Source organism: Leucopleurus acutus, assembly GCF_964270905.1.
Source record: "Leucopleurus acutus genome assembly, chromosome: 5".
NCBI classification, from domain to species: Eukaryota; Metazoa; Chordata; class Mammalia; order Artiodactyla; family Delphinidae; genus Leucopleurus; species Leucopleurus acutus.
The window spans coordinates 133,946,066-134,067,961 of NC_139147.1; the positions used below are offsets into that span (position 1 = coordinate 133,946,066).

General features: G+C 41.2%; 3 protein-coding genes across 8 annotated transcripts; 1 reads left to right on the plus strand and 2 right to left on the minus strand.

Moving 5' to 3' along the window:
* Window positions 1-22,475: 22,475 nt before the first annotated feature.
* HACL1 (2-hydroxyacyl-CoA lyase 1) lies at window positions 22,476-63,692 on the minus strand. 2 transcript variants are annotated; one of them, XM_082840086.1, is made up of 17 exons: window positions 63,498-63,692; window positions 63,240-63,344; window positions 61,010-61,050; window positions 59,623-59,703; window positions 58,454-58,526; window positions 57,072-57,149; window positions 56,024-56,118; window positions 54,305-54,417; window positions 50,456-50,591; window positions 46,466-46,571; window positions 44,186-44,269; window positions 43,178-43,279; window positions 33,609-33,763; window positions 33,034-33,192; window positions 32,101-32,208; window positions 30,990-31,176; window positions 22,478-22,634 (listed from the first exon to the last, which is right to left on the minus strand). In XM_082840086.1, exons 1-17 carry the CDS (start codon window positions 63,585-63,587, stop codon window positions 22,602-22,604), a joined length of 1,746 nt encoding a protein of 581 aa, XP_082696212.1. In that variant the 5' UTR covers window positions 63,588-63,692; the 3' UTR covers window positions 22,478-22,601. The 2 variants fall into 2 exon arrangements, with proteins under 2 accessions (XP_082696213.1, XP_082696212.1); XM_082840087.1 differs by lacking the exon at window positions 59,623-59,703 and having other exon boundaries at window positions 22,476-22,634.
* Window positions 63,693-63,804: 112 nt separating this feature from the next.
* Window positions 63,805-120,201, plus strand: BTD (biotinidase). 5 transcript variants are annotated; one of them, XM_082840097.1, is made up of 4 exons: window positions 63,805-63,893; window positions 105,500-105,764; window positions 110,243-110,392; window positions 118,745-120,201. In XM_082840097.1, the coding sequence occupies exons 2-4, from the start codon at window positions 105,504-105,506 to the stop codon at window positions 119,915-119,917; spliced, it is 1,584 nt and encodes a 527-aa protein (XP_082696223.1). In that variant the 5' UTR covers window positions 63,805-63,893; window positions 105,500-105,503; the 3' UTR covers window positions 119,918-120,201. The 5 variants fall into 5 exon arrangements, with proteins under 5 accessions (XP_082696223.1, XP_082696222.1, XP_082696219.1 ...); XM_082840096.1 differs by lacking the exon at window positions 63,805-63,893 and adding an exon at window positions 63,942-63,957; XM_082840093.1 differs by lacking the exon at window positions 63,805-63,893 and adding an exon at window positions 66,123-66,184.
* On the minus strand, window positions 87,121-102,754 carry LOC309962541 (zinc finger FYVE domain-containing protein 1-like; the record flags this gene model as incomplete). Its single annotated transcript, XM_082840404.1, is given in 7 exon segments — window positions 87,121-87,438; window positions 87,440-88,141; window positions 88,143-89,020; window positions 89,023-89,235; window positions 89,238-89,409; window positions 89,413-89,522; window positions 102,652-102,754. Coding segments are annotated over 7 exon segments (2,427 nt in total). The 3' UTR covers window positions 87,121-87,189.
* Window positions 120,202-121,896: the final 1,695 nt, after the last annotated feature.

A 121,896-nucleotide genomic window follows, 5' to 3' on the forward strand; every position in this document is an offset into this window, starting at 1 on the left:
GGCGGGAGAAGCCACAGGGGCCAGGTCATGTAGAGTCTGGGCTTTGTTTTAAGGTGGAAGCCAGTGGAGGGTTTTGAACAGAGGAGCAACAAGCTCTGACTCTTGTTTTAACGGGATCACCCTGGCATATAAATGGCAAGAAAGGGACTCAGAAATGGACGTGGGAGGCTGCAGGAGCCCCTTAGGAGGGTCCTGAAGGTGCAGATGAGGGAGACAGTGAATAACCACCAGATTGGGTGTATTTCTAGGGCGGAGTGTGGCCGACTGTGTTTTCCCAAGGCAGCCGCACCAATCTGCACAAGTCCTACACCTCCTCGTTACAGAGTGATGCTGCCACACCTCTGCTGAGCCCGGACCCCTAGCCTCTCCTCAGCCCTCTGGACGGCTTTATGTTTCTCACATCACACTGGCCCCAGTCAAAGGCCTCCCCACCCCCCAGGTCTTTATAAAGTTACTAGAACCGATGAAGGGCACATTTCTCACAGATGCTGGGCTGGTGTAGGACAAAGTAGAGACTGGGCAGGTTAGAAAAGCCTTTCCTCGGAATCTGCAGAAGTGCTGAGGAGACTTGGAGTGACCAGGACTGTGGAACCGGGGTCAGAGGTGATCTGGGGAGGGCCCACCGCTGTCTAGATTATAGGAATTTGGCAGGAGGCGTGCCAGAGCCGATGAGGAAGGTAAGAGGTGAGATTTGACTGTAGTTCTCAGGGAGGGATTCATGGAAGACTCTGAGGCCTTTCTGATCTTAAGGGATAAAAACACTGATGCCAGTCACCGGTCATCAAACACCTATTATACTTGCACGCCTGTTATTTTTTTCTTTTCTTTTTTTTTTTTTTTTGGCCGTACCCGGGTCTCCCACTGTTGTGGCCTCTCCTGTTGCGGAGCACAGGCTCCGGACGCGCAGGCCCAGCGGCCATGGCTCACGGGCCCAGCCGCTCTGTGGCATGTGGGATCTTCCCGGACCGGGGCACGAACCCACGTCCCCTGCATCGGCAGGTTGCCTCACAGCAACTCTGGGAGGTAGCTGTCACTCCCTGCATGTTACAGATGCAGAAACAGAGGCCAATGAAGGCAGCTTAGGTGACCTGCCCAGGGCCACAGAGCTAGAACACAAGTACCCCGAAGCCTGCATTCTATACACCACCAGCCCCAGTTCAGACACCACAGGGAATGGGGAGGCACCTGAGGGGACCGGCCCAGGCACAGGGTGGGTGTGACCATGGCCCCTCGGGGGCCAGTGGCAGGGCCTCATGGCCAGAGAGTCCTCAAAGGAAAGAGAACAAGCTAAGATGCTGGATGCAGATCTTGGTGGCCTGGAACACAGGCGGTCGCTTCCCAGTGTGAACGGCTGGGCGATGGGGGAAGATGCTCCATGTGTGCAGGGCATTCCAGCTCCTGCTGCGAGCTGCCAGCAGGGAATGCTGGCCTCACGTTTCTCTCCTATTCCATCTATTCCAGAATCCCTGCTCTCCCCTCCACTGGGAAAGGCCCCCTCCCTGCACGTCCAAATCCTCCCAGATCTCCCAAGTTTAAATGTTCCCTCCTCCATGAAAACTCTGCCAGGAGGGATGCATTTGCTCCTGGGACCGTCCCCGCTTGTTCCCTCATTTTCATTCTTGCACTTAGAGGGCAGTGTGCATGGTGGCAACAGCACTACGGTTTCAAGTCAAACGGTAGCTGGTTGGAATCCTGGCTTGGCCACTCACCAGCTGAGGAAACTTCTCAGAGCTCAGGAGAGATAACATCCCTTATGGGGCTCTGGGGAAGGGTCGGGGATGAACCCTGAGATTCCCTGTACTAGGAACAGCCAACCTCGGGACTCACCTCTCCCCACTCAGGACCTGACTAGGGGGCTGCATGCAAGTCTCAGCACCCAAGTGGGAACTGGGGACACTTTATTAATTGTGGTAACAACCAAGATGGATTCTGGCAAAGGCTGAGCTGGGGAATGTGGGTCAGACCTGGAAGCCACAGAGGGTTCTTCTTCCTCCCCAAGGAATTGAGACGACCAGCCCTTCTTTGGGCTTCTGCTCCCCTCCCCTCCAGAGACAAGAATGAGGGGTGGGGGGGACAAGGCCAGACCTGATGAGCAGCCCCTAGGAATTCTCAGGAGGCCACAGAGCTGATCTTTAAGGCAGAGTGAGCCCACCCATGAGCAACACGGCCCTGTGAGGATCCTGGGTTCTGACCCATCAGACCGATAACTCCTGTTTTTTGGAGGGCATGGGCACATGGCCTTAGAAGAAGTGGCCCAGGGTATAAGTGTGGGGAGAGGGGTCTCCTCTTCCACACTATGGATTCAATATACCACTTCTATCCTTTTTTTTTTTTTTTGGCCACGCCATGCAACATGCAGGATCTTAGTTCCCCAACCAGGGATTGAACACTTGCCCCCTGCATTGGGAGCGTGGACTCTTAATCACTGGGCCGTCAGGGAAGTCCCTTAATGTACCACTTCTAAAATGCCTTATACAATGCCTTGCCATGCGGTAGGAGACATTTAAACTATTCAAAAAGAAGAATACTTATGTTCGTGTGTATGTATATGTGCTAATATAAAGGGAGTTCTACTCTGTGCTTTCAACCTTGCAATATAGTTATTTTGATACATGTCTTATTTCTCTGAGTAGATTATTAATTCCTTGAACACAAGGCCCATGACTGGTTCTTCTCTTTATCCGCCCAAGTGTCAAATCTGACACACAGTAGACGTTCAATAAACATTAAATGAACTAATGAATGGATTTCCATGGTATATGTAAAATGGTAAACTACATTGCAAGATATCCAAAATCCCTAAGAGTAATTCAGCCTGGGTCAAGATTCCCCTTGCAAAGTCTCAGAACAGACTTGCCTCTTGCCAAGGGAAATGCAAGTTTGCAGCTGTAGAGGCCTTAGCTGTAAATGAAATGACATGTGTAAGGCACTTTCACACAGTCTGGCCTATAAATGTTAGGTTCTAGATCCCCCTGTGTAAGGTGAGGGCTGGGCGAATGCATTCTCCCCCCACAGGCTCTCTCCACCATGTGCCAGACACCTCCCACATCAGGCCTGCACCTAGCTGGGAACAAAACAACTAGCTCTGTCCAGCTCTGGCTTCCATGCCTCAATGCCATGTCAACAACTCCTGAAAAATAGTCTTCAGAGGAGAAGATGCTGACATATCCTCAATTACAGTCTGTGATTCTGCACATGCTGTCTGGAAAATGCATTAGTCCAGTATATTCATCTGCTAGGGCGGCCATAACCAAAAGACCACAGATTAGTTGGTTTAAACAACAAACGTATTTTCTCACAGTTCTGGAGGCTAGAAGTCCAAGATCAAGGTGTCTCCAGGTTTGGTTTCCTCTGAGGCCTCTCTCCTTGGCTTGTAGATGGCCACCTTCCAGCTGCATCCTCACATGGCCTTTCCTCTGTGCATGGACATCCCTGTTGTCTATGTGTCCAAATATCCTCTCCTTATAAGGATAGCAGTCAGATTGAATTAGGGCCCAGCCATAAGGCCCTATCTCCAAATACAGTCACAGTTTGAAGTACTGGGGGTTATAGCTTCAGGATATAAATTTGGGAGTGGATACAATTCAGAAGAACTGGATTCAAGTCCATTTCCTGGTTGTGTGATCATAGGCAAGTTGCTAAGCCTCTCTGAGCTTGTGCTTCCTCATTTGCAAACTGGGCTCCGGGGTTTTGCGAGAATGAAAGGAATTACCATGTGGCAAGTGCCTGGCACACAGCGGGTGCTTAAGGAATGCTGGTTTCCCTCTCAGCCTATATGTGGGAATGTTTAGACTCTTGTATATACAAGACATGTTGCTTATGGACCTGGTGGGGTGGGAGGAGAGGACTGCTCATGGCTTCTTTTAGTCCTGTACTACCCCATGAAGAAAGAAGGCTGCTACAGAGCAGATGCATTAGGACGTTTTCCGACTACTGTGATGGTGCAGGGCACAGGAAACAGATCAGGTGTCAAGCATATAAGAGAGCATCAGTAACTCTCTTTAGGTGTGGGCACCTAACACCCCTTGGCATTTGAACTGGATGAGAGGTTGAAGTTTTGGTATAGATTGAGCTGGACTTTCTAAAGCCTGAAAATGAGAGTTGGTTTATACCTGAAACTGACCGCAAAAGCTATGATTCCTGTTTGAACTATCGCCTGGGATCTGTGAAAGGGGGATGTGATAGAGCTTGTTTAAGAACCTAAAGCTTTCTGGGACTTCCTTGGTGGTCCAGTGGTTAAGACTCTGCACTCCCAATGCAGGGGGCCTGGGTTCAATCTCTGGTCAGGGAACTAGATCCCGCATGCCACAACTAAGATCGCATATGCCGCAGCTAAGACCTGGCACAGCCAAAAACATAAATAAATATTAAAAAAAAAAAAAGGAACTTAAATCTTTCAATAAACTGGTTAGGGGCTTCCCTGGTGGTGCAGTGGCTAAGACTCCACACTCCCAATGCAGGGGGCCCAGGTTCGATCCCTGGTCAAGGAACTAGATCCCATATGCATGCCCCAACCAAGAGTTCACATGCCACAACTAAGGAGTCTGCGTGCTACAACTAAGGAGCTGGTGAGCGGCAACTAAGGAGCCCATGAGCTTCAACTAAGGAGCCCACCTGCTGCAACCTAGACCTAGCACGACCAAGTAAATAAATAAATAAATATTAAAAAAAATTTTTTTAAACCTGGTTATTAGTACTTGTTATTTCTTGTATCTTTGTTGTCTTATGTCCCTTAATATCCCTCAAAGTACCAAAGATTCAGATCTTTCAACTTTTCCCGCAACACAAGAGTCAATTTAAAGCATTCTCTTAATTGAGTTTTCCCCTTTGAATAAAACATTATATCTCACTTGATTTTACCAATTTTCCACAGAAAACCTCTTACAAAGCACTTTTTAAAAAGCGTGTTAAAATAAAGACCATATATGACAAGCCGACAGTTAACGTCATACTAAATGGTGAAAAGCTGAAAGTTTTCCCTCTACTATCAGGAAAAAGAAAAGAGTGCCCACTGTCATCATTTCTATTCTATATACCACTAGAAGTCCTAGCCAGAGCTATTAGGCAAGAAAAAGTAATAGAAGGCATTTAAATTGGAAAAGAAGAAATAAAATTGTCTCTGTTTGCAGATTACATGATATTACATAGAGAACACCTTAAAGACTACACAAGCTATTGAAACTAATAAACACGTTCAGTAAAGTTGCAGGATGTAAAATCAACATAGAAAAATCAGTTGTCTTTTTAGAATTAACAATGAAATATCTGAAAAAGAAATTAAGAAAACAATTACATTTTCAATTGCATAAAATAAAATAAAATACTTAGGAATAAATTTAACCAAGGAAATGAGAGATCTGTACACTGAAAACTATAAAACACTGATGAAAGAAATTGAAGAAGACACATATAAATGGAAATATATCTTGTGTTCATTGATTGGAAGAATTAATATTGTTAAAATTTCCATGCTACCCAAGGCCATCTAAAGATTCAGTGCAATCCCTATCAAGATTCCAATGGCAGTTTTAAGAGAAGTAAAAAAAAAAATCCAAAAATTTATATGGAACCACAAAAGACCCTGATAACCAAAGTCATCTTGAACAGGAAGAACAAAGCTGGAGGTATTACATTACCTGATTTCAAAATATATTACAAAGCTATATTAATCAAAATAGTATAAGACTAGCATAAAAACAGACATGTAGACAAATAAAAGAGAACAGAGAGCCCAGAAATAAAATCCACACATTTATGGTCAATTGATTTCAAAAAAGTGCAACAACACACAATGGAGAAAGGACAGTCTCTTCCATAAATGGTGTTGGGAAAACTTGATAGCCACAAGCAGAAGAATAAAATTGGATCCTTATCTCACACCATATACAAAAATCAACTCAAATGGATTAAAGTCTAAAACATATGATCTGAAACTATAAAAATACTGGAAGAAAACATAGGGGAAAGGCTTCTTGACATTGGTGCGTGCAATCCTTTATTAGATAAGACCGCAAAAAGCATAGGCAATGAAAAGAAGATAGTCAAATGAGGTTGTATTAAACTAAAAAGCTTCTGTATAGCAAAGGAAACAAGAAACAGTGAAGGAACAACCTATGGGATGGGGAAAATATCTGCCAACCATACATCTGATAAGGGATTAATATCCAAAATATATAGGGAACTCAAACAACTCAAGCAAGAATACAAATAACCTGATTTTAAAAAGGGCAAGAACCTGAGTAGATATTTTTCCAAAGACACCCAAATAGTCAACAGGTATATGAAAAAGTGTTCAACATCACTAATCATCAGGGAAATGCAAATCAAACCACAATGAGATATCACACCACACCTGTCAGAATGGCTATTATCAAAATAATAAAAGATGAAGTGCTGACGAGAAAAAACCCCTGTGCTCTGTTGGTGAGAATGTAATGTACCGCCATTGTGGAAAACAAAAACATTCAGATCACAGCAACAGATGAACCTGGAGGACATTACGCTAAATGAAATAAAAGAAGCCAGGCACAGAAAGACAAATACTACAGGACCTCACTTATATATGGAACCTAAAAAAGTCAAAATTCATAGAAGCAAGGAGTAGAATGGTGGTTTCCAGGGGGTGTGGGTGGGGTAAATGGGGAGATGTTGGTCAAAGGGAAGAAAGCTGCAGAATTATGCAGGATGAATAAGTTCCGAAGACCTAATGTACAGCATGGTGACTAATATTATCAATACTATATTGTATACTTTTTGAAATTTGCTAGGGGAGTAGATCTTAAGTGTTCTCACACCACCGCCCCCACCTGTTCAAGTCTATATTCAGATGGCCCTAACCTGTTAATCCTGATGCATCCTCACACGGGGCTGGAGATGTGTTCCTGCTCACCACTGCCCTTCCAGCTCTGAGTACAGGCATTTTTGGTGCCATAGTGCCAGGCAACAGGGAGAGGTCCCCTGTCATGCTCACGCGTGTATCTATTCCCACCGCTCCTCCCTCTGCCCCTGCAGGGGTGGACTGTAGTTGAAAGAGGGGGAAACACACAGAGACCCCAGTGATTTAAGGTCCTCCTCTTCTGAGGGCTCGAGTGCAAGTGTGGGTGATGGGAGGGGTAAAGGGCGGAAGCCAGGGCCATCTGAGTCACACTGTGGGGCAGGGCGGGGTGGTGCAGGGGCCCCAGTCTCTGCAGTCATCTGAAGGCCTGGCTGGGGCTGGAGGCTCTTCAGAGACCTCAGTTCCTGGCCACACAGCCATTTTCACAAGGCTTTGTGGGTGTCTTCGTGACACCTCAGCAGGCTTCCCCAAGAACGAGCGATACAAGAGTGAGAAAAAGGAAAAGGCCACAGCCTTTTGTGACCTAGTCCTGGAAGTGGCACACTGTCACTTGAAGCAAGTCACTGAGTCCAGGCCACAGTCAAAGGAAGGAGAGTTAAGCTCCACCTCTTGAAGGCAGAGCACCAAAAAAACTGTGGCCATTCCCCCACTATCTGCTCTTCTTGAGTCGAGCCTGTGCTTTCCAACCTGCTCTTTCCTTCTCAGAAGGCTTCTGGGTTCCTTGTGCATCCTCGCCAGCTCTCCGCCCTGAATCTGCAGGGGGCACACAGCTGGTCCTTCTCTTGAGCTTAGCACTCTTTCTCCAACTATGTGACATTGTCGCCCAGAACCAATTCACACCTGTCTTCCCCCTCCTGACACCCTGTGTTTTGGAAATGAGGCACACCTGAATAGCAGAAAAATGGGCCAAGTTTCCTCTCTTGGATGCCTGGAACTAAAAACTTATGAATCTGGGGTAAACAGGTCTAACTTGAGCGTGTGTCAGATCACCCAGAGGACTTGTTAAAACACAGATTTCTGAGTTTCCAAGACTCAGAAGTCTTGGAAGTTGGGTGGGGATTTGCAGTTCTTATGTTTCCAGGTGCTGCTGCTGGTCCATGGACCACACTTTGAGAACCACTGGTCTAAGGGTTAACTTAGCAAAATAAGTGTATCTTCAGTGACTGAATTATTAGGGTACATTTACTCAGATGACCGTTTTCTGCAGGGAAATTTGGATAAACTTACAACTTCCTTGGAAAATTCTACTTTGTGACAGTCTTCTTCTGGTCTCTTATCTTCTCCCTACGTTCCTGCCCTCCCTTTAAACATCACATCCACCTTAAAAGCATACATAACCGTATTTTAAGATTTCCGTTTGTAACTATATTTCAGTTCATCGGCGTACAGATTCTCAGAATTGAGGCACTCTGGAAGAGGCCTGTGGTTTGCAAATTCAAAAACATATTTTGAGCTGAGATCAATTTAAAATATATATCATTACTTCTTTTTGGCCTTTCTTACATGCTCCAAATTTCTTTTACCATCCCCCCACCCCCCGCCTTATATATCAGTTTCAATTGTCTTTATAAAAGTGAACAGCTCTTGAATTAGGAACTTCACAAACTCAAGGCAACTGATAAGTGGTAGCATCCAATATTCAAATGACGTTCTAAAGTAATTTTCCTTTTTTTTTTTTTTTTGCGGTACGCGGGCCTCTCACTGTTGTGGCCTCTCCCGTTGCGGAGCACAGGCTCTGGACATGCAGGCTCAGCAGCCATGGCTCACGGGCCCAGCCGCTCCACAGCATGTGGGATCTTCCCGGACCGGGGCACGAACCCGTGTCCCCTGCATCGGCAGGCAGACTCTCAACCACTGCGCCACCAGGGAAGCCCAATTTTCCATTTTTATTCCTGCCCTATTTCAGTCAGTCTGGGAGATTCCTGGAAAGAACTTGTGCTAAAAGCATTTCCATTTCCATTAGTAGGTGGCTCCATAAGTAGCCAATTTGTTTTATTTTTCTGTGGATCGTTCTCAACCCTATTTGCCCAAGTTGAGTCACACTGTCAAAGAAAGCTTAAATGGTTTCTCTTCAAAGAGCTCAAACTTGTTTGTCCTGGTGTGCAATTATAAACACATTTAGAGAAAAAGGAAAATAAAGCCATACCAATATATACGATTTTTCTGTCAGTGACCTCTCTTGTCTCCAGTCTATTTTTATTTAAAATGGAGTCCAGCTTTTAAAGAATAATGAATGTAAAGCGTTTATTACATAATGACTTAGAGGCAGGATCACTATGTATTAAAAGACCTACTGGGAGGCAATTTTCCAAGTTAAGGCCCCAGAGCCAAGGTCTTTGAGGGGCACTTCCTCCCCCACGTCTGCAGGTCTCATGAACGCCATGTCCTGTTCTGGTGAGTTCCTTTATACAGGAATTTGTGGAGCAGCCTCGGCTGCACACACTCAAACACGTGGCCACGCGGATTATCGCTGAGGAGCTGGATTTATCCTCAGGTGCCTGTCGCTCAGGGCCCTGAACCCTCAAACCTCAGCCCAAAGTCAGCCTGGCGGCCCCATTAGCGGGTCCAGGGCTCGAGCTGCGTCTCATATCTTTTCTCAGATGAGGAATCCAGAGGCTCACGTTTTCCACACGCAGGGTTAGCGAAGTGAACGGTACTGTGTGATCTACTTCTTTCTCACTTTATCACAACTGTTCTCCATACTTTGCCATTATTGTTCTTTAGGAATCCTGAGGTTTTCCCCCCCTAAAAGCCCAGTATTTTGCAAGATAATCAAAATGGAAAAATCAAAACATTCTCATTTAAATTCACAGGCCCATTGGTTCTCTTTCAAATCTTTTTTCTTTTAAAATTGTCCCTTCAAGATAAAACCATACAATATGTGACCTTGGAAAAGTCCCTTGATTTCCCCGAGTCTGTTTCCTTATCCGTAATATGGGAATTACAGATAATCTGTAATATGGGAATAATAATAATCCCTCCTTTCAAAAGATTGCTGTGAAGATGAAATAAATTATATGTATGAAAGTTCTTAAGAGTTATGTAAACTTGATTATCATTACCTCAAATTCAGATCAAAACAATACCGATAATCAATATTAATGCCGCCTGGGAATCCCCTGGTGGTCCAGTGGTTAGGACTCAGAGCTTCCACTGCAAGGGGCCCAGGTTCGATCCCTGGTTGGGGAACTAAGATCTCACAAGCTGCAGGTTGCAGCCAAAAAAAAAAAAAAAAAAAATTGAGTTAAAAAGAAAAAAAAACCCTATTAATAGCTGCCTAAAACAGAACAGCCCTCACTGTTGCAGATTTCCTAGAAAAGTTATACTAAATACTTAGATTTTATCTATTTTCTCTTGCGCATTTTTTTCTTGTTTTCCCAAAGCCCCCCATTCCTTCAGTCAGTGGCATTCACTACCTCAGAGGATGGGTAAGTCTGCCAGGTCTGGGGAATCCCCAGCACAAGGGGCCTGAACCCCCAGAGTGTGGACCCCGACGAGAAGCCACATCCAGCATGGCACCTGGTGGTAGCATTACAAGGTCTGAGGGAGAAGTCCAGGCAGCTGGGCCTGAGAGAGGCCTGCAGAGACCCGGGCATCCCAGCACAGTGTGGGGAATGCGGCCAGAAACTCCCCATGGTCCCGGAGGGAAGCCGAAGCGACTGAGCAGAGGGCAAACTGGAAGAGCTCTGGCTTTCTGTAGAGAGTGGATGCTATCTGCAGATTAGCAGGGCCTGAGGCTGAAACACAAGGCAGATGAAGCCTAATGATGGAACGCCATGAGAAGAGAGGACAGTGGTGGCAGCTGGCCTCCGAAGATGGCCCCCAATGAACCATACCTGTGCCGTCCCCTCCCACGCTGAATCTGGGTTGGCCTCTTATTCCCTGTAACCGACAGAGTGCAGCAGAAGAAATGCTGTAACAGCTCCAGGCCTAAGTCTTAAGAAAGCCTGGCAGCTTTTACTCTAGTTTTTGTGGAAGTCAGCCACGGTGTGAGAAGCCCAGGTCCCCTGCTGGAGAGAGCAGCCCGTGGAGAGGCCCTAGAGGGGAAGACACCACCGGTGGAGAGAGGCCATGTGGAGGAGTGCCAAGGTACCAGGGTTGTCATCCTGACAGCTTACGACTGTCAGGTACAAACTGGCCTGACAAAGCCAGGTGTATTGAGCCACTGCAGAGACAGACCACACCCCAGAGGAACCATGGGGCACCTCACCAACAAAAGTAAAGCAGAGTTAGCATAAGGTTTGGGGGAAGGGTGGGGTTTAACGGAATACAAATGAAGCTGAGATTTTTGTTTGTTTTTAATTGAAAAACCAGTTTACTAAACTGAGGTCATCAAAGAAACTCAGTGTAAAGTGGCATTAAGAGCCAACAATTTTCCATGCCAAGGGCTTGTCTATCATTTTTAAAACTGAGATGCCGTATTCCACAGGCCCAAAATTCACATACCATAAAATTCACCATTTTAGAGTATACAATTCGGCGATTATGGTACTGAATCAAAGTTTTGATAGGCTCAAAGCAAAGCAGGCTCCGTGTAAAGGATTCCACATCTGCTCAGGACTGTGAGATGGACGCCAGGGTCATGTTTCCTCAGACACTAAAGGGTTACGATAGACGGAAAATGCCGTGTCCAGAAACTCTGCACCTGAGGAGGTGCATCTGAGGTTTGCCCAGAAAAAAACCAAGGCTTTTTCTCTGTGTCCAAGTGACTTGGCTCCTCTGGGCAAAATCGGGGCGTGTCATTCTTACTGATGAAAGTTTCTGATAGTCTACGATTTTAGAAAACAAAGTTATTCAGGAATAACAAAGATGGTTGTTAGGCCTTTCCCCTTGCAGTGAGTCCCTGGATGGAATATATTCTGTCAATTCTGCATATCATTCAATCCATGTCTCATACTCCAGCCGAATGAAAGGCTGAGCAGATTTTTTACATTCTTAGCCAGAGCTAATTTTTACTTTCTCAGAAAGAGAAGGCAACCCAGACCTTCCAGCTCAGCGGGGCCTCTGGGACCCAGGTGCAGCTGCTGTCAGACCGCAGCTGCTCGAGATCTCAGGTGAGATGAGAAGAATCGACTGAGCCCCATCAACCCACCAAACTGTGAGAGAGAATGTCTTGTGTTTACCCACTACATTTGGGGATGGTCTGTGATACATAAATAGATTACTGAACAGCCGTGCCTGAAGCAGACCTCTCCTCTGATGGGAGACCTAGATCACCCTCAGGGAAGAAGAACCCCGGGGAGAGGCGTGAACCTCAATTAGAGGAAGCACTTAGTCAAAGGAGACTTGAGTGTTACCCTCTGGTGAAAGAAGTTAGAGCAGTTACCTCTGACCCTCTGGTGATAGAAGTTAGAGCACAGTTACCTCTGGGGGATGTAGGGTTGGGTGGAAAGGGCAGGAGGGAGCCCTCTGGATTGCCGGGGGGAAGTGTTAAATATCTCAATCTGGGCAGGGCTTACATGGACGCACACCTACATAACAATTCACTGAGCTGTACACGTAAGACAGCAAGCAGAACTGGAGCTCAGGAGCTAATTTCTATTAGAGTAACAAAGAAAAGTTAACTAGTTCTGTGAAATGTATACCTGCCGCAAACAGGCTGTACAAGTGAACACAAGGAATTATGACAGATGCATGAAGTAAATAAATATTTATGCAGGGAAAAGGTATTAATTATGAGTCTAAACACTGACTGAAAAAGATGCCAAAGAGGAACATGATTGAGAGCAGGGAATTTAAGAAGAATATAAAATTACAAAATTGCTGGAATACTCACTCACACAATTCCTATTTTATGAATTAAATTAGAAGTAGCCTGTACCCTCTTCAAGATCACTGTCACTGGAATTAGAGATGGAAGGAAGCTTTGAAATTGTCTTTTACTGGTTCTCAAACTGGTCTGCACACTGGCATCACCAGGGGAGCTTTAAAAGACACTGATGCCTCGGTCCCACCCTAGAGATTCTGATGTAATTGGGCTGGGGTGTGGCCTGAGAACCAGGATCTTTAAAAGCTCCCCAGGTAAAGTAAAAAGCGATCCCTTTTAAAATCGCATCAAAAAATATATAAATAAATAAAGGAAGTGAAAGACTTATATGCTAGGAACTATAAAACATTGATAAAGGAAACTGAAGATTATTCAAAGAAATGGAAAGATATCCCATGCTCTTGGATTGGAAGAATTAACATTGTTAAGATGGCCATACTACGCAAAGCAATCTACAGATTTAATGCAATCCCTATCAAATTACCCATAACATGTTTCACAGAACTAGAACAAATAATCCTAAAATTTATATGGAACCATAAAAGGCCCAGAATTGCCAAAGCAATCCTGAGGAAAAAGAACAAAGCTGGAGGCATAACCCTCCCAGACTTCAGACAATACTACAAAGCTACAGTAATCCAAACAGTGTGGTATTGGCACAAAAACAGACACATAGATCAATGGTACAGAATCAAGAGCCCAGAAATAGACCCACACACCTACAGTCAATTAATCTTTGACAAAGGAGGCAGGAATATACAATGGAAAAAAGACAGTCTCTTCAGCAAGTGGTGTTAAGAAAGCTGGACAGCCTCATGTAAATCAATGAAGTTAGAACACACCCTCACACCATATACAAAAAATAAACTCAAAATGGCTTAAAGACTTAAATATAAGACATGACACCATAAAACTCCTAGAAGAGAACATAGGCAAAATGTTCTCTGACAGAAGTCGTACAAACGTTTTCTTAGGCCAGTCTCCCAAGGCAACAGAAGTAAAAGCAAAAATAAACAAATGGAACCTAATTAAACTTTATAAGATTTCGCACAGCAAAGGAAACCATAAACAAAATGAAAAGACAACCTACGGACTGGGAGAAAGTATTTGCAAATGATGTGACTGACAAGGGCTGAATTTCCAAAATACACAAACAGCTCATACAGCTTAACTATCAGAAAACCAAACAACCCAATCAAAAAATAAGCAGAAGACCTAAATAGACATTTCTCCAATGTCTATTTAGGCACACAGTCACTATAGGGACATGGGGACTTCTCTTATCACAGTGGGACAAAGCTAGGTCTGTGACTCCATGAGGGTTGGGGACCAGAGGCAGAGGGTTGGGGGTCAGATGACCAACAGGCACATGAAAAGATGCTCAACATTGTTAATAACTATAGAAATACAAGTCAAAACAATAAGATATCACCTCCCACTGGTCGGAATGGCTATCATTAAAAAGTCTACAAATAATACATGCTGGAGAGGGTGTGGAGAAAAGAGAACCCTCCTACACTGTTGGTGGGAATTGTAAATTGGTGCAGCCACTATGGAGAACAGTATGGAGGTTCCCCAAAAAACTAAAACTAGTGTTGCCATACGATCCAGCAATCCTACTCCTGGGCATATATCTGGAGAAAACTCTAATTCCAAAAGATACATGCACCCCTATGTTCATAGCAGCACTATTTACAATAGCCAAGACATGGAAGCAACCTAAATGTCCATCAACAGATGAATAAAGAAGATGTATACACACATACACACACACATATATACACAATGGAATACTATGCAGCTATAAAAAAGAATGAATAATGCCATCTGCAGTAACAGGGATGGACCTAGAGATTATCATACTAAGTGAAGTAAGTCAGAAAGAGAAAGACAAATATCAGATGGTATCACTTATATGTGGAATCTAAAATATGATACAAATGAATTTACAAAACAGAAACAGACTCACAGACATAGAAAACGAACTTGTGGTTACCAAAAGGGAAGGTGGGGGAGGAATAAATTAGGAGTTTGGGATTAGCAGATACAAACTACTATATATAAAGTAGATGAACCAAGGTCCTACTGTATAGCACAGGGAACTATATTCAATATCCTGTAATAAACCATAATGGAAAAGAATATGAAAAAGAATATATATGTACATAGCTGAATCACTTTGCTGTACACCAGAAAGTAACACAACATTGTAATTACTTCAATTTAAAAAAAAACTTAAAAAAAATAAAATAGAAGCTCCCCCGGTGATGGCAGTGCACTCACCACTAGGGTTGAGAACTTAGGGGTCAATTTCAACCACTTTTCACAATTTCAACCACTTTCACTTTGCACACAGAGGTCCAGTGCAGACAAATGGCTGTGAAATATGCATTAATTGGCCGTAGCCAATTTTCTCTGATGTGCCCTAACAGGAGAGAGCTGTGGCATGGATAATGCCAAAGAGTGAATAATCTAAAAATAATTTGTTTGGTTTGGGAAAGCAGCACGTGACTTCCTGGCCGCAGACTGGCCTGGCTAATTCAGTTTGGCTCAAATGAATGCGCCTTTTCCTGATTTTACACTGACAGCCCAGGCCTGTGCTGAGCTGTGGAAGGAAGGTGGCCAAATTAAAAGCTGGCTGTGGCCAGTTTCCCAATGGGAACAGACAAGCTGTCAAAGGTACACAGTCACTACAGGGACATGGGGACTTCTCTTATCACAGTGGGACAAAGCTAGTTCTGTGACTCCATGAGGGTTGGGGGTCAGAGGCAGAAGAGGGTGTGAAGGGAGAGGGGTTAATGGTGATCAAAGCACTCTTTTGTACAAGGTTTCCTGCTAAGCATTTCTGTAAACAGACATGCTCCAGGCAACTCTGAGTTAGGTGTTCTATTTCCTCCCCCCATTACAGAGATGAGGAAACTGAGGCTCGGAGTGGTATAACCACCAAAGCAGAGCAGGGTGGAAATTCAGGCTTATCATCCTCTGCCCAAGGGAAGAGTCCCGGCCCAAAACTGAAAAATGAGCTGTTGATGGACCTGGGTCAGATTCTTAGATTTTAAGTCTTGGTGAATGCACTTTGGCCCCCTTATTTTTCAGCTCTAACAGTCTTACGGCAGCAGTAGAGAGACCTCTCCAGAAGTGCCCTGCAGCAGCAGAACTGACAGAGAGCCCCAGTGGAGGCTCCCTGAAACCTGTCTCTGGCATCTGTGCTGAACCTGCATCACCCAGGCACCACGTGGCTCCCCTCCCATGTCTGCGTCCAGAAGGATGTGAACGGGGGGGCCCTTTCCCGGGAGACATGGATCTCGGATAGAAGCCTTGCCAAAGCTTCCTTGGACTGCGTGGCAACCAGGGTGCTCCCACCCAACCTTCCCCCCGTCCTCCTTTCCTGGGGTCCCGTCTTCATTGCGTCTGATGGCCCTCCCAGCCTTCCCAGCCCCTCCCATTTCCTCTCACACAGATGTTTCCCTTAATAAAATTCTCACATTTAATCCCATCTTCGCATCTGCTTCTCAAAGGACCTGAAGTAATGCCTCTCCCCACTGGTGCCCCAGCCATGCACACATCACCGTGGGTGGAAGAGGGAGCAAAGGAGGTCACCTTCTGCTGATTCACCTGGGGACCCTGGCCTGAGATTCTGAAGGTGCAGATGACAGAGGCAATATGTTTGCCTTCGTCACTGGTCTCAGTGTCAATGAAGGAAGGAAGTCGAAGTGGCAAGTAATTGACTAGCACTCCCATTTGCCCTAATTCAACTGCCAAGAAGTCACTTTTTGTTGCAGGTGACCACAAGTACAAATAACAGTTTGGATTTTTTCCCCATCTTGTTATGTCCCTTGGGGAAGATATTCAAGCCCTGCACCCTCAGTAACTCCTTGTGGGGAGATTTTCTTGCCATCTTTTGCTCCCCATGAAGGAAGAGAGCACGTAAACGATATACTGATTCTAAAACACCTAGAAGGAAGTGGTCCACGGTCATCAGTATCATTTAGCATTGTTCTGGAAGTACTAGCCAATGCCACCAGATGAAAAAAAGGAAGAAGAGGTTAGAGAGAATTCATTAAGGTATGGAATTAGTATACAAAATATGCAAACAATAGCCAAATATAAATATAGTGGAAGATAAGAACTTATTTACAATAGTGACAAAACAGAATAATGTCTACGAACAAGTTTAACAGAAGTTGTGTAGTGCCAATAGGATGAGAATTTTAAAACTCCACGGAGGAACAAATACTTTAATAAATTCAAAGATACCTTATTCTTGAATAGAAATAAAAGTTTAAGATCCAATCATCCAAATATTCATATTTAATACAATATTTAATACATATCCATTTAACATCACTCTGTATTAACCACATCTTATTTTCTGTAATGCTGATGCTTTGACACCTGGGCCTTGCTGACCCCAGGGACTGCCCCTCCCAGGTTAGCTAGTTCCCTGTTGGCAAACAACTCTTTTTATATGCAAATCAACCCTGAGCCCACGATCCCAACCTCCCTCTTTATAGTGCTCTGCATTGGGCTCTCACGTTCCAGGCCTCTTATCTCCCTGCCCTAATCACCACAGGGTCAGGTACCAGATGCCTGGGGCAGCCCCTGCACCCTGGAGTCCATGGATATTGTTCAAACTAGCCAATCCTAAACCAGCTTAATCTGCCTCACCTGTTTCTTTACAAGGAAAGCACGGTAAAGGCTTCAGCTGTAAGTTGCCTCTTTCTCTGTGCCCGGAGACCACCCTCACCCTTACCCCATGCAGCCCTGCACGGTGTGAGACCCTCTCCTCTCCAGAACTGTGAGTAAGAAACTATCTTTTCTTGGCAATCGTCTCCTGATCGGTTGGCCTTGCTGAATGTGAAGTCCTTCTATTAATGCACTAAATTTTAAAATGTACTCTAATGAAAATACTAGATTTTTTGTGCTACTAGAGTTAATACAGAAAAATAATCAAATGAAGATAAGCATGAAAGCTCTGAAGAAGAATGACGTAGGCAGAGTGGTGGGGAGAGGGCACAGCTGGACGGTGGGCGAAGGGCAGGGGGCGAGAATGGCACTGTGAGTTATGAAATGGAGTTAGGAGTATAGTGGATGTAAATATCAGTGCACAGCACTAAAGTGTGCAAGAAGTATTTCTCTCCAGTAACTCAACTTTACTTTTGACCTCCATTTGGAGGAGGAACTTGGCCCAGTTCCATCAGGGCCTCGAGGCCCAGACCCCACCCCTACACGGCTCTAAGGATGGTGGGGCTTGTCTTACCCAGGCACCAGGGCTGGGCTTTGATCCTCCGTGGCTCACCTCTCCACGCTGCACCCTCAGAATTGTTTGCTGCGGCTTTTGTGATATGACCCCCCCGGGGCCGCCACCCCTACAAGAAAATGTCCGTGATATACACATCACGATTCTTCAAGGGGGAGCCCACAGAGGAGCTTGCCAAACAGCAGGAGGATGCAGGCCCTGGAAGATGAGGGGTGAGTGACATCTGGGTACACAGGCACTAGGTCGAGGTGGGAAGGGAGATGGGAATTCGATGCACCATGAATATCGTGCGTAGTGACGAAGGTACACGCAGGGTGCTGTAGGAGGGCTGGGAGAGAGGATAGCTTCATGGAAGAGGTGACAACATGGCTGACACCACATGGCAAACGGCGGGGAGCACACAGAGCTCAGGATAGGGGGAAAGCAGGTCTGATTTCCTGAGCCCTCCCTGATCACTGGGGTGAGGAGGCAGTACCTGGGAACACGCTGGGACCAGGGAATGAGCCTCAGGACGAACCAGGTAGCTGTAGATGAAGCACTCCACAGAGCTGGCTCCAGTGACCCCTGGGAAGAAGATCATGGATGATGCCATCTCTGGATATTTCCAGGCCTGAGTCAAAATTTAAAGTGTTCCCTTCAAACTTTGAAACTGGAGATCCAGGGGTTTCTAGCTGTGCCTTTTCTCTCTGCTCCCTAACTGCAGGGTTAACCACACAACCTGGATTCACCATGGGTTCACTAACCAGCTAGCCTCTCTCCTAGAAGAAAAGGCCTTGGAGGGGAGGGACGATCCAAGATAATCCAGTGAAAACCAGAGGCTTAGGCAGCCTTGCCTGTCAGATCTGAACCCAAGGTGTACTTTAATCTGCACCTTATCTTTGGGAGGATTTCACAGGATCTTCAATTTCCTTTATCCATGTTACTCCATTATTCAGATGAGCAGCAGCAAATGCAACCAGAAAACACCAGATGATTCAAACTTCATCTGTATACACTTCACTCTCCACAGCAGTCAGCAGAGTCAGTTTTACGAGAGTTTCTCAATCATAATTCCCATCTGGAATTTAACTGGTTTCCAACTTTCTTAATACACTCATATGAAATTCCATCCTAGTCACTCTAAGTTTGCATGTATCAATACTTTAATAATCATGTGCCACTTCTTCATGGCAGTGCACTGCTTCCCCACTGCCTAGAGAAGTGTCTTAAAAACAGTAAAGGAAGTTGGTGCAGCCACTATGGGAAACAGTATGGAGGTTCCTCAAAAAACTAAAAATAGAACTACCATACAATCCAGCAATTCCACTTCTGGGTATTTATCCAAAGAAAATAAAAACATTAATTCAAAAAGATATATGCACCCCTATGTTCATTGCAGAATTATTTACAATAGCCAAGGTATGGAAACAACCTCAATGTCCATTCATAGATGACTGGATAAAGAAGATACGGTGTTAATATATACAATATACTACTACTCAGCCATACGAAGAATGAAATCTTGCCATTTGCAGCAACATGGATAGATCTGGAGGGTGGTATGCTAAGTAAGTCAAACAGAGAAAAACAAATACTGTATGATTTCGCTTACATGTGGAATCTAAAAAACAAAACAAATGAACAAACAAAATAAAACAGACTCATAGATACAGAGAATAAACTGGTGGTTGCCAGAAGGAAGGAGGGTGGAAGGATAGATGAAATAGGGGACAAGGTTTAAGAGGTAAAAACTTCCAGCTATAAAATAAATAAGTCATGAGGATGTAATGTACACATAGGGAACATAATCACTAATATTGTAACAACTTTGTATGGTGACAGATGGTAACCGGTCTTATTGTGGTGACCATTTCATAATGTATAAAAATAGCAAATCACCATGTTGTACACCTGAAACTAACACAATATTGTATGTTTCTTATAATTCAGTTAAAAGTAGTAAAAGAACAAATACATTTTTGGAAGCAATATTATTTTCATTTTCCTTTGGTGTTCGAAATCCTATTATTTCTTTGTAACAGATCTGAGAACTCTTCCCTAAGGAAAACATACTCAAGTGACATAATAAGCTGAGCTACTTCAGAGGTGCATATGTGAAATAACCATAGAAAACATACACTGAGCTATTTCCAAACATCATGAATTCTCATTCAGCTATTATCCAGTGAGCAGGTGGCTGTTTAAGGAAATAAAAACACACAGCCCCTGTCTTCCAGGAAATGACTCATTCTATTTGGGAAATAAGACCCATTTACTTGCAAAGTGAAACCACACTGCTAAACAGGACACAATTCCAGCCAACATTCTCCTCTTCTCTAAAGTTGCATCTTCCTAAAACACAATGGCATTTATGGAGTGCCTTCTATATACCAGGCACTGGGCTTCTGGATAACTTTTTGAACCCCTAGACAACCCCATGAAGTATGAAAGGTTTGGGAAAGAATATCAGTAGAGGAACTAACCTGGTAAGTCATTTCCAAGCCTGAATTCTCAGCGTTCCTAAATTAAGAAAACAACCATAATCTTTCAAAGTTCAGTTTTTATGAGGCACTTGAGTATTCAACATACTAGGATCCCGTAAGAATGTTCCTTATTAAACTAGGGGATACAAAATATTTACCAGTAAACTTTGACTATCAACCAACAGATTCATTTTAGAGGGGCTTATTCAATATCTTATCCTTCTAAGGAAAGATCCCATTTATAAAGCAGGCAGTCAGTGGACAGTGCTCCTGGACTAATCTGATCTTTGTGCAGACTGACCTCTGCTGGTCAGTCTATTAACCTGCCAACTTTTTTTCTCTCTTGAGATAATATGACTAGAGAAGGAGCCTTTTCCCCAAATTACATCTAGTATCCAGATTTATATAGTTCAACTCACAAATGTTCATCAAGCCCTCAACCTTTCAGCAAAATCTTATGTAGCACTTGGCCGCCAGAGGCCAGTGTCCACGGGCAGAGTAGGACACTGATGAGATTACTAAGCCGCCCACTCTCTGCCCTCCTTGGATATTCCCTATGCTCTTCCGCAGCCCAGGCTCTCTAGTCTGTATCTCAGAATACATAAGAGGACCTGCCAGGGGGCCTGATCTCAAGGGCCTGTCAGGCAAAGCCACAGCTCCCTGCAAGTATCTCCTGGGTTCCCACCTCAAAGCTGGAGTCCACAACATTGTGGAGGTCACTCAGGCCCCTAACTAGCCAACGGATATAAGTCTGATATGTACGGTACAGTCAAACTAGCTGAACTTGGATATAAAGTCCTATACTCCAACTCATCTATAAAACTGCAGATAATAAACAAGAATGACCCTGAAAATAGGTGATACTTTTCCATTTCTAGTATTTTCTTAAAACAATGTCTGTTTCTGGTAATACAATTACATAAGTATTTTTACTTTAAAATCTTATAAAAGTAGGAAAAACATGAGGGAAATAAAAATTACTTAAATCCCATCACCAAGCTATATTAAAATTTTGGTTTATTTTGTGCCCACCTTTTTTCTCTATGTATGTATTTGTGTATGAGTAAAGATGTATATCCTGACCTGGACCCATCCATTTTTGTAGCTGTGATTATTTTTCCATTAATAAATATTCATTCTTTAACATAATTTTTATTTTATGATGTTGACAGATCATAATTTACATAACCAATGTCTTATTATTAAACATTGTGGTTGTTCCTAAATAAAACTATGCTGAATGTCCTTATATATAAATATTTGACCAAATGTTTTATTATTTCTTTAAAATACATTCTTGAAATAGGCCCACTGGGTCAAAAGTTATGGGGTATGAACATTTTATGATTGCAAATACAAGCAACGCTAGAATTCCTCTATGGAATTCGTACCAATTTCATCTTCTGTCCCAGCACAGCACTCCTCTCCTCACTTCATCCTCACCAAACACTGAAAATTATAATTTAAAAAGTGCTTTGCTAAGTGGCTGGGGTAAAAAAAAGCTTTTTCTATTTAACTTACCTACTCATTTGTATTCATACTCATACTTTTATTGATCATTTGTGTTTTTCTGTTAATTATGCATTCATGCCCTTTCCCCATTTTTCTACTAGTGCATTAATATTTTTCTTATTTATAAGAGTTCTTTACATATTAAGGCTGTTGATTCTGTTGGTCTCAATGTGGTACACATAAACTAAGGTTGATAATCCAAATATACCCTGAAATTATTAGTTTGGGTGTGGTGTGACTTCTCCTTTGGCTTAATAAGTTCTTTCCTGAAAAACTAAACAGAACAAAAACCCAACTCATAAGATGTAGAACAAGCCCCATTAAATACTGGGTAGACTAAGGTTGGGTAGACTAAGGTATGAAGTGGTCAACGGATAAACTATGAAGGAGAGATAGTCTAGGTACTCCAACTTACTGAACATGCCTCTACATTGCATAGTTCTGAAGCTTTTTTCTTCGAAGATGTTATTAAAAGATATGTGACTTTAAGAATGGATTTCCTTAAAAGAATACTGATGTGTCATTCAATAAACCAGTTATGATGCTATTTAATAAACCCCTCTTTCATCTGTAAATGGTTATTTCTGTCATAGAATACTGGTATCTTTTTATGGTTTTAATCAATTCCTGCACTATAAAATGTCATTTAGAAAGGTTTTTTATTTTTCTTTGCAGAACAATTTTAACATTATAGTAATTTTGCTGTGGAAAATAAAATTCCATCTTACAGGAAAGAGATGCCAAGTCACTCACTGGCATCTTTATTTACATATTAGAGCGGGTCAGCCAGTGAAAATCCTAGAAAAAGAAAAGACAACAAACATTCAGTCAAAAGAAATAACTGTGTCAAACTATATCCTGTTTTGCTTGCTCTAAAATCTAAAAGTCCCATTATAACCACTCTAGCCACAGTGGTGGTAAAGTGAAGTTTGTCTTTGGTCTAGAGCTTTTCCCAAAAAGGAGCTAAAAATCCATTAATGAATCTTGCTGTCTTGTCCTACAAAACAACCTAACATCACTTTCTGGATCTTCCCCCATTAACAATAATCAGGGCACAAAAAAACTAGAGTCTGAAAGAACCAGAAGTACATGCAAAAGAAGAGAGGAATTTACAAAACAGAAATTAGAGTCGCAGATGCAGAAAAAAAACTTATGGTTACCAAAGGGGAAAAGGGGGAGAGGGATAAACTGGGAGATTGGAATTGACATATATACACACCATTATATATAAAATAGATAACTAATAAGAACCTACTGTATAGCACAGGGAACTCTACTCAATACTATGTAATGTCCTATATGGGAATAGAATCTAAAAAAAGAGTGGATATATGTATAACTGATTCACTTTGCTGTACCGTAGAAACTAACACAACATTGTAAATCAACTATACTCCAAAAAAAATTAATAAAAAAAAAAAGAGAGAGAGGGAATGAAGGAGGCCCAAAGAGGACCACGAGCTCCCATGTCTAAGAAGAGCTTGAGGAGAAAAAGCAGTGCATGGAAGCCTTGCCCAGGACTAAAACCATCCTACCCACGTGGCCTGGACACAGGCAACTGCAGAGATTAGGTCTTCCCTGTATTTATAGCAGGAAGCAGCCAGCTACACCATGAATTGTTCTCTATATCTGTGAGTCTGTTTCTCTTCTGTTATATTCATTTGTTTTATTTTAGATTCCACATATAAGTGATAATATACAGTGTTTTTCTTTCTCTGTCTGACTTATTTCACTAAGCATAATATCCTCTAGGTCCATCCGTGTTGTTGCAGATCATGGAATTTCCTTCTTTTTATGACTGAGTAGTATTCCATTGTATATCTATACCACATCTTCTTTATCCATTCCTCTGTCGATGGCCACTTACGTTGCTTTCATATCTTGGCTATCGTAAATAACGTTGCTATGAACACTAGGGTGCATGTATCTTTTCAGACTCACAGATACAGACAACAAATTAGTGGTCACCAGTGGGGAGAGGGACAAGATACGGGTATGAGATTAAGAGATGCAAATTACTATGTATAAAATAAATAAGCTACAAGGATATATTGCACAGCACAGAGAATATAGCCAATATTTTATAATAACTTTATGAATAATTTTATAAAAGTATAATCTATAAAAATATTGAATCACTATGCTGTACACCTAAAACATGATATTGCAAAATCAACTATACTTCATTTTTAAAAAATGACAAATGGTAATGGACACACAATCAATCAATGAAAAATAAACAGTTTAGAAACTATAATATATGAGGAATTCTACTGGAATGAAGATAAATAATGTTGAAGTGGTAGATGCAAAAAATACAAGGATAATCCTCATGGAATTATACAAGAGGAAATAAGAACTTGTATTCTCCAGCAATAGCCCCCAAATTCATAGAGAATTCAGAGAATAGACCATTAGAAGCAGATCATTTAGACAGGCATTAGCAGAGAAGGGACAATCAATTAGGGCCCTTCCGTGACTAACACAGGTCTCAAGTCTATTTTGTCTGTGTGTTCTGAATGTGCTTACCAAGCCCCTTGTGGCTTTGGTTTCCTTAGTGCTCTGATGCCCTGATGCCAGGAGGAGGGCATTCTGGTTGCAAAACTGACATCCCAGCTATTGAAAAGCATATATTCAGCTACAGGTAAAATGACATGCGATTTAAAAACCTACCTATTGGGTGTCTAGCTTGCAGAAATCATTTCAACAAATAGTTTTTTTTTTTTTCAAGGCAATCAGTAAACCCACAAAGGTACTGAGTAGGTTCTGAAAGTTGTTAATCCTACCTGAAAACAGCCTGCCTGCTTGCTCCACATAAATCCCTGCTAATGCCACCTACGCCATCACCTTTCTGGCCTAGCCTTTCTGTGCTCACCATCCCCATCACCATGCTTCTTCTTAAGTAGCTCTTCTCTCTGCTATGAGAAGAGCCTGAGAGGCTATGCCAGAGCCTCTCTCTTTCTCTCTTTCTAAATTTTAATTGAAGTATAATAGACATACAACCTTATATTAGTTTCAGGTATACAACATAATGATTTGATATTTGTACACATCGAGAAATGATCATTACAATAAACCTAGTTAACATCCATCACCATATATAGTCACAGAAATTTTTCTTGTAATGAGAACTTTTAATATCTATTGTCTTAGTAACTTTCAAATATGCAACACAGTATTATTAACTAAAGTCATTATGCTGTGCATTACATCTCCAATGACTTTATAACTGGAAGCTTATACATTTTGACCCCCATCACCCATTTTGCCCACTCCCCACCCCCCAACTCCGGCAACCACCAATCTGTTTTCTGTATCTATGAGCTTGGTTTTTTTGTTTGTTCTAGGTTCCATAAGAGAGATTATATGATACTTGTCTTTCTCTGTCTGACTTAAGTCATACAGCATAACGCCCTCAAGGCCCATCCACGTTGTTGTAATGCTAAGATTTCATTATTTTTTTACGGCTAAATAATAATCCATTGCGTATATATACACCACATTTTCTTTATCCAGTCATCCATTGTAGACTGTTTCATATCTTGGCTACTGTAAATAATGCTGCAATAAACAAGGAAGTGCATGTATCTTTTAGAGTTAGTGTTTTAATTTTCTTCCCATAAATACACAGAAGTGGAACTGCTGGATAACATGGTAGTTTTGCGTTTAATTTTTTGAGGAAACTCCATACTGCTTTCCATAATGGCTGCATGTATTTATATTGCCACCAAGAGGGCACAAGGATTCCCTTTTTCTCTACATCCTTGCCAACACTTATTTCTTGTCTTTTGATAACAGCCATTCTAACATGTATGAGGTGATACCTCATTGTAGTTTTGATTTGCATTTCCCTGATGATTAGTGATGCTGAGCATCTTTTCATGTACCTGTTGACTATCTGTATGTCTTCTTTGGAAAAATGTCAATTCATATTTTCTGCCCAGTTTTTAATTGGATTGTTCTTTGCTATTGAGCTAAATGAGTTCTTTATATTTTTTGGATATTAACCCCTTACCAGACAATATGATTTCAAATATTTTCTCCCATTCAATAGGTTGCCTTTTTGTTTTGTTGATGATTCCCTTTACTATGCAGAAGCTTTTTAGTTTGAGGTAGTCCCGCTTTATTTTTGCTTTTGTTGCCTTAGCTTTTATGTCAAATTCAAAAAATTATCTCCAAGATCAGCGTCAAGGAGCTTACTGTCAGTTTTCCTCTAGGAATTTTATGGTTTCAGGTCTTATATTCAAATCTTTCATCCATTTTAAGTTAATTATTGTGTATAGTGTAAGATCGTGGTCCAGTTTCATTCTTTTGCATGTGGCTACCTAGTTTTCTCAACACCATTTAATGAAGAGATTGTCCTTACCCCACTGTATATTCTTTTCTCCTTTGTCATAAATTAACTGATCATATATGCATGGCTTTATTTCTGGGGTCTCTATTCTGTTCTATTGATCTATATATCTGTTTTAATGCCAATACCATATTGTTTTGATTAATAAAATTTTGTATTATATATTTTGAAATCAAGTAATTTAATGCCTCCAGCTTTGTTCTTTCTAAGATTGCTCTATTTGAGGTCTTTTGTGGTTCCACACAAATTTTAGGATTGTTTGTTCTATTTCTGTGAAAAATGCCATTAAAATTCTGATAAGAGATTGCACTGAATCTGCATATTGTTTTGGGTAGTATGGACAGCTTAACAATATGAATTCTTCCAATCCGAGAGCATGGAATAGTTTCCATTTCTTTGTGCCTTCTTCAATTTTTTTCATTAATGTCTTATAGTTTTCAGTGTACAGATCTTTCATCTCCTTGGTTAAATTTATTCCTAGGTATTTTATTCTTTTTTTTTTTCTGCGGTACGTGGGCCTCTCACTGTTGTGGCCTCTCCCGTTGCGGAGCACAGGCTCCGGACGCACAGGCTCAGCGGCCATCGCTCACGGGCCCAGCCGCTCCGCGGCATGTGGGATCTTCCCGGACCGGGGCACGAATCCGTGTCCCCTGCATCGGCAGGGGACGCTCAACCACTGTGCCACCAGGGAAGCTCTATTCTTTGTGATGCAGTTGTAAATGAAGTCGTTTTCTTAATTTCTCTGATAGTTTGTTGTTACTGTATAGAAACACAACAGAACTCTGTGTGTTTATTTTGTATCCTACAACTTTACTGAATTTATTATAATAGTTTTTCAGTGGAGTTTTTAGGGTTTTCTATATATAATGTCACACCATCTGCAAATAGTAACACTTCTACTTCTTTGCTTCCAATTTGGATGCTTTTCATATCTTTTTCTTGCCTAATTGCTCTGGATAGGACCTCCAATACCATGTTGAATAAAAGTGGTAAGACTGAGCATCCTTGTCTTGGTCCTGATCTTAGAGGAAGCTCTAGCTTTTCACTGTTAAATATGATCTTAGCTGTGGGCTTGTGACACATGACTTTGATTATGTTGAGGTATGTTCCCTCTATAACCACTTTGTTGAGATATTTTTATCACAAATGTTGAATTTTGTCAAATGCTTTTTTCTGTATCTGTTGAGATGATCATATGATTTTTATCCTTCATTTTGTTAACGAAGTGTACCACTTTGATTGATTTGTAGTTATCGAACCATCTTTGCATACCTGGAATAAATCTCACTTGATCACAGTATATAATCCTTTTAATGTATTGTTGAATTTGGTTCGCTAATGTTTTATTAAGGATTTTTACATCTACGTTCATCAGGGATACTGGCCTGTAATTTTCTTTTCTTGTGGTATCTTTGTTTGGTCTTGGTTATCAGGGTAAGGCTGGCCTTGTAAAAATGAGTTTGGAAGTGTCCCTTCCTCCTTTAATTTTTGGAAGAATTTGAGAGGAATTGATATTAATTCTGCTTTTAATGTTTGGTAGAATTCACCAATGAAGCCATCTGGTCCTGAACTTTTGTTTGAGAGGTTCTGATTACTGATTCAATCTCCTAACTTGTAATCGGTCTGTTCATATTTTCTATTTCTTCATGACTCAGTCTTGGTAGGTTATATGTTTCGGGGAATTTATCCATTTATTCTAGGCTGTCAAATTTATTGGTATATAATTATTCATAGTAGTCTGTATGAAATTTTGTATTTCCATGGTATCAGTTGTAATGGCTCATCTTTCATTTCTGATTTTATTTATTTGAGTCCTCTCTCTTTTTTTCTTGGTGAGTCTAGCTAAAGCTTTGTCAATTTTATCTTTTTAAAGAATCAGCTCTTAGGTCCAGTGGTCTTTTCTATTGTCTTTTTAGGCTCTATGTCATTTATTTGTGCTCTGATCTTTGTTATTTCCTTCCTTCTACTAACTTTGGGCTTTGTTTTTTCCCTAGTTCCCTCAGGTGTAAAGTTAGGTTGTTTGATTTTTGTTGTTGTTTTTTGAGGTAGGCTTTTACTGCTATGAACCTCCTTCTTAGAATTGCTTCTGCTGTGTCCCATAAATTTTGATATGTTGTATTTCCATTTTCATTTGTCTCAAAGACATTTAAAATTTTTTCTTTTGATTTCTTCTTCGACCCCTCAGTTGTTCAGTGGCATGCTGTTTTATCTCCACATATTTGTGAATTTTCTAGTTTTCTTCTTGTAACTCATTTCTAGTTTCACACCACTGTGGTTGGAAAAGATGCTTTTAATCTTCTTAAATATATAAAGATTTGTTTTGTGGCCTAACATATGATCTATCTTGCAGAACATTCCATGTGCACTTGAAGAAGGTGTATTCTGCTGCTTTTGGATGGAATGTTCTGAGTATATCTGTTAAGGCCATCTGTTCTAATGTGTCATTTAAGGCAAATGTTTCCTAACTGATTTTCTGTCTGGATGAGCTATCCATTGATGTAAGTGGGTATTAAAGTCTCCTACTATTATTGTATTGCTGTCTATTTCTCCTTTTAGATCTGTTAATATTTGCATATATATGCACTCCTATGTTGTGTGCATAAATATTTACAAATGTTATGTCCTATTGTTGGACTGACCCCTTTATCATTGTGCAATGCCCTTCTTTGTCCCTTATTACAGTCTTTGTTTTAAAGTCTATTTTATCTGATATAAGTATAGCTACCCCAGCTTTCTTTTGGTTTCTATTTGTATGAATTATCTTTTTCCATCTCTTCACTTTCAGTCTCTTTGTGCCCTTATATCTGAAGTGAGTCTCTTATAGGCAGCATATAGATATGCCTTATTTTTATGCATTCAGCCACTCTATTTATTTTGATTCAAGAATCTAATCCATTAATACTTAACGTTATTATTGATAGGTATGTACTTATTGCCATTTTGCTGTTTTCTGGCTGTTCTGTAGTTACCCTTTCACCAACGTCCTTGATATCTGTCTTATAGAAACAGAATTTCAGTAGAATTCTATATATTTCATAGTTTCCAAATTAATTTATATTTCATTGATTGTCCAGGTATCTGTTCTGCCCATTTGTCCACTGCCTTGTTCAAAAAAGAAAAAAAATCTAACAGCAGATACATGTATAAAGAACCAGGACAGAAAATACTTGAAAAAAAGTAAAACACTGAAAACAGCAGCTGATATGTAAGGTGCAGGCATGGAGGCCAGGTATATAAGAGAAAGCAAAAGTAGCTGGATCAGAATCAGAGTACAAAGTATGAAAAGCAACTTAATCTGGGATGGGAGAGGAACATACTACACACTTTGTCATTTATTTTACTGCTATAGTCTACACCGTAGTTTTGCTTTAGAGGCCAAAGTAACTAACTCTGAATATAATTGCATAAGTTACCCTATTATAGTCTCATATCCCATTGTGCTTCCTCCTCCACTCTCTGTCTTCCAGCCACTTTGGCTTTCTTTCAATTCCTTGGACTTGCCGTGCTCCCTGCTGCCAAAGAGCCTTTGCACATCTTTTCCCTCACTTCTTTGCTGAATTTGTCCCTACTTATCCTTCAGCTCTTGGTTTAAGCATCACTTCTGAGAAGTCTTCCTTGTGACTCCAATATAAATTGAATTCCTTTGTGGGGTTTTTCGTTTGTTTGTTTAAATTTATTTTATTGAAGTATAGTTAATTTACAATGTTGTGTTAATTTCTGCTATACAGCAAAGTGATTCAATTATATATGTGTGTGTGTGTATACACAAACACATTCTTTTTCATATTCTTTTCCATTATGGTTTATAATACAATTTTGAATATAGTTTCCTGTGTTATACAGGAGGACCTTGTTGTTTACCCATTTTATATATAATAGTTTGCACCTGCTAATCCTAAACTCCCAATCCATCCCTTCCCAACTCCCTCTCCACCTTGGCAACCATAAGTCTGTTCTCTATATCTGTCTGTTTCTGTTTCGTAGATAAGTTCATTTGTCATATTTTAGATTCCACATACAAGTGATATCATATGGTATTTGTCTTTCACTTTCTTACTTCACTTAGTATGATACCATCTAGGTCCATCCATGTTGCTGCAAATGGCATTATTTCATCCTTTTTTATGGCTGAATAGTATTCCACTGTATGTATGTGTGTGTGTATATATATATATATATATACACACACACTACATCTTCATCTGTCATTGGACATTTAGGTTGATTCCATGTCTTGGCTGCTGTAAATAGTGCTGCAGTGAACACTGAGGTGTATCTTTTCAAATTATGGTTTTCTCCAGATATATGCCCAGTAGCAGGATTGCTAGATCATATGGCAAATCTGTTTTTAGTTTTTTGAGGAACCTCCATACTGTTTTCCACAGTACGGAAATTTACTTTCCCATCAACAGTGTAGGAGGGTTCCCTTTCTCCACACACCTCTTGGGTTCCTTTGTTTTATGTTCATTCAGAACTGGGTTTCTTTTCTTCAGAGGAATTGCCTCACTCTATTGTGATACATTCAGTTGAGAGGTGACTGGACTGCACTCTCCTACTGGACAGTAAACTCCATGAAGTGAGGTCTGAGCCTGGTTTGCTCACTATGCTATTCTTAGCACCTGACACAGCACAACTAACACATACCTCAACAAATATTCATTGAACAAACAAATGAAAGTGACAAGCTCAGAAACAGTTTAGACAGAACTCAGTAAATGACAGGGTGTTCTATTTGGTAGATACTTTTGGGGGTGGGAGGCGAAATGCATTTCTGCTTTCTGCTTAGCAATCATCTTTACCTGGGCTTTCCGCATGGCTTGCGGCTCAATCATGATGTTGATAAGAGAGGGTTTAGTTGTGTCTGCCAGGCTCTGCCTCAGGGATTTCTGGAGTTCTTCTGGTGTTTGTACAAAATACCCTTTGCCTCCAAATGCAATCATGACATGCTCGTAATGTGAGTGTGGCAGAAGACACATTGGAGGGGCCCTGAAAAAGAAGGTCACAAGTCAATAGAAAAAATTCTCTAAAATAATTTGTGGAAAAATTTCATCTAAAATGAAAGGCATGCTTTTACGTAAACTGAGATGCCAGTATATTAAACTTTCCATACATTTTTTATTGTATATATAGCAATGTGCAACAGAACTTTCTGTGATGATGGAAATTTTTATATCTGTGCTGCCCAGTATAGTAGTTACTAGTGACCTGTTGCAGTGAGCACTTGAAATGTGACTAGTTAAAAAGAGGAAGTGAATTTTTAACTTAAACAGCCACATGTGGCTAGTGGCTACTATACTGGGCAGTGAAGGCTACACCATCAACTATTATGAATCCCCCCTCCAAAAAAAAGAGGAGAAAAGGAATGGTTACTACAAAACAGCAAATAACAACAAAACAACAAACAGTCAGCGAGGCATAGCAAACATACCCACAGCCTGCTCCCCTGGGGCTGACTAACAGATTCACAACCTCCTCATCCCACAGCCAGCCACAATACTGTCTCAGTTTGGCTCTGTCATCAAATGACCAAGATTTAGCTAAGTGGTAAAAGGAAGGAAGACCTCTATATCATAAACAATACGTAAGCATCTATATTCCTACATGGTGTAGTAGGAATAGTAGGACTGGTAGCATTTGCAATAAGCCTTTTCATTAACAAGGCTTAGACATGAAACTCATTCACCTGAGCCTTCAGTGGCTCCCTGATCATAAACTATTCATTGAAGTGCCAGTCAAGGATGGTTGTGCAAAAAGGAACCATGCAGACAGGGTTCCTGTCCTTTAGAGCAGCTGACCATGAAAACAAGCAATACTGACACCACAGAAGCAGGTTTCTGGTATAGCAGACTTTTTAAAGAGAGATTAAAATAGTTGAGAAAACATAAATATACACTGTTCTGGATTACTTACACTGTAGTAGCATCTCCAAATTTTAACATTTCCTTCCAAGTATCTGTATCAAAACCTTGGTAAATTCCATTATTATTCACCACCAAAAGTATGATTGGCAAGTTGTACCTAAAATTGAGAGCAAAATATAAAGGAAATCATTTTTCATTCTGAAGCAATTTCTTTTCATTGGATTGAAATTTTAACTTGAAAATGGATAGTTTTCTATGAGCTTTTTTGTAATATTATGGTAAGACCAAAAATTAAGCATTTGCTATCCTAATAAACACTATCAAATTATTAACAGAAACATCATGGAGCAGTAGAAAGAATGCAAGGTTAGTGGTTGGCAGACCTGGTCCCACCACTATGCAGCTACGGACCTCAGGCAAATGACTGAGCTTTTCTGACCCTTGGTTTTCACAGATCTGGGAGTTAATAAGAATGACACCTTCCATACTTAATTCCCTCTGAAGCACTTGTTCCTCACAACTGTCCTATAAGGTAGGAATTAGTACGACTCCTATTCCTACCTTAGAGGAGACTTAAGTTTGGTTAAGAGACTTAACCCTAGTCACCTGGGTCTGATGTGGTCAAGCCAGTATTTAAATCCAGGCCAACTGACCCAGAGGCCGTTCTTTCAACCACCAAGCTCTGCTATCTCCCTGCAGAAAACAAGCTTTTATCAGACCAGAACTTTTTTTTCAGTGACCTAAAAACTACTCCCCAGTTTTGCAGGTTTTGGGCATATGGTAGAGAGATCATGAACATGCTGTCCTGGATGAGACAGACGCCAGGGTATTTATACTAGGATTCTCAGGACACAGCACAGTGCCATGCATGGGGCACCTGGCACATGGTGAACGCTTGGTAACTATTTGTTAGGCAAGTGGGTCTTGGGTATAATTTTTCATATTTTGGAGAAAGAAATGCTGACTCAAGATGCTGTCTTACCTGCAGATGGTTTCCACTTCCATGCCAGAAAATCCAAATGCACTGTCTCCTTCCACACAGATGACCTGCTGCCCTGGGTTTCTATCTTTAGCCACTAGAGCAGATGCAATGGCAAAACCCAAACCGACTCCCATTGTTCCAAAAGTACCAGCATCAAGCCTGTTGGGGAACACAGCTAAAATGAAACCCTCTGGGGCATATCACAGATGGTGGAGTTGGCAAAAAATCTAGTCATTTTTACATGGCTCATGGAAAAATAAAGAACAATAAAACATTCTCCTTAATATTAAGTTTTTAGACTGTGAGGAACTAATTTGTTAAGGATAAGCAAATGAACGGGAGAAATCACTCATGATTTCTTGGAAGACTGTGAATATATCCTCCGAACACTGAGTATACAAATTACCACATGATCTCACGACATACCAAGCATAGAAACACTACAAAACGTCACCTACGAATACTTTTATGAAGTATGTCCTTACACTGGCTGCGTATAATTTTCAAATGTTTTCTCAATCTGCTTTTTGTAGTTTCTAATTTAACACATTCCAATTCATTATAATTGCCTTTACCTGTGACGAGGAAGGTAGTTTTGAAGCACAGTGCGCCCAATATCCATAGTATTTGCTCCTTCGCTCACCACAAAACAGTCTCTGGGCAGTTGTTCTTGAATGTGGTAGAATACTGTGTAATAATTCATAGGCAGGGATTTTTTGAAAGCTAATTCCTAAAATATCAGAGGGAAATAGAATCAAATTAAATTAATATACAGTGAAAATAAACAGCATCAATAAGCTACTTTCAAACTTACTTGCAATAGCCAAAGGCTATGAAATTCCCAAATGGCCACTAGATGACGACTCTGAGAAGCTAATTGATCTGTCAACCGTCCTAGGGGACAGGCTAAGAAAAACGGGTCCCAGTCCCAATTTGGGACACAATCAAATAAGGCAGGAAATATCCCTCTTCCTGGAGATCCACAACGCACACTAGCATATTAAAGACTAAGACGTCCTATAGTAAAGATAGCTGAAGACACTGGGTTAAGCAAAACTAAACAGTCTTATTTGAGCACTTTCAGGGAAACACTGCCTTAGAAAAAGTGAAAATTTTATTCTAGAATATTTTCATCTAAAATATGACTCTATATTTAAAATTAAAAGTGAAGTTGGGGTTTTAGAAAATCTAATCTTTCCCCACATGTACTGGAAAGGGGATATGCTTCACCCACTACTCTGGAGGGTCTCTAAATGGAGGGGAAACAGAAAGGTTATTGTCCTTGTCTAGCCAAATGCCTTTTAGAGCTTCAGCAGCAAAGCCCCACTGCCTCTTCACCTGTACTACTTTGGTCTGCTGGAGATTATACCCAAGATGGATGAGGGACCCTCCTATACTCATGCACCAGAGAAGAGAGGCAAGATCCTTCCATCTTAAACTAAGGTGATTCCTATGGAAAAGAAGGAATTAATCACTATACCATTCAGGAAAGAAAACTGAGACTGGCTCCTGATAGGAGAAAGTCATTGATTAAACTTCCAAAAAAGAAAGAATCATATAGAGACAACTCTACTTGTTTGGAAAATGCAAATTTATTCCAAGACGACTGATATATTAGGGAACAATATGAATATAGCTGAAATTTTGTATTTGCTTATGCATGATTCCATCAGTTAGAAACACTACATGAACACTATACCCAGCTGAACCAAGATGCAGAGGAATACACAAAACAGCCAAAAAAAAAAAAAAAACCAGAACAGCTGGAGAGGAACTTCAAGATGGCAGAAGAGTAAGATGTGGAGATCACCTTCCTCCCCACAAATACATCAGAAATACATCTACATGTGGATCAACCCCTACAGAACACCTACTGAACGCTGGCAGAAGACCTCAGACCTCCCAAAAGGCAAGAAACTCCCCACACACCTGGGCAGGACAAAAGAAAAAAGAAAAAACAGAGACAAAAGAATGGGGATGGAACCTGAACCTTGGGGAGGGAGCTGTGAAGGAGGAAAGGTTTCCACATACTAGGAAGCCCCTTCGCGGGCAGAGACTGAGAGTGGCAGAGGGGGAAGCTTCGGAGCCACGGAGGAAAGCACAGCAACAGGGGTGCGGAGGGCAATTCCCGCACAGAGGATCGGTGCCGACCAGCACTCACCAGCCCGAGAGGCTTGTCTGCTCACCTGCTGGGATGGGCGGGGCTGGGAGCTGAGGCTTGGGCTTCGGTCGGATCACAGGGAGAGGACTGGGGTTGGCTGCATGAACACAGCCTGAAGGGGGCTAGTGCACCACAGCTAGCTGGGAGGGAGTCCAGGAAAATGTCTGGAGCTGCCAAAGAGGCAAGAGACTTTTTCTTGCCTCTTTGTTTCCTGGTGCATAAGGAGAGGGGATTACGAGTGCTGTTTAAATTAAATTAAATTAAGAGCGCCAGAGACGGGCGCGAGCCGCGGCTAAAAGCGCGGACCCCAGAGCCGGGCATGAGACGCTAAGGCTGCCGCTGCCGCCACCAAGAAAACTGTGCGAGCACAGGTCACTATCCACACCCTCCTTCCGGGGAGCCTGTGCAGCCAGCCACTGCAAGGGTCCCGGGATCCAGGGACAACTTCCCCGGGAGAATGCACGGCGCGCCTCAGGCTGGTGCAACGTCATGCCGGTCTCTGCTGCCGCAGGCTCGCCCCGCACTCCATGCCCCTCCCTCCCCCCGGCCTGAGTGAGCCAGAGCCCACGAATCAGCGGCTCCTTTAACCCCGTCCTGCCTGAGTGAAGAACAGATGCCCTCAGGCGACCTGCACGCAGAGGTGGGTCCAAATCCAAAGCTGAACCCCAGGAGCTGTGCGAACAAAGAAGAGAAAGGGAAATCTCTACAGGTAGCCTCAGGAGCCGCAGATCAAATCTCTACAAGCAACTTGATGTACCCTGCATCTGTGGAATACCTGAAGAGATAATGAATCATCCCAAATTGAGGAGGTGGACTTTGGGAGCAATGATATACATATTTTTTTTCCCTTTTTCTCTTTTCGTGAGTGTGCATGTGTATGCTTCTGTGTGTGATTTTGTCTGTATACCTTTGCTTTTACCATTTGTCCTAGAGTTCTGTCTGTCTGTTTTCTTTTTTTTTTTAGCATCGTTTTTAGCACTTGTTATCATTGGTGCATTTGTTTTTTGGTTTCGTTGCTCTCTTCTTTCTCTCTTTTTTTTTATTACTTAAAAAAATTTTTTTAATAATTATTTTTTATTTTAATAATTTTACTTTATTTTATTTTATCTTCTTCTTTCTTTTTTTTCCTCCCTTTTATTCTGAGCTGTGTGGATGACAGGCTCTTGGTGCTCCAGCCAGGCATCAAGGCTGTGCCTCTGAGGTAGGAGAGCCAAGTTCAGGACACTGGTCCACAAGAGACCTCCCAGCTGCATGTAATATCAAATGGCAAAAATCTCCCAGAGATGTCCATCTCAACAACAAGACCCAGTTCCACTCAATGACTAGCAAGCTACAGTACTGGACACTCTATGCCAAACAACTGCAAGACAGGAACACAACCCCATCCATTAGCAGAGAGGCTGCTTAAAATCATAATAAGGCCACAGACACCCCAAAACACACCACCAGATGTGGACCTGCCCACCAGAAAGACAAGATCCAGCCTCATCCACCAGAACACAGGCACTAGTCCCCTCCACCAGGAAGCCTACAGAACCCACTGAACCAACCTTAGCCACTGGAGACAGATATCAAAAACAACGGGAACTACGAACCTGCAGCCTGCAAAAAGGAGACCCCAAACACAGTAAGATAAGCAAAATGAGAAGACAGAGAAACTCACAGCTGATGAAGGAGCAAGATAAAAACCCACCCGACCTAACAAATGAAGAGGAAATAGGCAGTCTACCTGAAAAAGAATTCAGAGTAATGATAATCCAAAATCTTGGAAATAGAATGAAGAAGATACAAGAAACGTTTAATAAGGACCTAGAAGAACTAAAGAGCAAACAACAGTGATGAACACAATAAATGAAATTAAAAATTCTCTAGAAGGGATCAATAGCAGAATAACTGAGGCAGAAGAACGGATAAGTGACCTGGAAGATAAAATAGTGGAAATAACTACTGCAGAGCAGAATAAAGAAAAAAGAATGAAAAGAATTGAGGACAGTCTCAGAGACCTCTGGGACAACATTAAACATACCAACATTCGAATTATAGGGGTTCCAGAAGAAGAAGAGAAAAAGAAAAGGACTGAGAAAATATTTGAAGAGATTATAGTTGAAGACTTCCCTAATATGGGAAAGGAAATACTTAATCAAGTCCAGGAAGCACAGAGAGTCCCATAAATCCAAGGAGAAACATGCCAAGACACATATTAATCAAACTATCAAAAACTAAATACAAAGAAAAAATATTAAAAGCAGCAAGGGAAAAACAACAAATAACACACAAGGGAATCCCCATAAGGTTAACAGCAGATCTTTCAGCAGAAACTCTGCAAGCCAGAAGGGAGTGGCAGGACATATTTAAAGTGATGAAGGAGAAAAACCTAAAACCAAGATTACCCAGCAAGGATCTCATTCAGATTTGATGGAAAAATTAAAACCTTTACAGACAAGCAAAAGCTAAGAGAATTCAGCACCACCAAACCAGCCTTACAACAAATGCTAAAGGAACTTCTCTCAGCAGGAAACACAAGAGAAGGAAATGACCTACAATAACAAACCCAAAACAATTAAGAAAATGGGAATAGGAACATACATATCGATAATTACCTTAAATGTAAATGGATTAAATGATCTAATCAAAAGAAACAGACTGGCTGAATGGATACAAAAACAAGACCTGTATATATGCTGTCTACAAGAGACCCACTTCAGACCTAGGGACACATACAGACTGAAAGTGAGGGGATGGAAAAAGATATTCCATGAAAATGGAAATCAAAAGAAAGCTGGAGAAGCAATTCTCGTATCAGACAAAATAGACTTTAAAATAAAGACTATTACAAGAGACAAAGAAGGACACTACATAATGATGAAGGGATCTATCCAAGAAGAAGATATAACAATTGTAAATATTTATGCAACCAACATAGGAGCACCTCAATAACAAGGCAAATGCTAACAGCCATGATAGGGGAAATCGACAGTAACACAATAATAATAGCGGACATAAACACCCCACTTTCACTAATGAACAGATCATCCAAAATGAAAATAAATAAGGAAACACAAGATTTAAATGATACATTAAACATGATGGACTTAATTGATATTTATAGGACATTCCATCCAAAAACAACAGAACACACTTTCTTCTCAAGTGCTCATGGAATATTCTCCAGGATAGATCATATCTTGGGTCACAAATCAAGCTTGGTAAATTTAAGAAAATTGAAATCGTATCAAGTATCTTTTTTGACCACAACGTTATGAGACTAGATAGCAATTCCAGGAAAAAATCTGTAAAAAATACAAACACATGGAGGGTAAACAATACACTACTAAATAACCAAGAGATCATTGAAAAAATCAGAGAGAAAATTAAAACAATACCTAGGGACAAATGACAATGAAAACACAACCACCCAAAACCTACGGGATGCAGCAAAAGCAGTTTTAAGAGGGAAGTTTATAGCAATACAATCTTACTTCAAGAAACAAGAAACATCTCAAATAAACAACCTAACCTTACACCTAAAGCAATTAGAGACAGAAGAACAAATAACCCCAAAGTTAGAAGAAGGAAAGAAATCATAAAGATCAGATCAGAAATCAAAGAAAAAAGAAATAAAGGAAATGACAGCAAAGATCAATAAAAATAAAAGCTGGTTCTTTGAGAAGATAAACAAAATTGATAAGCCATTAGCCAGACTCATGAAGAAAAAAAGGGAGAAGACTCAAATCAATAGAATTAGAAATGAAAAAGGAGAAGAAACAACGGACACTGCAGAAATACAAAGGATCATGAGAGATTACTACAAGCAACTCTATGCCAATAAAATGCACAAACTGCAAGAAATGGACAAATTCTTAGAAATGCACAACCTGTGGAGACTGAACCACGAAGAAATAGAAAATATGAGCAGACCAGTCACAAGCACTGAAATTGAAACTGTGATTAAAAATCTTCCAACAAACAAAAGCCCAGGACCAGATGGCTTCACAGGCGAATTCTATCAGACATTTAGAGAAGAGCTAACACCTATTCTTCTCAAACTCTTCCAAATATAGCAGAGGGAGGAACACTCCCAAACTCATTCTACGAGGCCACCATCACCTTGATATCAAAACCAGACAAAGATTTCACAAATAAAGAAAACTACAGGCCAATATCACTGATGAACATAGATGCAAAATCCTCAACAAAATACTAATAAACAGAATCCAACAGCACATTAAAAGGATCATACACCATGATCAAGTGGGGTTTATCCCAAGAATCTTCAATATATGCAAATCAATCAATGTGATACACCATATTAACAAATTGAAGGAGAAAAAACATATGATCATCTCAATAGATGCAGAAAAAGCTTGTGACAAAATTCAACGCCCATTTATGATAAAAACCCTTCAGAAAGCAGGCATAGAGGGAACTTTCCTCAACATAATAAAGGCCATATATGACAAACCCACAGCCAACATCATCCTCAATGGTGAAAAACTGAAAGCATTTCCACTAAGATCAGGAACAAGACAAGGTTGCCCACTCTCACCACTATTATTCAACATATTTTGGAAATTTAGCCACAGCAATCAGAGAAGAAAAAGAAACAAAAGGAATCCAAATCGGAAAAGAAGAAGTAAAGCTGTCACTGTTTGCAGATGACATGATACTATACATAGAGAATCCTACAGATGCTACCAGAAAACTACTACAGCTAATCAATGAATTTGGTAAAGTAGCAGGATACAAAATTAATGCACAGAAATCTCTGGCATTCCTATACACTAATGATGAAAAATCTGAAAGTGAAATTAAGAAAACACTCCCATTTACCACTGCAACAAAAAGAATAAAATATCTAGGAATAAACCTACCTAAGGAGACAAAAGACCTGTATGCAGAAAATCATAAGACACTGATGAAATAAATTAAATATGATACAAAGAGATGGAGAGATATACCACGTTCTTGGACTGGAAGAATCAACATTGTGAAAATGACTATATTACCCAAAGCAAACTACAGATTCAGTGCAATCCCTATCAAACTACCACTGGCATTTTTCACAGAACTAGAACAAAAAATTTCACAATTTGTATGGAAACACAAAAGACCTCGAATAGCCAAAGCAATCTTGAGAATGAAAAACGGAGCTGGTGGAATCAGGCTCCCTGACTTCAGACTACACTACAAAGCTACAGTAATCAAGACAGTATGGTACTGGCACAATAACAGAAATACAGATCAATGGAACAGGATAGAAAGCCCAAAGATAAACCCACACACATATGGTCACCTTATCTTTGATAAAGGAGGCAGGAATGTACAGTGGAGAAAAGACAGCCTCTTCAATAAGTGGTGCTGGGAAAATTGGACAGCTACACGTAAAAGAATGAAATTAGAACACTCCCTAACACCATACACAAAAATAAGCTCAAAATGGATTAAAGACCTAAATGTAAGGCCAGAAACTATCAAACTCTTAGAGGAAAACATAGGCAGAACACTCTATGACATAAATCACAGCAAGATCCTTTTTGACCCACCTCCCAGAGAAACGGAAATAAAAACAAAAATAAACAAATGGGACCTAATGAAACTTCAAAGCTTTTGCACAGCAAAGGAAACCATAAACAAGAACGAAAAGACAACCTTCAGAATGGGAGAAAATATTTGCATATGAAGCAACTGACAAAGGATTAATCTCCAAAATTTACAAGCAGCTCATGCAGCTCAATATGAAAAAAACGAACAACCCAATCCAAAAATGGGCAGAAGACCTAAACAGACATTTCTCCAAAGAAGATATACAGATTGCCAACAAACACACGAAAGAATGCTCAACATCATGAATTATTAGAGAAATGCAAATCAAAACTACAGTGAGATATCATCTCACACTGGTCAGAATAGCCACCATCCAAAAATCTAGAAACAATAAATGCTGGAGAGGGTGTGGAGAAAAGGGAACCCTCTTGCACTGTTGGTGGCAATGTAAATTGATACAGCCACCATGGAGAACAGTATGGAGGTTCCTTAAAAAACTAAAAATAGAACTACCATACAACCCAGCAATCCCACTACTGGGCATATACCCTGAGAAAACCATAATTCAAAAAGAGTCATGTACCACAATGTTCATTGCAGCTCTATTTACAATAGCCATGACATGGAAGTAACCTAAGTGTCCATCAACAGATGAAGGGATAAAGAAGATGTGGCACATATATACAATGGAATATTACTCAGCCATAAAAAGAAACGAAATTGAGTTATTTGTAGTGAGGTGGTTGGACCTAGAGTCTGTCATAGAGAGTGAAGTAAGTCAGAAAGAGAAAGACAAATACCGTATGCTAACACATAGACATGAAATCTAAAAAAGAAAAAAAAAATGGTCATGAAGAACCTAGGGGCAAGACGGGAATAAAGACACAAACCTACTAAAGAATGGACTTGAGGATACAGGAGGGGGAAGGTTAAGCTGGGACAAAGTGAGAGAGTGGCATGGACATATATACACTACCAAACATAAAATAGATTGCTAATGGGAAGCAGCCGCATTGCACGGGGAGATCAGCTCGGTGCTTTGTGACCACCTAGACGGGTGAGATAGGGAGGGTGGGAGGGAGGGAGACACAAGAGGGAAGAGATACGGAGATATATATATATGTATAATTGATTCACTTTGTTATAAAGAAGAAACTAACACACCACTGTAAAGCAATTATACTCCAATAAAGATGTTAAAAAAAAATCAGGAACAACTTTCTCACAATCAAAGAGAAAACACTATCCATATACAAAGACTTTAAACAAAAATTGCCAAATCCTGCAGAAGTGGCTCATTTTAGTGCTAACAGTGGATGGTTTGGTAGTTTCATACATTACTATAAATTTCAAAGCCTTCAGCTATCAGGCAGAGCCATGAGTGCAGATAAGGAAGTTGCAAAAGAATTTCCAGCAGTGATACAAAAGTTAATTGAAAAAGAAAGCTACAAATGGTCTCACTAACATAAAATGAAATTAAATGAAATGAAATAAATGTGAGGGGATGGATGTGTTAATTAACTAGATGGGGCGAACTCTTTCACAGTGTGTTTATCAATGCACCATGATGTACCTTTAAATATCTTACAATTTTATACATCAATTACACCTCCACAGGGACTTCCCTGGTGGCTCAGTGCTTAAGAATCTGCCTGCCAATGCAGGTAACACGGCTCTGAGCCCTGGTCCGGGAAGATCCCACATGTCGCAGAGCAACTAAGACCGTGCATCACAACTACTGAGCCTGCGCTCTAGAGTCCGTGAGCCACAACTACGGAGCCCACGTGCCACAACTACTGAAGCCCAAGCACCTAGAGCCCTTGCTCCGCAACAAAGAGAAGCCACCACAATGAGAAGCCCGTGCACCACAACGAAGAGTAGCCCCCACTCACCGCAACTAGAGAAACCCCACGCACAGCAACAAAGACCCAACGTGGCCAAAAATAAATTAATTAAAAAAATTATACCTCAATAAAGTGGAAATTAAAAAAAAACGAAAAAGGTGGCTATACATTAGATCAAATTTTCAGTTTTGATGAAACATCTATTATAAATGCATGCCTTGGTGGACTTATATCTTACAGGACAAACATGCCCCAACATGCCCCAGGATTTAAAGTTCCAAAAGATCTCTTGTGATTTGGTGCCAAGGTCAAACTGAGGACAAGGAGCCACACCCATCCACATTGGCTCTTATGACTCTCTGTCCAATGTCAGATCCCCTCTTTCCACTGCTTCACGGTAACTCACGAGCTATAACCTTTCCAATGCCCACTTCCACAAGAAACTTCAGGTGCCATATTTATTGTAATACATATATGAATGTGTGTGTGTGTATCTTACACGTTATGATTTTAGGAATGCAAATGTCATGCTATGACAGAACTAACTGAACCATGGCCCTGAAGTATTCTTGAGTTTCAGTGGGTCCCATATTACCTTGGATAAAGCTTCATTGCTCTTCATTTTTTCTCTCAGAATTTTCCACCACTTGCTCTCAGGAGGATACTGCCATGGTGTTTTATCAAATTGTTCTAAAAGCTAAAAAGCAGAAACTTTTTCTTTCCTTTTTGAAAATAAATCATATTAGCATAAAAATCTCTTCTAAAAAAGACAACACAGCTACAGTATCCTACCTTTCACATCACTCATACTCTGTTTTTCCTCTGGGCAGTAAACAACTGATAGAAGATAAATAGGTACCACGGAAAGCTTCTGCTTGGTTCAGTGACGACTTCTACCAGAAATTGGGATCCCACAAGACAAAGCAGAACTGTAACCCCCTCCATACTTCACAGGCAAGGGGGCTTGTAAGCCTTCCTCTGCCTCTGACAACAGAAGGAAAATCACCCTGCCAAAGAACCCCTGCAAGAAGACTCATAGCCCCAATACCTAGGGATTCCCATGATACAGACCAAATGCTCCAGAGTGTTTTAATATTGGGGATGTATGTATCCAAAGTCATGTAACAAATGTGCCTATATTTTATCTGTCACAGTGAAATGTATAAATTATATACAAATAATAAGAATCTGGATAAGTCACTGATTACAGTTTGAAGAGTAAAAATCTCTTTATTGCCTAAAGAAATACTAAGTTAGATTTTTTCCAGTACATAAAGCCATTTCTTGGCTGTAAGTTCAGTTCCTCTGGGAGCTGTATTATAATCTTTCAGATAGCTGCAATCAGTTTGCCGACTGAATGCCTTTAAATTTTCGATCACCTTTCAAAAATGCTTAACTTACCCACATACAAATTATCTATACATAAGGAATTGGATTTACCAAGTTCCACAGTTATATTTAAGAATAGCTTTACATCATAAATTTTATTTAAAATAGATATTAATAGACCTGTCACCAAGTGAATCAAGATTTAAACATTTTCAAGAACTGACTTCCCTAAAGACCAAGCCACATAAACTAAAACCCAGGCAAAAGCTCTCACCTGTTTAGTGACAGCATTTATGTCTCCTAGCAAGGTCACAGCAGGTCTTACATTATTCCCCAATTCTTCTGCACAGATATCAACCTAAAAAAGAGGCAAGGCTAAAGAACAAACTGTGTTTATTCTTAAAAATCTTTAAGAATTAAGACAGTAAATGGACTGTGCATGTTACACATAAGCATATGATTAAGATTTGATATTCAAGAAGTTCCTTGATAAAAGTATAAATCCGCGGAACTATATGAGTATCATAGCTAGTATAGAAACCTATCATCACTTCAAGAAGTACAATTGCTGTGTCAGTTAGGCTTGAACATTTAAAATCTTATTAAACCTCGTGTAATTGTTCATTAAAAAAAAAGAAACCTCACTATCTTCCTTCATTTTAAAATCTACTCCGGGGACTTTCCTGGTGGCGCAGTGGTTAAGAATCCACCTGCCAATGCAGGGGGATGTGGGTTCGAGCCCTGGTCTGGGAAGATCCCACATGCCAAGGAGCAACTAAGCCCGTGGGGCACAACTACTGATCCTGCGCTCTAGAGCCCGTGAGCCACAACTACTGAGCCCACGTGCCACAACTACTGAGCCTGTGTGCCACACCTACTGAAGCCCGCACGCCTAGAGCCCGTGCTCTGCAATGAGAAGCCACCGCAGTGAGAAGCCCGCACACCGCAACGAAGAGTAGCCCCCGCTTGCCGCAACTAGAGAAAGCCCGTGTGCAGCAACGAAGACCCAACACAGCCAAAAATAAATAAATAAAAATTTTTAAAAAAATCTACTCTGTAGAACTTTACTATTGTTCTACTATACTCACAGGAATGCATTTGACTTGATCAATTACAGTTTTGAATGTAATGAATAATAAGGTTCTACTTAATTACCCTGGAATTCTTATTCAGAGCAGGAGTTCTCAAATTTCAGCATATATCAGAACCTCCCGGTAGGCCTGTTAAGCCACAGACTGCAAGAATCCACCTCAGAGTTTCTGACCTCAAGAGGTCTGGGGTGGGGCCCAAAAATATACATTTCTAACAGGTTTCCCAGGAGGTGCTGATGCTGCTGGTCCAGGAACCACATTTTGAGACCCACTCCCAGGGAACGGCATGATTTCATCGTATTTACTCAGAAGCTCCATTTCTGGATGGCCATGGGCAAGTGAAAACAGCTTCTTGAGGAAAAGTAATTTAGGCACCCCAAAGGGGATGCACTTCATTCTGTAATCAAGAGGCAGCATCTTCCAGTACAATCCAGGTCTTGCTTGTTTGTGGTTTTAGTTTTCAATGGCCCCTATTAGAAGTCGACTTAGGAAGTAAAAGGTAAGCAGGGAGAAGACAGCAATTGCAGTGAGGCCATTAAAATACCTTTACACAATCTGTGTAGGGCAAACAGGTTTCTGGGAAGTACCTTTCACATCAGTAAGGAAACTGGTTTATAAAGAGGGGTCATAAAGATACAAGAGCTTATTCCAAACACATAGTTTTAGCACCATTGTTTAGATATTTCCATCCAAAGGGTGTTTGACGGTTTTGGAATCTAAAAGAATAACTTGATCCCTAACAATGCTGAATGTTTTGTTCTAATCTACCTCCTACTTGAACCTCTTTTGTCTACCTTTAAATATACTTGAACTATGAAGAAGAGCCAAATTATGCTTTTCAAACTATTGAAAACTTGATTTTGAAAGGTTTTCTGGTTAGCAGTAAAGTGGTACATTATGTTTCATAGGCTTGAAAAGGCAGCTTTTGGTACCTGTAATTATGCCAGACAATTTATAAAATTCTACTTTTGTAAAAAGAGAAACAGTTCTTTACAAAAGCCGAGAAGAAAGTGGAGCTGATAATGGCTGAGAGAACAATAAACTACACATAGCTCTGATTTTAAATCTCTCCTCTTAGGACTTCCCTGGTGGCACAGTGGTTAAGAATCCGCCTGCCAATACAGGGGACGTGGGTTTGAGCCCTGGTCCGGGAAGATCCCACATGCCAAGGAGCAACTAAGCCCATGTGCCACAACTAATGAGCCTGAACTCTAGAGCCTGCGAGCCACAACTACTGAGGCTGTGTACAACAACTCCTGAAGCCTGTGCGCCTAGAACCTGTGCTCCACGACAAGAGAAGCCACTGCAATGAGAAGCCTGTGCACTGCAATGAAGAGTAGCCCGTGCACCGCAATGAAGAGTAGCCCCCGCTCACCGCAACTAGAGAAAGCCCAAGTGCAGCAATGAAGACCCAACGCAGCCAAAAATCAATCAATCAATCAATTAATCTCTCCTCTGAGTACCTGGATAAACTTCACATCTGGATGATATCTTGGAGGCAGTCCAAAATGTAAAATCCAATTTAATCTGGCACCAAGTAACACAATTACATCAGCAAATTGCAAAGCCCTATTAAAAAGAAAAATCTGATATAACAAAAGGGATATCTACATTCTTATTTGAATTATTCTAAAGTATTTGGAAAAGTCTAAATAATTTGGATCTTGCACTGTTCTTGAGAATCAGCTTATACGGTAAATTTGATCTTTCAAACTGAAATAATTTATGAAGCCATTCTATTTAAATGGTAATCCAAAAGATGAAATAAGTAGAAAATACTACCATAAGACTTTATCTATACTCTATAGCATTTATTACTTTTTTATCATTAGAAAAATTAATATAAGTGTACTGTAGATAATCTGGAAAAAGCAGAAAAGTATAAAGAAAAAGCCAAAATTTCCCAATAATACTATAAACTTATAAACTATTATTAATGTCCTGGCATAATTTCATCTAGTCTTTTTTTCTATGCATGTGTATTTTTATATAGTTGAGCTTATACACTAAATGTCTCATGCGCTTTTGCTTATCATAAATGTTTTCCTTTATCATTAAGTTCTTCTTAAATACAAATTTTAAAGGCTACACATTTTGTTGAACACAAATTTATTTCACCTCTTCTCAAATGCTGGATATTTTTCTTTGTTATTAACAGTACTGGGTTGCACATCTTTATTTGAATCTTAATATATACTTCATATTGATTCCTTGAAGCAGGTATTTTTATGATGATTGATTCACTTTCCCCAACTGCTTTAAAAAAATATTACACCAAGTATATTTCTAACAGTTTTATATATCTTAGTATTTTTGTCAATATAACTTCAATTTTTTGATATTTACTTTGATATCTACTCTGATATTAATAACCCTTGCTTTCCTTTTGTTTACCTCATACATCTTTGCTTGCTTTTACACTGTATCATTTTGTTTCAGATGTGGCTCTAATGATGCATACAACTGTCATTATTATTGATCCAATTGAAATGTCATGCCTTTTTCCAGGATAATTTTTATTATAATAACTGCCGTGGGTTTTCTTTTTTCTACTTCTTGGCTATTTCCCATTTTTCTTATCTTTTGCCCAAAGAGGATCTGTTTTGGTTTTTTTTTTTTTTTTTTGCTTTTATCTTCTGCAGTGGCTTATGCTATTTTTCAGAGAAATTCAGTTATTATTTCAACTATATAGTCAAAAAAGCTATCCTCATATACTGTTTCGGTCCTGTGGGACCCAATTTATCTAACAGATAAAAACTGAAAATGGGGGCTTCCCTGGTGGCAGTGGTTGAGAGTCCGCCTGCCAATGCAGGGGACATGGGTTCGTGCCCCAGTCCGGGAAGATCCTACATGCTGCGGAGCGGCTGGGCCCGTGAGCCATGGCCACTGAGCCTGTGCATCCGGAGCCTGTGCTCCACAACGGGAGAGGCCACAACAGTGAGAGGCCCACGTACCACAAAAAAAAACCCAAAAAAACAAAAAAACCCTGAAAATGGAAGGACAGATTTGCTTATAGATATTCCAAAACCCTTGAAATTGTTGATACAATTATTTACAGCCCCATACAACCTTTTTTATATTATTAATGTCATCAATATTATCTTCTTAAAATTCAACAGGAATGAAGATAAACTTCAGCTCAACCCAAGTTAAAGTATATTAAAAGAAAAAAACAGTGTAATAATTAATTTGGCTACTGTACAATGTATACTAATATGAAAAAAGTAAACATATAATCTTATTAAAATAGCATTAAATGAGCAACATTAAAGATTGAACAGCAAACATGACATTTAAAAACCCCTCAGAATTAATTTAGTGTGTGCATGACAACATGAAAATTACCAAATGTAGAACAGTGGTAAACTGTGGAGAGGGAGGGAGGAAGTGGGATCAGGTAAGGTATGCAGGGACTACAAACAAATCTGTAATTTTTTGTTTCTTAAAAAAAAAACCTTAAAGCAACAACATACTACTTAATATTATATTTGATAAAGTTGAGTGGTGGTTACATAGTGCTCATTGAATTACTCTCTCGTTTGTATATTTATAATATTTCATAATAAAGAAATTAAAAGAAAAAAATACATGGTTTATCAGAAAGTGTGTTTTAAAAATTTAAAAAGAAGAGGGGCTTCCCTGGCAGTCCAGTGGATAAGACTCCAAGCTCCCACTGCAGGGGGTGTGGGTTTGATCCCTGCTTGGGGACTAAGATGCCGCATGTGGCAGGGCAAAAAAAAAAAAAAAACAAAACAACAGTAAAAAGAATGAGGTGAAGTCAATTAGAAAAAAAAAAATCTAAGAAGAGACTTCCAGTGCCAGCCAAGGCTGGGTAATCCCACTCCAGCTGAGCTCTCCCACTGATACAGTGGAAACTCTGAACCAAGTATAAAAAGCAACTACCTGAGGCTTCTGAAAAGTAAACAGTAGGTGGACTGGGAAGAGATCAAAGAAGTGACCCATGTAGGCGGTGAGTTTTTAAGGTTTTCCCCTCTTTTATCTCTTCGCTTTGATTCAGAGCAGTCCTAGTTGCAGAACTAAAGGAAAGCAAAAACTTGGAGAGAAACCGTGTCTTTTTGGCCAAAAGATCACACGCCTGAGAGCATGGGGGGAAAGCTCCAAAATTTTCTTTTTCTCTATTTCTCTCTCACAGCTGTGCTCTGAGGGCAGCACAGCGGCATTGTGGTAAGTCCTAAGCAGCTAAAATCCCAAGAGAAACTTCATTTTTCAGGCAAGAGGAACTGGGAAAAGGGGCCCCTGTGGTCTGGAGAGTATGGGGGCATCCCCCTTATCTTTCATCTTTCTTTTTTTTCCTGCCACTTTGCCTCAAAGGCAGCACCTGTTGTGTGGTACAATAAGGTAGCAGCAAGGGCCAGGAAAAGGGACTCTGGGAAATGGGTGGGCTATGTCTTAAGAGAGAAAAGGAATCCCTAGTTCTGGATATGAACCAGCATGTCTGTATCCAGAACTGGGGCTGGGGCTCACCCCTGGGCTGGGCATGTGTGGACAGACCCAAAGGAGCATAGCAAAGGCTTTGGAAATCAACTGACCCTGGAACCATGCTCACAGTGAGTGAGTCAGAACCTGCACTCTGAATCTAACCAAGCTAACTGCTTGCTAAAACAAACAAACAAAATCAGCATTCTACAGAGGATTTTGGTATGACCTAGAATCTCACAACACAGTATTCAAAATTCTAGGATACAATCCAAAACTACTCAAAACACAAAGAACCAGAAAAATTCCAATTTCAAAAGAGAATATAATGAATAGATGCCAATTGTACTGATGACCCAGATGTTAGAATCAGTAAACACATACTTTAAGTCAGCTATTATAACTATGTTCCATAAGGTAAACAAAAATACTCTTGAAATAAATGGGAAGATAAACGTTCTCAGCAGAGAAATAGAACATAAAGTAGACAAAAGGAGTAAAAAGAATTAAACAGTTATTCAGGGACCTATGGGAGAATATCAACATGCCTAATATTTGTGTTACTCCAGAAAGGAGAAAGAGATTGGTGTAGAAAAAAATATTTGAAGAAATAATGGCCAGAAACTTTCCAAATTTGGCGAAAGGTATCAATGTACAGATTCAAGAAGATTAGAGAACCCCAAACAGGATAAACTAAAAGTAAACCGTGTCCAGACACATCATAATCAAACTGCTGAGAAACAAAGATAAAAAAAAATTCTGGAAGGAGCCACAGAAAGACAACTACATCGGTGGACAGAGGTTCTCATGACTACAGATTTCTCATCTGAAACCATGAGAGTCAGGAGATAGAGGACAACATCTTTAAAGTGTTGAAAAGTCTGAAAAGAAACAAATGTGCTTAAAATTACGTGATTCTTTCAGAACTTCTCCTAGATTCATTAAAGTCACAAAACAATTTAAATTAGCCTGGAATCTGCCAAACCATTGTATTTAAAATCTGGAGCGCCACGTACTTGGATCTGGCAGCACCTACACAGTTTGGATGGTTGTCAGGGATAACACCCTTTCCCATGGGGGTGGGCAGAAATGGCAATTTACATTGCTCCACCAACTTCCTGATACTCTCCTCTGCACGGGCATAAGCAGCACCTACAAGAAATTGAAATGTATTGGACAAGTCAGTTAAGCTCCAGACACTGTGACCCTTAAAATAGTTCATGTGAAATTGCTTTTAGAACTTCTCAAACATTCTCCTGCTCAGGGCTTAAACTCAAAACAAATTGTGACTATGGTTTTTGTTTGTTTTTTGGCCATGCCGCGTGGCATGTGGGATCTTAGCTCCCCGACCAGGGATCAAACCTGTGCCCCTGCAGTGGAAGCACAGTCTTAACCACTGGACCACCAGGGAAGTCCTGTGACTATGGTTTTTATCTTTGGTATTTTAAAATGTTTAAGAAGGCAATAGTTCTAATTTCCCCCCCAAGTGATATTATCAATTATTCTGAAAGATGTCCACCCCTAAACAAAAGTTGCACTTCACATCTCTTGCTGCTCTTAATTGTCAGTTCTATGCTACCTTCCTACTGGATTACTACTCACAATTCCCTGGACACACATCTACTGGTAGGTGCAGGTAGGAGAGGAAGGACTCTGCCCTGACAGGGAAGAGCAACCTCACACTTTGCTCCCCACCACCAGCTAACCAGGACTGCACCGTCATCTAGTCTGTGTATGGAAATTCTAACAAGGGGTCTACGTTTCTAAAGCTCTGTAGATCGCTTCATAGGCTCTATAATCCTGTGATCACAACTGGACTAACTCGAATGGGTCACATCATTTGTTTTTACAGTTGTGTGCCTGCAGAATAACCATATGCTTTATGCCCTCAATGGCACTGAAAACAACTTACTGTTTGAATATAGAAATGATTTCGAGGGAGATGCAAGAGGGAAGAGATATGGGAACATATGTATATGTATAACTGATTCACTTTGTTATAAAGCAGAAACTAACACACCATTGTAAAGCAATTATACTCCAATAAATATGTTTAAAAAAAAAGAAATGATTTCGTTTCTAATGTCATCAAGGCCATCGTTTTAGCTATTTAACTTTATGCTCTTTCTCAGGGTTAGTAGAATATTACTCCATATCCAGAAGTTATAATTCTCTACTGAGTCTCAGTAAATAGTATAGTATGTTCAGATTCAATTTAATGCTCCCCACTATAAAACTACCTTAGAATCTTTTGTCATCCATGTAGGATGAAAAATAATCCCTTTTTTTTAATCCAGAAAGTTTCCTTATATTCTCCTTCTTGCCTCAATATTTGTCCATTCAGTTCCCTCTTCCTGGAATGCGTGGGTTCTCTGTGTCCACTCAGTGACCGGTCACCCATTATTTCAAGGGGTGGCTACAGCATCATCTCTTCTGAACGGTCTTTCCACACCACCTACACAAGAACATTGTTGCTGCTTCCCCTGGGAATCCACCTCAGCTCTCTACACACACCCCACTTATTTGTGACCAGGTCTGTCTACTTATAAGTAGGAACCATTATTTCTCTATATATCCCACAAATGTTTTCTATAATCCCTGCCTTATCATAAGGACTCATTAAATGGTGGTTAAAGGAAGTACAAAAACTAGCATCCACTGAGCTCTTTCTATTATTTTGTTGTTTAATTTTAACAGTACTGTTGAGGTAGCTAATCTCTATTTTACAAGTGAGGTAACTGAGACTCAAAGCAGTTTTTGCCAGGGTCACAGAGCTAATATATCACATAGCTGTACACAACTCAGCTCTGACTTCAATTTTTTTCTGTTGTCCACCATTTTTACTAAAACTGTTTTTAATTTCTATGTAGTTATCTCCTGTAGTTGATAAATGACTAGCATGGTCATAGATGATTCATAGCCCCTTTAGGTCTAGAACATATAATGGATACTATAATAAATTGCTGACATGTGTATAAACTGGTACAATACCTTGGGAGAAAGCAATTGGACAATATGTTCCAAAGGGCTTAAAATATGAATACATTTTAACTTAATTAATTTTCTTTCTGGGAATCTATCTTATATCCTAAATATGGAGAAAGCTTTAAGTACAAACGAGTCTGTTGCAGCTATTCTAAACACAAACAAAAACTGGCAAAGATTTAAATATTTGCCAGTGAAGTATTAGTATATATATGAATGGACATTAAAAATTATATTTGGGAAGAAAATTTAAGACCATGAGAACATGTTATTCTAACATTAAATGAATTAAGTATAATACGAAACTGTCTAATAGAGTGGCCATTTGACCCAGCAATCCCACTCCTAGGTACGTACTGAAGAGAACTGAAAACATACATCCACACAAACATTTGTACATGAATGTTCATAGCAACATTTTTCACAGTAGTTCAAAAGTGGAAACATCCCGAATGTCCATCAACTATGAATGGATTAAATTAAATGTGGTATGTCCATACAATGGAATAATAACAATAATAACTATGAATTATATTTATTATATTATATATAATTATAGTAAATATATTATCATTATTATTCAGCAATAAAAAGAAATGATGTACTGATACATGCTACAACGTGGATGAACCTTGAAAACATTACGCTAAATCAAAAAGGTCAGTCACAAAGGACCATACATTATGATTCTATTTAAAAGAAGTGTCCAAATAGGCAAATCTATAGAGACAGAAAATAGATTCACGGTTGCCTGGGGCAGAGGGCTAAGGAGGTTTGGGGTGACAGCTAAGGGATGTGGGATTTGGGGGAGGGTAATAACAATATTCTAAAATTGATTGTGGTGATGGATGCACAACTTTGTAAACATACCAAAAGATATTAGATTGTATACTTTAAAAAAAACTGTCTAGGGCTTCCCTGGTGGCGCAGCGGTTGAGAGTCCATCTGCCGATGCAGGGGACACGGGTTCGTGTCCCGGTCCGGGAAGATCCCACATGCCGCGGAGCGGCTAGGCCCGTGAGCCATGGCCGCTGAGCCTGCGCGTCTGGAGCCTGTTCTCCACAACGGGAGAGCCCACAACAGTGAGAGGCCCGCATACCACACAAAAAAATAAATAAAAAACTGTCTATACAGTATGATCACAAGGTATAAAATATACATGCAAAAAGGAATACAAAAGTACTACATGTTAAAATGATCTTCTTTGGATGAAGGGATTTCTTCTTTCTAATCTACTGGATTTTCCAAATTTTTAATAATATTCATGTGTAATCTTCATAATGGAAAGAAACACATTTTATTCATAAGAAATGTAATAGGGACTTCCCTGGTGGTGCAGTGGTTAAGAATCCGCCTGCCAATGCAGGGTACACGGGTTCGATCCCTGGTCTGGGAAGATCCCACATGCCAAGGAGCAACTAAGCCCGTGTGCCACAACCAGTTAAGCCTGTGTGCCTAGAGCCCACAAGCCACAACTACTGAGCCCACGTGCCAGAACTACTGAAGCCCGTGCACCAAGAGCCCATGATCTGCAACTAGAGAAGCCACCACAATGAGAAGCCTGTACACCACAATGAAGAGTAGCCCCCACTCGACACAACTAGAGAAAGCCCACATTCAGCAACGAAGACCCAACGCAGCTAAAAATAAATAAACTAAATAAATTCACAAAAAAAGAAAGAAATGTAATAGGTGATATTCCAGGTATTCTAGAATAATTCTGATTTCAGAACTAATAAATAATGCTAAATGAATAAAGAGAATTTTTATTCCAATTTCAAACATTAGAGCCAATGCTAATAAATAATGAAGACAATTTCTAAACAGAATCAGCATTCTTTTGAAAGCCTAGCAAGATTTAGAGTTCCATTCAATGCTACCTTTCCCGATGATAAGAAGGGGCTGTTTGGCATTCCTAATAACAGATGCTGCCATACATACAGCAGAGCTTTCTGCCATACTAACAGGAGGTGGCATGCAGCACTCCACGTACCTGGAAATAAAGAGCTCTGTTAATTAGGAGGCCAACTTTTAAACTTTTTTATTGTGAAAATATCAAATACAGAAAAAGGTAGAAAAAATAGTATGATAAACTCCATATGCCCACCCTGTAAATTCAACTACTAATATTTTACCACATTTGCCTCACACATACAGGCATAAATATACATATACCATTTCTTCCTAAACCATTTGACAGTAGATTACCACAGCAAGACTTAAAAATTAAAAGATAAGGACTTTCTCCCATATAACCATAATATCCTTATCATACCTGGTAAATTAATATTTATTCCCTAAGATCATTTAACAACCAAAGGAGCAATTCACTGACAGGAAATCTGAATTAATGGCTTCACACTGTGGTAGTAGTTGTTGTTGTAGTAATAATAAAAAAACATACTAAAAGTTAATATTTCATACCTACTATGTGCCATTTATCCTTATTTAATTTTCAAAATAATGAGATTAGGTATTACCATTATCTCTGTTTCACTACTGTGAAAAAAAAAAAAAACTCAAAAAGTAGGTAACTTGCCTGGGGTCCCCAGATGGCATGTGGCAAAGACTGGATTGAAATCGGTTTTTCTGTCTCCAAAGTCCATGCTTTTAACTACCTCACTATATTTCCACTCACTGAGTAAGTCAATATTTTAGTATCACAATATGCATTAGTAAAAGAAATATTAAAACTGTCATAGTTAAGTGTTTCTAGACACCAACTCCTCAGTGTTTTAGTTCATTTATCCTAATTAATAAACATCATACTGTACAAAACTTGGGCATATAATACCAAAAAAGGACATCCAAATCTTTACAAAAATTTTAAAGAAGGCTTACAGAGTTAACTTACCTAAGGCACATCTCCCCCCAAACCCAATAATATTATTTTGATTGTCATGTTCAGGTATTATGAAGAATAGATGTCCTTTTTGTCTGACTCTCCCAAATGGAAACCTCTACTTAGTATCCTGAGTGAACAGAAATGCCCACTGCCTCTCTGTAGTCACTAGGTCCATGACAGCAGGAATGCGCTAAATGGTACTCAGGGTGATGCAGTAACCCAAGTACCCATCCTTACCAGGAGTGACTTAGATACCAGTTTGTTGTACTTATTGTTCACTCAGTGTTTATTTATGGAATCGGGGAACTTGGCAAATCATAGTAACATCTGGTGTTGAAATATTTTTAAATCACAGAGACAGACTGAAATTTTTTATGCTGAGTTCTTACTAGAACTATTTGAAAATTACTATTTTTCAATAGTCACTTCATCTCTTGGTTTATACCATGAAGACTCTAAGTAACCATACTACATGAGGATTAGTTTTTTATGGTTACTGAAAGAATAATTTCAAATGAGGAGTTTGGGAAGCTCCAAGTATTTGATTTAGTAATTAAACCCCAAAATAATTCCTAAATAATGCCATTTTAATTAAGAGAATTAAGCCCTTTGGCCAGGATTCAGTTTAATTACTAAATCTTCAAAAGTTAAGACAAATTGAAGATTAACTTATAAACTGCTAGGTAAATTCTTTTTAAAAGGTAAGCATTATGGTAACACAATTAAGAAAGAACTCCAGTTAACTATTACTCACCTTATAGAGTTCACATTCACCTGGAGGTTCACAAAATCTGCAGGTATGTCAACATAGCAAGCACCTGGACGACCATAAATACTGCTTCTCACTGCCTAAGTTCATTACAAATGGAAGAAAATATTTTAAAAATCTCAATCCTTACTATCACATTTCACTCAAAGGTAATTTAAAATTGTGAAATGAACACTATTTTGATTTTTCTCAACATCCTTAGTTGATGCAACATCCTTAGAAGTAACCAATTTTAATTACATTGAAATGTCCTCTATTGATTCTATATATTTTAAAAGATATTTTTGTTTAAAAGGGGAGAGATAAGAAAAAAATACACACTTAGGGCTTTAAAATTCATTTTCTATTACACTTTAGTCCTAGAAATTATCTACTAGGTTCTGCCTTCCAAGTCTTTACTTTATAACATTACTTTCACCTGCTTCCTAATCCTAATGATTTAGCAAAGGTTTCAGAAACTGTGATGTTGTAACATGTATCAAATGGTTTCTATAACACATGGTTTTTGAAACAGCTTAAACTTCACATATAAAACTAACTTATAATATGCTGTTTAATCAACTAAGAGATGGTCTCACATTAATACTAATAGAAGTACTAATTTTCAAAAACTTAAAGTAAATTTAAGTAATAATACTTAAATAATTTAAGTAATAAGTACTAATTTTCAAAAATTTAAGTAATAATACTTAATAATATAAGTATTATTTTCAAAAATAATCTTGCAAAAGTATAAGAGAAAGGGTACCCAGGGTTTCATTACATCCTTCTTTTTATTTTTCCATAATTTAAAAAAATTTTAAAAACTGAACTAGAGGGGAAATTTTTTCCAAAATAATTTATTTTATCGGTTTCTTTAATTAAGTTAATGACAGTGAATATTAAAATGTACATAGCTATTTATCAGTATCATTGCTAACTGCCTGAATATATTCCAAATTGCTACTCATTCTATGGAGAATAAAAGTAACACAGGTAATAAGCAATTGAGAAAAACCAGCTGACTTGGAGAGCTTGTAATTAAATACTGTACCTTTTCGATAATAGAGGGAATAGCTTCTATGCTACTTGGCCGGGCAGAGAACTTGCTATATAATCTACAAGCTTCAACCTATATGCGAAAAGAAAATCACTTAAAATTCAGCTCATGTATCATATTACTCTTCTGAAAGATGACAAAATGTTAATCCATTACTTTCTATTATGTTTAGAGGCAAGATGGAGAAAAATGCATTACCTAGATTGCTTCTTAAAAGCCTATTCAGGGGCTTCCCTGGTGGTGCAGTGGTTGAGAATCTGCCTGCTAATGCAGGGGACGCGGGTTCGAGCCCTGATCTGGGAGGATCCCACATGCCGCAGAGCAACTAGGCCTGTGAGCCACAACTACTGAGCCTGCGCGTCTGGAGCCTGTGCTCCGGAACAAGAGAGGCCGCGATAGTGAGAGACCCACGCACCGCCATGAAAAGTGGCCCCCGCTCACCACAACTAGAGAAAGCCCTCGCACAGAAACGAAGACCCAACACAGCCAAAAATAAATTAATTAATTAATAAACTCGTACCCCCAACATCTTCTTTAAAAAAAAAAAAAAAGCCTATTCAAAGTACAACCAAATCTCTGCCTTGGTGTGATTCAGGAAGAAAATCAAAACAAGACACAATTTTCATTTCTTAGATTGGCAAAAATAAAAAAGTTAGATAATACCCAGCATCTATCATAATACAAGAAAACAGGCACTCTCATAAACTCTGGTGAGAATATAAATAGGAAGGGAAGTTGACAATGTCTCCTAAAAATGTAAGTAAGTATATCCTTGGACCCAGAAATTCTAAAGCCAGGAATACACAACTTCATCTGTTATATCTCATTACAATAATAATCTATTTTTACATTTCTGCCAGTTTTCCTGTTATATATTTTGTTGTTATGCTGTTTGACATAAATTCAGTAGCGTTAATTTTTCACTGTTTAATGTACTTTGAACCATTGTATATTCAATAGAAACTGTTTCTCTTAATATTTTTTGATATAAAATGTACTTAACAGTTGGTAGTCTTAGTCCCACAGGTGTGAGTAGGAGTTTTCCTCTCAACTTTTCTCTTCCTCAAAGTCTGATAGTCCCAAACCATTTTTATTCCTGCATTTTCTTGACTCTTTGAAGAGATTATTTTCAGAGTTTAAATTTCTGTCAAAAAGGTGTATTTCTTGGAAGATTGCTCCTAAACAGAGCCTAAGCTTTCTTAATAACCACATTGAGAGTTTCTTGTAGTTGAGGAAAATTACCTTTAAAATATCTCAGGTACTTTTATTTTAATTGTTTATTTTGCAGACAGGAGTTTTAATTTCTTCTCCATAAATCTTAATGGAGTATACTTACGTTACTAAAATGATAGAGGGAAGATCTTAGAGTTGGGTACCTGAGGAAACTCCTGGAAGGCCCCCATTGTTTCCTGACTTCTTTCAGAGGAACCACCAATCACAATCAAGGGCCTGAAATATTAATTTTTTTAAAAGAGAATTACAAATGAGATCAACATGTAAAGTACTCAGCAAGTACCCAATAAATAATAAACACTCAATGAATGTTAAAAAAGAGAGAAAGAGAGAGAATTACATTTTCCCTTAAAAACTGCCAATTTAGAAAGATTTAGGAAACAACTTGGTGTGAGAGAACACTTCCTCAATTTTGGAAAAATCTGTAATTTGTGGTAAATATTTTTCCTCCATGCCCCTCTCTCCCTTGCCTCTTTTGGATACTGATTCTAAACCTCTGGGTGTGATGATGTAAAATGAATTGTTATGCCCTTCCTATATTCTTGAAATTAAGAGAAGAAAAAAACTTTTGTCACACTTTCCTAAATGAGTCTATTTGGAAATGGCAGAATGAAAAAAATTCCTCAGCAATAAAATTCTTATGCTTTGGGGAGAAAAAAAAAAGATACAGCAAAGTTAAAGTTACTCAAAAATTATCAGACACTAAAGTAGATAAGAAAGAGAAAGTGTAGGAAGGACGAAAGAAAAGAAGTCAAACCCTAAAAAGTAGGAAACACATGGCAAGAAAGAAAACAATGTCCTTCCCACAGGAAATTTAAACATTTTATGAACTGATCAAAACATATCCCCCTTTAACATGATCTTATGAGTAAAGAACCAGAGATGGGATTAAGGGCAAGAGCAACTAATCTGCTTATAAAGCCAACTCAATAAATATAAGATTTCAATTGTCCTGCTAGTTATGCAAGACAAGGTGAAAAATTAAATACATTCTTGCATATTGAACTGGGATCTTTGATAAACAGTTCTTCACTTAAAGAGACTTATACATACATTCACACACATATATATATATAGATAGATAGATAGATATGGAATATACACATATTTATTCCAAAATATTAATAGTCTTTTTTTCTAGGTAAAAGAGCTGTTGATGTTTTTTTTCTTATTTTCTTCCTAACTCTCTTAATTTTTCACTAAGCCATTTCCTTAAGCACCTGACCCCTGGTCTTCCCACCACAGATCAGTGGTTGCTCCACTAGGTAAAATCATGCATTGAGATTTTTAAGAAAATGTTTTAAGTAATTACCAACAGTTCATGTTTGCATTTGCCATACCACCCAAAGCATGGATGAGACCTGGGCCAGAAACAACAAGGCAAACTCCCGGCCTAAAAGCAAAACAGAATTAATTTTATTAAAAGCAGGTCAAATGCAACACTTGATTCATATCACTTTAGGGTGAAATGTCACCTTCTTGAACTTCAAAGGCAGGATATATAGATCTTTACTACAATTGTAAAACAATTATTAGACTATTTTTTTAATTAGAATAAAAAAGGTTATATCAGTCTTCCTGCAAGAAATAAGGTACCTACCATCCTCACACTGTATTTCGCTAACCTCTTTATACTTTTCTCCTATTATATTTGGGCTAAATCAAGTTGACTGCATACAGAAGCAAATTTTTGACTACTGAGTACATTTCTATATGGAAAAAAAGTGTTTTTAAAAATTTTCTTAACAAATATATAATGTAAATTGGTCTTTGCCAGGAAGTAATTCTGAAATGTAGTGCTCTGCCCCAAGTTTTTAAATTGAACTTGAAAGCTTTACCCAAGATGACTTTCTAAGCTTAAAGCACTGAAGAAAAGGTATCTCCATATAATTCAACTTGCCATTTTCAATTTATACAGTAATTTCTTAAGAACCTCTATTTAAGACAGCCTTTAAATTGGTGCAGCCACTGTGAAAAACAGTATGGAGGTTCCTCAAAAAACTAAAAATAGAACTACCACACAATCCAGCAATTCCACTCTGGGTATTTATCAGAAGAAAACAAAAACACTAATTCCGAAAGATATATGTACCCCTATGTTCATGCAGCACTATTTACAACAGCCAAGATATGGAAGCAACCTCAGTGCCCATCCATGGATGAATGGATAGAGAAGATGTGATTGATACACACACACACTGAAATATTACTCAGCCATAAAAAAGAATGAAATCTTGCCATCTGTGTCGACATGGATGGACTCGGAGGATATTATGCTTAGTGAAATAAGTTAGATAGAGAAAACCAAACACCATATGATTTCACTTATATGTGGACTCTTAAAAACAAAACAATGAACAGAAAATAAACTCAGAGACAGAGAAAAAACTGGTGGTTGCCAGAGGGGAGGTGTGTGGAGGAATGGATAAAATAGGTGAAGGGGATTAAGAGGTACAGACTGCCAGCTATAAAATACGTAAGTCATCGGGATGAAATGTACAGCATAGGAACACAGTTAATAATATTTTAACAACTTTATATGGTGATAGATGGGAACTGGTCTTATGGTGGTGACCATTTCATAATGTATAAAAATACTGAATCACTATGCTGTACACCTAAAACTAATATAATACTGTATGTTAATTATAACTCAGTTTAAAAAAAGAAGTTGAGATAAAACATAGACTTGAGTTTACCTGCCTGTCAGATATCCAACCGCAGAGGCAGCATAACAAGCCTACAAAGAAAAAACACTGGGACTTACATTTTGGGACTCTTATAGTATTAAATTGTATTAAGTAGTAAGTATTATTAAGTATTATACATGTATAAAGTATGTACATAATAATTCACTCTCAAGTAAGGGGGAATTGGAACATTTTTCATTCTAACGAGTAATGTTCTACCTGTAAATTTTAAATAATGGTTTAAGCATCTAAATCTAATTTTTAGTTTTTCAAGGAATTTGTCCATATCATCTAGTTTATTCATAATATCATCTTATAATTGCTTAAACGTCTGCAGGATCAATAGGAATGTCCTCTTTTTTATTCCTAACATTGATAATTTGTATTTTTTCTCTTTTATTCTTCATCAGTCTTGCTAGGGATTTACCAAATTTATTAATCTTTTCAAAGAACAAATTTTTGGATTTGTTGATTTTTCTCTATTGTTTCTTTGTTTTCTCTTCCATTGATTTCTGCTTTTTTTAAAAAAATAAATTTATTTATTTTTGGCTGTGTTGGGTCTTCATTGCCATGCATGGGCTTTCTCTAGTTGTGGTGAGCGGGGGCTACTCTTCCTTGCAGTGCGTGGGCTTCTCATTGTCGTGGCTTCTCTTGTTGCGGAGCACGGGCTGTAGGCACACAGGCTTCAGTAGTTGTGTCACGTGGGCTCAGTAGCTGTGGCTTGCAGGCTCTAGAGCTCGGGCTCAGTAGTTGTGGCACGTGGGCTTACTTGCTCTGCGGCATGTGGGATCTTCCTGGGCCAGGGCTCAAACCCGTGTCCCTTGCATTAACCACTGTGCCACCAGGGAAGCCCAATTCCTGCTTTTGTACTTATTATTTTACTACTTTCAGTTTGGGTTTACCTTGGTTTTCTTTTTCTAGCTTCTTAATATGTAAGCTTAGAGCACTGATTTTTGATCTTCTTCACTAAGTATAGATTCATTTAAAACTATTTCCTCTAAGAACTGCTTTAGCTATAGCTTACATGTTTGAGATCTCATCTTCTCATCATCATTCAATTCAAAATGTTTTCCATTTTCCATTGTGATTTCTTCTTCACCCCACTGGTTATTTAGGGTCCATGGTGACATCCCCTTTTTCACCCCTGACACTGGTAATTTGTATTTTTTCTCTTTTATTCTTAATCAGTCTGCCGTGAAGGTTATTGATTTTATTAATCTTTTCAAATATTTACAAAGGATTCAAATGTACTGAATTTCCAAATGTTTGGGGATTTTCTATCTTTCTGTAATTGAATTCCAGTTTATTTCCATATGGTCAGGTCACATATACTGTTTGTTTCCAATCCTTGGAGATTTGTTGAAATTTCCTTCATGGCCTTCATATGGTTAGTTTTTATTTTTAAACTGCACTTCAGCTCACTATAGGAAGACAAGGAAGGTGCTAAATTAAATACAAGATAATCTGGAAAAATGCTAAATGCCCTTTAGGAAGAAATGAGACTGGGTTGGCAAAATGTCCTAACTTCCTTTCTTGTACTTCCAAATAAGCCTCCGAGAAGGGTGGCAAGGTAATGAGGTGGAATAAGCACTGGACTGGGGCTTAGGACACCTCTGGAGTCCAATCACGGCTTTACCATTTGTGATACTTGTCACTTTGCAGAGCCACCTACTATACAACATGAGACTTGGCCTTCACCCATTCACCTTGCAGGTACTACCGGACCTCCTATCAAATGCAGGCTCTACCTACACACTGGGGATACAGATGTGTCAAGAAAAACTAATATCCGTGACCCCCTGAAGCTCAGAGCCTACTAGGGAAGTCAGACCGGACAAATAATACACAGACACATAATAATCGTTAGTTACAGAGTGAAGGTCAGGGGACAGGATTCAGACCAGGTAAATGTCCCTTCCAATTCTGACACTCTAGACTGGGCAGAGTACATACAATACTGTATACTGTAAGAGCATGGACTCCAGACCCAGAATACCTAAGTTCAAATCCTGGCTCTGCCAATACCAGCTGCCTCCTTGAGCAAGTTTCTTAACCCCTCTGGGTCTCACTTTTCTCATTTGTAACTAGGATTAACAATGGTTCTTGCCTCCTAGGATTGTTGTGATTGATACGTGTAAAGTATTAGAGGCGAGATAAGCGGCGACTGTCCGCAGTGAAAATTTGCCTTTATTATTACTCATCCCCAATCTTGCATTCAGCTCTCCAAGTCCATACTTACCGCCTGCTCGTTCCTCATCCCGATGTATCTGATGCCCACCTCCTGGGCAGCAAGGGCGATTTCGGTCACCGGGATGCCTACGATGCCAAACATGTAATTCACATCCTGGGGGCCAAGAACAGAGAAATGAGGCCGCTAAAAGGAAAACCTCCAGCAAAGCTCCCCCCTGCCCTCCCCCGCCGCTCTCCCGTTTCCAAGACAACGTCTCGGCCCCGTCGGCTGCCGTAGGAGCCTTTCAATCAGGAAGGTCCAGCACACCTGTGTTTTCAGGGCCTGGGCGACGACTTTAGCACCAGACACCAGCGTCTCGCGTCCGTCGCTGCTTTCTGCCAAATTACTTTCCGACATCTTCCACCTGAAGTTCGAGGCCCTCTCGCAGTGGACAGCAGGCTGACGCGAAGTCACTCAGCCAAACCAACGCCGGAGACACCAACTGTGGGGCCGCTTCTCTGAGTGAGGAGGAGGGCGACCCACCGCTTTAAACGGCGGAGAGGAGGAGGCGGGGCTGAAACCAGCCCGTTGGGGGTGAGGTGAGATGTAAACACACTCTCTCTCCTGCCACAACCTCGCCCTTTCCCCGGGCCCTCCATTCGCGGCCGGCAGAGTGTCAGGAGGAGGCGGGACTAGCTGGAGGCGGAGGCCTGTGCCGAGCAGGTGAGAGGTCGAACCGCGGAGGCCTGTCGCCTTAGTCCACCACCCGGAGCCATTTCGAGACTGCGTAAGGCGGGTGGTACTTACGCAGAGTCCGGGCGGAAGGGGGCTAGGGGCTTGGGCAGAAGGGGACGTGGCGCGCGCTCCCGGCCCCGCCCCTGGCCTCGGGGCTCTGGGGGCTGCGGGCTGGTTTCGCAAAGGCTGCTGGGATGCGGATGGCTGGTTGCTGCCGGTTGTACGGCGAGGTCGTGTTTGGGTTGCGTGGTCATTCTTCCGCGTCCCTTAAGTTCGAGGATTTGACTTACACGCTTTTTGATTTGTACGCTCATATTTTTGTGGCTTTGCAGTCCGTGAAGATTAATACCCGTCAGTTAAATCCGTAAGCGGATGTGTACTCTGCGTCGTGTCTTAGAGGAGGACACGGAATCTCCCAAGCGAGAGATAAAGTAACTTACCCAGAGCCATTGGACCAGACTGTGCTTCAGACTAACAATCTTGGGCTCTATTCACTGTTAAGCCCTTTGGCCACAGGAGATAAGAGGAGCCCCTTGAGCCTAGTTACTTTTGACCGTTATTTTCTCTAACCCTTGCCAATAACCCTCCACTCTTGTCTTTACAAAGTCAGGAAATGGGGGGTGGGTTGTGATTCTTAAAAGTCAGTCCCTCACCACAACCAGCTCCTGCAGCTGAGAACCTTTTTTTTAAACAAAAGTTTACTGATTAAAAAAAAATCAGTAGTTGATTTACAATGTGTTAATTTCTTCTGTACAGCAAAGTGATTCAGTTATACATATATATGAATTCGTTTTCTTTTCCATATTCTTGTCCATTGTGGTTTATCACAGGACGAGAACCTTTTAAAACACATTTTTGAGTGAAAAAATGGTCTTACAATGTGTGATTTATGAGGCTATGGCCTCAGGGTCATTAGACCATCTGCTCAGTAGCAAACAAAATTGCCAATGGTAAGGAAGAATGGAACTTTAAATTTTTGACGATCTGGAGTGTTTTAAAGCAAAAAGACCAGTAATATGTGGAAAGTAAAAAAACAAGAAGAGAGAGGAGTGGGTCATGGGTAGTAAAATGAATGAAAAGCATTAGAAGTGAAAGGATTTCTAAAGCCAGTGGGACCTTCCAAAAAGGTTTCCCCTCAAATTTCAAGCCCTAATGCCCACCCTGGCCCCCTTGGATATGGGGACCTAGCCTAAGGTAGTCCATCTAAGAGGGAGATTTCTTTGAAGTCTCAGAGTTCATCTAGAAAATAAATGCAGATCTTGCATTGTATTCCAGAATCTATCCATATTTTAATATAAAAGTGATCTTTTTATTGAGGTAAACATACACGTAAATGTACAGATCTTAAATGAGTTTTGACAGTTGTATATACCTATGTAACCACCACCCAAAATACAAATGACATTTTAAAATATTTACCTGTCAAATAAAATGACATTCCAGAAAGATGCACAGTGCTCTTTGTGTGGCTTTGAATAGTCCTTGGTACAGTATCTCCTGTCCCTGTTTGAGAAGCATAGACCCTATACCTCTGTACCATGTGGGATTGTTTATATCAGTACCTGTATGACAGTTTCTATCCCCAAGCATCAGAATCACTAGGAAAGCTTTTTAAACAAACAGTTGCTTGGGCACTACCCCACATCTTCTGAATCAGCATCTTAAGACAAATTAGGCACCTGTATTTTTTTTAAAGCTGCTACCTAAATTTGATTTGCAGCCTGACTTGAGAACCACTAGCTCTGTACTCATGCTAGAGGCATGAGTTAATAATTAAATGTGTGATTGCCTGTTACCAAAAACTGTTGCTTAATTTGGATTTATGGGTTCAAGGCTGGTTTGACATCAGTAGCACAGACCATGTAGATGGCAGTTAGTCAGTTCATGTGGACTTGTGTTCAAAGAAGAACTGTGTTCTTCTGTCCCAAAAGAATCACTGACAGAATCACTCAGTATAAAGTGAGAAAACTAAACTATGAATTGGAACAAATTCGCTGAATTCAGAATAACCAATTGTGCAAAGGGACAAATTCTCAACTGACTGGACTCTGCCCTTTAGCAGAGGGAGTCGGTGAGACTGTTGAAATTTGCTTCACCTTACAGCTTTGAGTTCAGGGCCCAACATTCCATGGTTCACTTGGGTCTGATGATTCAGCAAAAGTGCTGAGAGACTTACCCCAAGATTTGCAGGCACTTGGAGCAACTGCTTTCAATCCAACGGCAATGACAGGATTCCAGGATTCTTTTGTAACTTACCCAAGGCCTTTTGTGCAGACATTGTAAGCGTTAACCACATTCTTTGTTACTTTCATTGGTGGTAGGCATGGAATTTTATTTGTTTTGCCTTGTTTGTTTATTCGTGGAAAGAGGTCAAAGGAGGAGTAAGTCTAGGTTTCTTTTTAACAGAAAAGGCTAAAGTAATGATTACATGCTCTCCAGAGAGCATACTGGTTACTGTGTTTTTGGGCTCTGGACCTGAGATTATGAGGGAGATATTTGGTGGCTTTCTTACATCTGGGCGAAGAGAACATCCAGGCAACCAGGTCATTTCCTTAGAGTTGCAAAATAATACCTGGAGAAAATATACTTGCTAAAGATTTAAAATAGGCAGCTTCTATAGTAACTTCTTAGGCCCCAGAATTATGTTTTAATGGGTAAACTAACTGCTATGAGGACATAAATGATTTATGTCAAATGGCTTAGAAGTCATAACATAGTATTTCTCCATATGCAAGTACTCCACACTCGGAGGTGGCCTGTGGCCCAGGGGTTGGTCAACCATCACATATGAAACATGGTATCAGTTTTTAAATGTTTTCTGTTTTCATTTGTTTCTTCTGTTTTGCCATCAGCTTTCATTACAGCCCCTTCCTTTAGCTTTTTTTTTTTTTAATCTATTTATTTATTTATTGGCTGTGTTGGGTCTTTGTTGCTGCCTGAGAGCTTTCTCTAGTTATGGCAAGTGGGGGCTACTTTTCATTGCGGTGCGCGGGCTTCTCATTGCGGTGGCTTCTCTTGTTGCGGAGCATGGGCTCTAGGCACACGGGCTTCAGTAGTTGTGGCACGCGGGCTCAGTAGTTGTGGCTCATGGGCTCTAGAGCACAGGCTCAGTAGTTGTGGCGCACGGGCTTAGTTGCTCCGTGGCATGTGGGATCTTCCCAGACCAGGGCTCAAACCCATGTCCCCTCCATTGGCAGGTAGTTTCTTAACCACTGCACCACCAGGGAAGTCCTGATATTTTTTTAAATATATTTTTTATATATTTATATATACTTAAAGATGTCATTTATGACATCTTTCAGACACATGAATAAGAACAGAGATTAACACACACCCATGTGTCCAGCGCTAGCTTAAGAAACACTTAACAAATAGAACGAAACCCCTATGTTTCCTTCCCCCATCACATCTCCTGCCCTGTGCCATAGAGGTAACCACTATCTTGAATTCGGTGTTTATAATTCCTACCTGTGCATTCTTTAGGTGATTGGCATTTAGGTTGTTTTAAGCTTTTTAGTGTTATAAACAGTTTTCTTTGAATATTCTTGCATGTCTCCTTGTGCACTTGTGTGAGTTTTTATGTATATGTATCTAGCAGTGTTATCAGAGGGTAGGTTCTTATCTCATAGCAGAAAGAATTCAGAGATGAGACAGGGAGGTCAAGAAAGCAAAGTGAGGATTTATTTAAGAGAAAGTATGCTCTCAAGGGGAGAGCAGGCAGTCTCAGGTGAGTAGCTGCACTGAGTTTCTTCAGCAAGCTGGTTTGTGGGGCATAGAAATGAAGGGGTGGAATATTCACTGGGGAGGGAAGGGGTGGGTTCATATTCCCTGATTTTCCTCCCAGCTCCACCTTCCCAAGGGGAGGAGGGATTTCTGTCCTTATTTAGCCTTGATCAGAAGTGTCATGACATTGGTGTATGATGAGTACTTCTTATCTGTGAGGCTAATTTTATTGTAATGAGGGCATAGTGAGTGAAATGTTACATTCAGACACTGGAGATTCCCGCCTTTCCCCACCTTTCTTTGTCTCCAGGACACTTATCACCCCCCAAATGTATAGTTTCCTGTCAGTCTGGAGGTTCCTGCTTTTCTTTGTCTACCCAGGGACCCCCATTGTTTACAAGATGTGTGGTTTCCTGCCATTTGGCCCCTGCCCCTGCTTCTCTGCTCGTATCTAGCTAACTGCCTGCTTTAACAGGGGTGGGTCATCAATTTTACTAGATATTACCAAATTGGTCTCAAAAGTTATTGTACCAATTTATACCCCTAACTTCTGTATATAAGAACTCCCCTTTCTCTGCACCCTCAATTGTGGAATTTAAAATTTTTTGCCAATTTGATGGTTGTGAAATGGATTTTCATTTCCATTTCTCTGACTACTAATGAAGATATCTAGGTATAGATTATATAGTTATATATTTGGATTTACCATTGGGATTTCTGCAGTGAATTACCTGTTTATATCTTTTGTCCTTTATTGGATTGTTTATCTTTTTCTTATTTATCTGTACATGTTCTTTATATATTCTGGATACTTATTCTTCGTCTTTTAACTTTGTTACTTTTGAGGTACAAAATTTTGTGTTTTTTCGGTGTGTGGTCACAACTGACAATTTTGTTTTTCGGCTGTGGCGTGCGGCTTGTGGGATCTTAGTTCCCCAACCAGGAATTGAACCCACGTCCCGTGCAGCGGAAGTGTGGAGTCCTAACCACTGGACCACCAGGGAATTCCCACAACTGACAATTCTTTTCCTTTATTTTATACTCTTTGTATCTTGCTTGAAAAAACTTTCCCTAAACTGAGGTTATATGGAGTTTTTTTTCTATATTTTCATTAAAAAGTTTAGTTTTTTTTAATATTTAAGCCTCTTGGTCTACCTGAAATTGATTTATATATATGATGAGAAGTAGCAATCCAGGGTTTTTTTCCATATAATATATATATCAATTAGATTTTGATGTGTAATTAACCACTCTAAAACTCAGTGACCTAAAACAACCACCATTTATTTAATTTATAATCCTGTGAGGCTGGGCTCAGCTGGGCTTCTTCATGTGTCTGTGATCAGTTGCTAGTCAGCTAGGTCACTCTGCCACTGGAAGTTGACCCCCGGTCCCCAGCGGTGGCAGGCTTATCCCCACTGTGCCATATATCTTTCATCATTCAGCAGGCTTCCCTGGGCTTCTTTTTTGGCAGCAGGTTGCAAAAGGGGACAAATCCCATGGCAGAAGCCTTTGTGTGCCCATGTTTGCTAACATCGCATTAGCCAAAGTAAGTTATAGGTAGAGCTCAGTCTCTGAGTGGGATGGCATTAATGTTACATGATAAAGGAAAATGAACACAGAGAGAGGAATAATTGCTAGCCATTTTTGTAGTCAATTTACTAAACTACCTGTTGTCCAAGCACCTTTGATGGTATAGTTCATTCTTATCCCACTGATCCATGTTATCTATCAAGTTGCCATATATGTGTGGTCTGTCTCTGGACTCTCTGTTCTTTTCCTATCCCAACACCAGTCCTACACTATCTTAATTTCTATATTTTTAAAATAAGTCTTTATTTTAGGACAAGTCCTACTTTGTTCTTTTGAAACCATCTTATCTATTGTAATTAGTTTCCTATCACTGCTGTAAAAAATTACCACAAAATTAATGGCTTAAAACAACATAAATTTATTATTTTAACAGTTCTGTAGTTCAGAAATCTGAAATGGGGTTCACTGGGATAACAGCAAGGTGTTGGCAGGAGCACGTTCCTTTCTGGAGGCTCTAGGGGAGAATCCATGCCTTTCTCCTTCTAGCTTCTAGAGGCCTCTCAAATTCTTGACTCCATCTTCAAGGTGAGCAGTGTCAGGCCAAGTCCTTCTAATGCTGCCATCCCTTCTTCTGCCTCCCTCTTTCACTCCCAAGGATGCTGGTGATTACATTAAGTTTACCGGGATAATCTCCCTATCTCAGAGTCAGCTAATTAGCAACCTTAATTCCCCTTTACCATGTAACCTAACGTACTCACAGATTCTGGGGATTAGGATGTGAACATCTTTGCGGGGCCATTATTCTGCCTCTAGGTTTATTCATAGCCTTTTTCTCTTTTGTACATATTATAGAATCAGTTTCTCGAATTCCATGAAATACTCATTGGAATTACATTGTTCATAAATTAATTTGGATAGAACAGTATCTTTATATTGAGTCTCTCTTGCCATGAGCATTATATATCTCTCCATTTATTTTACTCTTCCTTAATCTTTTAATTAAAATCTTTTCTTATGTTTATTTCTAAGTATCTTACTGTTTAGTTATTTGCATTTTCTAGTTTTGGGGGGGCCAATGTGTTAGAATGCAATTAATTTTCTTATGCTGGTCTTAAATTTAACTACTGTATTTTCTTATTAATTATAATTTGCTTATAGATGCTCTTGGGTTTCTTCGTAGATAATCATATCATTAATGAAAGTTTTGTTTCTTCTTTTCCTATTCTTATATCTTTTATACTTCTTTTTCTTTTTTTAACATTCCTAAATTTATTTTATTTTTTAAAGGTTATACTCCATTTATAGTTATTATAAAATATTGGCTATATTCCCTATGTTATACAATATATCCTTGTAGCTTACTATATACATAATAGTTTGCACCTCTTAATGCCCCTTCCCTCTTCCCTCTCCCCACTGGTAACCACTAGTTTGTCCTCTACATCTCTGAGTTTTACTTCTTTTTTGTTATATTCACTAATTTGTTGTATTTTTTAGATTCCACATATAAGTTATATCACACAGTATTTGTCTTTCTCTGACTTATTTCACTTGACATAATACTCTCCAAGTCCATCCATGTTGTTGCAAATGGCAAAACCTCATTCTTTTATATGGCTGAGTAGTATTCCATTATGTGTGTGTATGTATGTGTGTAGGCATATACACACAAACACCACATCTTCTCTACCTGTTCATCTGTTGGACGCTTAGGTTGCTCCCATATCTTAGCAACTGTAAATAGTGCTGCTGTGAACACTGGGGTGCTTGTATCTTTTTGAAATTAGCGTTTTGGGGTTTTTTTAGATATATACCCAGGAGTAGAATTGCTGGGTCATATGGTCGTTTTATTTTTATTTTTTTGAGGAACCTCCCTACTGTTTTCCACAGTGACTATACCAATTAACATTCCCGCCAACAGTGTACAAGGATTCCCTTTCTCCACATCCTCACCACATTTTTTATTTGTGTTCTTTTTGATGATAGCCATTCTGACAGGTGTAAAGTGATATCTTATTGTGGTTTTGATTTGCATTTTCCTGATGATTAGTGATGTTGAGCATCCTTTCATGTGTTTGTTGGCCATCTGCATTTCTTCTTTGGATATACTTCTTTTTCTTATCTTATTGCACTGGCTAAGACCTCCAGTACAATATAGATAAGAAGCACTGATAAGTCACATTTTAATTTCCTTTAATTTATTAATGTGGTGAATTAAGTTGATACACTTTCTCATATTAAATGATCTATCATTCTTGTGATAAATCCAACTTGGTCATGATGATTTTCTTCTTAGACATTGCTTAGTTAGTTTGTTTTTTTTTTTTTTTTTTTTTTTTTTTTTTTGCCGTATGCGGGCCTCTCACTGTTGTGGCCTCTCCCGTTGCGGAGCACAGGCTCTGGACGTGCAGGCTCAGCGGCCATGGCTCACGGGCCCAGCCGCTCCACGGCATGTGGGATCCTGCATCGGCAGGTGGACTCTCAACCACTGCACCACCAGGGAAGCCCCCTATTTTCCTTTCTTAAACTATCCTTATCTAGCTTGGGTTTCAAGGTTATACTGTCTTTTAAAATTTTTCAGAATAGTTTGTATAAAATATGTATGTATAAATATGTTTGTATAATAAGGATACAGTATGTATCTTTCCCTTGAATGTTTGGGAGAATTCCACTGAAAAATATACCAGTATTGGTGCCTTTAGAGAGTCTTTGATAATTTAATTTTTCTTTTTTTTTTTTTAAGATATATATTTTGATGTGGACCATTTTGTTTTTAAGTCTTTATTGAGTTTGTTACAATAGTGCTCTGTTTTGGTTTTTTGGCCCCAAGGCATGTGGGAACTTAGCTCCCCAACCAGGGATCGAACCCACACCCCCTGCATTGGAAGGCAAAGTCCTAACCACTGGACCACCAGGGCAGTCCTGATAATTTAATTTTTCTTGGGTAATTGGTCAGCTTCATTTTTCTATCTTTTTTGGACTTAGTTTTGGTAAGTTTTATTTTCCTAGAAAATTGTGTATTTCATCCACATATCCCTTTAGCATAGATTTGTTCTAGGGCATCCAATAATCAGTTCTAAAATTTTTGTTGTAATCACAGTTATGTTCCCTTTTAATTTTTTCATGTTCATGTGTGTATTTGTTTACTTTTCTCCTTGATCATTCTTGATGGAGTCTTGTTTATTTCATTAGTCTTTTCAAAGAATCGTTTTGTATGCAAGGCTTCTTGGCAAAATGGCCACTTCAGAGCTGAGCCAGGAAATGTACACAATAAGGTTGGGACATCTTTTAAAGTTAGATTACAAAAAAGGTATCAGAAACTATTAGGGTAATGTAGGATGAGTTTCAATAATGATAATAATTGCAATGGAAAGAAATCCATGAAATATGTTTAAATCCATGAGTTCATAATACTTTTAAAAAATTGGTCACCTTCAGAAAATAATAGAGATACCAGTTTCTTATCTTGAAAACTGATTTTTAAAAGAAGGGGAGGGACTTCCCTGGTGGCGCAGTGGTTGGGTATCTACCTGCCAATGCAGGGGACACAGGTTTGAACCCTGGTCTGGCAAGATCCCACATGCCGTGGAGCAACTAAGCCCGTGTGCCACAACTAGTGAGCCTGCGCTCTAGAGCCTGGGGGCCACAACTACTGAGCCCACATGCCACAACTACTGAAGCCCACATGCCTAGAGCCCGTGCTCTGCAACAAGAGAAGCCACCACAATGAGAAGCCTGTGCACCACAAGAAAGAGTAGCCCCCACTCACCGCAACTAGAGAAAGCCCGCGCGCAGCAACGAAGACCCAAGACAGCCAAAAACAAATAAATAAAAAATAAAATTAAAATAAGTAAATAAATAAATAAAAATAAAAAGAATGGGAGAGAAGCAATCCCACTCCTAGGCATATACCCGGAGAAAACCGTAATTCGAAAAGATACATGCACCCCAGAGTTCATTGCAGCACTATTTACAATAGCCAGGACATGGAAGTAACCTAAATATCCATCAACAGAGGAATGGATAAAGAAGATGTAGTACATATATACAATGGAATGTTACTCAGCCATAAAAAAGAACAAAATAGTGCCATTTGCAGCCACATGGATCGACCTAGAGATTGTCATACTGAGTGAAGTAAGTCAGATACAGAGAGACAAATATCATAAGATATTACTTATATGTGGAATCTAAAAAAAGGGTACAGATGAACTTATTTACAAAACAGAAGTAGAGTCACAGATGTGGAAAACAAACTTATGGTTACCAGGGGATAAGGGGGCAGGGATGAATTAGGAGGTTGGGATTGACATATACACACTACTATATATAAAATAGATAACTAATAAGAACCTACTGTATAGGACAGGTAACTCTACTCAGTACTCTGTGATGTCCTATATGGGAAAAGAATCTAAAAAAAGAGTGGATATATGTGTATGTATAACTGATTCACTTTGCTGTATACCTGAAACTAATACAACATTGTAAATCAACTATACTCCAATAAAAATTAAAAAAAAAAAAAGAATGGGAGAGAGAATCTAGCATTTATCCTGCCTTTCCTTTATGAACTGTACCATTAGATAACCAAATAGTAGATAAAATAAAATACCTCTTTTTGAAAAGTATTCCAATTAATGAATAAAAATGAAATGATAGAATTAGAATACCAGCATTTTGCAATCCCCAACGAATAGAAAATAGTATTAAGGGTTAATGTTTTGTGCTAAGATCATAAAAAGCAAGTCAGATATAAGCCTCATGTTGAAAGAACATACTACCACCCATAGTCTTCCTAAAGGGATGGAACCTGAGTCCAGTACAATCTCTGGATTCAACTGTCGATTTGCAAGAAGTACCAAGGAAAGGGGAAAAGTTTGAATCTTACCATGTATGTGCAAGCAAAATGCATTCTATTGGAAAATCTACAGGTAAAATGACCAGGCTTCTCCAACAGGCTGATTTTAAGGAAATAAAAGGAATGGAAAAGGAACCTATAGATTAAAAGAGACTTAAAGGATATATCAATTCTTTTTAATTGGGAAGACTAAAGTATACTGCCTAAGGATATACATTAGGTGATAAATCTTTATTTATTTTTTAAAGGAAGTGATAACTATAAAAATCAGGGTAATGGTTACTTGGCCAATTATGGGTAGAATTGCCAGATTTAGAAAAACAAAATGAACAAAACAGGACACCCAGGACTCTCAGCTAAATTTGAATTTCAGGTAAATAATGAATAATTTTTCAGCGTATGTTCCAACATCCAAACTCAAACTTAACTGTGCGTCCTGTATTTTATCTGGCAAAATCTTGATTTTACTCAAGATGGTAATGCAGCTTACTCCCCAGCCTTCCTTATAGCTCGGGGTGGTCGTGAGTTCCCTTGTTGGCCAGAGGAATTTTTGTTTTTTGGGCCATGCTGCGTGGCTTGCAGGATCTTATTTCCCTGACCAGGGATGGAACCTGGGCCACGGCAGTGAAAGTGCCGAGTCCTTACCACTGGACTGCCAGGGAATTCCCTGGCCAGAGCAATTTAAATGAAGTCAGTGGGCAGGGCTTTGGGGAAAGCTGATTGAACAGATACCCTCCTACTCTTCCACGCAGCATGGCATTGGACTTGTAGCAGTCTTCTTGTGACCACGAGGTGACCCTGAAGACGGTAGCTGCTGCATGCTGAGGACAGAGAAGCACAGAGAGGAAGATCCGGGATTCTAGATAACATCGTGGAACTTTGTTATATTTTGTTACCAGAATTTCCTCACTTCATTAGAAAAACTTTTCTTCTTTTACTATGTTCTGGTACACTGAGTAGCATTGGGATTATCTGCTCCTTTATAATTAGGAAGAATTCCTCTGGAAACTGTCTGGGCCTGCTTTGAGGGTGGAGGATGGAAAGGGAATAGTTGTATGATAACTTTGTTGTTTCTTCTGTGATTGTTGGCTTGATTCAGTTTTCTCTTTTAACTGGAGTAAAATTTTTTTTTGTTTTTGTTTTTTTTGCGGTACGCAGGCCTCTCACTGTTGTGGCCTCTCCCGTTGCGGAGCACAGGCTCCAGACACGCAGGCTTAGTGGCCATGGCTCACGGGCTCAGCTGCTCCGCGGCATGTGGGATCTTCCCGGACCAGGGCACGAACCCGTGTCCCCTGCATCGGCAGGCAGACTCTCAACCACTGCGCCACCAGGGAATCCCACATCTGTGAATTTGAATCCTAAACCCACATAAGGAAACCTTTGTTATAACTTCTCAGGGGATACTTTTTCCCCCCTTCAAAACCCAAGATGAGATGTACCAGTTTCTATGTCAGATAGTTACTTTTGCTGGCAGGCAGGTGTTTATATGTTTGTCTGACATCATTATTGCATTATTGCACTGGGTATTGCATTATTATTTGGATAATATCATTATTACCCAAAGTTTGTAATTTACATTAGGATTCACTTAGTGTTACATGTACATTTTGTGGGGTTTGACAAAGGTATAATGAAATGTATCCCCCACTCTAGTATCATACAGAATGGCTTCACTGCCCTAAAAATCCTCTGTGCTTCACCTGTTTAGCCCTCCCTTCTGAGCTTTTTACTGTCTCCACAGTTTTGCCTTTTCCAGAATGTCATATAGTTGAAGTCACACATATATACCCTTTTCAGATTGGCTTCTTTCACTTAGTAAAATGCATCTAAGTTTCCTCCATGTCTTTTCATGGCTTAATAGTTCCTTTCTTCTTAATGCTGAACAATATTCCATTGTTTGGATGGACCACGGTTTATCCATTCACTTACTCTCAGTTGCTTCCAAGTATTGGCACTTATGAATAAAGTGGCTGTAAACACTTATGTGCAGGTTTTTGCATGGACGTAAGTTTTCAACTCATTTGGGGAAATACAGGTGTATGGCTGCTGGATCACATAGTAAGAGAACTGTATGTTTAGGTTTTAAGGAACTACCAGTTTTTTTCCCAAAGTGGCTGTACCTTTGTATTCCCACCAGCTGTGAATGAGAGTTCATGTTGCTCCACATCCTTGCCAGCATTTGGTGTTGTCAGGGTTCTCAATTCTCAGTTTTGGCCATTTATTAGGTGTTTAGTGGTATCTATCATTGTTTTAACTTGCAGTTTCCTAATGATACATGATGTGAAGCATCTTTTCATATGCTTATTTGTCATCTATATATCTTCTTCGGTGAGGTGATTGTTCAGATCTTTTGCCTATTTTAAATTGATTTGTTTGTTTTCTTATTGTTGAATTTAAGAGATCTTTTTATATTTTGGGTAACCATCTTTTATCTTTTGCAGATATTTTCTCCTAGTCTGTGGCTTGTCTTATTCTCTTGACATTGTCTTACACAGAGCAGAAGTTGTTGTTGTTTTTAATTTGAGGTATAGTTGATTTACAATGTTGTGTTAATTTCTGGTATACAGCAAAGTGATTCAGTTATACATGTGTATACATTCTTTTTCAATATGGTTTATTACAGGATATTGAGTATAGTTTCCTGTGCTATACAGAAGGACCTTGTTGTTTATCTATTTTATATAGAGTAGTTTGTATCTGCTAATCCCAAACTCCTAATTTATCCCTCCCCTACCCCCTTTTCCCTTTGGTATTCATAAGTTTGTTTTCTATGTCTGAGTCTGTTTCATAAATAAGTTCATTTGTGTCATATTTTAGATTCCACATACAAGCGATATCATATACTATTCGTCTTTCTCTGTCTGACTTACTTCACTTAGTATGATAATCTCTAGGTCCATCCATGTTGCTGCAAACGACATTATTTCATTCTTTTTTATGGCTGAGTAGTATTCCTGTGTGTGTGTGTATGTGTGTGTGTGTGTGTGTATGTGTATGTTTGTATGTATGTATATACATGACATCTTCTTTATCCATTCATCTGTTGATGGACATTTAGGTTGCTTCCATGTTTGGCTGTTGTAAAAAGTGCTGCTATGAACATAGGAGTGCATGTATCTTTTTGAATTAGTGTTTTCTTTGGATCTATACCCAAGAAGGGATTGCTGGATCATATGGCAACTCTGTTTTTAGTTTTTTGTGGAATCTCCATACTGTTCTCCATAGTGGCTGCACCTATTTACATTTCCACCCACAGTGTAGGAGGGTTCCCTTTTCTCCACACCCTCTCCGGCATTTATTTTTAGACTTTTTAATGATGGGCATTCTGGCCAGCGTGAGGTGATACCTCACTGTAGTTTTGATTTGCATTTCTCTAATAATTAGCAATGTTGAGCATCTTTTCACATGCCTGTTGGCCATCTATATGTCTTCTTTGGAGAAATGTCTATTTAGATCTTCTGCCCACTTTTTGATTGAGTTATTTGGGTTTTATTGTTATTGAGTTGTATGAGCTGTTTGTATATTTTGGAAATTAAGCCCCTGTCAGTCACATCATTTGCAAATACTTTCTCCCCGTCCATAGGTTGTCTTTTCATTTTGTTTATGGTTTCCTTTGCTGTACAAAAGCTTATGAGTTTGATTAGGTCCTGTTTATTTCTGCTTTTATTTCTATTGCCTTGGAAGACTGACCTAAAGAAACATTGGTGTGATTCACATCAGAGAATGTTTTGCGAGAGAACTCCTATGTTCTCTTCTAGGAGTTTTGTGGTGTCATGTCTTATATTTTAGGCTTAAACAGTTTTGAGTTTATTTTTGTGTATGGTGTGAGGGTATGTTGTGACTTCATTGATTTACATGCGGCTGTCCAGCTTTCTTAACACCACTTGCTGAAGAGACTGACTTTTCTCCATTGTAAATTCTTGCTTCCTTTATCGAAGATTAATTGACCATAGGTGTGAAACTGCACACCTCAGATTGGGACTCGAACACAGCCAAAACCCAGATTGGGACTTGAACCCACTCTCTCTCTCTCTCTTTTTTTTTTTACATCTTTATTGGAGTATAATTGCTTTACAATGGTGTGTTATTTTCTGCTTTATAACAAAGTGAATCAGTTATACATATACATATGTTCCCATATCTCTTCCCTCTTGCATCTCCCTCCCTCCCATCCTCCCTATCCCACCCCTCTAGGTGGTCACAGGGCACCGAGCTGATCTCCCTGTGCTATGTGGCTGCTTCCCACTAGCTATCTATTTTACGTTTGGTAGTGTGTATATGTCCATGCCACTCTCTCGCTTTGTCACAGCTTACCCTTCCCCCTCCCCATATCCTCAAGTCCGTTCTCTAGTAGGTCTGTGTATTTATTCCTGTCTTACCCCTAGGTTCTTCATGACATTTTTTTTCTTAGATTCCATATATATGTGTTAGCATACAGTATTTGTCTTTCTCTTTCTGACTTACTTCACTCGTATGACAGACTCTAGGTCCATCCACCTCATTACAAATAGCTCAATTTCATTTCTTTTTATGGCTGAGTAATATTCCATTGTATATATGTGCCACATCTTCTTTATCCATTCATCCGATGGATGGACACTTAGGTTGGATGGATGGATTCATCTGATGGACACTTAGGTTGTTTCCATCTCTGGGCTATTGTAAATAGGGCTGCAATGAACATTTTGGTACATGACTCTTTTTGAATTATGGTTTTCTCAGGGTATATGCCCAGTAGTGGGATTGCTGGGTCATATGGGTCAAACTACTTGTAGTTTTTTAAGGAATCTCCATACTGTTCTCCATAGTGGCTGTACCAATTCACATTCACACCAGCAGTGCAAGAGTGTTCCCTTTTCTCCACACCCTCTCCAGCATTTGTTGTTTGTAGGTTTTTTGATGATAGCCATTCTGACCAGTGTGAGATGATATCTCATTGTAGTTTTGATTTGCATTTCTCTAATGATTAATGATGTTGAGCATTCTTTCATGTGTTTGTTGGCAGTCTGTATATCTTCTTTGGAGAAATGTCTATTTAGGTCTTCTGCCCATTTTTGGATTGGGTTGTTTGTTTTTTTGTTATTGAGCTGCATAAGCTGCTTATAAATTTGGGAGATTAATCCTTTGTCAGTTGCTTCATTTGCAAGTATTTTCTCCCATTCTGAGGGTTGTCTTTTGGTCTTGTTTATGGTTTCCTTTGCTGTGCAAAAGCTTTGAAGTTTCATTAGGTCCCATTTGTTTATTTTTGTTTTTATTTCCATTTCTCTGGGAGGTGGGTCAAAAAGGATCTTGCTGTGATTTATGTCATAGAGTGTTCTGCCTATGTTTTCCTCTAAGAGTTTGATAGTTTCTGGCCTTACATTTAGGTCTTTAATCCATTTTGAGCTTATTTTTGTGTAGGGTGTTAGGGAATGACCTAATCTCATACTTTTACATGTAGCTGTCCAGTTTTCCCAGCACCACTTATTGAAGAGGCTGTCCTTTCTCCACTGTACATTCCTGCCTCCTTTATCAAAGATAAGGTGACCATATGTGCGTGGGTTTATCTCTGGGCTTTCTATCCTGTTCCATTGATCTATCTTTCTGTTTTTGTGCCAGTACCATACTGTCTTGATTACTGTAGCTTTGTAGTATCGTCTGAAGTCAGGGAGCGTGATTCCTCCAGCTCCGTTTTTCATTTTCAGTATTGTTTTGGCTATTTGGGGTCTTTTGTGTTTCCATACAAATTGTGAAATTTTTTGTTCTAGTTCTGTGAAAAATGCCAGTGGTAGTTTGATAGGGATTGCATTGAATCTGTAGATTGCTTTGGGTAGTAGAGTCATTTTCACAATGTTGATTCTTCCAGTCCAAGAACATGGTATATCTCTCCATCTATTTGTATCATCTTTAATTTCTTTCATCAGTGTCTTATAATTTTCTGCATACAGGTCTTTTGTCTGCTTAGGTAGGTTTATTCCTAGATATTTTATTCTTTTTGCTGCAATGGTAAATGGGAGTGTTTTCTTGATTTCACTTTATTATTTATTATTAGTGTATAGGAATGCCAGAGATTTCTGTGCATTAATTTTGTATCCTGCTACTTTACCAAATTCATTGATTAGCTCTAGTAGTTTTCTGGTAGCCTCTTTAGGATTGAACCCACTCTCTTTTAATTGTGATCACACACCTGGTCCCAGGACTTAAGCTCAGTTTCTTTATGTCTCATCGCAGAAAGAATTCAGTGAGAGACTTTCAGTGAAAGTGATAGGTAAGAAATGGATTTATTGAAAGAGATACACATTCCATAGACAGAATACGGTCCATCTCAAAAGGCGAGAATGGCCCTGGGAGAAACACACTACACAATATGTGGGCCATCTCAGAAGGCGAGAGGCCCCAAAATATGGGGTGGTTAGTTTTTATGGGATGGGTAATTTCATAGGCTAGCAAGTGGAAGGATTACTCCAACTATTTTGGAGAAGGAGTGGGGATTTCCAGGAATTGAGCAGCTGCCCACTTTTTGACCTTATATGGTTAACCTTGGAACTGTCATGGCGCTGGTGGGTGTGTCATGTAGCTTATGCTAATGTATACAGTGAACATATAATTAGGCTCAAGGTCTCCTGGAAGTGGAAATCTTCCTCCATCTTGGACCTAGTTGGTTCTAACCAGTTTATTTTTTATCCAATAGCTATGTCATTCTTTTACAGGTTGTATCCTGCCCCCTTCCCTCCTGTTTCAGGTGTGTGAGTTTATTTCTGGGCACAGGACAGAAGTTTTTAATTTTAATGAAGTCCAGCTTATCAGTTATTTCTTTCATGGATCATGCCTTTGGTGTTGTATCTAAGAAGTCATCACCATACTCAAGGTTATCTAGGTTCTCTCCCATGTTATCTTCTAGAAGTTTTGTAGTTTTACACTTTACATTTAGATCTGTGATCCATTTTGAGTTAATTTTTGTGAAGGGTGTATGTGATGAAATTTATAGTAACAAATATATGTTTAGTATTCATCCCCATTTCTATCACAGGGCTCCTAAAACCCTTGGAATTTCCAAAGTGATAAGGGCAATATGTGTCTTTTGATATTCATAACAAGCCCCTTTCAACCACACCTGAGTTTATGTTAATGTGTTAAATTTTGGAAAGCCCCTAAGTATGGGGTCTGATTGCCAGGGTAATCAACCATGTGATTGAAGGGTTGTAATTTAGCCCCTGACCTCCTGGGAGAGGGGAGGGGATGGAGTTTGAGTTCAGTCACCAATGGCCAGTGATTTGGTCAAGCATACCCAAAAAGACAGGGTTCAGAGAGCTTCTGGGTTGGTGAACATTTGGAGATACAGGGAGAGGGCACCCCTTCCCATATACCTTGCTCCTATATGCCTCTTCATCTGGCTTTTTTATCTTTATCTTTTATCATGTCTTTTTTAATTAACTTTTAATGTAAATAAATGTTTCTGAGTTCTGTAAGTTGCTCTAGCAAATTACCAAACAGGAGGAGAGGGTTGTGGGAATCTCTATAACTAGTCAGTCAGAAGCACAGATAACCTGGATTTGCAATTATCATCTAAAGTGGGGAAGGAGTGAGCCCTTAGGCTGTGGGATCTGACACTACCTTTAAGTAGATAGTGTCAGAACTGAGTTAATTGTTTGGTGGTATTGGACAAAACACATAGGGGGTAAGATCTGTGTGTAGACTGATTTTCTTGCATGTAATGTCTACTTGTTCCAGCACTATTTGTTGAAAAGACTGTCTTTGCTTCAGTGTATTGCCTTTGCTCCTGTCAGAGATCAGTTGACTGTATTTATGTAGATCTGTTTCTGTGCTCTCTGTTTTATTTTTTTATTGATGTATTTGTTTTTTCTTTTGCCAATACCACACTGACTTGATTACTGTAGTTTTATAGTAAGTCTTGAAGTTGGATCGTGTCAGTTCTCAGACTTTGTTCTTCTCCTTCAATAGTGTATTGGCTATTCTGGGTCTTTCGTTTCTCCATATAAACTTTTGAATCGGTTTATCGATATCCACAAAATAACTTGCTGGGAGTTTACTTGGGATTGGATTCAATCTGTAGATCAAGTAGGGAAGAACTGACATCTTGACGATATTGATTCTTCCTCTCCATGAACATGGAATCCTTTCATTTCATTCATCAGAGTTTGGTGATTTCTCTTATAGATCTCTTACATATTTCATTAGATTTATACCTATTTCATTTTTGGGCTGCTAATGTAAATGGTATTGTGTTTTTCATTTCAAATTCCACTTGTTAATTGCTGGTATATAGAAAAGCAGTCGACTTTTTAAAAAAATATTTATTTATTTTATTTTTGGCTGCATCGGGTCTTAGTTGCAGCATGTGGGATCTTTTGTTGCGGTTCATGGGCTTCTCTCTAGTTGTGGCACATGGGCTGCAGAGCACATGGGCTCTGTCGTTGTGGTGCACGGGCTCCAGAGCACATGGGTTCTGTAGTTGCAGCACGTGGGCTCACTAGTTGTGGCGTGTGGACTCAGTAGTTGCGGCGTGTGGGCTTAGTTGCCCCGTGGCATGTGGGATCCCAGTTCCCCGACCAGGGATCGAACCCACATCCCCTGCATTGGATCCCTGCATCCTCTTAACCACTGGACCACCAGGGAAGTCCCTAGGAAAGTAATAGACTTTTGTATATTAACATTTTATCCTGTAACCTTGCTATAATCACTTATTAGTTCCAGGAGGTTTATTTTTATCAGTTCTTTCAGATTTTCTACGTAGATAATCATGTCATCTGCAAAGAAAGACAGGTTTATATCTTCTTTCTCAATCTGTATATCTTTTATTTCCTTTAATTGTCTTATTGCATTAGCTAGAACTTCTAGTACAATGTTGAAAAAGAATGGCAAGAGGGAGCATCCTTGTTTTATACCTGATCTTAGTAGGAAAACTTAGTTTTTCTCACCATTAAGTATGATGCTAACTGTAGGTTTTTTGGTAGATGCTCTTGATCATGTTGAGGAAGGTCCCCCCTCTATTCCTAGTTTACTGAGAGTTTTTATCATGAAGCGTTTTGGATTTTATCAAATGCTTTTTCTTTATTTTAAATTTAATTTTATTTATTTTTTATACAGCAGATTCTATTAGTTATCTATTTTATACATATTAGTGTATTCAAATGCTTTTTCTGCATCCAATTTTTCTTTTTTAGTCCATTGTTGTGATGGATTACATGAACTGATTTTCAAATGTTGAATCAGCCTAGCATGCCTGGAATAAATCTCATTTGGTCATGGTGTATAATCCTTTTTATAAATTATTGGATTGGATTTGCTAATATTTTGTTGAGGATTTTTGCGGTTTTATTTTCTTGTAATGTCTTTGTCTGGTTTTTGCATTAGGGTAATGCCAGCCTCATAGAATGAGTTTGGAAGTACAGTTGATCCTTGAACAACACGGGTTTAAATTGCATGAGTCCACTTATACGTGGATTTTTTTTTTCAATAAATACTACAGTACCACACAATCTGCAGTTGGTTGAATCCACAGATGTGGAACCTTGTGTACTGAGGGCCGGCTCTGGGACTGGAGCATCCGTGGATTTAGTATTGCAGCAGATCCTGGAACCATGGATACCAAGGGATGACTACATGCTCTCTGATTCTGTCTTCTAGAAGAGATTGTAAAGAATTAGTATAATTTCTTCCTTAAGTGTTTGGTAGAATTTACCAGTGAACCTATCTGGGCCTGTTTTATATGTTTTGGAAGGCCTGCTGTTGGACAGGGCTGGGTCCCAGGGTGGCTGGCTGTGTGGCCCTGGGGGATACAGGGCTGGTGCCCATCTGCTGATGGGCAGCTAAGCCCCCAGCACTAATAGGCTAGAGGGAGGACTCCGGAATGGTGCTTGCTAGCACTAGTGTCCTCGTGGTAGAACAAGTACCTCAAAATGGCTGCCATCAGTATCTATGTGCCCTGGGGGACCCCATTTGCCTCTTGCCTCTCTAGGACTCTCTAAGATCAGCAAGTAGGTCTGACCCAGGGTCCTTTCAAATTACTGCCTCTGCCCTGGGTCTAGGAGCCTGTGAGATTTTGCTTGTGCCCTTTAAGAGCAGAGTCTGTATTTCCTTCAGCCCTCTGGCTCTCCCCTATGCAATCCCCACTGACTTTCAAAGCGAGACCTTCTGTGGACTCATCTTCTCTATGCAGGACCCCTGGGCTGGAGCCCAGTGTAGGACTCAGACCCTTCACTCCTTGGGGAGAACCTCCACAATTGTAATTACCCTCCAGTTTGCGGGTGTTGACTAAACTGCATCTTTGCCCCTCCTACCAGTCTCCTGTGGCTCCTTCTTTATATCTTTAGTTGTAGAAAATCTTTTCTGCTAGCCTTCAGGTTGTTCTCATATAGTTGTTTTGTAAATAGGTGTAATTTTGGTGTACCCAAAATGGGAGGAGGTGAGCTCAGAGCCTTCCTACTCTACCACCTTGGTCACACCAAAGCTTAGATTATTGATCTTAGATCTCTTTTCTTTCCTAATATATGTATTCAATACTGTTCCAAATATCCCTCTCTACACTCCTATCACTGCATCTCACAAGTTTTCATAAGTTGTATTTTCATTTAGTTCAAAATATTTTAAAATTTCTCTTGAGATTTCTTCTTTGACCCATGTGTTATCATAGAAGCAAGTTGTTCAATCTCCAAGTATTTGAGGATTTCCCAGTTATCTTTCTGTTATTGATTTCTAGTTTAATTCCATTGCGGTCTGAATGCAGACATTGCATGATTTCTGTTCTTTAGAATTTGTTAAGGTATGTTTTATGGCCCATAATGTTTTCTATCTTGATGAATACAGGATATTTCATGCAAGCTTGAGAAGAATGTGTATTCTGGTGTTATTGGATGAAGTAGTCTATAATTATATCCAATTAATTGGTGGTACTATATTTTTTTGAATTTTTGAAATTTATTTAATTTATTTTTTTATACAGCAGGTTCTTATTAGTTATCCATTTTATACATATTAGTGTATACATGTCAATCCCAATCTCCCAATGCATCACACCACAACCACCCCGCTGGCCACTTTCCCCCCTTGTTGTCCATACGTTTGTTCTCTACATCTGTGTGTCTATTTCTGCCTTGCAAACCAGTTCATCTGTACCATTTTTTTAGGTTCCACATATATGCGTTAATATACGATATTTGTTTTTCTCTTTCTGACTTACTTCACTCTGTATGACAGTCTCTAGATCCATCCACATCTCTACAAATGACTTGATTTCGTTCATTTTTGTGGCTGAGTAATATTCCATTGTATATATGTATCACATCTTCTTTATCCATTCGTCTGTTCATGGGCATTTAGGTTGTTCCCATGACCTGGCTATTGTAAATAGTGCTGCAATGAACATTGGGGTGCATGTGTCTTTTTGAATTATGGTTTTCTCAGGGTATATGCACAGTAGTGGGACTGCTGGGTCATATGGTAGTTCTATTTGTAGTTTTTTAAGGAACCTCCATACTGTTCTCCATAGTGGCTGTATCAATTTACATTCCCACCAAAAGTGCAAGAGTGTTCCCTTTTCTCCACACCCTCTCCAGCATTTGTTGTTTGTGGATTTTCTGATGATGCTCATTCTAACTGGTGTGAGGTGATACCTCATTGTCATTTTGATTTGCATTTCTCTAATAATTAGTGATGTTGAGCAGCTTTTCTTGTGCTTCTTGGTCATCTGTATGTCCTCTTTGGAGAAATGTCTATTTAGGTCTTCTGCCCATTTTTGGATTGGGTTGTTTGTTTTTATAAAAAATTGAGCTGCACGAGCTGTTTATATATTTTGGAGATTAATCCTTTGTCCGCTGATTCATTTGCATATCCTTTCTCCCACTCTGAGGGTTGTCTTTTTGTCTTGTTTTTAGTTTCCTTTGCTTTGCAAAAGCTTTTAAGTTTCATAAGGTCCCATTTAATTTTGTTTTTATTTCCATTACTCTAGGAGGTGGATCAAAAAAGATCTTGCTGTGATTTATGTCATAGAGTGTTCTGCCTATGTTTTCCTCTAAGAGTTTTATAGTGTCTGGTCTTACATTTAGGTCTCTAATCCATTTTGAGTTTATTTTTCTGTATGGTGTTAGGGAGTGTTCTAATCTCATTCTTTTACATGTAGCTGTCCAGTTTTCCCAGCACCACTTATTGAAGAGACTGTCTTTTCTCCATTGTATATCCTTGCCTTTTTTGTCATAGATTAGTTGACTACATGTGCGTGGGTTTGTCTCTGGGCTTTCTATCCTGTTCCATTGATCTGTATTTCTGTTTTTGTGCCAGTACCATATTGTCTTGATTACTGTAGCTTTGTAGTATAGTCTGAAGTCAGGTAGTCTGATTCCTCCAGCTCCATTTTTTTCCCCTCAAGATTGCATTGGCTATTCGGGGTCTTTTGTGTCTCCATACAAATTTTAAGATTTTTGTTCCAGTTCTGTAAAAAATGCCATTGGTAATTTGATAGGGATTGCGTTGACTCTGTAGATTGCTTTGGGTAGTAGAGTCATTTTCACAATATTGATTCTTCCAATCCAAGAACATGGTATATCTCTCCATCTGTTTGTGTCATCTTTGATTTCTTTCATCAGTGTCTTATAATTTTCTGAGTGCGGGTCTCTTACCTTCTTAGGTAGATTTATTCCTAGGTATTTTGTTCTTTTTGTTGCGATGATGAATGGAATTGTTTCCTTAATTTCTCTTTCTGATCTTTTGTTGTTAGTGTGTAGGAATGCAAGAGCTTTCTTGGATTAATTTTGTATCCTGCAACTTTACCAAATTCATTGATTAGCTCTAGTAGTTTTCTGGTGGCATCTTTAGGATTCTCTATGTATAGTATCATGTCATCTGCAAACAGTGACAGTTTTACTTCTTTTCCAATTTGTATTCCTTTTATTTCTTTTTCTTCTCTGATTGCCATGGCTAGGACTTCCAAAACTATGTTGAATAATAGTGGTGAGAGTGGACATCCTTGTCTTGTTCCTGATCTTAGAGGAAATGCTTTCAGTTTTTCACCACTGAGAATGATATTTGCTGTGGGTTTGTTGTATATGGCCTTTATTATGTTAAGGTAGGTTCCCTCTATGCCCACATTCTGGAGAGTTTTTTTTTATCATAAATGGGTGTTGAATTTTGTCAGAAGCTTTTTCTGCATCTATTGAGACGATCATATGGGTTTTATTCTTCACTTTTGCGGGGGGCATTAAAGGTCACCAGGCTTTTTATTGCAGTTAAAGCAGACTCGGACAGGATGGTCCCAGCCTCAAGAGGGGACAGCCCAGTGGTCATGGGAACACTCATCACAGAAGCCCTGTCTGCAGGCCCAGCAGTGGTACTTGGAAAGCTTGACGCTGAATCCCTTCTGGCAGTTGTGGTAGTGCAGGATCTCATGGTCTGGTACCCAGTACACCGGCCTGGCCGCATCCTTCACCAAACCTAGTGGTATGTCATTGGCCGTCACCACAGCTCCCAAAGTGTTCTGCACGGACTTGCCCACCTTCCGAACAATCAGCGTCCCGCCCTCATCATCCACCTGTGCCTCAGTAACTTCTAACTGAGAATTCCTGGCTTCATAGCAGTTGTCACACACCCACACGGGCACAGGGCCCCAGCCCCGCTCCAGCACTGGCCGGGTCGTGGGTGAACAGCTGTCACAGAAGCCCTCCCCCCAGGCCCGGCAGTGATGCTTGGTGTCATTATCTTTAAAGGATGTAGCACACTTGTTGCAGCTCAGGATCTGGGAGTTGGGCCTCCAGTAGGCAGGGGCGTTCTGGTCTGTCAGCCAGGACGTCGCAACCTTGGTGGGCCCAAGGCTAAGCTCAGACACCGACTGAGCCATGAAGTTCATCCCATCCAAGAGGCGCTGGGCAGCATTGTTGTTGTCCTTCAGAAATCCATCAGTTCCAGGCCACACATGGACAATCTCTGTCTGCACCACTGTGTCCACAGGATATTGGTTCCCAAACCAGTACTGCCGGCTACGATAGACCACGCCGCAGTTGGGACATTCGATTACGTACCCAGACCAGGCATATTTTGTGAGATCCATCCAGGGGGAGTCGGTTGAAGCAGCCGTCTTGGGCACCACGCTGACTTCATTGCCTCTCTCGTAGCAGGCCTTGCAGGTAAAAAACCCGGTTGTCATACTGGTGAGAGTATCTGCAGCGGCTTTTGGCTTCACGAGGTACTCCTTCTTTCCCGTGATTCATGCTGTTCTTACATCCAGCCCCACAGCTGAGGCACAGGACGGAGCAGGTGAAGTACTCATCTGGAAAAAGGGAGCTGTGTGCCATCTCGTCATCGGGGATCTCACCGCTGAAGCGGTCGCTGAGGGCCTTCAGAGCTTTGAAGATGATCCCCGGGTGCCGGGGAGAACGGGTGTTGTTATTCTCTAGTTGTTGCTCCAAAGCACGCCGAAGACCAGAAAAGTCCGTGAGAGGATTGTATGTCCTCGTTCCCTTGTGACGAATAGAACTGAAGGCTTCAGGGAAGCGGCCCAGCTTCTGGAACCGGTCCTGGATGAGCTTCTCGGGCACCTCGGAGGGGTGATTAGAGTCTAGCAGCTGAGTGTGCACAGTCTCGTGGAAAACGATAACAGCAGGGCCCAGGGTGGACAGGGGGACATCCAGGCCACAGCGGGCAGTGGTAGCCTTGAGCTCCTTGGTGAAGTGCTTCAGATAAGCTTCTGAGGCGTCCCCAAGGAACTTGAAGAGGTCATTGTGCAGCCAGTCTGCATGAGTTCGATAGATGACGAGGTCTGAAATGGCCAGGACCTTAAGCAGCAGCCGTGTTCTCTGGCTTAGATTCTCTGTAGCCCACAAGAGCCCTTCTGTGTCTATCACTGCTACTTTGTGGACTGGATCATATGCCGCCCACACTCCAACAGTGCAGGACTCCTGGGCAGGGGAGGTTTTGAAGACTTCCCGGCCACAAAAGAAAGTGTGGTTGAGGGTATGAGCCTTCTCATCCCCAGTATTTCCAAAAATGGAAACCACTTTCAGATGCTGATAGGATTTGCATCCAATTTCCTAATAAAGTCCTCTTCATTCGTTACCTGAATTTCTTCATTCTCATCTACTAGGAGGAAACTCACAACCTTCTCAGTCATCTTCTTTGTCTTGGTGTCCTCATCCATCCCTTCTTCCTCCAGCAATGCCTGGACCTTAGCCACATGGTACACAGTAACAGGGTGCCTCCTTTTGTTACCCCCAGAATGAGTCCTCTCTGGCACTCCAGGCACAAGTTGATTTTACAGGTCTGGCACCTCACGTCTGCCGTCTGCTTCATACCTGGAGAACGCCCACTGGGGTCCTTGCAGGGGTCACAGTAAGGGACGTGGCCAGCTTTGAGTCTGATCCGCTCATGGTTTCTCAGGCGCTCCTGCCGCTGGAGCTTCTCCTAGCAGCGGAGACACTGCAGGCTGCAGCACTCATCACACTCGGAGACGGCTTCATCAGTCCTGCTGCAGGTGTAACTCTCCTGGCACAACAGCCCAGGGTTCAGGCCCTTCTCTGCTGGGGAAGTCTGTGCACTCAATATTCAGACTGGGAAGGAAAGCATCTACAATATAACAGTACCTGGGCTTTCCCCAGAAGTGAAGACAAAGGCGTTGAGTCTGAAGACTGAGCACAGCCTCCACAGGGTTCTGAACACCCTTAAAAAAATGTTTTTAAAAAAACATTCGATGTCCTATCAGAATTCTTCACACATTTACAAACGTTCGGATGTTTAATTTTCTGCTGCCAAGCCTCCTGGATCAGCAGCAATGTTGACTTGGCTTGATAGTTTCATCCTCCATAAAGTGCAGGCAAGTATATGGTTAAAATTAACTTGAGAGGGTCTGTTATGGCTATCTGAAAGAGATCTGATGGGTTCACTGAGGTGGGCACATGCATGGGGCCTCAGACACAAGGTTTTGGTAATGAAAGAGAGTGGTCAGGAACTTTTCAATATTATCCAGCTTAAGTCAGTATTTCAGAGGATACCTCGACGCCTCTCTCCAGCCGGGGATTCCTCACCCTTCCTTCTTTCCGGACAACACCACCACAACCCGAGGGGCAGCAGCAAGGTCTAAGAACAAAGAAGGGCACCCCAAATCCCCCCAACGCTGGCAGAGGCCAGAGCCGCATCCATTGTTTATACCACCCCCACCGCCCCCCCCTTCCTTCCGGGGGCAGAGGGAGCTCCAGGGCTATCACTCGTCCGGTGCAGGGTCATGCCCTTCCCTCCCCGACCGCAGTGTCCTGGGAACCCTACCAAGAAGCAGCTCTGCTGTGGCGAGGAAGTGTCAGGGGATCCCGGGGCCCCGGTGGAGGTGTGGGCTGTTCCTCAGGGCACCAGTGGATCCATCCTCATCTCCATTTCCATCCCCCTCCTCCGTCACTGCCTCCTGGGGTTCCTCCTCTCCTGTTGTCAGTTAGGATCAGCTGATGCGAGTGAACTTCTCCCTGCTCCCAATTTGTTAATATGGTGTATCACACTGATTGATTTGTGTATATTGATACGCAATATAAATATTTTGCATCTCTGGGATAAATCCCACTTGATTATGGTGTATGATCCTTTTAATGTGTTGTTGGATTCTGTTTGCTAGTATTTTGTTGAGGAATTTTGCATCTATATTCATCAGTGATATCGGTCTGTAATTTTCTTTTTTTGTAGTATCTTTGTCTGGTTTTGGTATCAGGGTGATGGTGGCCTCATAGAATGAGTTTGGGAGTGTTCCTTCCTCTGCAATTTTTTGGAAGAGGTTGAGAAGGATGGGTGTTAGCTCTTCTCTAAATGTTTGGTAGAATTCACCTGTGAAGCCATCTGGTCCTGGACTTTTGTTTGTTGGAAGATTTTTAATCACGGTTTCAATTTCATCACTTGTGATTTGTCTGTTCATATTTTCTGTTTCTTTCTGGTTCAGTCTTGGAAGCTTATACCTTTCTAAGACTTTGTCCATTTCTTCCAGGTTGTCCATTTTATTGGCATACAGTTGCTTGTAGTAGTCTCTTAGGATGCTTTGTATTTCTGTGGCGTCTGTTGTAACTTCTCCTTTTTCATTTCTAATTTTATTGATTTGAGTCCTCTCCCTCTTTTTCTTGATGAGTCTGGCTAATGGTTTATCAATTTTGTTGTTTATCTTCTCAAAGAACCAGCTTTTAGTTTTACTGATCTCTTTACTATTGTTTTCTTTGTTTCTATTTCATTTATTTCTGCTCTGATCTTTATGATTTCTCTTCTTCTACTAACTTTGGGTTTTGTTTGTTCTTCTTTCTCTAGTTCCTTTAGGTGTAAGGTTAGATTGTTTATTTGACATTTTTCTTGTTTCTTGAGGTAGGCTTGTATTGCTATAAACTTCCCTCTTAGAAATGCTTTTGCTGCATCCCATAGGTTTTGGATCATCGTGTTTTCGTTGTCATTTGTCTCTAGGTATTTTTTTATTTCCTCTTTGATTTCTTCAGTGATCTCTTGGTTATTTAGTAACGTATTGTTTGACCTCCATGTGTCTGTGTTTTTTAGGTTTTTTTCCCTATAATTGATTTCTAATCTCATAGCATTGTGGTCAGAAAAGATGCTTGATATGATTTCAATTTTCTTAAATTTACTGAGGCTTAATTTGTGACCCAAGATGTGATCTATCCTGGAGAATGTTCCTTGCACACTTGAGAAGAAAGTGTAATCTGTTTTTGGATGGAGTGTCCTATAAATACCAATTAAATCTTTCTGGTCTATTGTGTCATTTAAAGCTTGTGTTTCCTTATTAATTTTCTGTTTGGATAATCTGTCCACTGGTGTAAGTGAAGTGTTAAAGTCCCCCACTATTATTGTGTTACTGTTGATTTCCTCTTTTATAGCTGTTAGCAGTTGCCTTAGATATTGAGGTGCTCCTATGTTGGATGCATATATATTTATAATTGTTATATCTTCTTCTTGGATTGATCCCTTGATCATTATGTAGTGTCCTTCCTTGTCTCTTTATTTAACATTCTTTATTTTAAAGTCTGTTTTATCTGATATGAGTATTGCTACTCCAGCTTTCTTTTGATTTCCATTTGCATGGAATATCTTTTTGCACCCCCTCACTTTCAGTCTGTATGTGTCCCTAGGTCTGAAGTGGGTCTCTTGTAGACAGCATATATATGGGTCTTGTTTTTGTATCCATTCAGCGAGCCTGTGTCTTTTGGTTGGCACATTTAATCCATTCACTTTTAATGTAATTATCGATATGTATGTTCCTATTACCATTTTCTTAATTGTTATGGGTTTGTTTTTGTAGGTCCTTTTCTTGTCTTGTGTTTCCCACTTAGAGAAGTTCCTTTAGCATTTGTTGTAGAGCTGGTTTTGGGGTGCTGAATTCTCTTAACTTTTGCTTGTCTGTAAAGCTTTTGATTTCTCCATTGAATCTGAATGAGATCCTTGCTGGGTAGAGTAATCTTGGTTGTAGGTTCCTCCCTTTCATCACTTTAAACATATCATGCCACTCCCTTCTGGCTTACAGAGTTTCTGCTGAGAAATCAGCTGTTAACCTTATGGGAGTTGCCTTTTATGTTATTTGTCGTTTTTTCCCTTGTTGCTTTCAAAAATTTTTCTTTGTCTTTAATTTTTGTCAGTTTGATTACTGTGTGTCTCGGCATGTTTCTCCTTGAGTTTATCCTGCCTAGGACTCTCTGTGCTTCCTGGACTTGGGTGGCTATTTCCTTTTCCATGTTATGGAAGTTTTTGACTATAATCTCTTCAAATATTTTTGGGTCTTTTCTCTCTCTCTTCTCCTTCTAGGACCCCTGTAATGCGAATGTTGTTGCATTTAATGTTGTCCCAGAGGTCTGTTAGGCTGTCTTCATTTCTTTTCATTCTTTTTTCTTTATTCTGTTCCATGGCAGTGAATTCCACCATTGTGTCTTCCAGGTCACTTATCCGTTCTTCTGCCTCAGTTATTCTGCTATTGATTCCTTCTAGTGTATTTTTCATTTCAGTTATTGTATTGTTCATCTCTGTTTGTTTGTTCTTTAATTCTTCTAGGTGTTTTTTCTTTAATTTTTCTAGGTCTTTGTTAAACATTTCTTGCATCTTCTCGATCTTTGCCTCCATTCTTTTTCCGAGATCCTGGATCATCCTCACTATCATTATTCTGAATTCTTTTTCTGGAAGGTTTCCTATCTCCATTTCATTTAGTTGTTTTTCTGGGGTTTTATCTTTTTCCTTCATCTGGTACTTAGCCCTCTGCCTTTTCATCTTGTCTATCTTTCTGTGAATGTAGTTTTTGTTCCACAGGCTCCAGGATTATAGTTCTTCTTGCTTCTGCTCTCTGCCCTTTGGTGGATGAGGCTATCTAAGAGGCTTGTGCAAGTTTCCTGATGGGAGGGACCGGTGGTGGGTAGAGCTGGCTGTTGCTCTGGTGGGCAGAGCTCAGTAAAACTTTAATCTGCTTATCTGCTGATGGGTGGGGCTGGGTTCCCTCCCTGTTGGTTGTTTGGCCTGAGGCGACCCAACACTGGAGCCTACCTGGCTCTTTGGTGGGGCTAATGGTGGACTCCGGGAGGGCTCACACCAAGGAGTACTTCCCAGAACTTCTGCTGCCAGTGTCCTTCTCCCCACGTTGAGACACAGCCACCCCCCACCTCTGCAGGAGACCATCCAACACTAGCAGGTAGGTCTGATTCAGTCTCCTGTGGGGTCACTGCTCCTCCTCCTGGGTCCCAGTGTGCACACTACTTTGTGTGTGCCCTGTAAGGGTGGAGTCTCTGGTTCCCCCAGTCCTGTCGAAGTCCTGCAATCAAATCCCACTAGCCTTCAAAGTTTGATTCTCTAGGAATTCCTCCTCCTGTTGCCAGACCCCCAGGTTGGGAAGCCTGACGTGGGGCTCAGAACCTTCACTCCAGCGGGTGCACTTCTGTGGTATAAGTGTTCTCCAGTTTGTGAGTCAACCACCCTGCGGTTATGGGGCTTGATTTCATTGTGATTGTGCCCCTCCTACCGTCTCACTATGGCTTCTCCTTTGTCTTTGGTTGTGGGGTATCTTTTTTGGTGAGTTCCAGTGTTTTCCTGTCAATGATTGTTCAGCAGTTAGTTGTGATTCCGGTGCTCTCGCAAGAGGGAGTGAGCACACATCCTTCTACTCCGCCATCTTGAACCAATCTTCACTATTTTTTTTAAATGGTAACTTTATAATATATATATATATATATTCTTAATTATATTATTTATTTTTGGCTGCATTGGGTCTTCATTGCTGCGTGCAGGCTTCCTCTAGTTGCAGCAAGCGAGGGCTGCTCTTCATTGCGGTGTGTGGGCTTCTGATAGCGGTGGCTTCTCTTGTTGTGGATCACAGGCTCTAGGTGCATGGGCTTCTGTCGTTGTGGCACACGGGGTCAGTAGTTACGGCTCATGGGCTGTAGAGTGCAGGCTCAATAGTTGTGGCGCACGGGCTTAGTTGCTCTGTGGCATGTGGGATCTTCCCAGGCCAGGGCTCAAACCCATGTCCCCTCCATTGGCAGATGAACTCTTAACCACTGTGCCACCAGGGGAGTCCAAATCATAGTTATTTTTAATTGCTGGTCTGATCATTCCAGCATGTCTGCCACATCTGACTCTGGTTCTGTTGCTTGATGTGTCTCTTCAAATTTTTTTTTTTTTCCTTCTAGTATGCCTAGTAATTCTTTTTTGAAAGCTGGATATGAGACATGAGGTACTGGGTAGAGGAGCTGTAGTAAATAGGCATTTAGTAGTGCTGGCCAGGTGTGGAAAGTGAGAAGTGCTCTTTTGTCCTGTGGTCTATCTTTTAGTTAACTTGACAAGTTCACACTGCCCAGTCTAGCCCACCTCTCTGGTGGGACAGGATGGCTAGAGGGGGCTGGAGTTGGGTGTCTCCCTCTCCCTAGGTCGTTTAGGTTCTATAAAACCCCAATAGGTTCGCTGTGCTAAAACAGTTTCTTTTGAGGGCAGGCCTCCTGAGGAACAGTGCACTCTGGCTGCTTTTCCGCTCTCTCTAGCCACAGAGATTTTCTCCAGCCATACTGCGAGGACCGGGTACAGCTCCTAGAGGAAGAACTCAGAACTGTGGGCACACCCTGCCAAAACCGGGCTCCCCTGAAGTTCTTCACTCTTGGACCTGTCCACCCTGAGCCTCCAGCAACTGGTCAGTTACAGTTTAGCTTTTCCTGTACCGGTACTGGCTCCACTGAGGTTTCTGCTCACAGGTTTCTACTCAGTTAGTTTGTGATATTTTGTATTCACCTGTCTGTCTCTCTAAATTTTGGAGGCAGCAGTTTGCCCTGTGGTCTCAGTTCTCAGATGTATCTAAGAAGAGCTGTTGGTTTTCAGTTTGTTCACATTTTTACTTGTTAACATAGAATGGCTGCTTCCAAGCTCCTTATATGCCAGACTGGAAACCAGAAGTCTCAACTGTTTATTTTTTTCCTTATGTTTTTCATTTAGTAGAAAAACAGTGTGACATTAAGAAAACATTTTAAATCTCCATAAGATGACCTGTCGTGTTTTCAGTTATCCGCATTCTTTTCCAGTCTTTGTTCACATGCATGCATGTTTTACTTCGCTATTACCACTGTAAACAGAGAAAAGTTTTCACTATGTTTGTTGAGCATAGCTATCTTTAAAATTTTTGCTTAATATTCCACCTGGTTTGTATATATTTTCATAGCTTTCTTCATATTGGATGTTAGATATTGTTTGTTTCCATCTTTCATCTACTGGGTCTTATTCTTCAATTTTAGCTAGCATCCACTTGTTAAACATTAAGTGCTTTACATCAGGTATTTTCACTTCCAGCTTGTAGATGAAGAAGTTGAAGCTTCGTTGTGTTAAATAACTTATCCAAGCTTATATAATGAGTAAGTATCAGAGGCAGGATTTACTCTTTTTTTTTTTTTGGCTGTGCCACGCAGCATGAGGTATCTCACTTCCCCAACCAGGGATCAAACCTGTACCCCCTGCAGTGGAAGTATGGAGTCCTAACCACTGGACCACCAGGGAATTCCCAGATCCAGGATTTCAAATCAGACATTTTAAAACTCAAAAGCCCGTATTCTTTACTTCCATAGTATGCTGTCATTTCAACTGACTTTTTTCTTATTTAAATGACTTCCTAAGATAAAGTCCCAGAAGAATACTGTTTGTGATTTATAATATGAATTATTAAACTTGTTTCCCAATAAGAAAGTACTATTATAATCACTTTACTAGTTTATATTTTTTCCAAATTTAATATTTTAAAATAGTGCAAGTTAATGTTTATTTTGTATATAAGTTCAAAGTTTTTCAAAGTGTTTGTTTATGATTTGTTTTCTTCTTTAAGTCTGTTCTTGTTTATTGCCTATTTATAAGTGTTGTCTTGATGTTTATATTTTGCATGTAAATTTTAATTTATCAATCTGTTTCTTCTATTATTTTAACTGCTTCAAATTTTAGAAAGTTGTTTCATCAAACCCTTGATAGCCAATTATAATTTATTCTAGTTTTCCTAACATTCAACATGTAACTCCTGATTTTGAGTTTGTTTTTGTATATGGTGTAAGGTGTTTAATCTTATTTCCAAATTGTTGTTCAGTCATCCCAAAATCACTTATTCAATCAAACTTTTCCTCTTGTTGTTATGAGTGTGGTGGCATACAGAGAACTACCAGTAAGGCACACAAATAATTACCAGTCTGTCCAAAGCAGAAGAAAACAAAAATGCTCAGTGCCTCTAGGAAGAGAGGCGAAAGCAGAGATACTGACCATTTCTCTGCCATTTACCATGCCCTGCATGGAGTCGGCCACGTTTGTGAGTAGGGCTAAGGTCACTCTCATTTTTGATCATGTGCTGCCCTCTAACTGCACTGTGGGTCACCTACAGCTTGCCACCATGCTTGTGTCGAGAGCATCCTCCACAGGTACTCAGAGGGACAGCATCTGGACCCATTTGCCTGCCTTTTGCTGTTTCTCTCTTGGTGAGCTTGACTGTGCCTCTCCCCAGCAGATACTTCTTGGACCCTCCATAGGAGAAGGTGGCCTTTGGCATGTTTTCTCTAGTGCTGTGTTTGACCTTAGATTTTTTTGTTGTTTCTTTCACTCTTCCTACTATCATTCATTCTCAGTGTTTCCAGACTATCCTGTTAGGGATTGTTCTTTTGACTTGGGGACCACGGTTTCCTGGCTCTAATACCCATTCCATTGTCCTCCACGCTCTGCATGCAGGGCATCCTCACCATCTTGCTGGTCCTGTGATCTGGGTGTTTTAGTCCCGAGCACTGGCAGACAAGAGCACAGAGGTGATGGGACGTGGTGTCACGATGTTTGGCCCACCACGCCCTTAGAGATGTTGTATCCACCATACATTTAATTCACAAAGAACCTTTGCATTGCCCTCACTTCTGAGCACATCTTCCCTGAAAAATTTGACCTGTGGTTCTAGGGCATCATATTTTCCATGTGCTGATTGTGTTTCTCCATGTCCAGTCTTCAGGTCCTCATTCCCTAGAAGGTGCTTCTTCTGATGACTCTAATTGAAGGTAGTCCAACAAAGAAATGGGGGTGAAATTTCCCAAGGGCTTTTTTTTTTTTTTTTTTTTTTGTGCTACACGGGCCTCTCACTGTTGTGGCCTCTCCCGTTGCGGAGCACCGGCTCCAGACGCTCAGGCTCAGCGGCCATGGCTCACGGGCCCAGCCGCTCCGTGGCACGTGGGATCTTCCCGGACCAGGGCACGAACCCGTGTCCCCTGCATCGGCAGGCGGACTCTCAACCACTGCGCCACCAGGGAAGCCCTTCCCAAGGGCTTTGAAAGACAATTCTTTGCTGACACCCATGGAGTCTTATTTCAGAGACCCTGATGATAGTTCTAGAGGACTGAGAAGAGCAGGGTAGCTACAAATGCTCCCACCGTTCTTCTCTCCCAAGACTGATGGACAGCGAGGAAGCCTTCTCTGAGTGCTTTCCTTGCTCCCTTGGCCAAGGTCTACGAACCACAGTTTAAGACTTACTTCCTCAGCAATTCATTTTTGGCTCCCAAAGATTTCAGATAAGCTTTTTTTTTTTTTTTTTTTCGGTACGCCGGACTCTCACTGTTGTGGCCTCTCCCATTGCGGAGCACAGGCTCAGCGGCCATGGCTCACGGGCCCAGCCACTCCGCGGCACGCGGGATCCTCCCCGACTGGGGCATGAACCCACGTCCCCTGCATCGGCAGGCAGACTCCCAACCACTGCGCCAGGGAAGCCCCAGATAAACTTTTGAGAAGAAATCTGATACACTTTCGCAGAATATAATTGGAAGATTTTTCAGATTACCTATAAATGTATAATTATATTTATAAATAATTATGTTAAAATTTTTAAATTAAAATTTATTTAAATTTATAAATATATTATACATTATTTACTTATTCATTTAATTCCTACATATTTCTTTATTCATCTTATGTAATTACCTAATGGAATATCTATCTCTTACCCCTGTTCTAGTCTTTTAAAATCAGGAACCTTATTTAAACAAATGAAAACCAGTAACAACCTGGTTCTACAGTGATGTTCCTGTCAAGGCAAAGACAAGCACTGAATCCTTTAACCGACCTGGACCAGATTGTTTTGGGGACTTTTTTCCTCCCAGTTTGAGTATTTAAATACTTTGCTGGTCATTTCCACTAATGTGGTGGGAGCACTTTGAAATCTGCCCACATTCTCTCAGCCCTTTTGTTGGAGAATCACCTGGGAAATAAAGGTGATGGTTCTGACTCATGTCTTTCTTTGACACGAGGGGAAGATAGTGTCAGAATGTACCTGCCTTTACCCTCCAGCCCAGTGGCTCTGCAGGTGACCCCAGGCCAGGAGTATCAGCACCACCATCACCTGGGAACTCATTAGAAAATGCATATTCTAGGGCCCTACCCCAGGTCTGCTGAGTGAAAACCTCTGGGCAAGGGGTCCAGGGAACTGCATGTTCAAGCCCTTCAGGTGCCTCAGCGTCAGTGTCCCCATTTGAGAACCACTGCTCTGGTCTGACCAACCAGTCTCTCCCTTGTGAGGGTACTTTGAATTTCTGTTGAATTCTGCTGCAGCTGCAATGAAGACACCACAGTGGTCTTTGAAGGTCTGACTGATAAATTACCCCCGTCTTGAACATGTACTGGGAGGGTTGGACCAGGAGACAGGAGAGTTGCTTTCCATTCTGTTCTCACCACTAACTAGTCCTGGAGGATTCCCTCTTCATGAAGATGGAATTTTACCATCTGCTTTCATTGCTTTATGTGACAGGAAGATAAAATCAAGCAGTGGATGTTAAAGTGGTTTGAAAACATTAACATGTAACATAAAATGCAACGTGGCAGCCATGTAACACTTTGTCCCTTTGGATCCTTTACCTCAACTAGATTTCCCTGTGAAGAGTGCTGTGCTTCTACGGATGGGTTGCATTGCTTTGCACACCCACTCACATCTACGGGGTGTACTGCTGTAAGAAATCACAGCAAATTTAGAACCTGTGAATATAGAAGATGAAATAGGTCCTAGGAACATGGCAAATAAAAAAATAGCTTTCATGAGACCCAAATCTTGGAAAATCAAATGTTGTCTAGTTTTTTCACTGTAAAAGAGTTAGGTGGGGAAAAAAGAGATAGATGAAGTGTTAGGAATGGAAAGGAGGAAAAAACATCCATTTACTTCTTAAGAATGACCCACTCTTGCGGCACTTCAGCGCACATCCCCACGTGGGTAAGTGGTACTCCGTTGGCCCACAGGGTGGCAGTAGCAGACCTGGAGGGGTCTCTTCTTTGGAGCAGAGTCTCGTGGGCGCTTTTTTCTGTCTGCACAACAAAGTGAAGAAAAGAGACTTCTTCCATTAAACACCTGTGCATTTCAGGGGGAAGTTTTGTCTTAAATAATGAAGGTAATTTCCCATTTGAGGAAAAGAAAGGTGACATATTTAGGTTCAAGTGCCACGACTGCTCATTCGGTGTTCTAAGAGAAATTACTCCCGTCACCAGAAAGGGGCCCCAGTCCAAGGCCTGGTCCACGGTTACACTTTTGTATGTCACTCGCTTTTTGGAGGTAACAGCTGGAATGTTTTATAATAGTGTTTATTTTTACTTGTTGACAGTTTGCTTTATTTATTTATTTATGGCTGTGTTGGGTCTTCGTTTTTGTGCGAGGGCTTTCTCTAGTTGTGGCGAGCGGGGGCCGCTCTTCATCGCGGTGCGCGGGCCTAGCACTATCGCGGCCTCTCTTGTTTCGGAGCACAGGCTCCAAATGCGCAGGCTCAGTAATTGTGGCTCACGGGCCCAGTTCCTCCATGGCATGTGGAATCTTCCCAGACCAGGGCTCGAACCCGTGTCCCCTGCATTGGCAGGCAGACTCTCAACCACTGGGCCACCAGGGAAGCCCCTGGAATGTTTGTAAAAGAAAAATGACAATTTACCAGTTCAGCCAGGAGTTTCTGGTAATTTACTCACTGTTCCCTGTACGTTCAGCCTTGAACCTCAGCATCACCCTCACTCAGTTGCCACCTGACACACACCCCTGAGGCATCAGAGTCTTGGTGGTGGATGGTTTGCACGAAGCTGTTCAAGCTACAACACTGTGGGGCTTTACATTGTTCCAGGGCCGGTCATGGACCAGGTCACTAGGCACAGAGGCAGAGAACAAGAGGCTTTCTGGGAAATAAAGGTCTCTTTGGGGTTTCTTTAAATTCAGATTATGTAAGTTAGATGGAGATGGGCATTTCTCCTGCTTATGTAAAAGGATTTAAACAAGGAAATCACAAAACTCATGAGAATGGGTTTAGAACTATTTGGAACTTAACAGTATTTTTCACGGCATCCTGTCAGATACACATAGAAGCGTATACTGTGCTCGCTCCTAACGACTTAGCTGGTCCCTCAGCTTTGTTCCACAGGATATGACATTTCCTCTGCCAACTTCCCAATCATGGGGCTGTCATTCTCCTTCACAAGAGTGACAAGATCTTTTATTAAAACGATCAGTATGTCTATATATAAAATTTTAAGTATATATACCTGCCTCTGAAATTATCTTATTAAGAATACCTTCATAATAATCCTTTCATTTTATTGCAAAAGACACTATTGTAATAGCATGGCTAGGAAGGAAACACAGCTTATTTTCAAGGTGACTCATTTAGCAAGATGGAAAACAAAAGTTCCTTGTGTGTAAAAATATCTAGTGATTGACATGTTACCAAATTTCCACAAAATAGATTTCCATGTAATTTAAGACTTTGATTTTTTTCCCTCATGGATCATAAGAACCCTCCTGACCAGGATTAGTGTCAGGGGAACATGTTTCTTTACGAACTGAGAAGCAGAGGCTTCTGTAGGGCGGTGAGAAGACCAGGATGCTTTTGCATGAAGATGTCACTTCAGCAGTGCTGTCCCCACCCCAGCAATCATTTCCTGGCTCAGCTCTCACTCTGCAGGCAGCGGGGAATTCTGAGCAGAGGAGCGTCTTGATTGACCCAAGGTTTAACTGGATCTCCACGGAGATGAGGCTAGGAGAGAGTGGGGCACTGTGGGAGCTGCCGGTTATCTCCCTCTGACTTCATTTTCTGCCGCCTTCCGTGGTCCCTGGTCCCTGGTCCCTGGTCCCAGCCCACCGCTCTCCTTGCTGTTTCTTGAACCACCCGAAAGCTCCCACTCGGGCCTTTAGAGCGAGCAGCCTGCTGCCTGGAACCCTCTTCCTCCGGCACCCACGGGCCTCCTCTCGCACCTTCTTCGGACGCCGGCTTTTCCTGGAGCCCGTCCTGGTCTAAAACCTACCCCCACCCACGCCAGGCTCTCCCCGACCCCTCCCCGTCTTTATGGCTCCTTCGTACTTATTGCCAAATGACACGTTAGGTGCAGTCAGTTGGCAATGACAATGGGGTTAACGTCCCAATAAACCGATCGTAAGTTGAAAATATCATGGGTCAAAAATTCATTTGATACACGCAGCCTCCCGGACATCCCAGCTCAGCCCCGCCTACCTCACACGTGCTCAGAACACTCACATTAGCCTGCACGTGGGCAGAACCCTCTAACGCAAGGCGTAGTTTATAATAAAGTGTTGACTATTTCACGGAGTTTATGGAATACTGCACTGAAAGGGAAGAACAGAATGGAGTGCGGGTCGGGATGGCTGTCAGTGTATCAGTTGTTCACCCCCGTGACTGGGGGCTGCAGCTGCCCTGCCCAGGATCAGAGAGAGGGTCGTACTGCATGCCGGTCCCCCAGGGAATGGTCCACATTCTGAATTCTGAGCACGGTTTCCACTGAACGCATATGGCTTTCGCACCATATGCTGCGTAAAGTCGAACCATCATGAGTAGGGGGACGATCTGTGTTGATTGTGGCAGTTTCCGCATACATGGGGAGGGTCCACTCGGAAGGGCTAGGCGCCTTCACTGCTGGGTCCCCGATGCCTGCACCTCCGTAGGTATCACGTGGATGTTGAAGTGAGCGCGCTCCCGGCCCTGCCGTCTCCCGCCCCCGCCTCAGTGGAGCTCAGGAAGCAGGATGTGGGAGCACACTGTCACCTCAGTGGTGCCTTCACGCTGGGCCCTTCCTGGAGTTTAGACTCCCGTCACATGCCTACGATGGAAGGAGGTTCGTAGCTAGCTTTTCAGACTGCGCACACATCTCCAGCCACCATTCTGTTTATGGTCCAGGCCCTGCCCTGCTCTGCAGGTGGATCTGTTGCTGGATCGCCAAGAACCTCGTGACTCCCAGGGAGACCCCGGCCCCTCAGCCACTCGGTGAGCACGCCGTCCTGAGCCATCACCGGGCCACCTGTACCCTTGCATCCTGTCGCCTGCCAGCACCCCCTGCTGCCATCCAGGCCTTTCAAAGCCCCTGCCACGAAGAGAGGGAAAACCAGAACACCACTCTTCAGCAAGGGTGCACAGTGGTGCCTATTTTTATTTTAATGACTCATTCTCTCCTACCTCATTAGGCTTGCTTCTTTCAAGGGGGAATACCTGGCTGAATCTGCATAACCCCTTATTATTGACCTACCTCTGTTCACGCAAAAATGATTGCCACTCACGGCTCTCCTACCAGGCTCTTTTTGTAAATAATTTAAATTTATTTTCTCAAAATAGAAAGGGGATATCTTGCTGGTTCCGCAATTTCCTTGTTTTGCTGGACTGCAAGGCCCTGAGATTTTATTTATTTATTTATTTATGGCTGCCTTGGGTCTTCATTGCTGTGCGTGGGCTTCAGTAGTTGTGGCACGCGGGCTCAGTAGCTGTGGCGCACGGGCTTAGTTTTTCCACAGCATGTGGGATCGAACTCGTGTCCCCTGCATTGGCAGGCGGACTCTCAACCACTGCACCGCCAGGGAAGCCCAGTCCCTGAGATTTAAACGAATGTTCTTTGTCCCCACATCGGCGGCATGCAGCTCTTAGCTGAGGAAGGAGGACCCCGCAAACGCCGCTCTCAGCTCCAGGACCTCCTGACCTGCCCCCACCGGGTCCTGGTTCATGTGCTCCCCCCACCACCCGGCCTTGTTTCCCCCCCTCTTAGTGAGGCCATGGCCTTATACTTTAGAAATATTGCGAATTTGACTTTGAAGATGAAAGTTTTCCCCTCAAACCACTCCCCATTATCATCATTCTGAAACCAGAGCTGGAATGGGAAACCGATTTTGAGACTTTAAAAATTATTCCCTGCTGGGACGTAGAGACTGTCATACAGAGTGAAGGAAGTCAGAAAGAGAGAAACAAATACCGTATATTAACGCATATATGTGGAACCTAGAAAAATGGTACAGATGAACCGGTTTGCAGGGCAGAAATAGAGACACAGATGTAGAGAACAAACGTATGGACACCAAGGGGGGAAAGTGGGGCTGGGGGGATGAATTGGGAGATTGGGATTGACATATATACATTAATAGGTATAAAATAGATACCTAATAAGAACCTGCTGTATAAAAAAAATAAAATTAAATTAAAAAAAAATTATTCATTGCTGGTCTTCAGAGGCAAAATTCAGATAAGAGAGCTTATCAGTTATACTTCCGTTTCTACTCAAAAGCTCATGGCCGCTCACTCAAAGGCCTCTTGATCTGATCTTCCAACACCGCTTACAGTGCCCCAGACTGACGGCAGCACGCCTGGCATTTGGATGGAACATTTCTTCCCTGAGGAGAGAAGTGACAGTTTGAGACAGGGCGGGGTTGGGATGGAGAGCGCTGCTCACCCTGAGAAACACCTGAGTTTGCGGGGATTCTGACTGAGCACCCCGAGTCCGTGGTCTGCTGCTGAAAATACTTATGGTTGCTTTTGTTTCTGGAACTTTGAGAGAAAAAGAAATTTGTGGCGGCCTGGGGGGGTCTGGTTTTGAAATGCAAACACGGGGGTTCTGAGTCAGACTTGGGCAGGGTGGCATTTTGTCTTTAAAGAGCAGCAATGTGGTTCCTCGATTTGTCTCTGCTGTCTTGACATTTAGTTGGATTCCTGGGCAATTGGTTGGCCCGGGCACATCTCCACGGAGCACGGGGCCTGGCCTTGGCACTGCCTGGCAGGTCTGTGTGCTTGGGGAGGGACTGTGGCTGGGAGGCCAAGCCGATTTTCAAGGCAGAACTGTGTGTAAAAACACCCAGTGACACATAACTTTTAGAAATTAAAATGCCTATTCTTGGGAAAAAACGGCACACAGAAGTGTCATTGAAAGTTTACTTCTAATCTCTTACAGTAGGAGCTACAAAGCTGAGTTTACTTTCTAGAAAATTCTAGTTTATTTTCTAGAAAGTTCCATTTTATTACTGCAAAGGGATTTTATTTCCAGTGAGTATGCTTTTTTTGAGCAGGAGTTTTGGAGTCCCAGAGACAGAGGTTGAGAAGGTGATGGTGTGCAATGGCAATTCTCAAGTTCAAGGAGGGGGAAAAAGTCATGCTTTGATGGGGAGACTTCTTTTTGACTGTCCATAAACTGGCATTTAAGTAGAAGTCAGCAGTTTCTCTGCACCAAGTTAAAGAATGTGGGGCTGGGTAAAGGGAGGCTTGCGCTTCATATTCATCACTAACCAAAGAAAGGCAGGGAGAATTGTGATCCATCAGGTTTCTATGGCTAAGATAGCCGAGCTGTATTATTAGGACCACGACAGTCCCAGCTGGTATAGATGGCTGACCTGTAGTGTGTTTGTGTGTATTGAGGGCAGGCGGTGGGGTGTGGAGTATGTCACAGAGTTATCTAAAATAATTAGCATAGTTATTATTGCCTAAATCTGAAGTGTGCAACTAGAAGAGTCCTGCTGGGGAAGCAAATCGTGGCAAACATTGGGTCTGTTGTGGAAATGTTCTAAAACCAGACTGTTAACACAGTGAGCCATTTTAAACATAACTCACTACGTGTTTGGAGAGAAACACATACCCTCGTATTAGGAACCTGAAACTCTCTGAGCTGCAGCATCACAGCCGGTGAGTCTGATTGCCGGGATTAATCAATCACAGCTGCGCAAGCCCCAATCTTGGTGGGATTCTGGATTCAGCTGTTTTCTCCTTGCCCCATTGCGTTCTAGATTGATGGTCTGCATTATGTCTGGAGCCGGCCGTCAGCTCGCTCTTCTCCTCTGCGGCTGCTGCGTGGCTGCCCTGGGGGCCCAGGCCGAGGAGCGCTGCCCGGCTGAGCGTCACCAGGCTGCCCAGTACGTGGCTGCCGTGTACGAGCACCGGTCCATCCTGAGCCCGAACCCGCTGGCCCTCACCAGCCGCAAGCAGGCCTTGGAGCTCATGAACCAGAACCTCGACATCTATGAACAGCAAGTGACGATCGCAGCCCAAAAGGCAAGAAGCGCTCCCGGGTCAGCTTGTTTGCAGAGCAGGGCAGATTAGCCCTTGGTGTTGCGTTTCCCTCTGGGAAATCAGCCCGGCCAGTAAAGATGAGCTGAATGGGTCCGTTGGCTGGAGTCCTGCTACTGAGAGGGTGGTCTGCATCAGCAGACCCTCCAGGGCTGGGAGGAGTGCAGAATTTGGGGCCTGCCCTAGACTTGCTGAGTCAGAAGGTACATTTAGCAAGATTCCCCAGGTGATGTTTCCCCTCCAGCCTGGGAAGCCCAGGGCTAGGCACGTGGCAGTGCCAGAAGAATCGCTCGGGTGCTTGTAAACAAATGTGTGTGCCCGGCTCCCACGCCTGCAGAGTCAGCTGGGGAGCACCTCGGGGCACTGGGATTTTTTGAGGTTCCCCGGTGGATTCAGATGTGCAGAAACATCTGAAAGCCAGCAGGCACGACGGCCTCTCATGCTCTCGGAGGCTTTCAAGGATAACTAAAGTAGTAAGCGGCCCCAGAGCTGTGTTTGCTGCCTCCCGATGACGTGGGGCTCCTTTCTGGTCCCCGCGCCAGACCCCGAAGCCTGAGAGCTCAGTCCAGACAGAACCCAGCCCAGCGGACAAAGGACGCCGGTGCCGCCTTTGTGAAGGCTTCCTGCGCGGCCCCTTTTCCGCTCCTGCCGGGAAGGGTGGGGCAGACGGGGAGGTGTGGGAGCCAGAAGTCTCTGTAGGAAAATGGCCTGCTGGGAGGGCAGTCTGGCCTTGAGCCCCGGCAGGGGTGGGGGGGGCCTGCCCCGCGGCTTGAGGAAGCCCCGCTCCGCCCTGCCCGGGCAGCAGGCGGGCTCCCTGCGAGCAGAACGGCCGTGTCTGTGAGTTAAGCGGGCAGACCTGTGGTGCCTGCAGGTCCTGCCCAAACAGCCCCTGTCTCTGTTCAGGGTGGTCAGCACTGCCTGGACAACCACTGGCCGTCGCTACCTTTTAAAATGTAGCCTGTAGTACCTATATATGTAACACACAAATGTTGGAAGGGCACTTAAAGGCCCGGTCCAGCTGTTCTGATGGGTAACACTGCTCTTTTTTTCCCAGCCCGACGTCCAGCTTCCCCTGGACGCCTCCAGTGGCCCAGGACTCACTGTCCACTTGAGGACAGTGGGAACTTCTGGAAAGGGCTTCCTTTCCATGAACAACAATCAGCCTCCCTGTAACTGCCACCCATCGTCCTGTCCTCCTAGCCAAACAGAACAGACTGAATCCCATCCCACACACGCCATCTTTCCCAGATCTGAGGACGGCCCCAGCATCTCTCCCAGGCTGTGTCTCTCCAGTCCTATCCACAGTTGCCCGAGGGTTGCGGTTCCAGCCCTGTCCCCCAAGACTTTCCGGGTTACGTCTGTGCCCTGAGCTGCACGCGGTTTTGTCGAGGGCAGGGCGGAGGAAACCTGCCACCGTTCTCATTCTACATGTTGTCCCCAGAAGGAAAGCTTTTGGCAGCCACACCTTGCTGTGGGTTCATCAGGCGCTTGCTGTCAGCCAAAGCCCCTGAGCCCTTTTCACACAGACACGCACGCTGCCATGGCTGTCCTGTACTTGTAAGGTTAATTTATTTAACCCGAGAGCAAAGCCTCACATTTGTGCCATTAAATTTCATCCTGGTGGGCTATTTGGGGATCTTCACTGACAGACATCCTGCATATCAGTTACCTTCACGTCATTCACACTTCTGGGACATACCTCATTTGTGTCTGCACCGAAGCCGGTGTAAAAACATCCCAGCCCGTGCCGGCAGGCCTCCTCCTGACACAGGCCCGTTCTCTGCACGGAGGTGTTGGCTTGCAGGCAGCTGAAATGTCACCCCCTTCTTCTCCATCCTGTCCACAAGACCACGCTAAGACACGTGGCAGATGCCGTACTGAAACCCAGAGACTGTGACTGCAGTTTTCCCCTGCATTTTAATCACCTGCCCCCAAATGAAACATATGTTTTTCTTGAACCCATGCTGCCAGCAGGCATCATTCCTTCTCTGTTTGTGGTCCAGGAGCAGGTACAAAGCTGCTGATCCAGTCATTTTTTAGGGCTTACAGACATCTCGGCTCCCCTACGTGGTTATATGTGTTAAAGTAACCTCTAACACAGGTTGATGCCATGCATGTGTCAATATATCAAACTTGCTATAAGGGCAGAGGTTCCTGCAGGCCAATTAAATGAGTTCTCGCTTGAGTTCTTTCATTTACAGGGAAGAAAAGGAGTTGCGCTTAAAGATATTAGGCTGGGTGGTCCGCTGGGTTGGCACCCGGAATTCCCCAGGAGTTCTTGAGCTCACTGGTCTGTCAGAAAATTGCTCAAGCCCTTTATCAGGAATGCAAATTCCTTCCTAGAATGGATGAGTAATCACATCAGACCCAAAGTTCTGTCCCGGCTCAAGTCTGAGTCCTCATTCTGGGCAGATGTATATTCAGGAAACACAATTTAATTTGAATATTAATCTAATATGTATCCATAACTGTTAATGTCCATAGGAAACCATTCTGTGCTTTCAAAGTTGTGTTTTTAATAAGGCAAAACATGTGTCCAAGTATAATTTTCAGAAAGTTAGAAACATGACTCTTACACATACAGAAGAATGGACATGTGTCAAAGCTCTTATTTAACTCATTAATTAACTCAGGAACCAGCAAGATGGTAAAGCTGGTTCAAAAGATAACTTGAGGAACAGATGTGAGTGTATCCATCAGTCAAATGAATGTTGAGATGAATCTGCTAATAGATACAAAACAGGCTAATGTCATACAGGGCAATAAAGCTGTCATGTTTAGGGTGTTTTATTAAATAGCAAAGTCAAACAGTGATACATTCACTAGATGGATAATCCTCGAGTGTGCTTGTCAGTACCCTGGTATATTGTAGAAAGATATACGTATACAAAGAATGTATACATAAATTCTTCGTCTTGCTTTATTTCCAAGTTTGTGATCATTTTTCTTTCTAATGTGCAATAAGATGACCAGCCTCGTATTCTGCTGGAGGGAGTGTACATTGCTGTAAGCTTTCTGGAAAGCTACTTGGCAACGTATATTAAGAATTTAAAATTTTTCATACATTTGACTCAGTATTTTCACTTATAAGCCTTTATTCTAAAGAAATAATCAGAGCTCCAATCAAAGATTTGTGTACAACGCTCATTCAGGAAGTGTTTTGAGCACCCTGTACACAGATGGTCACCACAGTTTTTTTATTACAAAAAGTTGGGAACAATTCAAATGCCCAATAACAGAGGATAAACTGCGGTGTCCTCTTAAATATAATCCAGCATATAATACAAGCGATATTTCTGAAGGTATCTTTGTAGTCTTGATGCTCTGTAGTGAGGGAGTCAAGGTGGAAAACCGTATGTTTATTATTGTCTCAATTATACACGCACACACCTATACAGAGAGGGGGGAAAAATGGAAAGAGGCAAGATGTTAACAATATGTATCTTCATGATATAGGATTATGAATTCTTCCTTTATGTTGTGTTTTCCAAATTTTCTACACTGAAACTTTTGAAAAATTTTTTATAACCAGGAAAAAAATTATAAGGAGTTTGCAGTGCATTCCAGAAATAGTGACTCAAATTGCCTGTGATTTTAGATTATTCATGCCTGCTCCGCCATCCTCCTCCACCTTTCACTGTGGGGTGATGCTGCTCCAGGCTTAACATTTTCAGCCGAGCAAGTGCAGAGCGGCAGCCGAAGGGGCCCTGGCGCTGGGAGCTGAGGGCTGCCCTGTTTGGGTTTCCTCAGGTTGCTGCTCCTGTCACAGGGAGCCTCGGGCTGTCACAGGCAAGGACCCCCAGCGTCTCCAGGTGTGGGAGAAGGCCTGTAGGGCGGTCAGGGCTCTGACGGGAGTCTCCTAACTCCCGGTGGGAGAAATGCAAGTTAGAGCAAGTCCTGGTCCCTATGCTAAAATCAATGCACTTGACTTTCACCCACCAGCCCACTGGGGCCCATTAGAATCATGTGGGGACCTGTTGCCGGGACCGCACCCACAGTTGATTGAAGCAGACTTTTTAGGGATGGGCCCAAGCATCACTGCTGAGCAAAGATTGTGTTTTCAGAAGTCCCCTGTCTGATTTAGAAGCACAATGAAGGTTGAAAACCACCCACCGGACTAGAGGTAGCATATCTGCTAAGCCTGATACTCAGGCCTGTTACAGTCGCCGCTCCATCTCCCATGGCACCACCACCAACTCCAAACCCATCCAAACTCACTTGTAACCTTCTTCCCTGGCCAGCCCTCGGTACAGTGCTGGTCCCTAGAAGACCTGGTCTTTCTTCCCTCAGAGTTAGGCCAAGTGAGACGGCTCCCCCAAGGCTCAGATCCCTGCCGAGCCCAGCTACCACGTCTGGACCTCTGTGGTTCCTGGTTCAGAGCAGCTGCAGGACGGCTGTCAGAGGAATGAAGGGGTGCTTCCCGTTATCTGTTAACGGACTATTTCTGATGTTTTGACTTGCAGGGTGTACAGATTATAGTGTTTCCAGAAGATGGCATCCATGGATTCAACTTCACAAGAACATCCATTTACCCGTTTTTGGACTTCCTGCCTCCTCCCTACTTGGTCAGGTGGAACCCATGCCTGGAGCCCCACCGATTCCATGACACGGAAGTATGTAAGGGGACCAGCCTTCCTCCTCAGGAGGTGGGAGGCTTACGGAGATGAACCAAGCCAAGGGCCAAGAGCCAGGACGTGTTGAATGAGAGTGACAGGAGCCCTTAGGGGCCTGAGAGCCAAACCTGAGCTCCCTGTGCCAGTCATTCACTTAAAAATGTCTGCTATTATGAGGCATTTACTCATCTGCGGATCGTTCTCTATTTGTTGATCACACAAGAAATGCATGAATATACGCTTCTACAACAAATCAAAGTTAATAAAATGAAAGCCCACCTTCACCACACCCCATCCCTCAGCCACCTCCCTTTCTAGACAAATTGCCGTCAGTGCATCCACCTATATTCTTTTCTATGCATCTCATAGATACTGACATCTTTATTTTTTTAATTTTATTATTTTTACTGAAGTACAGTTGATTTACAATGTTGTGTTAATTTCTGCTGTACAGCAAAGTGATTCAGTTATACTTACATATATTCACTATTTTTTATATTCTTTTCCATTATGGTTTATCACAGGATATTGAATATGGTTCCCTGTGCTGTATAGTAGGACCTTGTTTATCTATTTTATATATAGTAGTTGGCATCTGCTAATCCCAAACTCTCAATTCATCCCTCCCCAGCCCCACCTGGCAACCAGAAGTCTGTTCTTTATATCTGTGAGTCTCTTTCTGTTTCATAGATAAGTTCATTTGTGTATATTTTAGATTCCCCATATAAATGATATCAAAGGTATTTGTCTTTCTCTTTCTGACTTAACGTCACTTAATATGATAATCTCTAAGTCCATCCATGTTGCTGCAAATGGCATTATTTCATTCTTTTTATGGTTGAGTAGTATTCCATTGTGTGTATGTATATATGTATATGTGTATATATCTATACACACATACCACATTTTCTTTACCCATTCATCTGTCGATGGACATTTAGATTGTTTCCATGTCTTGGCTACTGTGAATAGTCTGCTGTGAACACAGGGATGCATGTTTCTTTTTGAATTATAGTTTTGTCTGGTTATATTCCCAGGAATGGGGTTGCTAGATCATGTGGTAGTTCTGTTTTTAGTTTTTTGAGGAACCTCCACACTGTTTTCCACAGTGGATGCACCAATTTACATTCCCACTAACAGTGTAAGAGGGTTCCTTTTCCTCCACACTCTCTCCCGCATTTGTTATTTGTAGACTTTTTAATGATGGCCATTCTGACCGCTGTGAGGTGCTACCTCATTGTAGTCTTGATTTGCATTTCTCTAATAACTAGAAATGTTGAGCATCTTTTGATGTGCCTGTTGGCCATCTGTATGTCTTCTTTGGAGAAATGTCTGTTTAGGTCTTCTGCCCATTTTTCGATTGGATTGTTTTTTTGTTGTTGAGTTGTGTGAGCTGTTTGTATGTGTTGGAAATTGAGCCCTTGTCAGTCGCATCATTTGCAAATATTTTATCCTCGTCTGTAGGTTGTCTTCTCGTTTTGTTTATGGTTTCCTTTGCTGTAGAAAAGCTTATAAAGTTTGAATAGGTCCCATTTGTTTATTTTTGCTTTTATTTCTGTTGCCTTGAGAGATTGACCTAAGAAAACAGTGGTACAATTTCTATCAGAGAATGTTTTGCCTATGTTCTCTTTGAGGAGTTTTATGGTGTCATGTCTTATATTTAAGTCCTTAAGCCATTTTGAGTTTATTTTTGTGTATGGTGTGAGGATGTGTTCTAACTTCATTGATTTACATGTGGCTGTCCAGCTTTCCTAACACCACTTGCTGAAGAGACTGTCTTTTCTCCATTGTATATTCTTGCCTCCTTTGTTGAAGATTAACTCCCTGTAGATGTGTGGGTTTATTACTGGGCTCCCTGTTCTGTCCCATTGGTCCATATGTTTGTTTTTGTGCCAAGACCACACTGTTTTGATTACTGTGGCTTTGTAGTATTGTCTGAAGTCTGGGAGGGTTATGTCTCCAGCTTTGTTCTTTTTCCTCAGGATTGCTTTGGCAATTCTGGGTCTTTTATGGTTCTATATAAATTTTAGGCTTATCTGTTCTAGTTCTGTGAAAAAATGTCATGGGTAATTTGATAGGGATTGCATTAAATCTGTAGATTGCTTTGGGTGGTATGGCCATTTTAACAATATTAATTCTTCCAATCCAAGAGCATGGGATATCTTTCCATTTCTTTATTTTTTAAAATTATTTTTTAAAAATTATTTATTTTTGGCTGTGTTTGGTCTTCGTTGCTGCACATGGGCTTTCTCTAGTTATGGCGAGCGGGGGCTACTCTTCGTTGTGCACGGGCTTCTCATTGTAGTGGCTTCTCTTGTTGCAGAGCAAGGGCTATAGGCGTGCAGGCTTCAGTAGTTGCAGCTCATGGGCTCAGTAGCTGTGGCTTGCAGGCTCTAGAGCGCAGGCTCAGTAGTTATGACTCACGGGCTTAGTTTGCTCCGCAGCGTGTGGGATCTTCCCGGACCAGGGCTCGAACCCATGTCCCCTGCATTGGCAGGTGGATTCTTAACCACTGCGCCACCTGGGAAGTCCCTCCATTTCTTTAAATCATCTTCAATTTCCTTTATTAATATTTTATAGTTCTCAGCATATAAGTCTTTCACCTCCTTGGTCAGGTTTATTCCTAAGTTTTTTTTTTTTTTTTTGGATGCACTTTTAAAAGGGATTGTTTTTTTTACATTCCCTTTCTGATAATTTATTTTTAGTGTACAGAAATGCAACTGATTTCTGTATGTTAATCTTGTATCCTGCTACCTGGCTGAATTCATTTATCAGTTCTAGTAGTTTTTGTGTGGAGTCTTTAGTGTTACTATAGACTATATATATATAGTATGTCATCTGCACATAATGACAGTTTTACCTCTTACCTTCCAATTTGGATACTTTCTATTTCTTTTTCCTGTCTGATTGCTGTGGCTAGGACTTCCAGTACTATGTTGACTACAGGTGGTGAGAGTGGGCATCCCTGTCTTGTTCCAGATTTTAGCGGGAAGGCTTTCAGCTTTTCACCTTTGAGTATTATATTGGCTGTGGGTTTGTCATAAAAAGCTTTTATTATGTTGAGATATATTCCCTCTATACCAACTTTAGTGAGAGTTTTTTTCATGAATGGATGTTGAATTTTATCAAATGCTTTTTCTGCATCTATTGAGATGATCATGTGTTTTTTGTCTTTTGTTGATGTGATGTATCACATTGATTTGTGTATACTGAACCATCCTTGTGACCCTGGGATGAAGCCAACTTGGTTGTGGTGCATGATCTTTTTTATGTGTTGTTGGATTCAGTTTGCTAATATTTTGTTGAGAATTTTTGCATCTATATTCCTCAAAGATAATGGCCTGTAATTTTCTTACTTGGTAGTGGCTTCGTCTGGTTTTGGTATCAGGGTGATGGTGGCTTCATAGAATGTCTTTGTGAGTGGCCCCTCCTCTTCAATCTTTTGGAAGAGTTTGAGAAGGATCAGTATAGGTTAATTTTTGTATGTTTGGCAGAATTCCCCAGTGAAGCCATCTGGTCCTGGACTTTTGTTTGTAGGAAGTTTTCTTTTTTTTTTTTAATTACACATTCTATTTCACTTGTAGTGATCAGTCTGTTCAAATTTTCTATTTCTTCTTGATTCAGTTTTGGTGGCCTGTATGATTCTAGAAACTTGTCCATTTCTTCTAAGTTGTCCAATTTGTTGGCGTATAATTGTTCATAGTATTCTCTTATGGTTTTCTGTATTTTAGCAGTATTGATTGTTATTTCTCCTCTTTCATTTCATATTTTGTTTATTTGGGTCCCCTCTCTTTTCTTCTTAGTGAGCCTGAGCAGAGGTTTGTTGATTTTGTTTACCCTTTCAAAGAACCAGCTCTTGGTTTTATTGATTTTTTTCTATTGTTTTTTAATCTCCATTTTATTCATTTTCCTCTCTGATCTTTACTATTTCCTTCCTTCTGCTGACTTTAGGTTTTGTTTGCCCTTCTTTTCCTAATTCTTTTAGGTGGTAGGTTAGGTTGTTTGTTTGATATTTTTCTTGTTTTTTGAGGAAGGCCTGTATCACTATGAACTTCCCTCTAAGAACTGCTTTTGCTCTATCCCATAGATTTTTTTTTTTTTTTTTTTTTGCGGTACGCAGGCCTCTCACTGTTGTGGCCTCTCCTGTTGCGGAGCACGGGCTCCGGATGCACAGGCTCAGCAGCCGTGGCTTACGGGCCCAGCCGCTCCACGGCATGTGGGATCTTCCCGGACTGGGGCACGAACCTGTGTCCCCTGCATCGGCAGGCGGACTCTCAACTGCTGCGCCACCAGGGAAGCCCATCCCATAGATTTTGTATGGTTGTGTTTTCATTGTCATTTGCCTCAAGGTATTTTTTAATTTCTTCTTTGATTTCATTGTTGACCCATTGGCTTTTTAGTAGCATGTTGTTTAGTCTCCATGTAATTGTCTTTTCTCATTTTTTTTTTCTGGGGTTGATTTCTAGTTTCATGCCACTGTGGTCAGAAAAGATGCTTGCAATAATTTCTGTCCTCTTAAATTTGCTGAGGCTTATTTTGTGCCCTAGTATGGTGTCAATCCTAGAGAGTGTTCCATGTGCACTTGAAAATAATGCATTTTTTAAAAATTTAATGTCCTGAAAATATCAATTAAGTCCAACTTTTCGATTGTTATCATTTAGGATCTCTGTTGCCATATTGATTTTCTGTCTAGAAGATCTGTCCATTGATGTGAGTGGGGTGTTAAAGTCTCCTATTATTGTGCTCCTGTCAGTTTCTCCCTTTATGTCTGTATTTGTTTTATGTATTTGGCTGCTCCTGTATTGGGTGCATATATGTTGATGAGTGTAGTATCTTCTTGTATTGATCCTTTTGTCATTATATAGAGTCCTTCTTTATCTTTCTTTATGGCCCTTGTTTTAAAATCTGTTTTGTCTGATATGAGTATTGTGACCCTTGTTTTCCTGTCATTTCTGTCTGCATGAAATATTTTTCCACCCCCTCACTTTCAACCTGTGTGTCCTTTGCCCTAAAGTGAGTCTCTTGTAAGCAGCATATTGTAGGCTCTTGTTTTTTAACCCAATCTTCCACCCTGTGTCTTTTGATTGGAGCATTTAGTCCACTGACATTTAAGGTAATTATTGATAGATATGTATTTATTGCCACTTTAGAACTTGTTTTCTACTTGATTTTTTAATTTCTTCTTTGTTCCTTTTTCTTTTCCCTTTTGCAGTTTGATGATTTTTTTGTGTGTTATGCTTATGTTCTCTTCTTTTTGGTTTTTTCGAATATATTGTATGTTTTTGATTTGTGGTTACCCTGTATTTCAAGCACATTAACCCCTTCCTATATCTAATTGCTTTAGACTGGTAGTCATATAGACTGAAACACGTTGTAGAAAAATAATCTACGTTTTCATACTCTCCTCTTTCACATTTTATGATTTTAATTATTTTATGATTTTACACCTTCATATTCATCTGTTTGCTGTTCATTGTGGTTATCATTTTTATTTTAATCTGTGTACTGGCTTATTTAAGTGATTTATTTTCCAATTGTGATTTTCCTCTTTCCTATAGATTCCTTCTTCTTTTCTATTTAGAGAAGACCTTTCAATATTTCCCTTTGGATAGGTTTACTACTGCTGTATTCTTTTAGCTTTTGCTTGTCTGGGAAAGTCTTTCTCTCTCCTATTCTAAATGATAATCTTGCTAGGTAGAGTATCCTAGGTTGCAGCTTGCCACTCCCTTCTGGCCTGCAGCTTTTCTGTAGAGAAATCAGCTGGTAGCCTTTTAGGGGTTCCCTTGTAAGGAACTCTGTTTTTCTCTTGCTGCCTTTAGAATCGTCTATCTTTGACTTTTGCCTTTTTTACTTATAGTATGTCTTGGTGTAGGTCTGTTTTGGTTCACCTTGTTTGGGACCCTCTGTGCTTCCTGTGCCTGGATATCTGTTTCTTTCTTTAGGTTTGGGAAGTTTTCAGCCGTAATTTCTTCAAATACATTTTCGATCCCCTTTTCTCTTTCTTTTCCTCTAGACTCCCTATTATGTATAGATTGGCATGTTTTACATTATCCCATAGGTCTTTTATATTGCTTTCATTTTTTCTAATCTGGCTTTCTGTCTACTGTTCTGATTGGGTGATTTCCATTATTCTACCTTCTGGATCATTTATTTGTTCTTCTGCATTATTCAATCTGCTGTTCATTGCCTTTAGCTCATCTTTTGTCTGGGCAAATGAGTTTTCTAATTTTTCTTAGCTCCTCTTTATTGTTTCTAGTTCCTTTTTACAGTAATCTGCATTTCTATCAATAGTCCTTCTTAATTCCTTTAGTATTTTCATTATCTCCTTTGTTTGAACTTGTTAAAGAGATCTGTTTCATTGTTTGTTCTTTCAGGGGAATTCTCTTGATCTTTTAATTGGGAGTGGCTCCTCTGCTTCTTTATTTTACTTATGTTTCTCTTACTCTGTGAGTTTGGGAGAAACAATTATCTACTGTGGTCCTGGAAGGCTATTTTTATGTGGGAGTGTCCCTGTGTAGCCTGTGTGGGTTTAATATTTTTTGGTACGAGGGCTGTTTTCACTATGAATGCCTGCGACCTCTTTTCCTCAGTGTGTGCTGGCCGTTATGCCCTTGATAGGAGGTGTGGTGGTGTTGTGGTGACCAGAGCCTGCACTGGGTATTGAGCAGGGTCTTCTCCCTAGTTGTTGGAGTAGAAGCCCCTAGGATCCATTTCTGAGCTGGGGTATGAAGTAGGCAGGATTGGAGCGCTCCCACTGGGAGAGGACCCACTGAATATTCCTCTGCCAGAGCTGTTCACCCGTAAGGGTGCTCTGTGGTGTCACCTATTGTATGCTTACAAAGTACACTGTTGTTGGCACTGCCTTCAGCCCCATCTCAACCTTGGGAATGCTGGCAGTCAGCCCTGATGTCCCTCAGGCATTGTTTTCACAAGGCTACCAGTGCAAATCCATTGAAGTCAGGTACCAAGACTGCAGTAGTCACACACCTGGACCTGCTGTGGGAACTATGGAAGCAGCCCAGACCCTGGCCCAGCCTCTATGTACATGCACCCACAAAGCCCACAGGTGCTAAGGCCAGTCCTGTCCCAGCCATGGGAACACCCATTGTCCACTTGGGTGTTCCTCAGGCACTGAGTTTACATAGCAGGCCCCAGTAGGGTAAATCTGCACAGCCACAGGGAGAGGGCTCAGATTTCAGCCCTACCTCTGCATGTGGGCAACCCACTAGTGCGCTCCCAGAGCTCATAGAGGAGCGCATGGAGAAAGAGGCTGCTGTGGTGGGCCCCATCCCTCGCTTTGCTGACATGCGTGTTGACAATGGGGTTTCAGTGGCGGCGCACACCTGCCATGAGCATGCCGAAAGTGAGGCTACTGTGGCAGGCTCGCCCCTCCCTTCCGCGCTCCTTAACAAAGGCCCTTTGCTTCTATGGAGGGCCCGGGCTTCCTCCATGTATACCGCTGGTTGCAGCCCGTACCACACTCCAGCCCCTTCAGGCTGTCTCTGCAGCCAACCGCAGTGCTCTCCCCAGGTCTGTCCTCTGAAGCCTGAGTTTCAGCACCCAGCCCCAGCACATACCAGTGGATGCACGTCTCAGGCTGAGGAGTGCAGGGCAGTGGCCTGGCTGATTCTCCTCTCCAGTGAAGGGGCTTCCCAGAGTGTGGGAACCTTTTCTCTTTCACAACTACCTCCCGGGGGCACAAGTCCTGTCCCAATTCCCTTTTTTTTTTTTTCCGCTCTACCCAGTTGTGTGGAGATCCTTCTTGCGATTTTGGGTGTTGGAGATATTCTGCCAGGGTTCAGTAGGTATTTTGTGAGAATTGTTCCAGATGTAGATGTATTTTTGATGTATTTGTGGGAGGAGGTAAGCTCCATGTCCTTCTGCTCCACCATATTGATTGGAGCCCCCCAAGATAAGCACTTTTAAAAATTATTTTTTAAAGAGCCCCAAGTTTTCCCTTTAAAAGATTTTGATTGCACTTTGCATCCCCAGTAATAGTGCATGAGTGCCTGTTTGCCCATCCTTTGGTCAATGCAAGATAGAATAGTCTTTTTAATTTTTGCCAATCTTATAGAGGTGAAAAATGATATCTCATTATCATTTTAATTTGTATCTCCTTACTACTAATGAGACTAAGCATCTTGTCAATGTTTGTTGGCCATTTGTATTTGTTCATCTGTGAACCACCTGTTCATATCCTTTGCACGCTTTCAGTAGTGGTTACTTTTTTCTTATTGATTTATGATAGCTATTTATATATTATCAATACAATACAGGTACTATTTTAAAATTGTAAGAAAAAGGCAGGGTTTAAAAATTTCCTTTATTTACACTTTTATTTTTTCCCTCTAGGTCCTCCAGCGCCTGAGTTGTATGGCTGTCAAGGGAGAGATGTTCCTGGTGGCCAATCTTGGGACAAAGCAGCCTTGTCATAGCAGTGACCCAGGGTGCCCAAACGATGGCAGATACCAGTATAACACGAACGTGGTGTTCAGCAGTAATGGAACCCTGGTTGACAGCTACCGCAAACAAAACCTCTACTTTGAAGCAGCATTCAATACCCCCCTGGAAGTGGATCGCATCACCTTTGATACCCCCTTTGCTGGCAAGTTTGGCATCTTCACTTGCTTTGACATATTGTTCTTCGACCCTGCTGTCAGGCTCCTCAGAGACTCGGAGGTGAAGCATGTCGTGTATCCGACCGCCTGGATGAACCAGCTCCCCCTCTTGGCAGCCATTCAGATTCAGAGGGGTTTCGCCATCGCCTTCGGCGTCAACTTTCTGGCTGCGAACATCCACCATCCATCTCTGGGGATGACGGGAAGTGGCATACACGCCCCTCTGAAGTCCTTTTGGCACCATGACATGGAAAGCCCCGAAGGTCACCTTATAATTGCCCAGGTAGCCAAAAATCCACAGGGTCTCATTGGCACAGGGAATGCCACAGGGAAAATGGACCCATCCCACAGTAAGTTTTTAAAAATCCTGGCAGGGGATCCGTACTCTGAGAAGGATGCTCAGGATGTCCACTGTGATGGAGTCCCCAAATGGAACACAGATGCCCCTCCCACGTTTCACTCTGAGATGATGTACGACAATTTCACCCTGGTTCCCGTGTGGGGCAAGGAAGGCTACCTCCAAGTCTGTGCAAATAGCCTTTGCTGTCATTTGCTTTACCAGAGGCCCACTCTGTCCAAGGAGCTGTATGCCCTGGGGGTCTTTGACGGCCTTCACACTGTGCACGGCACTTACTACGTTCAAGTCTGTGCCCTGGTCAAGTGTGGCGGTCTTGGCTTTGAAACCTGTGGGCAGGAGGTTACAGAGGCTGCGGGGATATTTGAGTTTCACCTGTGGGGGAACTTCAGTACCTCCTATATCTTTCCAATGCTTCTGACCTCAGGGATGACCCTGGAAACCCCTGACCAGCTGGGCTGGGAGAATGATCACTATTTCCTGAGGAAGAGCGAACTGTCCTCTGGCCTGGTGACGGCAGCTCTCTACGGGCGGTTGTATGAGAAGGACTAGGGGGTGTGGGGTGGGCTCCTCCTGCACTGGCACAGGCCAAAACTCACAGCACCGGGACCACTTCTTCGCTCCAGAGCCCATCCTGGGAACCATGGGAAGAGGCAGGGAGACAGATTTCGCCAGTGTCTTTTCCTCTTAAGCACAAATTCGTGAGACATTTTCTGGTATTTTCTACTCACATTTCTATTATTCAAGCCACGTCTTCTTCCAGCAGATCTTCCATTACACAGTTGTTTTAAGAGCACAAAAATAAATGTCAGTTTATATTTTACATGTCCACAAAACAGCAGGTTTCGTGTGTGTTCTTGCTGTTGATCAAGTGACACCCAGGATATACAGGTATTTCAGAAGCCTCAAACATTTTCTAGGGTAAGAAACAAACTCTCAAAGCAAAAGCCGTGTTAGAAATGGCTGCCATGGGGACTTTTCCATTCTGGTTGGCCAGAATTCATCCCCCAGGACTGATCGTGCCAGAGCCGCCAGCAGCATCAGCAATGTGGATCCTGAGGCAGCTTTTAAAAATAGAAGGGAAGCTTTTCTCACACATGCCTTTCTGTCGGTGATTGGAATGTGTCAGGCAGGACTCAGAATAACTGGAAAGAGAGAGTGCAGTGCGCCGGAGAGAGAGGCTGGAAAAAAGTGCTGAAGAGAGGGCAGCGATGGGAACAGATGAGTCATAGGGTTCTTGTGCACAGCGTGTCTCATCCAGGGATTCCAGGCACCTTAATAAATCACGCTAGCTCTGGGCAAGAGCCTTCCGGCTGCCCAACTGTGCAGGGTGGAACAATGCTGGGAATTCATTCCCAGTCCGCTGGCAGGGCCTTCTCTTTGCAGACGGGTTGCAGGAACAGTGTGGGGTTTGGCCCGCTTAGTCTTTATTCAGTCACTCAACAGGTGTCTTTGGAAAGCCCACCAGGGACAGAGCGAGGACCTCCCAAAATATGAACTGCACGTGCAAAATCATATTCAGTGTGTGAAGACATTCTTTAGGCCACTGGTCTGTATTATTTGTATCCAACATTTCAAAGTCACTTGGACTCTATGCCTAGTAACTGTTTCATTTTTAAGGTGGAAAATCTGCAGCTTTTAAAGAAAATGGAGAGTTAGCTTTCCGTGATTTGCCTCTTCAATGTGTGGCTATATTTAGTTTCATCTCCTTTATAAATCAGGTTTTTAAAAACAGTATTTGCATATATCTATACATAATTACATGAAGTAACAAATGAAATTCTTTCCCCATTCCCCCCACAGTGTGGCTTTCCAGACCCCTTCCTGGCTTTTAGGCAGGATACTGAAGAGCATAGATCCTAGGGTCCGACTGGCCAGCTTTACTTTCTTGGCCCCCCTGTTTGCTCTTCACTACGAGACCTCGACTATTTATTTGAACCTTGGCTGTGCCCCAGTTTTCTCATTTGTGGGATGTGTATTGAATCATCCATGTGGGAAAGAAGCAAAGACCCGCTGACTCACTGCCCGCTTGCAAAGGCCTAGAATGAGTCAGGCAGGCCTTCAGGGAATTTGCAGGAACAGCTCAGGATTCCTGAGGAAACCCAGGAGGTCCCCCCGCAACGGGACGGGGACCTCTCCCACCAGATGCTGGCGCAGACCCGGGAGGGGCGAGCTGGAGGGGGCACACGGCTCCGGATGTGGCCGCCCCTGCTCCAGGGAAACAGAAATCATCTCAGAAATGCATATTGTTGCTTCCTGCCAAGATGATTCAGATCATCCAGAGAGAGGCAGAGGCCAGGCCAAAATACAGACTTGGTGGAGCTCCTTCACCCAGCACACATTTCTGAAGCACCTGCTGGATGCACATTTTGCTCTTCTGAGCAGAGTACTGAAAGCTTTCCCCGAGTTACTATCTACTGACAATTTAGAACTAACTAACTGCTCATGAAGTAGAAATGAGGGGGACAAGAAATTATGATTTTTTACGATAAAAAGTAGTTGCCAGATGGCAGAACAAAGTGGAGGGTAGG

Bases quoted from the DNA above. Each gene is read 5' to 3' on its own strand.
- HACL1 (XM_082840086.1), bottom strand. From the start codon at position 63,587: ATGTCGGAAAGTAATTTGGCAGAAAGCAGCGACGGACGCGAGACGCTG. The intron at 58,527-59,622 runs GTAATTACTTAA...TTAATATTTCAG, and splicing joins AATGCAAACATGAACTGTTG to GCCCTTGATTGTGATTGGTG. The intron at 50,592-54,304 runs GTAGCATTGAAT...AATTTCTTGTAG, and splicing joins CCTTCTTATCATCGGGAAAG to GTGCTGCTTATGCCCGTGCA.
- BTD (XM_082840093.1), top strand. From the start codon at position 66,129: ATGACAGGATTCCAGGATTCTTTTGTAACTTACCCAAGGCCTTTTGTG. The intron at 66,185-105,499 runs GTAAGCGTTAAC...ATTGCGTTCTAG, and splicing joins AGGCCTTTTGTGCAGACATT to ATTGATGGTCTGCATTATGT. The intron at 105,765-110,242 runs GCAAGAAGCGCT...TTTGACTTGCAG, and splicing joins TGACGATCGCAGCCCAAAAG to GGTGTACAGATTATAGTGTT.